This window comes from Leptodactylus fuscus, chromosome 3, assembly GCF_031893055.1.
Source record: "Leptodactylus fuscus isolate aLepFus1 chromosome 3, aLepFus1.hap2, whole genome shotgun sequence".
Lineage (NCBI taxonomy): Eukaryota > Metazoa > Chordata > Amphibia > Anura > Leptodactylidae > Leptodactylus > Leptodactylus fuscus.
The window spans coordinates 224,769,139-224,883,574 of NC_134267.1; the positions used below are offsets into that span (position 1 = coordinate 224,769,139).

At 44.5% G+C, this 114,436-nt stretch overlaps 2 protein-coding genes across 3 annotated transcripts; one reads left to right on the plus strand and one right to left on the minus strand.

Moving 5' to 3' along the window:
- Positions 1-38,062: 38,062 nt before the first annotated feature.
- On the minus strand, positions 38,063-63,751 carry SLC25A27 (solute carrier family 25 member 27). The gene is made up of 10 exons (XM_075266826.1): positions 63,622-63,751; positions 59,986-60,174; positions 59,656-59,740; positions 56,062-56,184; positions 54,754-54,866; positions 53,598-53,682; positions 53,344-53,436; positions 52,316-52,418; positions 51,320-51,404; positions 38,063-38,182 (listed from the first exon to the last, which is right to left on the minus strand). Exons 1-9 carry the CDS (start codon positions 63,710-63,712, stop codon positions 51,333-51,335), a joined length of 954 nt encoding a protein of 317 aa, XP_075122927.1. The 5' UTR covers positions 63,713-63,751; the 3' UTR covers positions 38,063-38,182; positions 51,320-51,332.
- A 257-nt stretch (positions 63,752-64,008) lies between these two features.
- CYP39A1 (cytochrome P450 family 39 subfamily A member 1) lies at positions 64,009-107,619 on the plus strand. Of its 2 annotated transcripts, XM_075266827.1 has the most exons (13): positions 64,009-64,227; positions 68,253-68,388; positions 68,910-69,084; positions 70,481-70,630; positions 73,891-73,984; positions 76,071-76,166; positions 77,995-78,085; positions 84,203-84,336; positions 84,558-84,653; positions 85,896-85,984; positions 93,302-93,389; positions 106,901-106,991; positions 107,526-107,619. In XM_075266827.1, exons 1-12 carry the CDS (start codon positions 64,024-64,026, stop codon positions 106,970-106,972), a joined length of 1,425 nt encoding a protein of 474 aa, XP_075122928.1. In that variant the 5' UTR covers positions 64,009-64,023; the 3' UTR covers positions 106,973-106,991; positions 107,526-107,619. The 2 variants fall into 2 exon arrangements, with proteins under 2 accessions (XP_075122928.1, XP_075122929.1); XM_075266828.1 differs by lacking the exon at positions 70,481-70,630.
- The last annotated feature ends 6,817 nt before the right edge of the window (positions 107,620-114,436 follow it).

Here is a 114,436-nt window from a genome sequence, read left to right on the forward strand (position 1 = left end):
CATTGTCCTGCTGGAAGACCCCTGACCTCTGAGGGAGACCCAGCTTTCTCACACTGGGCCCTACATTATGCTGCACAATGTGTTGGTCGTCTTCAGACTTCATAATGCCATGCACACGGTCAAGCAGTCCAGTGCCAGAGGCAGCAAAGCAACCCCAAAACATCAGGGAACCTCCGCCATGTCTGACTGTAGGGGGCGTCTTCTTCTCTTTGAAAGCCTCTTTTTTTTCCTGTAAACTCTATGTTGAGGCCTTTTCCTACTTTGGCTTTCTCAGGTAAGTTTTGGCAAACTCCAGCCTGGCTTTTTTATGTCTCTGGGTAAGAAGTGGGGTCTTCCTGGGTCTCCTACCATACAGTCCCTTCTCATTCAGACGCTGACGGATAGTACGGGGTGACACTGTTGTACCCTCGGACTGCAGGGCAGCTTGAACTTGTTTGGATGTTAGTCGAGGTTCTTTATCCACCATCCGCACAATCTTGCGTTGAAATCTCTCGTCAATTTTTCTTTTCCATCCACATCTAGGGAGGTTAGCCACAGTGCCATGGGCTTTACACTTCTTGATGACACTGCGCACGGTAGACACCGGAACATTCAGGTCTTTGGAGATGGACTTGTAGCCTTGAGATTGCTCATGCTTCCTCACAATTTTGCTTCTCAAGTCCTCAGACAGTTCTTTGGTCTTCTTTCTTTTCTCCATGCTCAATGTGGTGCACACAAGGACACAGGACAGAGGTTGAGTCAACTTTAATCCATTTCAACTGGCTGCAAGTGTGATTTAGTTATTGCCACCACCTGTTAGGTGTCTCAGGTAAGTAACAGGTGCTGTTAATTACACAAATTAGAGAAGCGTCACATGATTTTTTCAAACAGTGCCAATACTTTTGTCCACCCCCTTTTTCATGTTTGCTGTGGAATTATATCCAATTTGACTTTTTGACAATCATTTTTGTGGTTTTCCATTGAAGACAAATTAAAAGAAGATAATAATACCAAAGAATTTGTGATTGCAATCATTTTCTGGAAGAAACTGAGTATTATCTGACAGAATTGCAGGGGTGCCAATACTTTTGGCCATCACTGTAGGAGGGCTGACATGTTGGGCATGCAAGTATTTTTGTGACTCTGCGCCTTAGACATTGCCTATGGTTCTTGGTGCGATATTACAGGGTACACATAATTTGGGTCACACAGTACATACTCATCACATATAATACATAGATTAAATCCACAACACAGCTTTACTGAAATAACATTAGTTTTATTTTATCCAAAACAAAATGTTCAGAGCCTCAAATTCTGGCTTTCTTTAAGGCACTTTACCCAGTAAAGGTCAGCCGGTCTAATCCCCACTGACCAACAGTCGATTTTCTCCAAAAAACAGCAGGAATTACTGGATATTACAAAAAAAGAACGCAACACACAAACTGAAAGAAAAATACAAGATGCATGAAAACTGAAGAGCGGTCAGATACATGAGATACTGAAAGTCATATCCAGGCCAAAAACTACCAGTCAGAATGTAATAGTAGGAAGGGATTTGGGGACAAGCTGTTGTAGGTAGTCTGTGTTAGTGGCCATCACAGCTCTTTCCCTCCAGGACCACTTTCTTCTGCAGACGCTGCAGCCACAGGGGACAATTCTGCTTCCACCGAGGTTGAGATATCAATCTGGGATTTAGGAGCTGCAACAAAAATAGGGTAAATATGCATAGAAATCACACAGAAATTGGTTTCATGCAAGTGTAATATGTGTCCTTTAACCTGTTACCACTACTCTCCTATGAAATAAATACAGGGCGGTATACAGGTCCTGGGAAGGACTATGACAAAACCACATCACATAGGAGGCTGCACTTACTTGCATTACCTGGATCAGATAGACATATTGGTCCGGAATGAATATCCTTGGTCTGGCACGGTAGGGGGCCGTCACCACTCGCTTCCATATCTGCAAACAGGACAGTCCTGGTAACGTTTCAACACTTTCACTGCAGACTATTGCACTAGTGTAGGTTCAGGCAGTCGAATTTGGAAAGGAATCTGAGTCAGGGTTTAGTCTTTCCACCACACATTTCACAGAAGCGGTTTTTATACAGGATTTTGAGGCAAAAGACGGTCTTAAATTCCTCTCCGAATTCTGCCATGTCGTGATACCCTTGGTGCAGCTCTCATGCTTAGAGGTGCACCATCTGTATACAGTGATATCAGCACCCTGTAACATGAGTCAGGACCCCTCAAAGCCAAATCTGCCTGTCTAGGCCACACTCACCTTGACCCTGGAGGTCACCTATGTCGGTAGCTTTTGTATCACCATCATCGGATTGGCGTATGTTCTCAAGTAAACAGCAGTCACCGCCGCCCTCAGCATCTGCAGACAAGATATGGTCTGTTATATTCCTCCTGTCAGGATCAGACACTGAGGAACTGACACCTAGATTGTGAGATAAGTAGTCCTGGTCCGACACCATGTTCTCCTTGTAGTTTATCAGGTACAGCTCCTTATGTTTTGTAGTGGCTGTGTCAGGTATTACACTTCTTTCAGTTCAGTGCCATTCAATTGCAATACCAAGTGCCGCCACTACCAAAGGTATGGAGTTGTTGCTGGTAAACAATGAAAAAAAGAACACTGTGGCACTAGCGAAGGTCCCGCTCCTGAAATTGATGGCCTAAGAATAGATCTTCATGAAAAACTCCTTTAACCCTTTCCCAACATCTGTCATACTATTATGAAGGATGTCAGGTATTTAAATAAGTTGAGCACTCAGGAGATGAGTAGCTGCCATCGCCATCAGGTCTCCGCTGTATAATACAAAAGACAACGGCGCCAATGCCTGCGATCAGGGCAGTCAGTCATCAAGGTCATTAAACCCCCTGACGCCTCGGTCAAAGCCGATCGACGTGACATTTTACTGGCAGCGCATGGGTGCTGCCATTTTGGGGTCGGAATCATACCAACCCATAGAATACAGGTGACATGATTTTGGCTGCACTGTGAACGCCGTAAATATGAAATCCTTAAGAAGGTTGCACAGATGCAATTTTTCTCCAATTCCACCCCATTATTTTTTTTCCACCTTCACAATACATCATATGGAATAATATGTGGTACCGTTATGGAGTTCAATTTGTCCCACAAACCGGAAGCCCTTATATGGCTTTGTGAATGGAAAACTAATAAAGTTATGGCTTTTGGAATTGAGGGAGTCAAAAACAAAAAATGGCTGCGGCGTGAACAGGTTAATTTCTCAATGACCGCTGTGCAAGCTAAACCGTCACGTATCCCAGTTTTGTGGCAGTCCTCACTGGTTATAATTTAGCAATATGTTTCATTTGATGATGAGGGAGGGGTCCTCACCTTTGGTCTCCTCCATGGCAAATTGGGGCTTCCAAAAGCAAGTCCAGAGCAGATCTTCAGAGCTGCCCGCCAGGCCTGACACTGCGAGAAGAAGACATAACGTTATACATAATGTTGTATAACTGTGTATGACCTGACACTTGCCATACTATTAGAGATGAGCGAACACTGTTCGGATCAGCCGATCCGAACAGCACGCACCCATAGAAATGAATGGAAGCACCTGTGACGCCGGCCGGCCGCTCATCTCTACTTATTATAACTCACTTCCACAATCACTGTCCGACTCCTCCAGGGGTTCGTTAAGTTCGCTCTCGTACACGCTGTCAGTGCTCGCTATTACCGCCGGAGACTCTCTGTATATGGTGAAGCTGTTCGGCTGGTTATCTGCAGAGCAAGATCATGGAGAGGATGAATGTCTTAGGTATCAACAATCTCTAGATTTCACCAAAAAACGTCACATTAGAGATTCATTTCTAGGGTTTACCCATCTTAGCAAGTCGCCCTCTATCTGTAGGATAGGCAATGCCGTACAGATCGGCGGGGGTCTCACTGCAAAGGTGACCCCCCATTGTGAATGGAACGGTGGTCGGGCAACAGGCTCACTATTCCATTCATTTCAATGGGAGTGCCTGAGATAGCTAAAGTCCAAAATTAATGGACTAAAACCAATCTACTCAGAATGGGGACAAAACTTCCATGTTCCCCTGATTTGTAAGTTATCCCCTTTCTTATTGGTTAGGTCACCGTTACATGATCGGTGGGGATCCAATACCCATGACCCTGCACAGATCAGCTGGGTGAAGACCCACAGCATTCAGGTGAGCGCTGCTGGTACTGCTGAGGTCCGTGATTGGGCAATTGTCACAATGCCGCAGGACCCATGTGACCGCTGAGGACTATTCCTACACCTCAGCAGTCCCTGACATCAGTCAGAAGACAGCAGGGAGTCAGGCCAGAGCCCACTGGAGGTAACATTGTTTTTATGTTTGATCTCTTCCCCTGGTCCTCCGCCTGTCATATGCTGGAATCTGATGAGTATAATAACAGTTCCATTGCAGCCATGTTCAGTCCAAACGCAACTGCGAGGTTCGTCCAACACACACTCATACCGTAAAAGCACGAGGTTGAAAATGGGAGGGACCTAAATAACTGTCCTTAATCGTAATCAAAGTAAAATTCCTGATTAATCGTGGTTTTGATTTAGGTCATAATGGCCGAGCCCCATTGCAAGTCATTAGGATTTGGTGGTGAGAGAGTCTTGTATTGGCCAAACCAGTTGGGTTTTTGTGCTTAACTGTGGTTTGCAACATGACCATATTCACTTTCATCAGCTGCAATGCAGGGAATGCAAAACTGCAATCTTAGGCTGTGCGACGTGTTGTCGTGTAGCCCTAGCCTTACATAAATTGCATTAACATACCCACAAGTCTATAATCCTACACTGTAATGCCTAATGCGTACCCCCTAGGGACATGGCAGGCAGAGGCGTAAATGAAGCCTCTATCCCTTACTAGCCACACAAGTCCACTAAGGCTATAGGCCATTTACATTCAGCCATCAAAAACGTATTCGATGAAGTCAATGTTGATAAGAACAGGCGAAAGACCTGGAGCAGGTAGACAGCACCAGACTCACCGTCACTTTCTGCGGACTCATCCTCGGCGGTCAGATCCCACATGTCTATGTCCATGACCTCAGCGACATCTGGCTCTGCAGGACACAAAGCTTACAGTATGACAATATGTTGTACCTATCACTGGCACTAGGGGGTGGTGTGCACCAAAGAGAAAGCTACTTGCTTCTTGAACAATCAGGTTAGGGGATAAGAGTACACATCATTGACGAGTCCTCCAAAGGTCGGCGGAGAGAAAAGTCCTGCACGGAGGACATTTCTTTCCACCAGTTTTGAAGCAGCAGAAACCAATGTCTCCATTATAGTCAATGGGGTCCACTGGTGTCGTGTGTAACCACCAAAACAGTAGTACGGCTCTCTGTCCTTCAGGTCCCCCAGTGGGCCTGAACAATGGAGAAACCGAGGCAAATATGAACCTGGTCTCAGTGAGGTTATCTCCTCCCTCACACATAGGACATGTCAAGTTAGGGGACAACTGACTGAGCATTGGGGACCAACTACTGGGGCCCCTTACAAATCTCAGGAGCTGGGGTCTATCCCTTATGTGAATGGTGCACAGACATGACTACTGCTCCCTTCACTTCCAGGAGTGACAGAGTGCTGTATATGACTATCAGAGTCAGACCGTACGAAATTAATAGAGCAGTGGTTACCAATACACTCGGGAAGTCTGCTCTTATGATCGTTGGGCACTCCATGTCCTCGCTCTATCAAACTAAATCTCTCTAAGACTGAACTACTACTGTTTCCACCATCTAATACATCTGTCCCTGATATATCCATCGCAGTCTCAGGCCTTACTATAACTCCTAGGCAGCAGGCCCGCTGCCTCGGGGTCATGTTTGACACAGAGCTTTCCTTCACCCCTCATGTTGAATCACTCGCACACTCATGTCACCTCCACCTCAAAAACATCTCCAGAATACGCTCTTTCCTTACCAGAGATACACTAAAGACACTTATTGTCTCTCTGATTCATTCTCGCCTTGACTACTGTAACTCCTTACTAATCAGTCTTCCCCTCACTAAACTCTCCCCTCTACAATCTATTCTGAATGCAGCGGCCAGGCTCCTCTATAAGGCTAGACGCTACAGCGATGCCTCTGGCCTGTGCCAGTCGCTACATTGGCTGCCTATTCATTATAGAATAAAATATAAAGTTATCACTCTCATCCACAAGGCTCTCCATAATGCCGCACCTCCCTACATTTCCTCCCTCATCTCTGTCTACCGCCCAAACCGTGTTCTCCGCTCACTCAATGACCTAACACTTACATCCTCTATTATCAGAACCTCCCACGCTCGTATACAAGACTTCTCCCGAGCTGCACCACTTCTCTGGAATGCTCTACCCAGGACAATCAGATTAACTCCCAATTTCTACTGTTTCAAGAGCAAACTGAAGACACATCTTATCAGACAGGCCTATCACAATTCCTAATGTAAACCCTCCTGTACCGTAATTAGAATCCCCAAAATGTAACCCTCCTCTGTCCCCGCTCCCACATTTCCCCACATGATATGAGGCCATCTCAGGCTAACTTTATAGGTCCAAGCTCCATCCACATGTTACAGGACACCACTAGTGATGGCTAGTTTGTGTAATGACAGTAACCTCTATTACAAAGTGTCTGACCTCTGTATAAGCAATGCCGCCCCTGCTACCTCTTGTGTCACCCCCTCTACCTCATAGATTGTAAGCTCTTGCGAGCAGGGCCCTCAGTCCCATTGTGTGAAATGACTTTCTTTGTAATGTATCTTTCTGTCTGTATTTCAACCCTAAAAATTGTACAGCGCTGCGGAATATGTTGGCGCTATATAAATGTATTATTATTATCCCCAGAAATTAGACACTTATCCTCTATTCTGTGTATAGTATAGTGCTCTTACAGGAACAAAACCAAATACCTTGATGTTCTGGCTCTTGCTGTCTCATGTCGGCAATATCTGTCTCTTCGCCCTGGTCACTGACATCAAATTCAGAGATCACAACATCCTGGCTGCTTTCCACGAATCCTTGGACAAGTTGAGGCTCTTCATGGTCATTACTGTCATCCACAGACAATGATTCATAAAAGTTTTCTTCAAAAACTTCTAAGTCTTCTTCTGCTACAGAATCTCCACGGCTCATACCGTCTTTGAGTTCCAGTTCTTCACCAACGTCTGGTCCTTCACCTGCACTAGCTACAAAATAATGACTGAAGTCACCCAATGGACTTTCAACAATGGTGGCCTCAAACTCTTCGAAGCTTATGCAAGCTTCTTCACTTGCTCCCTCGGTGGATACAAGTTCTTGATCCTCTTTGATCACTTCTCCAAAAACTGTACTGCTCACCCATCCACACTCGATGTCACAGCTGGGTAACTCCAGTTCCCTTCGCACATTGTCTTTACCAGTTATAGTCCATAAATCTTTCGTCTTGTACTGGCTACCTTCATCTTCATGATCTTCATGGCCACAAAACTCTTCAGACAGAGATTCACAAGAAAGAAGCTCTTCAAAACTTGTGGCTTCTCCTACAACTTTGTCTTCTTTACGTTTCATACTGTCTTGGAGTTTCTTGTCTTCATCAGTTACAGATTCTTTAAGATTTATGCTGTCTTTGAGTTCATCTTCACCTGCTGTAGTTTCTTCACAGTTCACACTTTCTTTAGGTTTCATGTCAAGCTCCAGGTTTATATCTTCTTCACGGTTCATACTATCTTTAAGTCCCATGTCTACAGATGCTTCACAATTGACACGGTCTTTAAGCTTCTGGTCTACAAGTTCTTCACAATCCATACTGAAGTCTAAAGCTTCTTCAAAGTTCCTACTGCATTTATGTTCCAGGTCTGCAGGTTCTTCAGGGTTCATACTGATGTCTACAGGTTCTTCACGATTTGTATTGTGTTTAAGCACCATGTCTACAGGTTCCACACGGTTCATATTGATATCTGCAGCTTCTTCACAGTTCATACTGTCTGTAGGTTCCAGGTCTATAGCTTCTACATGGGTCATATTGATATCAACAGCTTCCTCATCATTCATACTGTTTTTACTTTCCATGTCTGTTGCTTCTTCACGGTTCATACTGTCTTTAAGCTCCAGGTCTACAAGTCCTTTACAGGTCAAACTGATGTCTACAGCTTCTACAAGGTTCATATTGATATCTACAGCTTCGTCACGTTTCATACAGTCTTTAGGTTTCAGGTCTACAGATAGTTCAATGTTCACACTGTGTTTAAGCTCTAAGTCTACATGTTCTTCGTGGTTTATAATGTCTTTAAGCTCCAGCTCTACAGGTTCTTCAAGGTTTATATTGTCTTTAAGCTCCAGGTCTACATGTTCTTCAATGTTCACACTGTGTATACGCTCTAGGTCTACAGGTTCTTCAATGTTCACATTGTGTATAAGCTCTAGGTCTACAGGTTCTCCAATGTTCACATTGTGTATAAGCTCCAGGTCTACAGGTTCTTCACAATTTATACTGTCTTTAATCTCCAGGTCTACATGTTCTTCAATGTTCACATTGTGTATAAGCTCTAGGTCTACAGGTTCTCCAATGTTCACATTGTGTGTAAGCTCCAGGTCTACAGGTTCTTGAATGTTCACACCGTGTTTAAGCTCCAGGTCTACAGGTTCTTCAATGTTCACACTGTGTTTAAGCTCCAGGTCTACAGGTTCTTCACGGTTTATACTGTCTTTAAGCTCCAGGTCTACATGTTCTTCAATGTTCACATTGTGTATAAGCTCTAGGTCTACAGGTTCTCCAATGTTCACATTGTGTATAAGCTCCAGGTCTACAGGTTCTTCAATGTTCACATTGTGTATAAGCTCCAGGTCTACAGGTTCTTCAATGTTCACATTGTGTATAAGTTCCAGGTCTACAGGTTCTTCAATGTTCACATTGTGTATAAGCTCCAGGTCTACAGGTTCTTCAATGTTCACACCGTGTTTAAGCTCCAGGTCTACAGGTTCTTCAATGTTCACACTGTGTTTAAGCTCTAAGTCTACAGGTTCTTCATGGTTTATACTGTCTTTAAGCTCCAGGTCTACAGGTTCTTCACGGTTTATACTGTCTTTAAGCTCCAGGTCTACATGTTCTTCAATGTCCACACTGTGTATACGCTCTAGGTCTACAGGTTCTTCACGGTTTACACTGTCTTTAAGCTCTAGGTCTACAGGTCCTTCAATGCTCAAACTGTGTTTAAGATCCAGGTCTACAGGTTCTTCATTGTTCACACTGTGTATAAGCTCCCGGTCTACAGGTTCTTCAATGTCCATACTGTCTTTAAGCTCCAGGCCTAAAGGTTCTACAAGATTCATATTGACATTTACAGCTTCGTCATGGTTCATTTGGTTTTTAGGTTTCAGGTCTACAGGTTCTTCACGGGTCATAATGTCTTTGAGTTCCCAGTCTTCACCAGCAACAGGTTCTTCACTTGCACTAGCTACAAAATCTTGACCTAAGTCTATCAAAGGTCCTTCAACAATAGCGGCCTTAAACTCTTCAAAGCTTATGTCAGTTTCTACTATGGTTTTTTCAGTGCATACAACTTCATCATCATGAATGATTACTTCGTTATTTTGCACAAAGTCTTTACCAAAACGTTCTGAAGCTTCTTCACCAGATATGGACTCTTCATTTTCAGTGACGACTTCAGCATTGATTGTCTCAATACCTGTGTAACTTACACTTTCTGGATCACGTTCACCTTCGGTCATAACCACACTTTCGAGGGAGTCTTCTAGTACAAGCAAATCTACATCTCCAAAATCAAATGACATATCACCTTTACTGGTCACATCTTCACATATAACTATCCCACCACGGCTATTTGGACTTTCTTCGATGGCTTTGTCTTGCAAAACCAAACTATCTTCTTTGTGAATAAACTCTGTAGATGCCTTTCTTCCCATATCTTCTGCTGTCACATCCTCACTAGCCATGGCTGCCTCGCTTTCCTCACTGGCTACAATAGCTGCCATGTCACCAGTGACCTCAAGGTCTTCATTTACGACTACGTATTCTATATTGTGAATATCTTCTGTGTATAATAGTACACGTTCACCAGCAAATTGACCAACTTCTATCGTTTCACCTTCTTGGGTCACCGTGCTGGGGGCAACCTCTCCAGCACTGTCCAGGTCATCATGTGCTGCCACATGTCCTATTCCTAAAACGTCACTTTCTGGAGTGACTTCATACAGAACTTCACTAGTCACAATGACGTTACTAAATGCAGCCTCCTCCATTCCATCACTGGTCTTCGGTGTTTCACTTTTTGCAAAATCATTATTGGTGGTTAGAAGGTCTTCATAGTCCACATAGTCTTCACTAGACACTTGAACATCTTCACCTGTGTCATTCTGTTGCGTTGTCCCATCTAGAAGACAAAAAAAAACCCGTTCCATTCAAAGAGCCATATATTTGCGGGGCAAATTGTACATCATAATGGTAAATGGTTAAAAAAAAAAATGAAAAAAATTTTTTTTAAGTCGCCATACACTTCTGTTGTACCATATGACCAATGAATGTGATGTCATGAAGCACCCCAGCTTCTTCAGACAGCTGATCAAAGGGGGTCCTGGATGTCTGACCCCCACCGATCACATACTGATGATCTAGCCAGAAAGTAAAAGTTCTGGAAAACCCCGACTCCTCCCAACCTCCCCAAGAAAGGGGAGAATCAAATACTAACCAGCTCTTCGACTCTAGATCACTAAAGAAGAGCTCTAGAAGATCAAATATCACCCTTCAAATTACATAGGACCACTAGTGAAGTTGTAAAAAGAGCTGATCCGGCCCTAAATGAATTTTTCATCCTAATGACCTATCCATAGGATATATGGAAAGTGAACACAGCCCCCGTAAACAGTGCTTGTATAGTGTGCGATATTCTAGAAATGCTCTCCTTGGGTGCTCAAGGCTTCATACCTCCCGGTCCAGGCCATACAAACAGGAAAACAAAAAATGGAAGTCGGCACTCCCATTAATATCCAAAAATTAAAATATACTTTTAATGTCCATGATTAAAATGAATTGACAAAAACAGAAGACCAGTGCAAAAACTTGAAAAATACGAAAACAACACTTATGGGGGCCCGCTTCTCGCCATCGCTCGCTAATATTTACATGGCGTGGTGGGAGGAGCTCTTTTTGTATGCTGTTACCAATCCATTTGCATCACAGATCTGCTGGTACGGCCGCTATATAGACGACCTCCTTATCGTGTGGTCGGGTGATATAGCGGCCGTACCAGCCTTTGTGCAGTATTTGAATGATAACCGTTTGAATTTGAAATTCACTTACAATGTGCATAGGACTACAGTGGACTTCTTGGATATTTCCCTACAGGGAGATAGTGTCAATGAGAGGGTCACCAGTACCCTTTATAGAAAGCTGAACGCAGGTAACACAGTCCTACATGCTAGTAGCAATCACCCTTTCCATACAAAAAAGGCCATCCCTATGGGAGAAATGGTGAGGGCTAGACGCACCTGTTCGGATGACAACAGTTTTTCTTTGGAATCTGCGAACATTTATCGTAGACTACAGGATAGGGGATACCCTAAGTGGTCTTTGGACAGAGCTACAATCTTGGCCAAAAAAAGAGATAGATCAGCTCTTTTAGTTGATAACCCCGGCAACAAAAACAAAAACAGACATCAAGATTCAAATACCAATATATATTTTTGTACTAATTTTAGTAATAATTATAGTCAGATTACGGCAATTATACGAAAACATCTGCCCATGCTATACCAAGATGCTGTTCTTCGGGAGATAGTTCAAAAGGGGTGCAATTTTATATCTCGGAAAGGTCAAAGTCTAAATAACATGCTTTCTCCCAGTATGATGCCTAAACAACGTAAACCTGTTGCAAGCACGTGGTTGGACAATCAAGGCTTCCACAAATGTGGAATGCCACGGTGCCAAACTTGCAAATATGCTAAAAAAACTAAAGAATTTTATAATGCAACTTCCGACAAAAAATATCAAATACGCAGTTTTTTAAACTGCAGATCAGATCATGTGGTGTACACAATATGGTGCAGTGCTTGTCAGTTGCACTATGTTGGATGCACCACTCGGGCATTAAATATCAGAATAGCGGAGCACATTGCGGATTCCATCAAAATGTCTGCAACTAATGCATCGGGGGCTTCCAAGCACTTCTCTCAGAAGCATCAAGGCAATATGGATACATTACAATTTTGGGCTATAGAACGGGTTAGTAGACCCTTAAGAGGAGGAAATTGGAAACGTAAGTTGCTGAAAAGGGAATTCTATTGGATCTTAGAATTAGATACCAGATTCCCAAAAGGTCTAAATTATAAGACGGATCTTTCATATTTTTATTAGTACATTTTTATATTTTTTCACTTAAGCTTGATCTGATAATTTCATTTATGTAGTTCTCAATATCTGTGATCATTATTGGGAGGGCTATAATGATACTTACCATTAGGTTCAATAGTATTTAATATTACGTATACAAGTCTCACACAAGTCTGTTATGTTTAGGCACCCTAACATTTATCATCTTTAGCCACTATGGCTTAAAGATACAGACATATATGTGATCATTGTGTTTGCTTCATGGATATTTTTATCATCTGTTATCCGCGTATAGGTGAGCCTTTGAGATTTACACCATTAGTAGTGTAGCATTTGCTACATACAACAAATTATATTATTTTATATTATACTATTATCATCTGTTTTAGTTTGCAATAGGGTTCTAGCTTATATAGCGTTGTCAAATTTCAGTTAATATCATATGGTGGCCAAACAGGCCTGCATATAGCAATTTCAATACATATATGAGGCTCACGATCTCTAGTCCATAATTTGGTGCAAATTTTATAAAATTGCTGCTGTTTTTTGTTTCACATGCTTGCGGTTCTTATGGTCGATAAACGCAGTATGGATATCCATCTAATTATCTTTACATAGGACTCAAGCACAAGTTGGCAAAAGGGAAGAAGAAGATTTATGATTAAATAGAAAAGAGCCAAGCAAGGGATATAACAACACCCTCATGTATCTTGTATATATTGTTTTTAATTTACGTATTGCACATAAGTAGGGTTGTAGGGGGCATTCTCTTTGTATATGTTTTTTTTTTTTTTTTTTATGTAACAAGTTTATGTCTCTCAGCATATAGTGTGTTGTGTTTTTTCAATTACGTTGGTTCGTTTGTTTGCATACTCTGTGAGTCACACATGTAGCCCATTGTCTATCAAGTGTTACATAAGAGGGCTTGACGTATATATATATCCACTATGTGTCTCACTAAACTTGCATTCTGCCATGAGTAAGGGGCTAAAGCCCTGAAACGCGTAGGCTACTAACGCTGGTTCATCTATGCTTTGAGCACGTCTATTTTTTCCTCATGCTGTAAGTGTTGTTTTCGTATTTTTCAAGTTTTTGCACTGGTCTTCTGTTTTTGTCAATTCATTTTAATCATGGACATTAAAAGTATATTTTAATTTTTGGATATTAATTGGAGTGCCGACTTCCATTTTTTGTTTTCCTATCCATAGGATAGGCTATCATCAGTATGTGATCTGTGAGGGTCCCTGTGCAGATCAGCTGTCCTGGCAGCATCTAGGCGCTGGAAGCTATAGCAGTGGAATGGGAATGCGTGCAGACTTCTTATTCAAGTAATAGGAACAGTACTGCACTTACTGGGAACCACCGTTACTCAGTGGATGGGGCTGCTGAGCCGCTCCTATTACCTGAATTAACTTCTCACCCACTGCTGTAGCTTCTAGCCCCCAGACAAAGCCATAACAGCTGTGTGGATAGGTCATCAGTAGGAAAAATCGACTTGGAGCTGAACAACCCTTTGAAAGGGAGTTTTCTGGGCTGACAATGACCTGCAATCCCAAGCACAGCCACTATACAATATGTACAGTGTTCAAGTGAACAACAACAACAAAAATCTAATTTCTGAAATGTAGTAGACTGCGACCAACCTTCTGTACTCTCCTCAAGCTCATCTACAGTCTCGTCTCCAGGAATAAGGATGTCTTCAATTATCTCGCTTTGTGTTGTAACCTCTGCAAGAAACGGAGATGTGATTTGTAAGACTATGTTCTGGAATTCCATCAAGACTAAACCAAATAATCTGGAACAGATCAGTCAAATGAGTCAAGGGTTAGATGAAAGAAATACAACTACTATAGGCCACAATGTTATGAATCGTTACCTAGGCTTAAAGAGGACCTGTCATCACCTCCAACAAGTCCAGTTATTTACATGATTTGAATGTTGCCTCTTTACTGATTCCGACACAGTTGGAATTTTCTCTCTAGCCCCTACCATTCCTAAGCAATCAGTGCTGTTAATTTTGGCCCCTGATATACTAGTTAGTCTCTGTACTGTCAGGAGGGCGGTGACTCTGAGCTTTGGCTGCTTCTGATTGGAGCTCTGAACCACGCCCCCCTGCCTGACACTGCCCCCTCTGATATTACAGAGTCTAAATAGTACATCAGGCACCAAAACTACCTGTTCTTGTGGCTCGGGAATGGTGGGGGCTAGAGAGAAAATTCCAACTATACTGGAATCAGTGGAGCGGCGCCTATTAATAGATGCTAAGAACTGGAATGGGTGGAGGTGGTGAAAGGTCCTCTTTAAATCACTTATGGCCCTTTAACATGGCAGTATTTAGACAGAGATGTGGCTCATGAGTAAGGCGAATATCTCAGAAAGACAGTGAACAGAACTTACAGCAACTGGTTTATGACGTTATAATCTTCAGAATTACTGCGGCGATATGGAGCTGTGCATTTCCAGCTCCATACAGAGGGGGAAGACTTCTAAAGTCTGATGTTTTCAATGCCAGTCCTTATATCACTTGTGCCAGTCATGTAACACCTCCCCAAATTCAGGTGCACCCTGCACCGGGGCCATGCACCTTCACTGAAATCTGTGTCAGCTTGTAACTGGCATAAATGACACGCTCTTTCAGGTAAGTGGTGAGGGGAGAAGACTGCCATACAAGGTACATTAAATTTGCACCATGGTGTTTTTGTGGTTGCTGCAGTGGATCAGCGTAGGTGTTGAATGTCAGACTCTCACTGACTGATCGGATACTGATGAGCTATTCCAAAGATAAGTGATCAATATCAAAATCCTAGTAAACCCTTGTAATAACCTCTTGATGTATGTCCATCACGACAACAGATCAATTAAAACTTCATTTTTATTTCATTAATTAATACCCATGGGGTACAGTGCCAAACCAGTTTTGCTTTTAGAGGTATGCTGGCCCCTTAGTCATAGTATTACTACCATGTCAACCAATCACGAAGTTTGATTTCAGGGCTGAAGTTTTTACAAAACTTTGCCATGCTGCATCAAATATCCCCCTCCCATGCACACACAAAATGCCAAGCAAGTGCCCATAAAGAGCACATTATATAATATATATATATATATATATATATATATATATATATATATATATATATATACACTCACCGGCCACTTTATTAGGTACACCTGTCCAACTGCTCGTTAACACTTAATTTCTAATCAGCCAATCACATGGCGGCAACTCAGTGCATTTAGGCATGTAGACATGGGCAAGACAATCTCCTGCAGTTCAAACCGAGCATCAGTATGGGGAAGAAAGGTGATTTGAGTGCCTTTGAACGTGGCATGGTTGTTGGTGCCAGAAGGGCTGGTCTGAGTATTTCAGAAACTGCTGATCTACTGGGATTTTCACGCACAACCATCTCTAGGGTTTACAGAGAATGGTCCGAAAAAGAAAAAACATCCAGTGAGCGGCAGTTCTGTGGGCGGAAATGCGTTGTTGATGCCAGAGGTCAGAGGAGAATGGCCAGACTGGTTCGAGCTGATAGAAAGACAACAGTGACTCAAATAGCCACCCGTTACAACCAAGGTAGCCAGAAGAGCATCTCTGAACGCCGCACAGTACGTCGAACTTTGAGGCAGATGGGCTACAGCAGCAGAAGACCACACCGGGTGCCACTCCTTTCAGCTAAGAACAGGAAACTGAGGCTACAATTTGCACAAGCTCATCGAAATTGGACAATTGAAGATTGGAAAAACGTTGCCTGGTCTGATGAGTCTCGATTTCTGCTGCGACATTCGGATGGTAGGGTCAGAATTTGGCGTCAACAACATGAAAGCATGGATCCATCCTGCCTTGTATCAACGGTTCAGGCTGGTGGTGGTGGTGTCATGGTGTGGGGAATATTTTCTTGGCACTCTTTGGGCCCCTTGGTACCAATTGAGCAAAACGCCAAAGCCTACCTGAGTATTGTTGCTGACCATGTCCATCCCTTTATGACCACAATGTACCCAACATCTGATGGCTACTTTCAGCAGGATAATGCAATGCCATGTCATAAAGCTGGAATCATCTCAGACTGGTTTCTTGAACATGACAATGAGTTCACTGTACTCCAATGGCCTCCACAGTCACCAGATCTCAATCCAATAGAGGAGCATCTTTGGGATGTGGTGGAACGGGAGATTCGCATCATGGATGTGCAGCCGACAAATCTGCGGCAACTGTGTGATGCCATCATGTCAATATGGACCAAAATCTCTGAGGAATGCTTCCAGCACCTTGTTGAATCTATGCCACGAAGAATTGAGGCAGTTCTGAAGGCAAAAGGGGGTCCAACCCGTTACTAGCATGGTGTACCTAATAAAGTGGCCGGTGAGTGTATATATATATATATATATATATATATATATATATATATATATATATATATATATATATATATATATATATAGCAGCAAACTATGAGACTGAAGACAGATAATCCTTAAAGAGGACCTTTCATGGGTTTGGGCACAGGCAGTTTTATATACTGCTGAATTCAGCATACTGTCGGCTTTCCCGATCTGTGCCCCAGGTAAAGAGCTGTTGGTCCCAGTACTGTAGCTCTTTACAGTCAGAAGGGCGTTCCTGACAGTCACTCAGATACGTCCTTCTCCACAGCAGTGCCTATTGTGCTGTACAGTGTGAGTGGAAAGAAACGCCCCCTCCCTCTGCTCACAGTACTGGTCCATAGACGAGTATTATCAGGAGGGGAGGGGGCGTTCCTCCCTGCTCACACTGTACATCGCGATAGGCACTGCTGTGGAGAAGGATGTACCTGAGTGACTGTCAGGAACGCCCTTCTGACTGTAAAGAGCTACAGTACTGGGACTGATAGCTCTTTACCCAGGGCACAGATCGGGAAAGCCGACAGTATGCTGAATTCAGGGCACTGTCGGCTTTCCAGCAGTATATAGAACTGCCTGTGCCCCGGACCATGAAAGGTCCTCTAAGTTAGTAAAGTTTTCCAGAGAATACAAACTTTATAGTTTAAAGAGAACCTTTCACCAGCTCCAACAATTCATGTTCTTAGCATGTATTAATAGGCACCGCTACTCTGATTGCGGCACAGATGGAATTTTCTCTATAGCCCCCACCATTCCTGAGCAACAAATGCAGTTAGTTTTGGTGCCTGGTGTGCTATGTAAGCTCTGTAATGTCAGAAGGGTGGTGTCAGGCAGGGGGATGTGACAGCCATGGTCGGCCAGAAGCAGCAAAGATCCTCAAATTCACAGAAAATCTAGTGATTGATTCCTAGGATAGTAAATATGTAATCCTATCCTATCCTACTATTATATTATTATATTTTATTTTTATATTATAAATAATATAAATTATATTATTATTTATTATTATCCTACTAATATATGTGTTTGGATGTTTGTTGGTTTGTGTGTTTAGATGTTTGTTCCTCGATCACGCTAAAACGGCTGAACGGATTTTCCTCAAATTTTCCACAAAGATTGAAACATAGGCTACTTTTTGGGAGGCTAAAGGACATGGCTTCTTGCCAGGAGGGTCACAAAACCAGGACAGATTACAGCAGCTCCACAATCACACACACTTCTTAGTAGTTCCACCCACAAACTCTGTACTGTCGCCTCTCAGGTAGCCCCAAACCTCACTGAATGACATTTACTGATATTTACAGACCTTTCAGACTGAGTTTCGGGTCACATACTTCAGCAGCCTACCTCCCCCACGCTCCGGGAATGGCATGTTTGACAAAAATTGCAGGGAAAAGCAGGGAAGGGAGAACACAGCCCAAAAAGGTTCACAACAATGGCAAACGGAACACTCACAGACCCTTTGGACGGGGGAAGAAGCTGCCCGGACCTCCAAAGCGATTCCTCCGACATAGGAAAGATTCCGTACAGGAAGTTGCACAAACAGAAGGACGGTCCAGCAATATTCTTCCTTAAAAATTCTTCTTTATTTAAACACACATATTAAAAAGATATATATTGTGTCCAAAGGGATAATTGGATATATTACACAGCGAAGATGAGATGACTGACGCGTTTCGAACACTAAGTTCTTATTCGTAGTCTGATGTTTCAGAAATCCACTGGTTCTTATATACCACAGTAATCATGTGTAAGTAATCCACATAATTACATGAACCCGTGCTGACATATACCAGAAGACACACCTAAAATTTCTAAAAAAAACACACTGTGTAATATTAGATTATATGTATTTTCTTGTGACTGACAGCAAAACCAAAAAATAATGAGTTGGAAATATTAAGTCCTACCATATATTAAACACCACATGTGTATATGTATATACACTGTTATTTTTATAATGCTTTTTGCAAGGCACACTGATGTTCAGGGTCAGCCTTCCACACCCTATGTGTCATATGATAATTTCTATTTTTCAAAAAATGTATTTAGGAAAGGAGAATGGATCCCCTTGATAACAGAGGTTGTGCAATAATGTATATCTAAAAATGTGCATGCACAAATAAGAGATACCCTGGTCAGGGAAATCCCTCGATGGCAATGGCCACACTTTGACTAATATGGCGCGTGCATGGACTACAAATCCTGCAGTTGCAAAAAGTTAAATATGTTCGAGACCACCCATAAACTATGCAACTCTGTATGTCTGAGATGCGCATGGGCAATTACGGGATGCCAAAAACAAGGGAATCCCTTACTAAAAATGGCCACACCACACCCAACATGATACATGGGTATGCGCAGACAACTAGTCCCGCAACTTACGGAAGCCAACATTACCCAAAATAGGTCACAAACAAAAGGAGCTCCTAAGAATCTAGAAAACGCGGACATCCAAGTCCCAAACAGACACCCATGAATGAAAGAAGAGGTGGAGTCCACGACCCAAGGTAAGCACTGAGCGGGGAATCAAACAACTTATTGCTTTTTGTATTATTAATCCCTCTACAGCATTGCACAGGATTGCAAATGTAAATATCCAATATACAAAAACCCCATATCGAAAAAGTGAATAAATGGATAAATGATAATTAATAACTAATAAATATAGGATAAGTCATTCCTCCTATTTAATCCATTGGGTGATCGTGTATTCAATTTTAAGATCCATGACGCTTCTCTTAATTTAAGAGAGCGTTCCCGGTCGCCACCACGTAAAGGTTTCCTGACCTGATCAATGGCTTTAAAGCGGAAGCTCGCAACACTTCCACCGTGTATACGGATGAAGTGCTGCGAGACTCCCGTGCTCTTGGTACAGTTGCTGTTGGAAATGCTATATAGATGTTCCGAAACCCTCGTCTTCAGGGGGCGTGTGGTGCAACCTATATAATCAAGTTGTCATGTTTGACAAAGACCAGCACACTACAGCCCCCCCCCCATCCCGTAACACAAATGCCCAGAAAACGAAAAGAAAATAGTTCCCAACATTCGAAAAAAAAAAACCTATGAAAGTAGCCCGAAATCAGGAAACTTCAGCTCAAGCTGAACTAAAGATTGAGCAAGCTACATTTTCCCCTCAAGTTGGCATTTACAATGACCATTAATAAGTCCCAACCACTAACGCTAACAGTGGCAGGAATACATTTGGCCACGCTGCGCTTCTCATATGGTCAGCTTTATGGCGCTTGCTCCAGAGTATCCAATGCCCAAAACTTACACGTCCTGGCCGAAAATAACAAATCATAGAATGTCGTCTATCGAAGTATATTCACTTGAAAAACACGTCTGTCCGAAATAAACTAAGGACATTTCAAAATTAACATAACAGCTCGAATCATAAAGAACTTCAACAAAACACTTCAACAATTCTCTGTATCATTACATACTCAATATAACCTGGAGAATTTGCTATCCGCTCCACTTTTTAAAGTACGCAAAAATTTAACAAATCTGTATCCACCCAATTCTCAAATCACTGCTGACAAAGTCGCGGGTAACAGCTAGTTATAAATATAAATGTGAAAGTTTGTGTGTTTGGATGTTTGTTCCTCAATCACGCAAAAACAGCCGCACGGATTTGGCTGACATTTGGCACATACATAGCTGGAATGAAACATAGGCTGCATATTATGCCGGTAAATGCCCGGACCTCGCGACCGCTAATGCAGAATTCATGTTCACGCTAGGCTGAAGGACCCGAGATGACGTCATCACAGGTCCTTGAGCCGTTCTCCAATATGTTCGTTGCATTGTGTGGGCACAAGAGAGGGGTTTGGGAGGTTTGCCGGGGGCGTGGGAGAGGTGTTTGGGAGGAGGGCGGGAGTGTGTGGAAAGGGGGCACGCGGGAGAGGGGTTGAGGGGAAGGGCGGGGACGCGCGGGAGAGGGGTGCGGTGTACACCTGGATGTACTGTGCATATACAGAGATGTAACACAGCCGAGACGCGGGCGCAGGCGGATCATAGCCAGCAGCAACTGCATACGCAGGTCATCGCCAACAACAATACACAAACGAAGTCACAGAAAATGCTAGTTATTAAATAATATTAATAGCGCTATAATATTATTACAAATAATTCATCCTCATAATTTGAATCCGGAATTTACAATTTTCTAATATACTTTCTGTACAAATTCCTTCTGGGTGTCGAGATAGAAGGATAAGTGTCCAATCACCAGGTCCCCCAGTGATCGATGTCCTGAGGTCAAATGGCCATGCGGCAACTAAGTCCAATACAAATGAATAGAACTAAGCTGCAATACCAAGCACAGCCACTATATAGCCACTGTATGGCGCTGTGTTTGGTAAGTAGCGAAGAGGCCTCAGGAATCAATACCAGAAAACTGCGCCAATTTGCAAAAAAACATCTGTTACCCTGGTTTTATGCGACATCACATCTCAGCTGTTAGGTGACCTTACCCATAAATACATATATTGCTAGACTTTACTATTAACCTGAGTCCACTGTGGGAATCGCTGCCCAATACGTGCCACCAAATGAGGGGAAGATGAGACCCCACGGACTATCATACCCCCTTTATCACCCATCTAATCACTCACCCACCCTACGCCCGCACCCACCCACATGTCCCAAACAAGAACGACTAGATCCCAAGAACAACCCCTTTAAGATCAGGAATTGGCTAGAAAATGGTTGATGTAAAATGTATAACATTTATTGAAATGTGTTTTTGTAAGTCTCTGGTGCAACCTATTTGACTTTGTGATCCAGATGGCAATAATGCCAAGTCATCACCTGCCTTCATTAGGTACAGGGGGTGATTAAAGGCACAAATAACTCCTTAAAGGCGATAGGTAATTTTCTATTTTTTTTTTTTTTTTTTTTTAGTTTTATGTTGAATATATTTTCAAAGTTGAGGTTTTTAAAAAATTTCCATGTTATCTATATATTTAATAAAAAAAAAAATCCTGCAGCTCTGACCCTGGCTACTAAGCCAAATAATATGCTGACACTTCCGGTTAACTATATGAGATTTCTTTGCATCAGTCACCTCACTTTTCAGCACACTGATGGTCACACGTTTATGTAAGAAAAAGAATCCACCAGTTACAATAAAAGTGAAATCCTTCCCTTGAACGGCTTCCCGCTTTAGAGTAGGCCCAAATTAATAGGCCTAGTCTGGAGGGTGCTACCGCGAGGCGGACAGCGGGGCTGAATCAGCTGCAGAATCCGCCTGAAGAAAGGGCAGCTCGCTTCTTTTTTCCGTGAGCGGGAACAAACCACTCACGGAAAAAAGTAAGCTAGCGGTCTACATAGACCTCTATTGTGAGGGGGCGGATTCTGATGTGGATTCAGCACCAAAATCCGCCTCCTCTTGCCCCGTGTGAATGAACCCTAATGGTATGACCCCTTTAATAAATAAATAAATATAAATATATATACACAGACTTAGGTGTTGGCTTTGAGAGTGATATGGCTGGACAGCCAGGACCAAAATCGGGATAGTGCACAATTACGTCACCTAGAAGACAAGGGGTTTAGAAAAATATGGCCGCTTTCTTCCGGGGCGCCGCAACTTGGTGGTCTGTGGTATTGCAGCCAAGTCCCTATCACTTCTATGCAGCAATATGTACAACACCAGAAAAAAAAATGAAGAGACAGCCTCTTTATTAGAGATGAGCGAGTAGTATTCGATCGAATACCTCGCTCCTATAGGAATGCGTGTAATAACATCAGATCAGTGGGGTCGTGCAGGTTGTTGATCCCCCTCCAATCTGATATTGGGAACCTGCAACAGCTTAAACCAAGGGTTACGGCTGCAGGAACTAGCATGGTGTATACAGCCCGAGAGATAGTGGTTACTACAATTCGGCTTGTGTTTAAAAGGTGTTGGCTAGGAATTATTTATAGCCTTTCCTTAGGATACACCATAAATATCTGGTCAGTGGGGGGCCACAGATTAACTCTTCGGCACCACATACGCAAAATGTGCTAAGCTGGAAGCCAATGGGAGCCTAGTTGCATTGCCGGCACCCTGGCCAGTATACAGGGATCAGAGATAACTGCGTCCAGTTCTGGGCACTGTATAGTACGGGCGTCATCTGTTTGGGGGCCACAAAATAGATATTTATAGCCCATTTTAAGGATAGGTCACAATTAAAGCAAAATCCTGGACAATCCTGTTGACCCGGCAGGGCCACTACAATATGTATAGAGCTCCATCTTCGATCCCTGGCTGTGCATATAAAACCATCAGACCTTGAATCCCCAAAGTTGGGGCTAGCAAGCAATTCTCCGTAGTCCGATCCCCACTATTGGCAATTGACAGAATATCCTACTAGAGTCGGACTACCACCTTAATGTAAATAACGTGTGAATAATGACAAGGTCGTTCATCAGACAATGTAGGAGCACCGTCTAGAGCTTGTATGGTCTCCATTGGTTCCCCCCCATGAATACAAGACGCTAAAAGAGCTGAAAGTGTGAAATGTGTTCTATAGAGTCCACGTGCAAATGTACGTCGCTGTGTGCTTTACCACGAGGATTTCCCCAGTAGCCTCATGCCACAATTTGTTATTAGGGTCTCAGTTTCCATCGAAGGCCAAATGTAGATCAACCTTCTCGAGAAAATACTTAGCAATGTGCAGGTAGCTATCCAGCCTGTGTGCTTGGACAATTCATGACTCTCTGATAACCCAGGGCTTAGGATGGCGATAAAAGAGTAGTAAGGACAGATGACTTTTGGCTTTCGACAGGTTCAGTTTCGGTATTTACAGTCAGTGCCTGTGTCACCAGATAAGAGTGCCATGATGTACCCTGAGCTCTTACATTTCTATTGAATGCCAGTGGCCCCAAATCGATTTTTTCACACCAATGACCTATCCCCTGGATTTGTTATATGTGATCTCTGGAGGTCCAAAACCTGGACCCTGCACAGATCAGTTGTTTTCCGGCGGCATCTGCAGTGCACAGGGCATGTGCAGGTTCTCCTATCAAAGTAATAGGAGACCGACAGCGATGCAGTGGACAGGGCTGCCTGCGCCGCTCCTATTACCTGAACAGGAGAGCACGCACATGCTTATTGCTGTAACTTCTGGCACCCAGATACTGGCAGAATACATGATCTGTAAGGGTTCAGGTGTCAGAATCCCACAGATCAACATACTGATGACCTATCTTGTGGAAAGGGATCAGTATGAAACTTAATTAGTCGCCGGACAACCCCTTTAAGGATATTTATAAACAATAATAAGATCTGAGCTGCAGTAAGTCATGACATCCATTACACAGAGAACGGGGCTGTCCACTTTAAGGCTGAGGCCCCGGGTTGCACATACTGAGCTTTTTTTCTTGCAGATTTTGTTGCCGTTTTTTGAGCCAAGGCCTGGAGTGGACTGAGCAAAAGGCAGAAATGTAAGAACTTCCTAAAGATTTCCCATTCCTTTTGTAGCCATTCTTAACTGTGGCTCAAAAAACTGCAGCAAAATCTGCAACAAAAAAAAGCTGCTTTTCAGGCTAAATTCTCAAGGAGTTTTTTGGTCAGGTATCCGCCTCAAAAAACTCAGCCTCCAAAAAAAGCCTCCTAAGGGTGCATTCACACTGAGTAAACGCTAGCTTATTCTGAACGTAAAACACGTTCAGAATAAGCGGCGTCTAAAGCAGCTCCATTCATTTCTATGGGAGCGGGGATACGAGCGCTCCCCATAGAAATGAATGGGCTGCTTCTTTCACTCCGTGCAGTCCCATTGAAGTGAATGGGGAGTGCCGGCGTGTACGCTCCGGCATGAGCAGAGCTTGCCGTATACGCCGGCACTCCCCATTCACTTCAATGGGACTGCACGGAGTGAAAGAAGCAGCCCATTCATTTCTATGGGGAGCGCTCGTATCCCCGCTCCCATAGAAATGAATGGAGCTGCTTTAGACGCCGCTTATTCTGAACGTGTTTTACGTTCAGAATAAGCTAGCGTTTACTCAGTGTGAATTCACCCTAATAGAGTTCTATTGGGAGGCTTTTTTTGGAGGCTGATTTTGAGGCAGATTCCTGACAAAAAACTCCATGTGAACTCAGCAGGGTAAGTTCGCACAGAGTTTTTTGGTCAGGATTTTGAGGCCATATCCGCCTCAAAATCCTGACCAAAATGACATCAAACTGACGTCAAATTGAAATCAATGGGAGCCGGTCAGCTCCAAAGAAGCTGGAACAAACTAAAGAAGCGATATGCTCATTCTTCAGGCTGTTTCGCCTCGCGATTCGGCCTGAAGACACTCCCTCCTCCGGACTAGGTCCATTCATTGGGCCTAATCTGGAGTGGAGTGCGCGGCTGGCTGGCGGTGAAGTGCACCGGCTTTTAGTCGCGGCTACTCGTTTTTTTGGGTCCAGAACCTGAGGTGGCCTCTGACCAGATTCCATTGACTTCAATGGGAGACACATTTTGCTGATTTTCCCAGCTAGTGTCATCGATTCCACCTTATAACTCCCATTGGATGGGAGGCAGAAGCTGAATTTGATGCAGAATTTTGTCAAGAGGAAAAATTCAGCATCAAATTCCTGAAGCCGAATATTTCTGCATTTCCTCTACATGAAAGAAAATCAACTGCAGGAAAAAAACTGCTTCGGACTCCCATTGAAATGAATGAGAGACATTTTCTGAGGTGGATTCCATGGGAGTGTGTATGTCATACATGTAGGTAACAGAGTACATGTAAAGAAACTGCCCAGTGTGAACCGCGCCAGGGCAGGAATCTACGGTTCCTACATATGCTGTCAGGATGCAAGCCATGCAAACATGTTTGGTTTAGATGGCAAATACCCAGTTTCCCCGAAAATAAGACATTCCCCCCCCTTCACCACCTACAACCGGCAGTCATGCCGGCGCTCCGCTAAGCGCTGGCATGACTGAGAATTGTCCCCCGCTCCGACCGCTGCAAAAGACATCCCCAGAAAATAAGACAGGTCATATATTTCGGAAGATAATTTTATATAAGACACTGTCTTATTTTCGGGGAAACAGGGTAGTAGATCTCAACTGATAGAGATGGCAAAGTGCGATGACATGGGCTCGAAATCTGTACATTATAGGTTTTCTAGAACCGCTCCAGTCATTCATAGCTGTACCAAAATCCATTTATTGAAAAAGACAAAACATGAATTCAATGAATAGAAAAGATGTCTGTGCCGTGTGTAACCAACACAATAAATCTGCATGGCTTTACATCCAAAGAAATGGAAGAAATCATGAATAACCTTGTTGGCGGAAGGACGTCAGGCCGAGGAATTGCTGATAGGCGGCAGTCTCAGTGCAACCCCACGCAAAGGCAGTACCTATAGGAGCAAAGACAATGCTGTAAGTATCTATGTGCAGGGATCTGAGCCTATATGAAGGTCAGGGATGACCGGCAGGCTGGGCCGACCACGGCTTCAGCACTGACAACTACATATGTAGTGATAAAAACCGCAAGCGGCGTACCCACCTGGATACGGAGGTCTCACACGTGTGCCAGTCTGAAACCAGCTCATTATGCATGCATTAAAGGTGAGGGCAGATCACAGGAATATTGCATCACTGTATGATCATTCAGACTCCTGATACCCCTACCAATCTTGAGAATAAAGCGGACAGCACAGTACTTTTTTTTTTTTCCATGTCAAAATCTATATTTTAAAAGAAGCACCAATTTTCACTCTGGCCACTAAGCCTAATAATAGACAGAACATATTATCTTAGCAATATGCCATTACTTTATAAAATGAGAACGACCCTTTACAATACAGTAAGCTTTATTCCTGGACACAACTGCAATGACACTTTTAACCTCTTCCCATACAGTCCTGTTTTCACACCGAACATATAGTTGAAGGGATACTTTGATACTATGATATTGTTATAGCCTCGTCACTACTTACTAACCGCAGCACCACGCACCATATAGTGGTTGCGCTTGGTACTGTAGCTCAGCCCTATTCATTTAAACAGGACTGACCCAATGGACGTGATGTCACTGACCTGAGAAGAGGAATTGGAGCTCAGTATTATAGGCCGAGGGTTGTGCTGGACTTCAAAAACATGGCCGCTTTCTTCCTCTCAGGAAGTGACATCATGTCTGTTGGTCATGGAATGACCAACAAATGAATGGAACTGAGCTGCAGCATGACCATCGGACATGATGTCACTTCCTAACATGAAGTAGAAAGCAGCCATGTTTTTGAAGTCCTGCACAACTCCTTTAAAAGTACTATAGGAGATGAAGTGAGGCAATAATACCCAAAGATACACCTGCAATTTCCAAAACAGTATATCCAGATTTACCTTGCTCCTCTGGATCTTGTGTAGGAGAATATGGAGGCTGGTGGTCCGCCACTTTGCTGGTCACCTCAAAAAAGCCTAGAATAAAAAGTTAGAAATATTTGTTACCATTCATGGCTTTATGTTATGCGATATAGACTAGTGTTATGCAGGTGTGCCCCGTAAAAAGGATATCCATAGAACACAGACAAGACTAGCCTATAGGTGACAGGGGCCAGTGTATGGCATCCATCATTGACCGCTTGGGGAGCCCCCTGAACGGAAACCTAATCCGCATTAAAAAAGAAAAAAAGTGGCTACCTAAGGAAACCCACCGACCCCATAGACCATAATGTGATACGTATGGTTTCCACACAAAAAAAACACGGAGAGAAAAGTGCTGCTTCCCCTCTCCGCATTTTTCATGCAGAAAATTAGACAGACTTAGATATTTTATAAAGACATTACCAAAGTCCTCTTCGTCTTCTTCGGTGTGATCCGCTACAGCCTGGTCAGCATGTGCGCCATGGTCTAAGTTCACGGATTCTGAAAATAAAGCAGAGTAATCTCATAAGAGGTGGAACTGAGCCAATGCAGCATATCACACACAATATAGCTAACGGGGTAGAAAGTTTACGAAACTCAAAGTAAATGTCTGCTAATCCTAAAATCAAAGTGACATAAGATAAGTGACCTCGGGGCAGTCAGATTTTCTGGCTTCTTTATATATCTCTACATTGAGGCTGAAGTAGCCGACATCAGAGAACAAATGCTAAGGCTCACGGCAAAAGTCGTTGGGTGTATACAGCCTGCAAAAGAGATGATGCTTTTTTGCAATGCATTGCAATGCATTAGCATTGTAATGCATTGCATTAGTGATCAGACCCCCTGGGGTTCAACACCCCTAGGGGGTCTAATAAATGCAAAATAAAATAAAATAAAAAAGTAAAAAAAAATATAAAAAAATATAAAAAGTATTAAAAGTTCAAATCACCCCCCTTTCCCTAGAACAGATATAAAAGTAGTTAAAAACTGTGAAACATATACATGTTAGGTATCCCCGCGTCCGAAATCGCCCGCTCTACAAATCTATAAAAATATTTTTCCTGTTTGGTAAACGCCGTAGCAGGAAAAATAGTCAAAAGTGCTAAACCGCCGTTTTTTCACTGTTTTAATTCTGATAAAAATTTGAATAAAAAGTGATCAAAGCAATAACATTTCCCGAAAATGGTAGAACTAAAAAGTACACCCGGCCCCGCAAAAAAAGACGCCCTATGCATCCCCGTACACCTATGTATAAAAAAGTTACGGCCGTCGGAATATGGCGACTTTTAGAAAAAAAAAATTTTAACACCGTTTTGGAATTTTTTTTTAGGGGTCAAAATGTAAATAAAACCATATAAATTTGGTATCCCTGGAACCGTCCCGAAACACAGAATATAGGGGACATGTTATTTTGGCTGCACAGTGAACGCCGTAAAACCAAAGCCCGTAAGAAAGTCGCAGAAATGCATTTTTTCTTCAAATCCACCCCATTCTGAATTTTTTTCCTGCTTCCCAGTACATTATATAGAATAATTAATGGTGGCATTATGAAGAAAAAATTGTCCCGCAAAAATTAAGACCTCATATGGCTCTGGGAGCGGAGAAATAAAAAAGTTATGGGGTTTAGAAGGAGGGGAGTCAAAAACGAAAAACGAAAATCAAAAAATGCCATCGGCGGGAAGGGGTTAAAGTCACCATCTAGCTCTAGCCTAAAAGATATAAGTTAGGTTTAGTTCTCCCTTTAGAGAGGACCGGTCCTTTCTTTCATATGTCTATTTCACCCGGTCCTCGATTTATTTGTACAATTCCAAGAGGAATAACAGAGGAACAACACAAAAACCATAAGAGTCAAGACAAGAGTAGTCTACGAAAACAAGTTAATCTCACCTTCAAATCCATCTGTTTCACTTTCTTGCTCTTCAAGGTCTGGGAGGGGCAGATCTTCTCCAGGAGCACATGTGACTTTTTCACACTGGTCTTGGGGGGCGCTCTCTCCAGAATCATCAGATCTTGTGTCTGTAGTAGGCGAATCTATGTGACTGTGAGGCTGGTCTGCTTCCAATAAATCTTCAGGACTCAGGTTTGAGGACTCATCTGACAGTTCTAGATCCATATTCTGTACGTCTTGCCAGAACTTTCTCATCTCCTCATTGACATTCAGGTTGTCGTTTTTAATGGTTACATAGGCCACAGGTATATGGCACAAGTCACTTTCTTGTATTTCACAAACCGTTAATTCCAGCGCGTCTTCCTTAACCTTCTCATAAAAATAATGTCTGCCTTCTGAGGTCCAATTCCCCGCTTTGATATCAAAATCTGCCAGGCAGCAGGAAAATGCTTGGGGAGGAATTTTTACTAAGTCTTCCGGAAGTTGCCTAACATGGTCTCTGCCAATAACGTCCTCATTACCATAGTCAATAAACCTGACGGTCACCAGATCGGCCTCCATTTTGGTAACCATAGCCCTGTACCAGTTGCTATCCTCACTGAAGATGACATTGCAAGGGCTGCCAATCTGAAGGGTATCGATAAAGTTATCATTCTTGATAGACTCTTCTCCGGCCTTTTGGACTTGCGACGCTAGAGAGTCAGTATCCGCTGTTGACAACTGACACCAAAAACATTCGGGGCCATCTGATGAACTAACATAAACTTTTACGATGGTTGCTGGTTCTGGCAGATTCCAAGTGAAGGTACTAACATAAGACGTTTCCATCTCCTTCATCTTCACGACTGGTTCATCTGTCTCCAATACGGGTTCTTCGGATGTAGTCAGCAGGTCATTAATGCAGCCTTGCTTGTCTTTAAGAAGGACATCCCACTTAAGACCATCTTGTCTCAGAAACTCACAATCGAGCTGAAGGTCACTTGCTCTTTTGGAGAATTCAGCCAACAGTTCTTGCAGGTCGGGAGCAGACGATGCGTTCTTAGGTTTGTTTAGCGAGCAACGAATGCTCATGACAGGGAGGTGGAGACATTTCTCTGGAAGTCTGTAGTTCTTACAGTTGGAGAGGGTGGAAGAGTTTCCATAATCGACGTACTCTACGGAAAACCCTGACCTGGTCTTTTCAGTCACCGCTCCCCGATAGTACAGACCGTCATCGGGAAAGAAAGCGCAAATAACATTCCCCACATTGAGGTCTTCATCACCGAGAACCTCAAACGAACTCTTCTCCTTATTCAGAATTTCTGACACCTCATCCAGTTGGGTCTCATCAGCGAACTGAACAAAAAAGTCAAAAATAGAGTTTATGTGTGAAACGTAGACCGGTTCCTTCAGTCCAGGGCAGATTTTCTTCTTAGGAAGGTCACTTAACATCACCACGGGTGGTTTTGCTGGATTCTGACGTTCAGGCACGAACGTTGGGGACTGTCTTTGTGGCAAGGTTGTGGTCTTGTTTGCACTTAGTTTGATATCGCGCCCACCAAGGCTTCCTTGAGTAGGTGGATCAGTTCGGACGGCTTCTGTCTTTCTTTGGGAATTGGAGTCTTGAAAGCGTGAATTGTAGTCTTTGTTTTCTGATTTGTATTGAAAGGTTGGTTTCCTGTAACGGGGTTCTGGTTCTTGGCTGCGAATATCGGACTCTCGGCTTTTGAAGTTTTTCCCTCCGGAAAACGAAGTCTTTCTTTCTGGGTTGTTGGTCATTTCAGGCACTTTCCTTGAATCATCCCACTTGACCATCTTGGAATCCCCAGCTGGTACATGATCGTATTTGTCTTTTTTCGCTCTCAACCCCAATTTGTTTTTGAGGGCCGCGTTAATCTGCCGCTCACCATCGTACAGTTCTACCGATAACTTTCCCACTGCATCTTTCTTCACAATCACGGCCTTCAATTTTTTATCCAGAACGGCATCTTCAAACCAGGAGGCAATGTCTTCTGGAACCTCAGAGGGGATATCAGACATGAAACATTTTATTGCCTGCATCGGTACAAGTAAAAGTTCGTGTTCGCTCGGCATAATCGGTACAACGTCTTCTTTTGAAAGTTCTTCTGTGTTGCCGTAGTCGACAAAGAATATTTTATTACTTCTGTTTTCGGACTGGACAAGGCCACGGTACCACTGCTGGTCGACGAATTTTGCCAAACACGGGGCTCCAGAGATGGGGGGGAATTTCACCTTTCGTGTTTTTTCCATGACGCCTTTGATAGTGGATGAAATGCTATCAACAGTGTCACTGCTTCTGACCAGCTGCGCATAAAACATCAAAGAAGAATCGACGTGCGTGATATAGATCTCCTCCTCGTTCCCAAGTTTAATGTCATGCATTGAATAGTAGTACGTGTGTAGCTGTACAGATGGCGCCAGGGTTGTGTGATGCAGATGTGTCGCATAGCCGCTCTTTACCAAGGTATCGCACACTCTGGAAAACGGAGTATACAAGTCGACAATATTAAACAGCTCTTTATCCAGTGACGCAGTCGCATAAATCATACAGTGAAATTCAGTCCACTTAGAGGATTTCTGGACAAAGTCCAAAAACACCTCGGTGGCCTTATCGTCCCAAACGAAAGGATTGCCCCCTATTGGGGCTATGATATTGTAGAGACTACACTTGAAGGCTTGTGCTTTTAAGTTGAAGAATTCGTCGTTCAAGGCACGGAGATTTGCCACAGGGACTTTTTCTCGGTTTCCGTAGTCCACATATTCGACTTCGACGGTGGAAGTTTTTGAAAGGTTCGCTGGAATTTCAATGATGAAGGCTCGGTACCAGATTTCATCACGCAAACTTTTCGCCAGACAGGCAAGAGGACCAGCACTATATGGGCCATCTGTGGACATGCAATGGTTCTGTATGGCACCCATCAAAGTGCAAAGGTCCCCTTTAGAGGCAGCATTTTGGCACCAAAATATTCCAGGGTGTTCAACATGGGAAACTACAACCTGAAGGGTGGTGCCGGGTTCAAATAACTGTTGCTCAAATGGAGAGGCCTCTTCAGAGGAATAGGAGACCGTGCTCTCCGGATCCTTAGACACGTAATCTGAAGCGTTTGGATTCAACGCAGTCTTTTCAACGCAAGCTATTTCTCTAACACTGGACTGGTTGCGCACGGCATCGAGTTCCTCAAACCGCGCAAGTCCTGCATTGGTGAGGATTTTTCCGACACATTTCTCTTCAATTCTTGATGGGTCCGTGACCTCAATGGTATACTCATCCACATCTTTCGATACCACATAAATGACAAGCTTCTTATCGATGACTGCTACTTTAAAGGCCAAGATGGCTTCCTGATTCCAGGAATCTTCTAGAGGGTAAACGTCAGCAATGCTGCATTTATTAGCCAGAGCTGGAAGTTTGGTAAATTCTGCAGGCAGTTCTCTAATTTCGGACCAGTCCACCAATCCCAATACTCCGTTATCCAAAAAGTAGACGTTGACCTTGTTATCGTTGACCGATATAACCTCAGCGCGGTAGTACAACTCTTGATACTTAGTACAGCATAGTTGTCCTGGTTTGGCCTTGGCAATGATACCCTTCAGTTTGGAGGCTTTGGAATACAGCGCCGTCAATCCGTCTACCATTTCCTTATGGCTGGCGGCATATTTTTGAAGCCGAACCCAAAAATTGAAAGGATCGATGACAAATTCCACCACTGCGTCTTCAAATTTGCCAGTCTTAAGCTCCACCGGAGGGAACTTGCTTATGTAAGCCATCTGCAGCGATGGTTTTGAAGGAATTTTCCGCACAATATCTTCAGGAAGCGTTGGCAGCGCAGTTACACTGGGCATTTGAAACTGGCACGCTTTCGGGCTCTGTGACCGCATCCCAAAGGCGAAATTGAGGTCCATACCGTCTTCTCCAAACAGGGTGACCACGTACAAATGTTCGTAGGAATTGTAGCAGTCGATCCTAGCGCTGACTTGTCTTCCAAGTAGCATAGCGCGGAGGTCGTTGACGTGTATGGGGTCCCAGCCTAAACCTCCATCGGAAATGCCATGTAAGGTGCAAGGGAACGTAACCACCGGCATGCGGAAGAATTCGGGCGCAAGGACTCGCAATCCGGTCAACGGGACGATGTCTCTTCTTCCTTGGTCTACATGGATGACCATAGCCAGCTGACGGTCCACGAACAGCTCCTGCAGCAGCGAGCGGTACCACCGCCCATCCGTGCCGCGAGACGCACAAGGCTGGCCCAGGACTAAAGAGGAGGACAGGGCTTCCTCTACGTAACCCTTCTGAATTTGGTAATAATGGTGCATGCCCTCTGAGAGCCGCTGAACTTCAGAAGACAGACTACGGAGCTGGCAAAAGAGGCGATGGGGATCCAATACCTGGGTGACCACCACAGGCTCGGTGGTGCCAATCTGAAGTTGTGGGTAGAAGTAGTCCATCTTAACACTGCCATAGGGCTGCACCCGATTAGGCAAACACTGTGAGGGGGCAACTGGGTGTGGAATCTGTAGTCTTACCCCAGCAGCCATATTGCTTGGGGCAGTGGTACCTTCTGCATAGCTGAGTCCCATATTGTTTGCAGCCTTACTGCTCTCGGAGTATCTGTAAGGTTGTATAGCAGACATAGTGTCAAAGAGGAGGGGACACTGCACCAAGACGCCCCCCGCAGTACAAGAAACACAGCACCCGGGGCTTCTGCTTTGCAAGATGGCGCCCGGGGCCTTCACCTTGTCCGGACTCCTTGTCTCTTCCCCTCCGTTCCCCCACAGTCTCACCATACAAAGCAGACGAACCGCACTAGCGCGCCGACGCCACCGAACCAGACGCGCTCCGAAGTCCCGCCCTGACGTAACTTCCCGCTGCTGCAGTAAGCGAGGGCGTCTTAGCGAAATGACGTCACTACGCGGCGACCGCGCCCACAGAAGTGAGGGCAAAAGTGTGGGCAAAATGGCGGCCCGTGCCCTATAACTACCAGGCAAATGCCAGGGCCAGCCCCATTCAGCACAAATAGTAGCAGTAGTGACCCTCACGTGATTTGAGTGGATGAGGCCTGCTAGTATCAGTGCTGTATACCTCCTGTATAGTGTAGGTCCGCTTAAAGGGGCCACATACAGCCAAACCCTTAAAGGGGCTGTTCATAATTAGAAAAATATATTAGTTCTATGTCTGCCTCGGGGTACATGGAATTGCATAGCAGCCTCATTCACTTCAATGGACCTGAGCTGCAAAACTAGACATACTACAGACAGGTGTGGTGGTGTTAGGTCTTAGGCTTGGTTCACACATCAATATGCCATCCGTCCATTTGAATCCAGTTTGAGACTAAAAACGGACTGATGCACATACTGATTGTATACTGACGCTAGGTTCACACCTGCGTTTGGGTCTCTGTTCTGTGCATGCAGAAGACAGAAACCACAGACCGGGTCCAGCCGTGAGCGGCGGTGAGCGTTTTATGCTCTCCGCCGCGAAACTGGATTTTTTAAACCGGACACAGAGCACTGCATGTCTGACTCTGTGTCCGGATTTAAAAAAATGGTTTCGCAGCGGAGAGCATAAAACGCTCACGGCCGGACAGCTTTCAAACCAATTCAAATGAATGGGTGAGAAAGAATCCTGCAGCTTTCCGTCTCCTGCTCAGTTTTGTGCAGGAAAGGGAAACCTGCAGAACGGAGAGGAGGACGCAGATGTGAACGAGCCCTTATTCACACAACAGTGAAATATTACCATGTGATGGATGTTTTTGCAATATCCATCACAGGCCGTTTTGAGCACACCAAGAAGATAAGCAAAAACAAGTGGGAATCCAGCGAAACCTTGTTGATATAAAAAACTTACTTTATTGTAGCAAAAAAATTTCTTTAAAAAATTACAGCTTGGAAAGTAGACATCCAATATTTGAGGCAGCTGATGGTATAACGCCAGATGATACTTAGGCGATGGTTTGATTGACGCGTTTCGAGAGTTTTGACTATGACTAAGAGAGGTTCTTGTGAACATGGCCTAAAGGAGTTGTCCAGGCAAAAAAAAAAAAAAAAAAAGTCTGGTCCTCCCAGTCCATTGTTATCTGCCAGCGGAAGACCACTCTGCATGTGAGCACTGAGGCTAATCAGTGGCCTCAGCAAAGGGCATGTGATGTCACTACCTATGACGTCCCTCGGTCTCTTTCTGAGGCTGCTGATTGGCCTCAGGGGCCATGTCACAGGGATTTGGGATGTCACAGCCAGCGAGCAGTTTCACTTTAAGAAGACACCAGAGCAGCAGGACCGAACCGCGCTGGGAGGACACTGGAGCATCGGGGACAAGGATGATCTTTAAGTATGATTTTTTTATTTTTTTTTTTACCTCCCCAGCCTATTTAAATATATATATATATATATATATATATATATATATTTATTTATTTTTTTTGCTCGGACAACCTTTATCATTTCAATGCTAGTGAAAGAAGTCTATCCGTAACAGACCGTCAAAATATAGATCATGTTCTATTTTTGTTCGTTTTCACGGATTCTTTCATACACTGGAATGAAAACAGGTTCCCTCTTGGGTGCAAGACTGGCGTGAAAAATTTACTTTTTTCATGGCCGTTTTGCACCTCTTTAGGGTAAATCTAGCCTTAGGCTACATTCAGACGACTGAGGTGAAAAACAGCCATCTTACACCTGAGGGGCACCTGTCTTCATGGATCCCCCATGCATTTGAGTTTATGGAGGGATCGGACAAAAATAGGACTGCCGTCAAAAAATCTAACATGCACTATCTTTGTCCATTTTTATAGACCCAATAGAAATCAATAGATCCATTTCTAACTAATGTAAATCATATTGATATCGGTTGAGACACGGTTTGCAGTAATACGATGTTGGCACTATCTGTAAAGCGCTATAGAATATGTGACGCTGTATGAGTAAAAAAATAAAAAATATATATGATGTATAAATCCCAATCCGAATTGTGTTTTCAACAAGTGATATCTCTGGAAATAATATAGACAGCACTGCAAACTTAGTGTAACGTTTGTACGTTTTCTCACGTCCGTACCCCACAACACTGCTATCACTATACAGACCTTCCTAAGTACAAGGCAGTTTATGCAGCCAGACATACCGCGCAAAGTTTTCGGCAATCTGGGATCTCTGGATCAATGAACGGACAACTGCTGCTGATTTGGCGGCTTTCTCCTTAGGTTGTGCACTGAGTGAATGAGAGACATACCGACTGTATTTTTTGTTGTTGCTTTTTTGGTAAAACTTGATTGTTACTGTTCAAATGTGCCGAATAATTTCACTTTGCCCTCTAGGTATCTGTTGTATTTTCTACCAATTTATACTCCGCGACACGTTATGGACTTTCAGTATATTCCTTTGCTGTCGAGATGTCTTATGTTTGTTGCGCTGTTGTATGTTTGATGCTTTACTTATAAAAAAAAAAAAAATCTGTGGGCTGATTTTTTTTTTTTTTTTTTTTTTAAAGCTAGTGGATTCCTATTGATATCAATGGGAGGTGGAAAATACACCTTTTCCATCAGTACAGAATTTGACTCAGAATTGGAATTTATCAAAATCTGCTTAGAATTTGGTCTGCCCAGATAAGGCAAAATACAGTAACGCTCTTCTCCAAATCCTGCGTCAAAACCAGCATGTATTTGTCAAACAGAAAAAAATCTTCTTCAAATTCCTATATCACAAATTTTCTGATTGACGGCTTCAGCGATCAAGTTGCGACTTGTGAGAACCCAGGGCCTCATGTTGCGCATAGGTGTTAAAAAAATGTATTATATTACTTACAAAGTGGACGGGCGGCAGTACTGAACCTACAGACGACCATAGGACAGGACAATTATTCCACTGGTCTGACTAGAATTCTCACATTATTGGATATGAGAAAACCCGTCGTTGAAGGGGGAATCTCAAATTGTCTGAAAGATGCAGGTCTCAGAGGTGGAACCTGCATCTGCCTCAAGAAAGAGGATTCCCTAAGCTCAGTCTTGTTATATAATAATATAGTAGATGATGTTGAATGAGTGAAGACTCAAGTCCATAAAGTCCAGCCTAAAACCCTACACTGGTGATCCAGAGGAAGGCAAAAAAAGTCCATAAGGGGAAAAAAAAAAATTCCTTCCCTGGATCAACTTGTCCAAAATCTAAAACCTATAACCCATAATATTTTTCAGTTCAAGAAAGGCATCCAAGGCCTCTTTCACCTTCCTCAATGAATCCACCATGACCCCATCTTGTGGCACTGAGTTCCATAGCCTCACTGCTCTTACAGTAAAGAATCCCCATCCCCACTTATAAATCGGGGGTTTCAATTCCCAAATTGCCCTGTTTTAAATGCATCTGTGCCCACAATTAAAAAAATTAAACCTTTAAGGGTCTGTTCACATGGCAGAAAATGAAGAGCAGTTTCTCTTTACTTTCCACCACTGGTATTTTTGCTGTGGTCTAGTTGCAACAGGATGCCGATGCAGTGCACAGGTATTGCGTCACCGTATCCCGCTCCTGATTAGGCCCGCATGAATGACCCTAATCAGGAAGCAGTCTCGAGCCGCAGATTCAGCCATGGAACCCGCGGCAAGATCAAGCAGGATGCTTCTGTTTTCTGCGTCCTGCTGTGATCTCTGCTTCTCATTGAAAACAATGGAAGGCGGATTCCGGGAGGAGTCTGCTCCACACTCGGGGGTGAAATCCGCAGCAAATTCCTCCATTTGAACAGACCCTAAACTTACCAATGAGTGTATCTGTCTCCACTCTGGTGTCCCAGCACCTGCTTTGTTCTTCACTGAACCCGAGGATGTACATCCCAGCTTCATGGCACAAGTGCTGGAAGTACAGCGCATGCGCACTAAAGCGGAGGTGTACTCCTCTGGCCTGCGCACATTCCGCTGGCATTTCTAGTCTAGTCCTCTCAGCAGTACATTGGTAAATACCGAACGTGTGTGTGTGTGTGTGTGTGTGTGTGTGTGTGTGTGTGTGTTTTTCTCACATTGAGCGACCGTGGAGACAAAACAGTGATGGGGAGCAAAGAAAAAATAAAAACACCAAATCACACTCCTAAAAGGTTAGACGTTCTATTTATGTGCAGAAAAGATCATTAGAGATTTTATATAAAAATAATTAAAAACTGTGCAGCAAATCAGAAGTAGAAATTTAGGATCTTTCTAACGTCTCTGCCTTTAGGTGGTGCGCGCTGGTCCTTATCATCCGGCACAACACCGATAGAGGTAGCGATTCACTTGGGGATTCATGCCTGCAACATAATGATATAGAAATGAGAATCTCAACTATGTAGTGTTGGTTATCCTAGGACACATCTCGCCATAAACTGGAAAGGAATCCATGGCCGTGATGTAAAATCTGCATGGGTTACTGCCAAGCCTGAACAAAAATAAAAATAAATAATGCTAAAAACATTGAGGGCAGATTTATGAAGACTGGTGTTTAGGGTTGAGCGATCGTGTTTGGAAAAGATTGGATTCCGATCAGCGATCGAGAAAATTTCACGATCGCAATCGGAATTCCGAACACGATCTTTTTAGGTGGGATCGAGATCGGTGATTATTTCCCACAATGCTTCGCTACTGGCCAAGCATTGTGGGAAAAGCTAACAGTGTTAGCCTTCGCACTAAGTATACGCTCCACTCATTCTGAGCGGAGAGTATACTCAGTGTGAAGGCTCCGCTGCGGTTCCATAGGAATGAATGGAAGCAGCCGGCACACAGCCTTAACCCCCTGCGTGCCGGCTGCGTCCATTCATTCTAATGGGAGACTAGCGAACATCTCTAGTAGCTACTTACCTGCAGAGATGGCTGGTCCGGTGCCCGGTGTTCTCGTTCTTCTTCGTCTCGCTGCCCCCGCCTACCAGGTTAGTGTCAAAGAGCTAGGAAGAAGGCGGGGCTTGTGGCTTAGGAGAGTGTGGGCGGGTACAGGGCCGGGAGAGATGATCTCCTAACCCGCCCACACTCTCCTAACCTGGGAGGCGGGGGCAGTGAGGCGAAGAACGAGAACGCCGGGCACCAGACCAGCCATCTCTGCAGGTAAGTGCACACCAGGGGGGACTAAGTAGCCAGAGGATTAAAAAAAAAAAAATCCTCTGGCTACTTAGTGATTCACTACACAGCGTGGATTCTAACAATTAAAGCGTTCAATTGTTAGATTCCATGCTGTATAGTGAATAGGATTGTTTTTAAAATCCGATCTCCGATTAGTAAAAAAAAAATCCCATTGACTTTCTATTGGGATCGGAATTGGGATCGAGATCGGGTTCGAATAAAAAATGATCGTAAATTGGATTTCAAAATCGATCCTGAAAAGTCAAGATCGGCTCAACCCTAGTGGTGTTACTCACACCAGGGTTCATGGACCTGGAGCCTGCAGAGGGTGCCCCAGGCTGCATCTATTTTGCAACAGTCCTGAGAACCTTTATTTAATCCCAGGCCGTCAGCCACAGTGATCATGACATCGGGCCTGGTGATCACAGTTACAAGGGATCCCTCCCTTGGACAGTACCACAATAGGGTTTGTTGCAATATTCCATGCCAATCTACCTCCCAGCACCCCTATACTGTAGCTCAGCTTCAGACCCCTGACTCATGATACATTACTACTAGAGATGAGCGAACAGTGTTCTATCGAACTCATGTTCGATCGGATATTAGGCTGTTCGGCATGTTCGAATCGAATCGAACACCGCGTGGTAAAGTGCGCCATTACTCGATTCCCCTCCCACCTTCCCTGGCGCCTTTTTTGCTCCAATAACAGCGCTGGGTAGGTGGGACAGGAACTACGACACCGGTGACGTTGAAAAAAGTAGGCAAAACCCATTGGCTGCCGAAAACATGTGACCTCTAATTTAAAAGAACAGCGACGCCCAGCTTCGCGTCATTCTGAGCTTGCAATTCACCGAGGACGGAGGTTTCCGTCCAGCTAGCTAGGGCTTAGATTCTGGGTAGGCAGGGACAGGCTAGGATAGGAAGGAGAAGACAACCAACAGCTCTTGTAAGAGCTAAATTCCAGGGAGAAGCTTGTCAGTGTAACGTGGCACTGACGGGCTCAATCGCCGCAACCCAGCTTTCCCAGGATCCTGAATGGAATACACTGTCAGTGTATTCCCGTATACCCGATATATACCCCGATACCCGTTCCAACGGTGTGCCCCCCCACCTTCACCCCAGAAATACCCTGCAAGTCCCCTAGCAATAGAATTGGGGCTATATACACCCACAATTTTTACTACTGGTATACAGTGCCATTGTCTGACTGGGAATTCAAAGAATATATTGGGAATACAAATACCCTCATTTCTTGCTACTGCCATATAGTGCCAGTTTCTGACTGGTAATTCAAAGAATATATTGGGGTTACGTGCACCCACAATTTTTACTACTGGTATACAGTGCCATTGTCTGACTGGGAATTCAAAGAATATATTGGGAATACAAATACCCTCATTTCTTGCTACTGCCATATAGTGCCAGTGTCTGACTGGGAATTCAAAGAATATATTGGGGTTACGTGCACCCACAATTTTTACTACTGGTATACAGTGCCATTGTCTGACTGGGAATTCAAAGAGTATATTGGGAATACAAATACCCTCATTTCTTGCTACTGCCATATAGTGCCAGTTTCTGACTGGGAATTCAAAGAATATATTGGGGTTACGTGCACCCACAATTTTTACTACTGGTATACAGTGCCATTGTCTGACTGGGAATTCAAAGAGTATATTGGGAATACAAATACCCTCATTTCTTGCTACTGCCATATAGTGCCAGTGTCTGACTGGGAATTCAAAGAATATATTGGGGTTACGTGCACCCACAATTTTTACTACTGGTATACAGTGCCATTGTCTGACTGGGAATTCAAAGAGTATATTGGGAATACAAATACCCTCATTTCTTGCTACTGCCATATAGTGCCAGTTTCTGACTGGGAATTCAAAGAATATATTGGGGTTACGTGCACCCACAATTTTTACTACTGGTATACAGTGCCATTGTCTGACTGGGAATTCAAAGAATATATTGGGGTTATAAATACCCTCATTTCTTGCTACTGCCATATAGTGCCAGTTTCTGACTGGGAATTCAAAGAATATATTGGGGTTACGTGCACCCACAATTTTTACTACTGGTATACAGTGCCATTGTCTGACTGGGAATTCAAAGAATATATTGGGGTTATAAATACCCTCATTTCTTGCTACTGCCATATAGTGCCAGTTTCTGACTGGTAATTCAAAGAATATATTGGGGTTACGTGCACCCACAATTTTTACTACTGGTATACAGTGCCATTGTCTGACTGGGAATTCAAAGAGTATATTGGGAATACAAATACCCTCATTTCTTGCTACTGCCATATAGTGCCAGTGTCTGACTGGGAATTCAAAGAATATATTGGGGTTACGTGCACCCACAATTTTTACTACTGGTATACAGTGCCATTGTCTGACTGGGAATTCAAAGAGTATATTGGGAATACAAATACCCTCATTTCTTGCTACTGCCATATAGTGCCAGTTTCTGACTGGGAATTCAAAGAATATATTGGGGTTACGTGCACCCACAATTTTTACTACTGGTATACAGTGCCATTGTCTGACTGGGAATTCAAAGAATATATTGGGGTTATAAATACCCTCATTTCTTGCTACTGCCATATAGTGCCAGTTTCTGACTGGGAATTCAAAGAATATATTGGGGTTACGTGCACCCACAATTTTTACTACTGGTATACAGTGCCATTGTCTGACTGGGAATTCAAAGAATATATTGGGGTTATAAATACCCTCATTTCTTGCTACTGCCATATAGTGCCAGTTTCTGACTGGTAATTCAAAGAATATATTGGGGTTACGTGCACCCACAATTTTTACTACTGGTATACAGTGCCATTGTCTGACTGGGAATTCAAAGAATATATTGGGGTTATAAATACCCTCATTTCTTGCTACTGCCATATAGTGCCAGTTTCTGACTGGTAATTCAAAGAATATATTGGGGTTACGTGCACCCACAATTTTTACTACTGGTATACAGTGCCATTGTCTGACTGGGAATTCAAAGAGTATATTGGGAATACAAATACCCTCATTTCTTGCTACTGCCATATAGTGCCAGTGTCTGACTGGGAATTCAAAGAATATATTGGGGTTACGTGCACCCACAATTTTTACTACTGGTATACAGTGCCATTGTCTGACTGGGAATTCAAAGAGTATATTGGGAATACAAATACCCTCATTTCTTGCTACTGCCATATAGTGCCAGTTTCTGACTGGGAATTCAAAGAATATATTGGGGTTACGTGCACCCACAATTTTTACTACTGGTATACAGTGCCATTGTCTGACTGGGAATTCAAAGAGTATATTGGGAATACAAATACCCTCATTTCTTGCTACTGCCATATAGTGCCAGTGTCTGACTGGGAATTCAAAGAATATATTGGGGTTACGTGCACCCACAATTTTTACTACTGGTATACAGTGCCATTGTCTGACTGGGAATTCAAAGAGTATATTGGGAATACAAATACCCTCATTTCTTGCTACTGCCATATAGTGCCAGTTTCTGACTGGGAATTCAAAGAATATATTGGGGTTACGTGCACCCACAATTTTTACTACTGGTATACAGTGCCATTGTCTGACTGGGAATTCAAAGAGTATATTGGGAATACAAATACCCTCATTTCTTGCTACTGCCATATAGTGCCAGTGTCTGACTGGGAATTCAAAGAATATATTGGGGTTACGTGCACCCACAATTTTTACTACTGGTATACAGTGCCATTGTCTGACTGGGAATTCAAAGAGTATATTGGGAATACAAATACCCTCATTTCTTGCTACTGCCATATAGTGCCAGTTTCTGACTGGGAATTCAAAGAATATATTGGGGTTACGTGCACCCACAATTTTTACTACTGGTATACAGTGCCATTGTCTGACTGGGAATTCAAAGAGTATATTGGGAATACAAATACCCTCATTTCTTGCTACTGCCATATAGTGCCAGTGTCTGACTGGGAATTCAAAGAATATATTGGGGTTACGTGCACCCACAATTTTTACTACTGGTATACAGTGCCATTGTCTGACTGGGAATTCAAAGAGTATATTGGGAATACAAATACCCTCATTTCTTGCTACTGCCATATAGTGCCAGTTTCTGACTGGGAATTCAAAGAATATATTGGGGTTACGTGCACCCACAATTTTTACTACTGGTATACAGTGCCATTGTCTGACTGGGAATTCAAAGAGTATATTGGGAATACAAATACCCTCATTTCTTGCTACTGCCATATAGTGCCAGTGTCTGACTGGGAATTCAAAGAATATATTGGGGTTACGTGCACCCACAATTTTTACTACTGGTATACAGTGCCATTGTCTGACTGGGAATTCAAAGAGTATATTGGGAATACAAATACCCTCATTTCTTGCTACTGCCATATAGTGCCAGTTTCTGACTGGGAATTCAAAGAATATATTGGGGTTACGTGCACCCACAATTTTTACTACTGGTATACAGTGCCATTGTCTGACTGGGAATTCAAAGAGTATATTGGGAATACAAATACCCTCATTTCTTGCTACTGCCATATAGTGCCAGTTTCTGACTGGGAATTCAAAGAATATATTGGGGTTACGTGCACCCACAATTTTTACTACTGGTATACAGTGCCATTGTCTGACTGGGAATTCAAAGAGTATATTGGGAATACAAATACCCTCATTTCTTGCTACTGCCATATAGTGCCAGTGTCTGACTGGGAATTCAAAGAATATATTGGGGTTACGTGCACCCACAATTTTTACTACTGGTATACAGTGCCATTGTCTGACTGGGAATTCAAAGAGTATATTGGGAATACAAATACCCTCATTTCTTGCTACTGCCATATAGTGCCAGTTTCTGACTGGGAATTCAAAGAATATATTGGGGTTACGTGCACCCACAATTTTTACTACTGGTATACAGTGCCATTGTCTGACTGGGAATTCAAAGAGTATATTGGGAATACAAATACCCTCATTTCTTGCTACTGCCATATAGTGCCAGTGTCTGACTGGGAATTCAAAGAATATATTGGGGTTACGTGCACCCACAATTTTTACTACTGGTATACAGTGCCAATTTCTAACTAGGAATTCAAAATGCGCAAGGCTCCCGGAAAGGGACGTGGACGAGGCCGTGGGCGAGGTCGGGGGAATGGTTCTGGGGAGCAAGGTAGCAGTGAAGCCACAGGGCGTCCCGTGCCTACTCCTGTGGGGCAGCAAGCATTGCGCCACTCCACAGTGCCAGGGTTGCTTGCCACATTAACTAAACTGCAGGGTACAAACCTTAGTAGGCCCGAGAACCAGGAACAGGTCTTGCAATGGCTGTCAGAGAACGCTTACAGCACATTGTCCAGCAGCCAGTCAGACTCTGCCTCCTCTCCTCCTATTACCCAACAGTCTTGTCTTCCTTCCTCCCAAAATTCCGAAGCTTTACAGAACAATAACCCAAACTGTCCCTGCTCCCCAGAGCTGTTCTCCGCTCCTTTCATTGTCCCTCAACCTGCCTCTCCACGTCACGATTCCACGAACCTAACAGAGGAGCATCTGTATCCAGATGCTCAAACACTAGAGTCTCCTCCATCTCCGTTCGATTTGGTGGTGGATGACCAGCAACCCACCCTCATCGACGATGATGTGACGCAGTTGCCGTCAGGGCATCCAGTTGACCGGCGCATTGTGCGGGAGGAGGAGATGAGACAGGAGTTGGAAGAGGAAGTGGTGGATGATGAGGACACTGACCCGACCTGGACAGGGGGGATGTCAAGCGGGGAAAGTAGTGTGGATGTTGAGGCAGGTGCAGCACCAAAAAGGGTAGCTAGAGGCAGAGGCAGAGGTCAGCAGCTTAGGCGAAGCCAGGCCACACCCGGAATCTCCCAAGATGTTCCAGTTCGTACCCAGCCCCGAAAAACTCCCACCTCGAGGGCACGTTTCTCGAAGGTGTGGAGTTTTTTCAAGGAATGCGCCGAGGACAGATATAGTGTTGTCTGCACAATTTGCCTCTCGAAATTGATTAGGGGCTCTGAGAAGAGCAACCTGTCCACCACTTCAATGCGCCGTCATTTGGAATCCAAGCACTGGAATCAGTGGCAGGCAGCAACGGCAGGACAAAGGCCGACTGCCGTTCACGCCACTGCCACTGCCTCTGCCTCTGCCTCTGCCACTGCCACTGCTGACTGTGCTGGCGATGCACTCCAGAGGACGAGCCAGGACACCACTTCATCTGCCTCCGCCACTTTGTTGACTTCTACCTCATCCTCCCCTGGTCCTGTCTTATCTCCTTCTCCTGCACCATCAAAGGCACCATCAGGCGTTTCTTTACAACAACCCACCATCTCTCAGACATTGGAGCGGCGGCAGAAATACACTGCTAACCACCCACACGCGCAAGCCTTGAACGCCAACATCGCTAAACTGCTGGCCCAGGAGATGTTGGCGTTCCGGCTTGTTGAAACTCCCGCCTTCCTGGACCTGATGGCAACTGCGGCACCTCGCTATGCCGTCCCTAGCCGTCACTACTTCTCCCGGTGTGCCGTCCCCGCCTTGCACCAGCACGTGTCACTCAACATCAGGCGGGCCCTTAGTTCCGCGCTTTGCACAAAGGTCCACTTGACCACCGACGCGTGGACAAGTGCATGCGGACAGGGACGCTACATTTCACTGACGGCACACTGGGTGAATGTAGTTGAGGCTGGGACTGCTTCCCAAACTGGCCCGGTGTACCTCGTCTCCCCGCCTAACATTCCTGGCAGGGACACGAGAAGAACACCCCCCTCCTCCTCCTCCTCCTCTACCGCCTCCTCCTCCGCCACCGCCTCCTCCTCCGCCACCGCCTCCTCCTCCGCTGTTAGATTGACCCCAGCTACGAGTTGGAAACGTTGCAGCACTGGCGTTGGTAGACGTCAGCAGGCTGTGCTGAAGCTGATCAGCTTGGGGGACAGACAGCACACTGCCTCCGAGGTGAGGGATGCCCTCCTCGATGAGACGGCAATATGGTTTGAGCCGCTGCACCTGGGCCCAGGCATGGTCGTTTGTGATAACGGCCGGAACCTGGTAGCAGCTCTGGAGCTTGCCGGACTCCAACATGTTCCATGCCTGGCCCACGTCTTCAACCTAGTGGTGCAACGTTTCCTAAAGAGCTACCCCAATGTTCCAGAGCTACTGGTGAAAGTGCGGCGCATGTGCGCCCACTTTCGCAAGTCGACAGTAGCCGCTGCTAGCTTAAAATCTCTCCAGCAACGCCTGCATGTGCCACAACACCGGCTTTTGTGCGACGTCCCCACACGCTGGAACTCAACGTTTCAGATGTTGAATAGAGTGGTTGAGCAGCAGAGACCTTTGATGGAATACCAGCTACAAAACCCTAGGGTGCCACAAAGTCAGCTGCCTCAGTTTCACATCCATGAGTGGCCATGGATGAGAGACCTTTGTGACATCCTACGGGTCTTTGAGGAGTCCACAAGGAGGGTGAGCTCTGAGGATGCGATGGTGAGCCTTACAATCCCGCTCTTGTGTGTTCTGAGAGAATCCCTGATTGACATCAGGGATAACTCAGATCACACAGAGGAGTTAGGGATAGCATCCGATCCGTCACAGCTGGAGAGTAGGTCCACACATCTGTCCGCTTCACTGCGTTTAATGGAGGAGGAGGAGGAGGAGGAGGAGGAAGAAGAGTTGTCCGATGATGTGATGGTGATACAGGAGGCTTCCGGGCAACTTCGAATCGTCCCATTGTTGCAGCGCGGATGGGTAGACATGGAGGATGAGGAGGAAATGGAGATTGAACTTTCCGGTGGGGCCAGAGGAGTCATGCCAACTAACACTGTGGCAGACATGGCTGAGTTCATGTTGGGGTGCTTTACAACCGACAAGCGTATTGTCAAAATCATGGAGGACAACCAGTACTGGATCTTTGCTATCCTTGACCCCCGGTATAAAAACAACATCTCGTCTTTTATTCCGGTAGAGGGGAGGGCCAATCGCATCAATGCTTGCCACAGGCAATTGGTGCAGAATATGATGGAGATGTTTCCAGCATGTGACGTTGGCGGCAGGGAGGGCAGTTCCTCCAGTAGGCAACCAAGTTCTCACCGGTCCACACAAACGAGGGGCACACTGTCTAAGGTCTGGGACACCTTGATGGCACCCCCTCGCCAAAGTGCCGCCACGGAGGGTCCTAGTGTCACCAGGCGTGAGAAGTATAGGCGCATGTTGCGGGAATACCTTTCCGACCACAGCCCTGTCCTCTCCGACCCCTCTGCGCCCTACACGTATTGGGTGTCGAAGTTGGACCTGTGGCTTGAACTTGCCCTATATGCCTTGGAGGTGCTGTCCTGTCCTGCCGCCAGCGTCCTATCTGAGAGGGTGTTCAGTGCAGCCGGTGGCATCATCACTGACAAGCGCACCCGTCTGTCAGCTGAGAGTGCCGACCGGCTCACTTTGATAAAAATGAACCACCACTGGGTAGAGCCGTCATTTTTGTGCCCACCTGTGTAAAGCACCCCAACATGAAACTCCATGTCTGTACTCAACCTCTCCAATTCCTCCGCATCCTCATACTCATCCACCATAAGCGTTGCACAATTCTGCTAATACTAGGCTCCCTCCACCCTGATTTCCCCCAACTCTGCTGGTTAGAGGCTCCCTCCACCATGAATTTGCCCAAACTGGGCTGTTTAGAGGCTCCCTCCACCATGAATTGGTCCAAACTGGGTTTTTTAGAGGCTCCCTCCACCATGAATTTGCCCAAACTGGGCTGTTTAGAGGCTCCCTCCACCATGAATTGGTCCAAACTGGGCTGGTTAGAGGCTCCCTCCACCATGAATTTCCCAAAACTTGGCTGTTTAGAGGCTCCCTCCACCATGAATTTGCCCAAACTGGGCTGTTTAGAGGCTCCCTCCACCATTAATTGGTCCAAACTGGGCTGGTTAGAGGCTCCCTCCACCATGAATTTGCCCAAACTGGGGTGGTTAGAGGCTCCCTCCACCATTAATTGGTCCAAACTGGGCTGGTTAGAGGCTCCCTCCACCATGAATTTCCCAAAACTTGGCTGTTTAGAGGCTCCCTCCACCATTAATTGGTCCAAACTGGGCTGGTTAGAGGCTCCCTCCACCATGAATTTGCCCAAACTGGGCTGTTTAGAGGCTCCCTCCACCATTAATTGGTCCAAACTGGGCTGGTTAGAGGCTCCCTCCACCATGAATTTGCCCAAACTGGGCTGTTTAGAGGCTCCCTCCACCATGAATTGGTCCAAACTGGGGTGGTTAGAGGCTCCCTCCACCATGAATTGGTCCAAACTGGGGTGGTTAGAGGCTCCCTCCACCATTAATTGGTCCAAACTGGGCTGGTTAGAGGCTCCCTCCACCATGAATTTGCCCAAACTGGGCTGTTTAGAGGCTCCCTCCACCATTAATTGGTCCAAACTGGGCTGGTTAGAGGCTCCCTCCACCATGAATTTGCCCAAACTGGGCTGTTTAGAGGCTCCCTCCACCATGAATTGGTCCAAACTGGGGTGGTTAGAGGCTCCCTCCACCATGAATTGGTCCAAACTGGGGTGGTTAGAGGCTCCCTCCACCATTAATTGGTCCAAACTGGGCTGGTTAGAGGCTCCCTCCACCATTAATTGGTCCAAACTGGGCTGGTTAGAGGCTCCCTCCACCATGAATTTGCCCAAACTGGGGTGGTTAGAGGCTCCCTCCACCATTAATTGGTCCAAACTGGGCTGGTTAGAGGCTCCCTCCACAATTAATTGGTCCAAACTGGGCTAATTAGAGGCTCCCTCCACCATGAATTGGTCCAAACTGGGTTTTTTAGAGGCTCCCTCCACCATGAATTTGCCCAAACTGGGCTGTTTAGAGGCTCCCTCCACCATGAATTGGTCCAAACTGGGCTGGTTAGAGGCTCCCTCCACCATGAATTGGTCCAAACTGGGGTGGTTAGAGGCTCCCTCCACCATTAATTGGTCCAAACTGGGCTGGTTAGAGGCTCCCTCCACCATTAATTGGTCCAAACTGGGCTGGTTAGAGGCTCCCTCCACCATGAATTTGCCCAAACTGGGGTGGTTAGAGGCTCCCTCCACCATTAATTGGTCCAAACTGGGCTGGTTAGAGGCTCCCTCCACAATTAATTGGTCCAAACTGGGCTAATTAGAGGCTCCCTCCACCATGAATTGGTCCAAACTGGGTTTTTTAGAGGCTCCCTCCACCATGAATTTGCCCAAACTGGGCTGTTTAGAGGCTCCCTCCACCATGAATTGGTCCAAACTGGGCTGGTTAGAGGCTCCCTCCACCATGAATTTCCCAAAACTTGGCTGTTTAGAGGCTCCCTCCACCATGAATTTGCCCAAACTGGGCTGTTTAGAGGCTCCCTCCACCATTAATTGGTCCAAACTGGGCTGGTTAGAGGCTCCCTCCACCATGAATTTGCCCAAACTGGGGTGGTTAGAGGCTCCCTCCACCATTAATTGGTCCAAACTGGGCTGGTTAGAGGCTCCCTCCACCATGAATTTCCCAAAACTTGGCTGTTTAGAGGCTCCCTCCACCATTAATTGGTCCAAACTGGGCTGGTTAGAGGCTCCCTCCACCATGAATTTGCCCAAACTGGGCTGTTTAGAGGCTCCCTCCACCATTAATTGGTCCAAACTGGGCTGGTTAGAGGCTCCCTCCACCATGAATTTGCCCAAACTGGGCTGTTTAGAGGCTCCCTCCACCATGAATTGGTCCAAACTGGGGTGGTTAGAGGCTCCCTCCACCATGAATTGGTCCAAACTGGGGTGGTTAGAGGCTCCCTCCACCATTAATTGGTCCAAACTGGGCTGGTTAGAGGCTCCCTCCACCTTGAATTTCCCAAAACTTGGCTGTTTAGAGGCTCCCTCCACCATTAATTGGTCCAAACTGGGCTGGTTAGAGGCTCCCTCCACCATGAATTTGCCCAAACTGGGCTGTTTAGAGGCTCCCTCCACCATGAATTTGCCCAAACTGGGCTGTTTAGAGGCTCCCTCCACCATGAATTGGTCCAAACTGGGCTGGTTAGAGGCTCCCTCCACCATGAATTTCCCAAAACTTGGCTGTTTAGAGGCTCCCTCCACCATTAATTGGTCCAAACTGGGCTGGTTAGAGGCTCCCTCCACCATGAATTTGCCCAAACTGGGGTGGTTAGAGGCTCCCTCCACCATTAATTGGTCCAAACTGGGCTGGTTAGAGGCTCCCTCCACCATTAATTGGTCCAAACTGGGCTAATTAGAGGCTCCCTCCACCATGAATTGGTCCAAACTGGGTTTTTTAGAGGCTCCCTCCACCATGAATTTGCCCAAACTGGGCTGTTTAGAGGCTCCCTCCACCATGAATTGGTCCAAACTGGGCTGGTTAGAGGCTCCCTCCACCATGAATTGGTCCAAACTGGGCTGGTTAGAGGCTCCCTCCACCATGAATTTCCCAAAACTTGGCTGTTTAGAGGCTCCCTCCACCATTAATTGGTCCAAACTGGGCTAATTAGAGGCTCCCTCCACCATGAATTGGTCCAAACTGGGTTTTTTAGAGGCTCCCTCCACCATGAATTTGCCCAAACTGGGCTGGTTAGAGGCTCCCTCCACCATGAATTGGTCCAAACTGGGGTTTTTAGAGGCTCCCTCCACCATGAATTGGTCCAAACTGGGGTTTTTAGAGTCTCCCTCCACCATGAATTGGTCCAAACTGGGGTTTTTAGAGTCTCCCTCCACCATGAATTGGTCCAAACTGGGGTTTTTAGAGGCTCCCTCCACCATGAATTTGCCCAAACTCTGCTGGTTAGAGGCTCAATCCACCCTGATTTTCAAAACAAATGTTGGTGCCAACCTCAACTTACTACAAGGGCCAAATTCACTGCTGGTGACAAGCTCTCCTCACTGCAAGTGCCAAATACACATGTTTCAAGGTGTTTTCCTACTGTCAGAGAGGTGGTATTGAGTGTGTAAAGTGTGTAGTTGTTAGGCTGTGATGTTGGGGTAATAGAGGGTCTTTGGTGTGTTAGATGCCCCCAGACATGCTTCCCCTGCTGTCCCAGTGTCATTCCAGAGGTGTTGGCATCATTTCCTGGGGTGTCATAGTGGACTTGGTGACCCTCCAGACACGGATTTGGGTTTCCCCCTTAACGAGTATCTGTTCCCCATAGACTATAATGGGGTTCGAAACCCGTTCGAACACACGAACATTGAGCGGCTGTTCGAATCGAATTTCGAACCTCGAACATTTTAGTGTTCGCTCATCTCTAATTACTACCATATACATGTGTTTCATGACATCATACTCAGTTTATGAATCCTTCAGCAGATTGACTTACCCCATGAAGAGGATCAAAATGAGCTCACTCCCATAATCCGCCTGATCTGCTCATAAGTCAGCCAGAATACTAGCGACCAGGGAGCCTGGAAAACACACCAAGTACAATATCAGGATATAACACACAATGAAACCATAGACGCTACCTGACCGGGCATATCAGGAAACTGCTCACACAGCAATTCCATATCATGGGAATAGGTCATCATGGAGTACTGTGTGTATTATTCCTACTCTGCAGCATTAGGGTGCATTCACACTGAGCTGATTCTGAACGTAAAACACGTTCAGAATCATCGCGTACAAAGCAGATCCCATTCATTTCAATGGGAGCCGGCATACGTGCGTATCACATTGAAACCAATAGGGAAAAAAGCAGCCCATTCATTTCAATGGGGAGATTACAGTCTGGGCAACCCAAGTGCACTGGTGTTCCATTCACAAGGAGTCCTTAGGGGGCATTCAGTGCCCCCTCCTCCATATCACTGGGGGACCCGGTTACTGGACCCTTTTTCCTTGTCCTATGTATAGGGGATAAGTGTCCATAATGAGACAACCCCTTTAATGGAAACAAAATAGGAGTTGTATATGGAATTGCACCCGAATACTAATGGTGTGTGGCCCTTTAATGGAAGCCTCATAAGCAGCAGTGATCACATATAACAATATTGGGGTGGAATTTATCAACCATTCTAGACCAGGTTTCCTGGTGTAGAGGGATGATATTGCGGTGCACGTTTGGAACAAGGCGCTTTCTTGCAGCAAATATGTTCCACAACCCCATTTCTGCACCTCGTTTGCCCCATTGTGCAAATGGGAACAGGGTGGGATGCATTGGTATGACATATTCATTATAACTCACACTAAATTCTTGGCATGAGTTATAATGGCTGTGCCCTGCACCTTATAGGGCCTTTACTAAGACTGGCGTACAAAGCAACGATCATAAAAAAATCTGTCCCATTGTATAGCAGACGATTTACTAAAATGCTGTTACCATCCTCATCCAGGTAGGGATAAAACCTTTATACAAGGACAGGAAGCCCTCACCGCGTACGGCCTGAATAAAGCAATCCGTGGAAGACTTGTACAATATCCCCCTGTAAAATAGGAAGATACATTATAGGACAGCCCTGACCGACAAGAACAGACAGAAATAATGTATATGGGTAAGTCCATGTGTAACGGAAAAGACCCACTGCAAATCCACAGCAAAATCCACACACGTCACAGGCAGACTTTGCTGCAGATTCACAGGCACCTGATATCTGGGTGAATTTTGCAGCCCGTTTCTGGATCAGTTGTGACATATCACATCTTTAGTGTGGTTACCGATGCATTCAACTTTCCCTCTTGTGTGGACAGATCCACGTAGGTGCGTCACAAGAGGTTTATCAAGTTATACCAACATCAATTTGTGATATTATATCATGAAGTGATATGCTATGCTACATGTGGTTATGTGCTGCCGTCCAGTGGTTGTGTTGTGCATTGCATGTTGTGATAGTGTAATTGATTTGAATGAGAAACTCTGTTTTTAACAAAACTTCAACTAAGTTAAGAGTGAACGCAATATAAGAAAACACCTCTAGAGATAACCATGGAAGAAAACACCTCTAAAAAATTACAATAGAAGAGAACACATGTATAGAGAACACCACTGACCCATCATTGCATCCATTACCTGCAACAGATGACGTCACAGCTTATCTACTCTCCTCCCTGCAAAGAGCATGTCTAGAAAAGTTTCCCAGAGATCTGAATGTCGGCAACAGACTATGCTGTAAAGCATATCACTAAATGCTGTGAACAGAGCTTAGGAAAAGTCTAGGCAAGATGGCCGCCCCATAATCATGGACAGAAAATAGAATTGACCGGAGGCTATATCCTACATGGCATTTCCTTGTTACATCCAGAAGGGTCTAGGAGGATGATATATAATGGGTTGTTATCGGGGTCCGGATTGATAGAATACAGTCTCACCTTCTCTATACAGTAACACCGTGGCAGGAAGAAGGTACTCACCGGCCATGCTTGTCTCTCGGCTGGTTCATTATCCTGGTCTTGATCACATCAGCCGGTGTCCCTAAGGTAGCAGCAACCAGTCCTGAGCATATGCTGGGAAAACGATGAACAAGGGTGTCAAATATAGCGCCCCTCTATAGCTCAGAACACGGAATTACATCTACACACAACTTTATAATCCCTGTTCTGCTAAATTTTTAATGACTGGACAACTGTTTTTGCTCAGAAAGTTGGGGACACACAATGAATATTACCTGGCAATGCTATGACATAAACTGTTGTCCTTGATGCTTGTGTTCCGCAGCAGAAAGTGTTTCACAGAATCGTAAGTGGTCAGATCTGGGGAGACACCAAAGGGAGAAGCAATAAAGATGGACACCAAGCTATGAAGATGGACACCAAGGGGAGAAGCTATAAAGATGGAGACCAAGGGCAGAAGCTATAAAAGGTGGACACCGAGAGGAGAAGCTATAAAAGATGGACACCAAGGGGAGAAGCTATAAAGATGGACACCAAGGGGAGAAGTTATGAAGAAGGACACCGAGAGGAGAAGCTATAAAGATGGACACCAAGGGGAGACGCTATAAAAGGTGGACACCAAGGGAAGAAGCCCATAAAGATGGACACCAAGGGGAGAAGCTATAACTGGTGGACACCGAGAGGAGAAGCTATAAAAGATGGACACCAAGGGGAGAAGCTATAAAGATGGACACCAAGCTATAAAGAGGGACAGCAAGGGGAGAAGTTATGAAGAAGGACACCGAGAGGAGAAGCTATAAAAGATGGACACCAAGGGGAGAAGCTATAAAAGGTGGACACCAAGGGAAGAAGCCCATAAAGATGGACACCAAGGGGAGAAGCTATAAAAGGTGGACACCGAGAGGAGAAGCTATAAAGATGGACACCAAGGGAAGAAGCTATAAAGATGGACACCAAGGGAAGAAGCTATAAAAGGTGGACACCAAGGGGAGAAGCTATAAAGATGGACACCAAGGGAAGAAGCTATAAAAGGTGGTCACCAAGGGGAGAAGCTATAAAGGAAGACACCAAGAGGAGAAGCTATAAAGGAGGACACCAAGGGGAGAAGCTATAAAAGGTGGACACCAAGTGGACAAGCTAATAAGAAGGACACCAAGGGGAGAAGCTATAATGGACGACATCAAGAGGAGACGCTATAAAAGGAGGACACCAAAGGGAGAAGCTATAAATAAGAAATCCAGATATTATTGTTACTAAGGGCTAAAGGACATTTCCTAACAGTTTCCTCACCTCTTTCCCCTGCAGTTCTCACTAGAATTGTGGAGGTGGGTAGTTATCTTAGCAGTCAGACCCTTACCAGTATAACATTCACCGCCTATCCAGTGATGACAGATAGATATGTAGATACAAATATATATAAAATCCATTTACCTCCCATATTTACCAGTGCAGCTCTCTGAACGTTTGGCACCCAACCTGCCCATAAGCCACGAATCCCTCCTTTGGACACAATTGTGACTAACGCATGATAAACCCCTCGAACCCTGGAAATGGATATGGAAGATTGTCAGAGTAAGAAAAAAACCGAAGCCTAAAAATATGCTGGTACTTTCATGCCAAATAGAGTGACATCCTACAACCCATATTCTACTCTACGAGGACAATATATTACCAATTCTATACTTTTCCATATGGAGTAGATTTATAATAGTTATCATGTACACATGGGGCAGTATTATGATTATAAGAATCTTATACGTAGCATAGAACACTGTATTATAGTAGTTATATTCTTGTACATAGGAGTAGTATTATAGTAGTTATATTCTTGTACATAGGGGCAGTATTAGAGTAGTTATATTCTTGTACATAGGAGTAGTATTATAGTAGTTATATTCTTGTACATAGGAGCAGTATTATAGTAGTTATATTCTTGTACATAGGAGCAGTATTATAGTAGTTATATTCTTGTACATAGGAGTAGTATTATAGTAGTTATATTCTTGTACATAGGAGCAGTATTATAGTAGTTATATTCTTGTACATAGGGGCAGTATTAGAGTAGTTATATTCTTGTACATAGGAGCAGTATTATAGTAGTTATATTCTTGTACATAGGGGCAGTATTATAGTAGTTATATTCTTGTACATAGGAGCAGTATTATAGTAGTTATATTCTTGTACATAGGAGGTAGTATTATAGTAGTTATATTCTTGTGCATAGGAGGTAGTATTATACTAGTTATATTCTTGTACATAGGAGCAGTATTATAGTAGTTATATTCTTATACATAGGAGCAGTATTATAGTAGTTATATTCTTGTATTGTATAGTCTTGTCATAGGAGTATTATATAAGTATGTACTTGTATATGGGGTAGTATTATACAGTAGTAGTTATATTCCTGTCCACTAAGGGCAGTATTATAATTATTATTTTCCAGTCGATAAAAAACAAACATTGTATGTTTTGTCCAGTCAGCAGTTTTAATTTATCCTGGCAACAGCTAAACTGGCTTCAAAGTGCGCTGCTCTTCCCAGGGTCACGAGAACATGAACTCTGACTTATCTGGCTTGGAGTGACATTGAGAACAGAGAACACTGTATAGTATACAGTATCTATGTAGGTTTATGTCCATTATTTTACTACTTGAGACAATGGCTCATATTAGTTTGTTCTCTATATAGGGGATCATAGAGTGACCGGTCCTCTTTTATATAAGTAACTGTCCCCACTCACCTGGGTGGTTTTCCTTCAAGCTTCCTTCTTCCCTCCATCTGCATCTGAACTTTTACCAGATCTGTTGGACTAGCGAAAAACTGTCCAATAGCTCCGGCGGTCATTCCTCCCACCACCGATTTCCTAAAAATGGAAACCACTCACAGTTATACAATCAGTCACTGACAATAACCACTTCACTAGACTAGAGTTCATCAGAGATCCAAAATCCTATGTGCCTGTCGCTGCCACAAGACGGAGCACAGAATATAGATCTGTATTGCTGAAGTCAGTGTATAACAGTACGCAGTTACCTCCCCCTGGTGGTGACTGCAAAAAGCCAAAATTGCAGCATTCAAATCGCAGCATTGTATTTGCATTATAAAGATATGTTAAGAAATGTTACCATAGCGCTTAAACATCCCCACCCTTATCCAGCGGCACATTCAGCGCAGTCCTTACAGTTTCAATATTTTTGGCTGCTGTAAGCTGCATTAGAAACACAAGCGTCCCGCCAAGTACAATAAGAGATTGGCTTGTAGGAGCTGAAATTGAGATATCTAATCAGAAATAAAGCAAATAAAAGTGTAATCGCAGACTTTTACCCCACTCAGCACTAAATAAACCATGATAGCCAAACCTGGTCACTGTCCCTGAAATCCCTGAGCGTTGAGTGGCAAGCCAGCATGGCATGGGGGCAGGTGTGACGGCCATAAGGGGTAAAGGTAAACTGTGCACAGTAGAATCTCTTTTACAAGATAATCCTTTAAGATAATCCTTTAATAGTCCCACAGTCGGGAAATTTCAGTATGTTACAGCAGCATAGTAATACAGATACAGGATAATACACAGTAATATATTACAGACGTAGACACACATATGCTGAGAAGAGAAGATATACTAGGAGTCCATAGCAGCTAAGGAACAGAAGAAAGAAGGAAGACTTCATAATCATTAGTTTTTTATGCGGAGTGATCTTAGCTTGGACTGATGTAGATTATACAGCCTGGTCGCGGTTGGAAGGAAGGACTTGCGATAGTTCCTTCTCACACTTGGGGTGAAGCAGACGGTCACTTACAGTGCTGCCAAGTCACATCAGAGTCCCATACATGGGGTGGGATTTGTTCTCCCGCATGGAGGTCACCACAGACAGTATCCTTCTGTCACCCACCACCTGTACTGGGTCCAGGGGGCTCCCCAGGACAGAGCTGGCCCTTCTGATCAGCCTGTCAAGTCTATTTCTGTCCCTGGTTGATATACTGCTCCCCCAGCAGGCCACACCAAAAAAGATGGCTGAAGCAACCGCAGAGTTGAATAAGACCCTAAGAAGTGGCCCCTGGACTCCAAAGGCCCTCAGCCTCCTGAGCAGGTAGAGTCTGCTGTGGCCCTTTCTGTGCAGCGCCTCCAGGTGGTCAGCCCAGTCTAGTTTATTATTGAGGATCACGCCCAGATACTTATAAGTCCTGACTATCTCAATGCATGTCCCTTGGATCTCCACTGGGGTCAGAGCACTTCTCCGTTTACTATAGTCCACCACCATCTCCTTGGTCTTCCCAGCATTAATCCTGAGCTGGTTCTGCTGGCACCATTCAACAAAGTCCCGGTTTAAGTCTCTGTATTCCCTATTGTCGCCATCAGTGATAAGGCCTACTATAGCAGAGTCATCGGAGTACTTCTGTAAGTAACAGCTGGATGAGTTGTGCCTAAAGTCAGCAGTGTACAGTGTGAAGAGAAATGGGGCAAGAACTGTACCTTGTGGTGCCCCCGTACTACAGATCACAGTGTCAGACACACAGTCCCGGGCTCTCACATACTGAGGGCGGTTTGTCAGGTAGTCTAGGATCCAGTTGGACAGGTGATGGTCCACTCCACCAAGGTTCAGCTTCTCCCTCAGTAGCTCTGGCTGAATGGTGTTGAACGCACTGGAGAAATCAAAGAACATTATTCTCACAGTGTTCCCGGGTTTCTCCAGGTGAGAGAGAGCTCTATGAAGAAGGTGGATGATGGCGTCATCTACCCCAATGCCCGGCCGATAGGCAAACTGGAGGGTGTCCAGAGCGGAGCTCACTAGGGGGCGTAGGTGTGTCAGGACCAGTCACTAGGACCTTCATCAGGTGTGATGTCAGTGCTACAGGTCGGTAGTCATTGTAGCCCATCGGGTTGGGTTTCTTTGGTACTGGTAACACACAAGATGTTTTCCACAGTTGAGGTACCACTCCCAGCTTTAGACTCATATTGTATATGTGCGTAATAATACCACACAGCTGGTCACCGCACATTTTTAGAACTCTTGCGCTTATCCCATCGGGTCCTCCGGCCTTGTCTGCTTTAATCCTCTTGATTTCCCTACACACTTGAGACTCCTTGAGGATCAGATAGCCAGATTGCAATTGACTGCCAGTTGGTGGGGGTTGGGTCTTGCTGTGTGAGTGGGGGGTTGACTGACATGCTGGTGAAGGGAGTATTGGTTTGGAGTCAAAACTATTAAAGAATAGATTAAGCTCATTAAGCCACTTCCTGTCACCTTCTATCTGAAGACCAGCCTTGTTTGTGTCTGGATATTACCTTCAGACTATCCCACAACTTCGAGACCCTACCTTCCCCCATCTGTAGTTCCATCTTCCGCCTGTAGTTGGCTTTCCCTTCTCTGATCAGTTGTCTCAACTGTTTTTGCACTCCCCCCAGGCCATTTTTGTCACCTGATCTAAAGACTCTTTTTTTTCTGCTTGAGAACAGCTTTAGGCTGTATTCACACTGAGTAACGCTGGCGTTTTTTGTGCTTATTTATGCACATAGCGCCGCGTTAACGCCGCGTATACGCCGCGCTATTTTGCGGTGGCGTTGCCTGGCGTTAACGCGGCGTATACGCGGCGCTATGTGCAAAAATAAGCACAAAAAACGCCAGCGTTACTCAGTGTGAATACAGCCTTAATCTCAGAGTTGATCCATGGTTTGTTATAGGAGAAACACCTCACCTTTCGCACCTTACGTGGCATCAGTGACCTGATAGGTGCTGGAGTATAAGAGTATATGATTATGAGACAGACATAGAAATCTGTATAAGTCTAAGCATATGATGTGCAAGTTTTTTTCCACCACAAAGATGGTGCAAATCACTTAATAAATGCATCATCTAAAGTGATAGACATATTGTTTTGATGTACAATGCATAAAAAGTTGCAAGTTTTATCTGCAAGTCATTTTTTTGCACGGAAGATTTGCACCTTTTTTGTGCCGCTATCACCACTTTCCCAAAGAAGGGGGCAGTGCAGGGGCTGGGCCATCGCCCCAATCAGATTTATTAGCATTTACCAGGGAATTCTGATGCTGCAAATCTACACCTAACATAGATTTCCCTCTATGTAAACAGCCTGGCAGAGGGGGCGTCTCATCTATAAGGAGGTGTGCGCCTTGTCATAAATGAGGCGCACCCTCCGCCAACTCGGGGGCCCATGAAGACTGGTGTTGAAAACGCCATTCTTTATAAATCTTCCCCATACTGTATATAAGCAGGACCTATTCCAGTCTCCATACCCTACTTCCCATACACAACATGTCCTATACAAATAACAGGAGTATAAAAATCAATAATTAAGGAAATATTCGCCCACCTACCACAGAGGGAATGCCTCACTGTCCCCTTTTCCAAGTGGCGAGTCGCGAATTTGCTCATAGACCACCATGCGGACACCGGAGTACACTGTGCGACAGGAAAAGTTAGATCAGTGACCAAAAGAAGTGGAATGGAATACGTGAAAAGCACCGTCCACACCAATGTGACACACATGCATAAGTGACAGATGTATGCATTGATGTGGATGGTAATTTGGTGGATTTTCACATTTGCAATGCTTTTTTCAGATCAGCTTTGGAGGGGGGGCAGCATGGAGGTAGTTAGTGTCATGTGACAGTTCCGATACTGCGTCCTGTAATATTATATATTACCAATGTGGCGATAGACCGCTGGCGTGGCCCCCTGCCAGAGCTTCAGCACCCCTTCCTCTTGCACTATACCAACGGCGGTGCGCACCATCCCTCTGTAGGGCAAGGCCGGGCCCCCTCCTCCAAACCGTTTCAGCGCTGCCTCTCCTTGTATCTGTAGACGGGTTTTGGTGAGATCCAGAGGGAACGTCACTGTGAAGAGAGACATTATTACATTCTGTATACTCCAGAGCTATATGTCTATCATGTAGATGCCCATAAAAGAGAACCAGCGCCTCTCTTAGGCCAAGCAGTGGCCCGGTTTCCTTGGTTCTGATCCCATACTATTTCTTTAAAGAGGCAGAGGCCCTTTCACATCCTCTGGCACCTGCGCTAGGAAGCGGATTGTCAGTTTTGTAGGAATTAGAGATGAGCGAGTACTGTTCGGATCAGCCGATCCGAACAGCACGCTCCATAGAAATGAATGGATGCACCTGGTACTTCCGCTTTGACGTCGGCCAGCCGCTTAACTCCCCGCGTGCCGGCTACGTCCATTCATTTCTATGCGAGCGTGCTGTTCGGATCAGCTGATCCGAACAGTACTCGCTCATCTCTAGTAGGAATGCGACTGAGTTCTGGAGATATCGGTGCTGTTAGTTTCAGTACTGATATCTCTCCACTGTCAGAAGGGCGGGCCTTACAGGTAAGCGTCATCAAATCTTCAATAGCCTTGTACTGTAAGGAACCCAGGGTGATGACATGGCTGTGCTCGGGGATTGAATGCCCCCTGTGCTTCATGACCCTCATTTACATATTGGTTAAAATGGCTGGTTGGACTTGTATTTGTAGCCTGTACAGTGCTATAGCAGTGGTTTACAATGGCTGTGGGCAGTGACAGAATCCAGGCCAGCTGTGGTTTGCCCTTTAGTAGTCAGACCATTTCCCCAGTAGTCACAGCGGGGCCCAAATTCCACAGTAATGCTGAGTTCACACTGAGTTTTTTTTGGACCAGATTTTGACACGGAATCCGCCTCCAAAAATTGCCTTCCATTGACTTCAATGAGAATCGTACACTTCTTTTTTTCTGCTAACGTTTTTTTCCCGCTCGCGGAAAAAAAGAAGCGAGCTGCCCTATCTTGACGCGGATTCCACAGCTGAATACGCCACGGCGTAAGACTCCCTCCCGACTAGGCCATTCATTTGGGCCTAATCCGGAGCGGAATGTCGCAACTGGATGATGGTGCACCGTACTGGTATCCAGTCATGGACAGCCACGGGAGGCCTCCACGTCAAAATCAGGTCCAAAAAAATTCTGTGTGAACTCAGCATAAGTTTAGATCTGTGCTGTGGCTCTGTTGTGTTATCAGTTTTTCTGTTCTTTGTAGAGAACAATAAAACTGCTAACAGTGGATTCTGTTTTAGTAGCCATTCATTTTAATGGGAGTATACACCGCCAGGTCCCAAATATTCCGTTGCAATAGCAATGGTTAGACCTCATACGTCTTGTTATGGTGCAATCACTGTTTATTGTGTATAAATGGGAAGTGCTTCCTATTTGCTAATACGGCTGTTCTGTGGCGCACACTGGCATATTTGCTTTCAGGGTATACCCTTTCCTCATCAACAATTGGCAATTTTTGCGGGCACTGGACCTGGTCATCCTACGAGTCTGAGGAAGGTCCTCTATGGACCGAAAACGTTCACTCAAAAGTACACAATAAACGGGGATTGCACCATAACAATACGTGTGGGGTCTATTCATTACTAGTGAGACGGAGTGGGACCCTATCCTGGGCGACGACAGCTGCATCCCTACTTTGACTAAATATTCCGTTACAAATCTGTTTTCTAGAACTTTTTCATCCATCTCATAAAACAAAGATTTTTTTTTTTTTTTTAACATGAAAGTCAACCGCAGACAGATACATATGTAAGGTAATGTGTTTTTCATCTGTCTTTCATCTATTTTTGGTTGGATATATACCGTATATACTCGAGTATAAGCCGAATTTTTCAGCACAGTTTTTGTGCTGAAAAAGCCCCCCTTGACTTATACTCGAGTCAAGCAAAAAAAAAATATATTTTTTTTTTGGGGGGGGAGGGGGGTCTATGACCAGTCGCAATAGTAATGTATAGAATCTCCCATAAAATAGTGTGGGGAAAAAGAAGCTTTTAAAAAATAAATAAATAACTAAATAAAGTAAATAAAAGTTGTAAATCCTCCTTTCCCTAGAATACATATAAAAGTAGAAAATGACTGTGACACACAAACACATTAGGTATCCCTGTGTCTGACAGTGCCCGGTCTACTGAATATAGGGGATCTGCAGTAGAGATGAGCGAGTACTGTTCGGATCAGCCGATCCGAACAGCACGCATGCATTGAAATGAATGGAAGCACCTGGTACTTCCGCTTTGACGCCGGCCGCTTAACCCCCCGCGTGCCGGCTACGTCCATTCATTTCAATGCATGCGTGCTGTTCGGATCGGCTGATCCGAACAGTACTCGCTCATCTCTAATCTGCAGTGCTCCTGTTCTGTAGGGAAGGGGTTAATAGGAGCACTGCAGATCCCCTATAGTCAGCCAGACTGAATTCCAAGTGGGGGAAAAAAAACCCAGTCCTCAAGCTCAGGGAAGGGGCAGAGAGACAACCAAAACACCCCCTCCCCTTCCCCAGCATCTACTGCACCCAAAAACTCCAACCATTTGAATTTTTGATATTTTCCAGTAGCTGCTGCATTTCCCCCCCTCGGCTTATACTCGAGTCAATAAGTTTTCCCAGTTTGTTTGTGGTGAAATTAGGGGCCTCGGCTTATATTTGAGTATATACGGTATATTTTTTTGCTGAACCTATCAAAATCAAAGCACAGCACAGATGTGACCATAGCCTTAGGCTATCTCTTTATCAGCGCTGGGATGTCTGTAGGTCTGGTCTGTTGGAGGACCAGAACAAGAGGAAAAGCGAACACAGAGACCAGTGGACTCCATTGAAAGCGGCGGATGAAAAAGTCGTGGTGCAGGTCTATTTCATCCGGCAATTTAGGCAAACACTCCTCCGAACAAAGACGTAGCCTAAGAGTTGGTTCACATCTGCGTTCAGGACATTCCGTTCCCCTCGCTACATAAAAAACGCAGAGAGAAAAGTCCTACAAGCAGCGCTCTTCCCTCCGCGTTTTTTGTGCGGAAACCATACGGAACTCATTATAGTCTATGGGGTCTGCGGTTTCCGCTCTTTTATACGTATTAGGTTTCCATTCGGGGGTCCCCAAGCGGAAACCGATGCACAGATGTGAACTGGTCCTTAGATTAGCTACACTGGATACAACTGTAGCAAATCCTCAGCTGTGTGAAGAATTAGTAACCCCATTCACTGACAGTAAGCAGCGATCCTGACGTGGATTCGGAAGCTGCAGGAGTTACTATTAGGTCAGTAGTGACCATTGGGGAAAGGGGGCAAAGATTTAGTGGCAATGGCTTCTATAGGGGGGTCTAAGCTCACAAAAACACATCATGTGACACATAACACCGCCCCTCTATACACAAGTATTAAGCTGCAGTAGTACTACAAATACCAGCATGTCCTGGGAGAAAGCATGCTGGGACTTGTAGTCTCCAGGTTACCGGTACCCATCTGACATACAAGGACACACAGGATATACCTAGCTCGGCCACACTGGCAGCACAGGCGGACAGGACAAACTTGCTGAGCCGGGGCCATGTGTCCGGTCGTGGCCTATCCGCAGGGGCCATCCCCGGTCACTACCTGCTGCAAAGTCCCTAAAAACTACATAGAGGAGACCACATGGGCCGTGACGTCACTCCTTCCCCGCAGGCTGACGGGTAATGTAGTTTGGACTTGAGTTCATTGTAAAGATCGGAGAGCCCCGCCCCAGAGGCGAGCCTCCACATCTGATTGGGTCACTGCATTGTAAGCAGCCTCTGATTGGTTGTATTGCACCTCCTCGCTGTCGCCTGTCACCTTGCGCTGGTCACGCCCTCCCGTGACGTCACTCTCTGCCAGGCGCTAGATCAGGTGGCAGCAGGTGGCAGAAGCCTGCAGGATGCTGCAGGGGATGGATGTGCTGTACCCGCTGCTGGGGCTCCTACTGGCCCTCCTGGCAGGATTCTTGACCAGAAGGCATCTCACCAGGAAAAGCCCAAGCCTCCCTGCACCTCCCTGTATCAGTGGCTGGATACCATGGCTGGGGGCTGCGCTAGAGATGGGCAAAGCCCCCCTGGAATTTATAGAACAAGCCAGGCAGAAGGTAACACAAGGCAATTCTGAGTAGTGCCTGCTGAGGAACTACAACTCCCAGCATGCTCCAATAGCCTGATTCTGTCTGGGGATGCTGGGGGTTGTAGTTCCCCTCCAGTTTATGAATGCTCATCTCTTGTCATTGGCCATACATTAGAGCACTAGACCATCAGTTGCAGAACTACAACTCCCAGCATGCCCTCACAGCCTTTGGTTGTAATTTTGCAACATTACAGTATTGATCTCCAACCTGAACTACAATTCCCAGCATGCCCTGGGGGCCTTTGGTTGTAGTTCTGCAACATTACAGTATTGATCTCCTACCTGTTACCCTCCATCTGTTGCAGAACTACAACTCCCAGCATGCCCTGATAGTCATCGGGTACTTTTGGTGATGTATGTGGGACATATCAAAAGGAATGAACAATGTCATTAGTCAGTATAAACAGAAACCCGTATAACGTGTTCATTCCATGTGTAAGAAGCACAGGAACTTTACTACATGCCTGTATATATGGTATATGTGCTCATTCCACTCATATAAAGCCCAGGCAATCACTACATGCCTGTATACAGTATATGGACTATTCATGTCAGTATAAGGCCGGGGCACCACCTGGGAGTGTATTTGCAAGGGGTGATGGTGAAGCCATAAAAGCCAAAGAGAGGGATTATTCACCATCACATATAGTCGTGGTAATACTGGTTAATGAGATGTTTGCTCTCCATACGGTATATATGGTGTTTCTGCTGCATTACCCATGTGAATACACTGACATCACAAGCGGAGGTTATTTTGACCAGGTTTGCAGCGTGCACACTTTATTTCTATTTAATATCCCACATGTTTTTGGATTAGGAATACTGTCCTTAATAAATTAAGTAAATTCATATCATTTGTACTATCTCTGGCACTCCCATCGGATGGGAGCGTGGTTTCGTACATCCACCAAGTCACTTGCCTATATCCAGGCTTGCTGAATCTGGCTGCATTCATAACAGGGAAACAGAATTACCCCCCCCCCCCCCCCTTGGTGGATGGAAAAACCCACGCTCCCATTCACTTTGAAGGGAGTGCCAGCGATAGCCAAAGTACGGTGTTCCTATTAAAGTGAATAGTAGCATGGGTGCGTCCATCCACCAAGCCAAGTGACATGCCTATATTCAGCCCAGGACAGGTCCTGCTCAGCATGATTATAAAGCAGCCTTTCTTGGGCTGGTTTAGGTTAAATAAATAGTCAAAACAGTGGCGTAACTAAAGTCTTGTGGGCCCCACTGCAAACTTTTGTCAAAGGTACAGGGATAATACACACAGTGATGTCACAGTACAGGAATAATACACACAGTGATGTCACAGTACAGGGATAATACACACAGTGATGTCACAGTACAGAGATAATACACACAGTGATGTCACAGTACAGGGATAATACACACAGTGATGTCACAGTACAGAGATAATACACACAGTGATGTCACAGTACAGGATAATACACACAGTGATGTCACAGTACAGAGATAATACACACAGTGATGTCACAGTACAGGGATAATACACACAGTGATGTCACAGTACAGAGATAATACACACAGTGATGTCACAGTACAGAGATAATACACACAGTGATGTCACAGTACAGAGATAATACACAGTGATGTCACAGTACAGGGATAATACACACAGTGATGTCACAGTACAGGGATAATACACACAGTGATGTCACAGTGCAGAGATAATACACACAGTGATGTCACAGTACTGGGATAATACACACAGTGATGTCACAGTACAGGATAATACACACAGTGATGTCACAGTACAGAGATAATACACACAGTGATGTCACAGTACAGGGATAATACACACAGTGATGTCACAGTACAGGGATAATACACACAGTGATGTCACAGTACAGAGATAATACACACAGTGATGTCACAGTACAGAGATAATACACACAGTGATGTCACAGTACAGGGATAATACACACAGTGATGTCACAGTACAGAGATAATACACACAGTGATGTCACAGTACAGAGATAATACACACAGTGATGTCACAGTACAGGGATAATACACACAGTGATGTCACAGTACAGGGATAATACACACAGTGATGTCACAGTACAGAGATAATACACACAGTGATGTCACAGTACAGAGATAATACACAGTGATGTCACAGTACAGGGATAATACACACAGTGATGTCACAGTACAGGGATAATACACACAGTGATGTCACAGTACAGGGATAATACACACAGTGATGTCACAGTACAGGGATAATACACACAGTGATGTCAAAGTACAGGGATAATACACACGGTGATGTCACAGTACAGGATAATACACACAGTGATGTCACAGTACAGGGATAATACACACAGTGATGTCACAGTACAGAGATAATACACACAGTGATGTCACAGTACAGGGATAATACACACAGTGATGTCACAGTACAGGGATAATACACACAGTGATGTCACAGTACAGGAATAATACACACAGTGATGTCACAGTACAGGGATAATACACACAGTGATGTCACAGTACAGGATAATACACACAGTGATGTCACAGTACAGAGATAATACACACAGTGATGTCACAGTACAGGGATAATACACACAGTGATGTCACAGTACAGGGATAATACACACAGTGATGTCACAGTACAGGGATAATACACACAGTGATGTCACAGTACAGGGATAATACACACAGTGATGTCACAGTACAGGGATAATACACACAGTGATGTCACAGTACAGGGATAATACACACAGTGATGTCACAGTACAGGCATAATACACACAGTGATGTCACAGAACAGGGATAATACACACAGTGATGTCACAGTACAGGGATAATACACACAGTGATGTCACAGTACAGGGATAATACACACAGTGATGTCACAGTACAGGGATAATACACACAGTGATGTCACAGTACAGGATAATACACACAGTGATGTCACAGTACAGGGATAATACACACAGTGATGTCACAGTACAGGGATAATACACACAGTGATGTCACAGTACAGGGATAATACACACAGTGATGTCACAGTACAGGGATAATACACACAGTGATGTCACAGTACAGGGATAATACACACAGTGATGTCACAGTACAGGGATAATACACACAGTGATGTCACAGTACAGGGATAATACACACAGTGATGTCACAGTACAGGGATAATACACACAGTGATGTCACAGTACAGGGATAATACACACAGTGATGTCACAGTACAGGATAATACACACAGTGATGTCACAGTACAGGGATAATACACACGGTGATGTCACAGTACAGGGATAATACACACAGTGATGTCACAGTACAGGGATAATACACACAGTGATGTCACAGTACAGGGATAATACACACAGTGATGTCACAGTACAGGGATAATACCAGCTATGACATCATAGTACAGGGATAATGCAAACACGAAAAGATCATTCAGATAACCTAAACTACATGGCGTTTGGTGCTCAGTATCAGAATAAAACATGACAGCCATGTTTTCTTCAATCATATAGAAAATAATCAGCTTAGTCAGGAGGTCTCGGTGATCAGGGCAGCCATTAGTAATATACCATCACCACTGTCTGCTGCAAAGCTACAGGACATATAGGAGAGCTGTGAGATAATTAACTGGCATGATGCCTATAGGGGTCAGCCTCATTGCATTCCCTTGTCTTAATTTTTTTGCTTCCTCCCTTTACCACTGCTTGTGGAGATTCATCTGGTGTAGGGATGCTTCATGGGAAAAATATGCAAATGAGTTCTCTTCCTTCTGGAGAAGACCTATCTCTCTAATGCCACCTACAGGTCAGACACTGACATACAGAATTGCTGCGTATAGGTGGCATTAGATTGACAGTTTCTTCCTTTTGGAGGAAAGCTAATTAGCATATTTCTCCCAGGAAGCATCAGTACACAGGCTGGCTCTCCACAAGGCTACTAGAATACAGAAATAACCTATACTATCTGATTTTCTTGGTCCAGCACGGCCCGGTTTTCACAGTCACGGCGGCCGGGAACAGACTGACCTTTGTGAGCGGAGAAGAAGCAGTGTCTAAGTTCTTCACATCCAAGCAGGTGGATTTCCAGCAAGCAGTGCAGAAGCCCGTCCAGTATACAGGTAACCGCTGGGACTATCATCATTCCTGCTTCAACCCATCAGCCTAAGGGTCTATTCACATGGTGCAACTTATCATCACAATTACCACAAAATATTGTTGCAGTTTCACAATAAAATCATCATGAAACTACGATCTTATAGACTATTCACTAGTCACATCTAAAGCTGCATTTAGAATTTAGCAGTTTTTTGCAGATTTGAACCACAATTGGGTGTGAATCATATAAGAAATGGAGGTGTAAAGGATGGAGGGTACTTCCCCATTTTAATTTTTTTTTTTTTTTATATTGCACTCCTATTTTCACCCCCCGGGGTCCCATAAAATGACGGCCTTTCCTACCAAGATCAGATAGTAATACCTATTTAACACAACCAGAGGCTGATACAAGATGTGAGATCCTGCAGTCTGAGAGCTAATATGAAACCAGCAAAATTCTGCACGCAGCTCTAGATTTGATTGGAGTAGAAGAGTCACTTTAGGTTCCAGGATGGTGCAGACGTTCTTGTGTTCTGTATTACAGCTTCTATTGGTAAGAAAAGCTTCTACAAGTCGCACAGCGCCATCCATGACATGATAAAGCTGCGCTTGTCACAGAACAGGCTGAACCCCTATATCCCCCGACTGTGCCAGGAGTTCAGTGCCCAACTGGAGCAGCTGGAGTCACAAGGCACTGAGGAACTCTATGACCTTGTAAGGTAAGGAATTTTAGGTATCATATTTTGTACAAGCTCCGCCCACGAGGAACATAGTCCTTATTACACGACTTAGCTCTTTTAAGTGGGGAGTTCTATAACTAATGGTGTTCATTGTACCCTGTTATAATGTGACATATGATGAGATTACATAAGAGTCTTACAAATTCTTTAAGACTTGAAAATGAAAATTATTCGATTAAGAAATTCCCTATTGAATTGCCCTTTAACCCCTTCATGCAAATCGTATACATGTACGTGATTAGGCGCGAAGGGCTGTATGGAGAGGGCTGAGGAGGTGAGCCCACTGCATACATGGGGAATGCTCGCTGTATTATACAGCCAGCACCCACCGCTATCAGCTGTTAACACTTTAGATGCCACAGCAAAATCGACTGCGGCATCTAAAGTGCGCAGGTGCCATTGGCCACCAGTTGTTATGACAGCCGGATGTCTATTGAAGCCTCCCGGGCTTGTCATTACTATAGGTCTAGTACACGCTGCCATGTTGCAGCTCAACAGTACATTGCACAGAATATTGAATGCCGCCATTACAAAGTACAATTTGTTTCGCAAACAATAAGCCATCATGTAACTCTGTGAACTGAAAAATGAAAAAATAATGGCTCTTGGAATGTGGGGAGGGAAAAATACTCTTCAAGGATTGCAGTGACATGACCTACGGTATAGCACTGTTCATGCTGAGGCCTGGTTCACATCTGCGTTCAGTATTCCGTTCGGGGTGTCCACTTGGGGACCCCCCGAACGGAATACCGGACGCTTTAAGAAACGGTGAGCAATGAAAACACACGGACCCCATAGACTATAATGGGGTCCATGTATTTTCCATGCGGTGTTCGTACGAATCATACAGAAACAAAAGTACCAAGCAGAATACCGAACGCAGATGTGAACCGGGCCTGACCTGCGGCCTATACTTACAGTCTTCAGTTGTATGCGCATTTACACATACAACCAAAAGCTACACATACAACCAAAAGCTGCGATCGCTCATTATTGAGGAATCCTGGACAGGATTCCCTGTTAGGCATTGGCGCATGTGCCAACAGTGGGCTCTGTGTGCCATAGGTTCGCCATCATGGCCATAGACTATAATGGGATCTGCCGGGTTTCTGCCCATAAAATACAGTCCATCGACTCCATCGTACGCAGATGTGAACCCAGCCTTAGGTGCTTTTACAGTCCTTACTATGATAAAAATCTGGTTATATTAATAAAAGTGAACAGAGCTGCAGTGTAAAGCATGGGGGAGAGAAGCCCGAGTCACTGTTGGGACAGGCGATGGTTTTAGACTGGACAAAGCTCTTCTTAAAGTGCTAGTCCACCAGATAAATGATGTCCATCTTGAGCTCAGTAGCCTTTTTGACTCTCTTGTCAGACGCGTCATGTACCCGGCCGTGGTGGACAACTTGTTTGGCAAAGGGATGTGTCCTACTAGCAGGGACACCATCAAAGAATTTGTGGAGCACTTCCGGAAGTTTGACGATGGTTTTGAGTACGGATCACAAATTCCGGAGTGGTTTCTTAGGTAGGTGAGCCCCCTCCTCACATACAGTGGGGCAAAAAAGTATTTAGTCAGTCACCAATAGTGCAAGTTCCACCACTTAAAAAGATGAGAGGCGTCTGTAATTTACATCATAGGTAAACCTCAAATATGAGAGACAAAATGAGAAAACAAATCCAGAAAATCACATTGTCTGATTTTGTAAGAATTTATTTGCAAATTATGGTGGAAAATAAGTATTTGGTCACCTACAAACAATCAAGATTTCTGGCTCTCACAGACCTGTAACTTCTTCTTTAAGAGTCTCCTCTTTCCTCCACTCATTACCTGTAGTAATGGCACCTGTTTAAACTTATCAGTATAAAAAGACACCTGTGCACACCCTCAAACAGTCAGACTCCAAACGCCACTATGGTGAAGACCAAAGAGCTGTCAAAGGACACCAGAAACAAAATTGTAGCCCTGCACCAGGCTGGGAAGACTGAATCTGCAATAGGCAACCAGCTTGGATTGAAGAAATCAACTGTGGGAGCAATAATTAGAAAATGGAAGACATACAAGACCACTGATAATCTCCCTCGATCTGGGGCTCCACGCAAAATCTCACCCCATGGGGTCAAAATGATCACAAGAACGGTGAGCAAAAATCCCAGAACCACGCGGGGGGACCTAGTGAATGAACTGCAGAGAGCTGGGACCAATGTAACAAAGCCTACCATCAGTAACACACTACACCGCCAGGGACTCAGATCCTGCAGTGCCAGACGTGTCCCACTGCTTAAGCCAGTACATGTCCGGGCCCGTCTGAAGTTTGCTAGAGAGCATTTGGATGATCCAGAAGACTATTGGGAGAATGTCCTATGGTCTGATGAAACCAAACTGGAACTGTTTGGTAGAAACACAACTTTTCGTGTTTGGAGGAAAAAGAATACTGAGTTGCATCCATCAAACACCATACCTACTGTAAAGCATGGGGGTGGAAACATCATGCTTTGGGGCTGTTTCTCTGCAAAGGGGCCAGGACGACTGATCCGGGTACATGAAAGAATGAATGGGGCCATGTATCGTGAGATTTTGAGTGCAAACCTCCTTCCATCAGCAAGGGCATTGAAGATGAAATGTGTCTGGGTCTTTCAACATGACAATGATCCAAAGCACACCGCCAGGGCAACAAAGGAGTGGCTTTGTAAGAAGCATTTCAAGGTCCTGGAGTGGCCTAGCCAGTCTCCAGATCTCAACCCTATAGAAAACCTTTGGAGGGAGTTGAAAGTCCGTGTTGCCAAGTGACAGCCCCAAAACATCACTGCTCTAGAGGAGATCTGCATGGAGGAATGGGCCAACATACCAACAACAGTGTGTGCCAAGCTTGTGAAGACTTACAGAAAACGTTTGACCTCTGTCATTGCCAACAAAGGATATATAACAAAATATTGAGATGAAATTTTGTTACTGACCAAATACTTATTTTCCACCATAATTTGCAAATAAATTCTTACAAAATCAGACAATGTGATTTTCTGGACTTGTTTTCTCATTTTGTCTCTCATAGTTGAGGTCTACCTATGATGTAAATTACAGACGCCTCTCATCTTTTTAAGTGGTGGAACTTGCACTATTGGTGACTGACTAAATACTTTTCTGCCCCACTGTATAGAGGCATTGTGCTGAGAATGTGGTAAGTGTGAGCTCCTGTGGTCATGATCTTCCTGTACTGTCATATAGCCCATGAATCCTACAGACACTTTTGGCTAATTTACATACTTTTTCCCAGGGTGCATTGCTTATAGTAGCTGGATCTCCACAAGGAGAACCAGAACCTCCTGGAAGCAACTTCACGTCTACCACAAATAAATAATTGAAGGGATTTTTAATTTAGACACTGGACAGATTAACCGGTGTCTAATTTTTTAGATCATATGTCTGAAAGGACACCTTTCACCACTTCCACTTCTCTGCACCCTTTAATAGCTGCCACTCCACTGATTCCAACACAGTTGGAATTTTTACTCTAGCCCCCCGCCATTCCTGAGCAATCATTACTTTTAGTTTCAGCACCTGATATGCTGTTAGTCTGAGACCACCCACCTATCTGCTCCAGCCCAGGACCGCCCACATGATAGTAGAGAGTCAATTGGATACTAAAACTAACAGAAATGATTGCCTGGAAATGGTGGGGGCTAGAGAAAAAATTCCAACTGTGCCACAATCAGTGGAGTGGAGTCTATTGAAGGATGCAAAGAGATAACGTTGGTGGAGGAGATGATAATTCTTATTTAAAGGGTTGTCTTGGAGAAGGCCAAAATTAGGCACCGACATACATCTTCTTAGTAAAATGCAATAGCTGGTTTGGCCTCTATGGATATGACCATGCTGCAGCTCATTCCATTCATTATAATGAGATGGAGATTTGGCATTGCCATGTGACCAATGGACAGAAGAAATGGCCGTGTTTTCGTGTCCTGCACAACCCCTTTAAGCCCCATCAGCTCCACCCTTCCAAAACAAACCATTACGCCTTACTAAGAGGATACAGGTAGATATAGGTAGGTATATATGTAGGTATATCTCAGCAATGGAGACACCGATTCATAAGGGGAAAACACCATTGGATTCAAGTGACCCTGACCCATCTACCGGAATGCCGGAACTCCCTTTAGGTTGTGTTGTATGACACGATGGCATAGGTGCACAAAGGTTGGTCTCCTGTAGTAATACTCTGCACTTTGTTCTACAGATAGTGATAGTCTGACTGATAGGAGTCCTACAGTAAAGATAATATAGTCTATAGATAGTATTGGTATTAATCAAAAATGACAGAAACCGAACATCAACCAAGGTAATAACTGGATCTTATTACAATATTTCCAAAGTTCTACCTGCAGTTTCGTTTGGACTGAACACGTCCGAATGAGGAGGTCAAACATAAAAAAAATACTATTACTCACCTCTCCTGTGCTCTGGTGAAACACTCTGCTCATTTGGACTCTAAATGAAACCACCGGGTGAGACTGGTGTTATTGAAGTTACCTCTTAGGTACCACCATACCAGGTACCGCCATACCATCCCTCAAACAAGTCATGTGTATAGTCATATCCTTCGGTCAATGCGTTGCCCCAGGATTCCTTCACTATCTGCAAAAGTATACACACACCTTAATAATTAAATCCGCCACGATCCTTGTTCCTTCTGTATCGATTTCTTCAGCCATGGCCGCACCCAGCGCTCTACAATGTGCAGTAAGCCGAGATATTTTATGATTTTAAGCAGCTTTTCTGCTTCACAGGGATTGGTCCCAGTCCAAGCAATGGCTGCTGAACCTATTTAAGAACATTGTGGCTGAAGCCGAGCATAATAAACCATCTGAAGACAGCCGTAAGGTATGGAACAGGTGCACGGTTGTACCAGTGCCTGGGGTATAGGGGGCGCCACTGTGATTGGATTTATATTCTAGATAGCAATGTCAACTATGTTCTATGGATTCCTTTGAGCCAGAATTTTACTATACAGTTTTGGCTTGTGTCTACTTGTAACCAGAATACTAAATGTAGGTCATTGTGATTGATGAGACATTGTGGCTGGTAATGGAGGACATTGTGGCTGACAATAATTGCACTTGGAATTAGAGGGACATTATGGCCAGGTGATGTACTTTGGCAGACCATGAATGATGATGAGGGGGCAGTAGATGATGTGTAGACATGCCAGTGTCTAGCCATTACCACAACAGTAAATCTGGGCTAGTATGATGAAGAATTTGTATGATTGAGGACATTGTGGCTGGTAACGGAGGACATTGTGGCTGGTAATGGAGGTCATTGTGGCTGGTAACGGAGGAAAGTGTGGCTGGTAACGGAGGACATTGTGGCTGGTAACGGAGGACATTGTGGCTGGTAACGGAGGTCATTGTGGCTGGTAATGGAGGTCATTGTGGCTGGTAATGGAGGTCATTGTGGCTGGTAATGGAGGTCATTGTGGCTGGTAAGGGATGACATTGAGGCTGGTAACGGAGGACATTGTGGCTGGTAATGGAGGACATTGTGGCTGGTAATGGAGGTCATTGTGGCTGGTAACGGAGGTCATTGTGGCTGGTAATGGAGGTCATTGTGGCTGGTAATGGAGGTCATTGTGGCTGGTAATGGAGGTCATTGTGGCTGGTAATGGAGGTCATTGTGGCTGGTAATGGAGGTCATTGTGGCTGGTAATGGAGGTCATTGTGGCTGGTAATGGAGGTCATTGTGGCTGGTAATGGAGGTCATTGTGGCTGGTAATGGAGGTCATTGTGGCTGGTAATGGAGGTCATTGTGGCTGGTAACGGAGGACATTGTGGCTGGTAGCGGAGGACATTGTGGCTGGTAGCGGAGGACATTGTGGCTGGTAGCGGAGGACATTGTGGCTGGTAATGGAGGTCATTGTGGCTGGTAATGGAGGTCATTGTGGCTGGTAATGGAGGTCATTGAGGCTGGTAACGGAGGACATTGAGGCTGGTAACGGAGGACATTGTGGCTGGTAATGGAGGACATTGTGGCTGGTAACGGAGGACATTGTGGCTGGTAACGGAGGACATTGTGGCTGGTAATGGAGGGCATTGAGGCTGACAGTAATGACTTCTGGGATTATAGGAACATTATGGCCAGATGAACTACTTTTGCAGACCATGTATGATGAAGGGGCAGTAGATGATGAGTAGACATGCCAGTGTCTAGTCATTACCACAGCAGTAAATCGGGGCTAGTATGATGAGGAATTGGTATCATTGTGGCTGGTAATGGAGGTCATTATAGCTGGTAATGGAGGGCATTGTGGCTGGTAATGGAGGGCATTGTGGCTGACAGTAATGACTTTTGGGATTACAGGAACATTATGGCCAGTTTTAGGTGACATACTTTGGCAGGGCATGTATGATAACTGAGCTTTAGGTGACGAGTAGACATGCCAATGTCTAGACATAACCACAGCAGTAACTCTGGGCCATTGTGATGGGGAATGAGGGGCACTGTGGCTGGTAACGGAGGGCATTTTGTTGGTAATGAAGGACATTATGACTGGTAATGGAGAGCATTGTGGTTGACGGTAATAACTTCTGGGATTGGAGGGACATTATGGACATTATAACATACTTTGGCAGGTCGTATATGGTGAGGGGGCAGTAGCTAGACATACCAGTAACCATATAGTAAATGTAGGTCATTGTGATGGGAACATTGTGGCAGGTAATGTAGAACATTGTGGCAGGTAATGTAGGACATTGTGGCAGGTAATGATGAACATTATGGGTGGTAATGTAGAGCATGGTGGCTGACAGTATACACTTCTGGTATTAAATGGGCATTATGGCCCATAGCTTTAGGTGGCACATTTTGGCAGGCCATGTATGATGATGGGGCAGTCCCTTCCTATGCTATAGCTATCAGATATTTAGTAAAATCAATATGATTGATTTATATTTTTTTCCAATTTTTGCAGACCTTATTGCATCATCTGTTGGATACGCTCAAGGGTAACGCCACATACAACAACAGCTTGTTATTGCTATGGGCATCACAGGCAAATGCCAACCCGGTACGTCCTGAGATTAGTCTACGCCTTTATTTCTTCAGATTGGCACTGACCACTCATTCCCTCAATTCAATGTGATATAGATACGGAAGATGGCTGCAGCTCTTGTTTAACTTGATTACTTCCATGTGAACTTGCTCTAACACCAAGAACGCACATATGGGGTACAGACACATATAGGGATCACAATGTCCATTTTTTTTTCTCCTATCAGTATGTCTTTGTAGAATGGGAGGAAATCCACGCAAACACGGCAAGAACATACAAACTCCTTGCAGATGTTGTTCCTGGCGGGATTCGAACCCAGGACTCCAGCGCTGCAAGGCTGCAGTGCTAACCACTGAGCCACCTAGCATCTCTACAAATTGATCACCACAGACAGTAGGCACACAGATTGTATAGGACACATCCCTAGGAGTTTTGCACCTAAAAATGCAGCCCAGGCATACTTGTTTTTGGCAAGCATTGTTGCCGGTCCTTGTTGACGTCCCCTTTTGTTCAGGTCACTGCAGTATCCACCCACTGGCCTCAGCAGTGACCTGAGCATTTGCTAGAAGAGTCCTGAATTTTCATAAGCAAACCTAATAAATTTGGAGATGTCCTGGCCCAAAAAGAGGGCAAAGATGTCATCAAGGACTAACGACTGCGCTGACCAGGCTGTTGGTGCTGGAACAGTGGAATCAAGTATATACTTGAGTATAGGACGACCCCCCCCCCCTAATTTTACCACAAAAAACTGGGAAAACTTATTGACTTGAATATAAGCCGAGGGGGAAAAATGCTAGCAGCACCATACAGGCCTAAAGCCTGTGCTAACAGTAACAGGCTATTACTACTAGCACAGGCTCCGGGCCTATACGGTACTGCTAGCACAGGCTTCGGGCCTATACAGTACTGCTAGCACAGGCTTCGGGCCTATATGATAATATCCCAGACATCATACAGGCCCAAAGCCTGTGGTAGCAGTAACAGCATATTGACATACAGGCCCAAAGCCTGTGCTAACAGTAACAGGCTATTACTACTAGCACAGGCTTCGGGCCTATATGGTACTGCTAGCACAGGCTTCTGGCCTATATGGTAATATCCCAGACTACATGACGTCTGGGATATTACTATATTGGCCCGAAGCCGGCTAGGAGTAACATCGGATCCCGGAGAGGTGAGTAAAACTGTTTATTATGTTCCCTCCCCTCCCCTGGGGCTCCGATTATACTCGGGAGTCTGAAAAACCCCCCGAGTATAATAATAGCGGCAGTGGGATCGTGGCCTGGGCTCGGGCTTACTCACTGCCGGACTCCGCGGCCTATAGTATAAGGTGAAGCAGTGTGTGTGTGTGTGTGGGGGGGGGTTTAGGGGGGGCGGCAGTGAGTAGGCCCAGGGAAGTTGGTAAATAGACTGCTACCTGCGGGGGGATACTGGAGCAGAGGCCCGCTGCTGACTGTAGGCGGCCCTGGAGATAGCGCTGCTTCACCACCCACCTATCGGCAGCAGCGCTATCTCCAGGGCCGCCCCAAGATGTTTCCAAGGTAGAGAAGACACTTTGGAAACACCTTGGGGCGGCACTGGAGACGGCACTGCCTCATAACTCACCTATCGGTAACAGTGCTGCTCCAGCGGCCTCCCACAGGTGTCTTGCCACAGGGGTCTTGCCGCTTGACTCGAGTATAAGCTGAGGCGGGCTTTGTAGCACAAAAACTGTGCTGAAAAACTCGGCTTATACTCGAGTATATACGGTATATTTTTCTTTTTTAATTTATACTATTTGCTGCTATAGGTAAATTCATTTTAGTTCTTATTCCCCTTTTATTTTCACCTCTTTGTTGGGCAGATCACATTTTGGAGTCTTGCATTCATGGTATCAGATCCTGAAGTTTACAGAAAAGTCATGAATGAAGTTACATCAGTGTTTGGTGAAGCAGGTGATTAATTTTACTTATTTTATTTATTTTTTGTTAATTCTTTCTCTCCTTAAGTGTATGTTCATACAGAGTTTTTTGCAAGCTGAAAAATCTGCTTCAGGAATTATCCTACTAATATTATAAGTGTAAAAGTTTGTGTGTTTGGATGTTTGTGAGTTTGGATGTTTGTTCCTCAATCACGCTAAAACGACTGGACGGATTTGCGTGCAATTTTCCACAAACATAGTTTTCCCTTAGGATTGAGTCACAGGCTACTTTTGGTGCCACTAAACAACATGGCTTCCTAGCAGGAGACTCTCAAAAGCAGGACTCCTAGCCCCAGCTATAGACTCACACACACTGCCTGGCATTTCCTGCCTCAACCTGCCTGCACACTCCTTACTGTCACCTCAGGAGTAGCCCTCACTCTACTCACTCACATTTACATATAGCTTTCCACTATATAACCCATCACAAACACATCACATTGTCTGTATCACTATATACACAATACAACACATCACATTGTCTGTATCACGACATACACAATACAACACATCACATTGTCTGTATCACTACATACACAATACAACACATCACATTGTCTGTATCACTATATACACAATACAACACATCACATTGTCTGTATCACTATATACACAATACAACACATCACATTGTCTGTATCACTACATACACAATACAACACATCACATTGTCTGTACCACGACATACACAATACAACACATCACATTGTCTGTACCACGACTTACACAATACAACACATCACATTGTCTGTACCACGACATACACAATACAACACATCACATTGTCTGTATCACTACATACACAATATATCACATCACATTTGCTAGCCCACCAAACTTATTAAAGCACTTTTACAGTTTCACACGTCTGTGTCCACCCAATTCTCAAATCACCGCAGACGAAGTCGCGGGTAAAAGGTAGTGGAGTATAATACAGGATGTAACTCAGGATCAGTACAGTATAAGTAATGTAATGTATGTATACAGTGACTGCACCAGCAGAATAGTGAGCGCAGCTCTGGAATATAATACAGGATGTAACTCAGGATAAGTAATGTAATGTATGTACACAGTGACTGTACCAGCAGAATAGTGAGTGCAGCTCTGGAGTATAATACAGGATGTAACTCAGGATCAGTACAGGATAAGTCATGTAATGTATGTACACAGTGACTGCACCAGCAGAATAGTGAGCGCAGCTCTGGAGTATAATACAGGATGTAACTCAGGATCAGTACAGGATAAGTAATGTAATGTATGTACACAGTGACTGTACCAGCAGAATAGTGAGTGCAGCTCTGGAGTATAATACAGGATGTAACTCAGGATCAGTACAGGATAAGTAATGTAATGTATGTACCCAGTGACTGCACCAGCAGAATAGTGAGCGCAGCTCTGGAGTATAATACAAGATGTAACTCAGGATCAGTACAGGATAAGTAATGTAATGTATGTACACAGTGACTGTACCAGCAGAATAGTGAGCGCAGCTCTGGAGTATAATACAGGATGTAACTCAGGATCAGTACAGGATAAGTAATGTAATGTATGTACCCAGTGACTGCACCAGCAGAATAGTGAGCGCAGCTCTGGAGTATAATACAAGATGTAACTCAGGATCAGTACAGGATAAGTAATGTAATGTATGTACACAGTGACTGTACCAGCAGAATAGTGAGCGCAGCTCTGGGGTATAATACAGGATGTAACTCAGGATCAGTACAGTATAAGTAATGTAATGTATGTATATAGTGAGTGCAGCTCTGGAGTATAATACAGGATGTAACTCAGGATCAGTACAGGATAAGTAATGTAATGTATGTACACAGTGACTGTACCAGCAGAATAGTGAGTGCAGCTCTGGAGTATAATACAGGATATAACTCAGGATCAGTACAGGATAAGTAATGTAATGTATGCACACAGTGACTGCACCAGCAGAATAGTGAGCGCAGCTCTGTAATATAATACAGAATGTAACTCCGGATAAGTAATGTAATGTATGTACACAGTGACTGTACCAGCAGAATAGTGAGTGCAGCTCTGGAGTATAATACAGGATGTAACTCAGGATCAGTACAGGATAAGTAATGTAATGTATGTACACAGTGACTGTACCAGCAGAATAGTGAGCGCAGCTCTGGGGTATAATACAGGATGTAACTCAGGATTAGTACAGGATAAGTAATGTAATGTATGTACACAGTGACTGTACCAGCAGAATAGTGAGTGCAGCTCTGGAGTATAGTACAGGATGTAACTCAGGATCAGTACAGGATAAGTAATGTAATGTATGTACACAGTGACTGTACCAGCAGAATAGTGAGTGCAGCTCTGGAGTATAATACAGGATGTAACTCAGGATCAGTACAGGATAAGTCATGTAATGTATGTACACAGTGACTGCACCAGCAGAATAGTGAGCGCAGCTGTGGAGTATAATACAGGATGTAACTCAGGATCAGTACAGGATAAGTAATGTAATGTATGTACACAGTGACTGTACCAGCAGAATAGTGAGCGCAGCTCTGCAGTATAATACAAGATGTAACTCAGGATCAGTACAGGATAAGTAATGTATGTACACAGTGACTGTACCAGCAGAATAGTGAGTGCAGCTCTGGAGTATAATACAGGATGTAACTCAGGATCAGTACAGGATAAGTAATGTAATGTATGAACACAGTGACTGTACCAGCAGAATAGTGAGCGCAGCTCTGGAGTATAATACAGGATGTAACTCAGGATCAATACAGGATAAGTAATGTAATGTATGTACACAGTGACTGTACCAGCAGAATAGTGAGTGCAGCTCTGGAGTATAATACAGGATGTAACTCAGGATCAGTACAGGATAAGCAATATAATGTATGTACACAGTGACTGTACCAGCAGAATAGTAAGCGCAGCTCTGGGGTATAATACAGGGTGTAACTCAGGATCAGTACAGGATAAGTCATGTAATGTATGTACACAGTGACTGCACCAGCAGAATAGTGAGCGCAGCTGTGGAGTATAATACAGGATGTAACTCATGATCAGTACAGGATAAGTAATGTAATGTATATACACAGTGACTGCACCAGCAGAATAGTGAGCGCAGCTCTGGAGTATAATACAGGATGTAACTCAGGATCAGTACAGGATAAGTAATGTAATGTATGTACACAGTGACTGCACCAGCAGAATAGTAAGCATGGCTTTGGAGTATAATACAAGATACAGTAAGTAATTTATGAAGTCTTTTGGTTAGTTGATATTTCAAAGGTCCTACAAAGATAAGATTGCTGATGACCAGGCATGATGGTGCTCTGACAATCCTATTAATATTATAAATGTGAAAGTTTGTGGGTTTGTGAGTTTGGATGTTCGGATGTTTGTTCCTCAATCACGGAAAAACCGCTCCACCGATTTGGCTGAAATTTTCCACAAACATAGTTAATACACCCGATTGCGCAATAGGCTACCTTTTGTCACAATAGCACACATATGTTTGTGTCAGGACCCCCACAAAACCCAAACTCACACCACCATCTCTGCAATCTCACACACTTTGGACCATAGAAAGCCACAAAATTCATATTGCCCTCTTCAGCTTAGCCCCTAACCCCACACAATCTCATATACATATACTTTACCACTTTGCCCCTCACCTTAATGATACTCCAGGAGGCGCTCTTTAACGCTCCGGAGCAGCCATGTTTGCCGACCCCCACCTCTCTGACAATCCGCGACACCGCCCACACATGTCAATACCCCTAGGCGGTCTAATAAATGCAAAAAAAAAGTTTACAAAAAGTAAAAAAAATATTAAAAAAATAAATAAAAAGGATTAAAAATTCAAATCACCCCCCTTTCCCTAGAACACATATAAAAGTAGTTAAATACTGTGAAACACATACATGTTAGGTATCCCCGCGTCCAAAATCGCCCGCTCTTTAAAGACATACAAATATTTTTCCTCTTCGGTAAACGCCGTAGCGGGAAAAATGGTCAAAAGTGCCAAACCGCCATTTTTTCACTGTTTTGATTCTGATAAAAAATTGAATAAAAAGTGATCAAAGCAATAACATTTCCCGAAAATGGTAGAACTACAAAGTACACAAGGTCCCGCAAAAAAAGACGCCCTATACATCCCCGTACGGCTGTCAGAATATGGCGCCTTTTCAAAAAATAATTTTTTAACACAGTTTGGGATTTTTTTAAGGGGTCAAAATGTAAATAAAACCATATAAATTTGGTATCCCCAGCATCGTAACGAAACACAGAATACAGGGGACATGTCATTTTGGTTGCACAGTGAACGCCGTAAAAACAAAGCCCATAAGAAAGCCGCAGAACTGCATTTTTTCTTCAAATCCACCCCATTCAGAATTTTTTCCTGCTTCCCAGTACATGATATAGAATAAATAATGGTGCCATCATGAAGAAAAATTTGTCCCTGGAAAAATTAAGACCTCATATGGCTCTGGGAGCGGAGAAATAAAAAAGTTATGGGGTTTAGAAGGAGGGGAGTCAAAAACGAAAATCAAAAAATGCCATCGGCGGGAAAGGGTTAACTTCAATTACTTCTATTCCAAAGTCACTATGTAAAGTTTCTCACAACACTGTATATATAGCAGCTCTAATACAAAGTAACTTCAACACAAAAGTCTCACGTATTCTCTGAATTACAGCAAAAACAAGATACAAAGTTACATTTCATATCCCATCCCTTATACACAGTACGAAAACCTTACCCACGCCTGTATATACCCACTACTACAATCACCGCAGACGAAGTCGTGGGTACCAGCTAGTAAAGAATATATGTGATGAGTGTAACGCACATGGAGTGTGGGAGTCCATTCTATATTGACCAGGCTAATAATATCCAGTGTTAGAGCAGCAAACTCGGTCTAGGCCGAAATGTTGCTCTAAACCACTTGTGTGAATAAAACACTATAATTGCATATACTTCATTGTCATGTGAGAAGTCCTTTCTATAATTGATATACTAGACTCTCCTCATAGTCGAGTGCAGTCTACACCTTCCATCACAATACAGTATACTCACCATAGGGATATTGTATCTTTCTTTGTGCACTCCCTCTGTTTTCCAGTAGGTGGCAGTGCTGATTTTCAGACTCTATACTATTATCTTGTTTGCGGCTATAAGTATAATTTGTCTTTGAGAAATGTTAACCATGGTGTCGAAATTCCTTTTTATCACCACGGATTTGAGCCGGTGTCTAGGAGAACAATTGTGCTATTTAATAAGAGGAGAGGACCCGCTCTGCCAAAATACTACTTGATGCAGTTAGGAAAATATTTCTGCATGTGTTACATGGAATTCAGACATTATACTGTATGTAACACGTGTTATTTATAACCTTCCAGAGACACGTCACCCGTGATAGGTGGACAAGTAGTAGTGGCAGAGGCCTAGCTATAAGGGGCAGCTGCACCTGAGGACAAGTGCCTGAGGGTACAAAGCCCCCTACCACATAAGACACTAGTATTATAAATAGCACATGGTAGGGGGTCCATTGGGGTCCGGGAACATCAAGTTACTCCTCTCATTACTATATAGTAATGGAAAAATACTATAAATGTACGATAAGTCTATGTATGGCTGCTGCCACCAATTAAAGGGGTCTTCCAGGATCGTAATATAAATGACTGACCTTAAGATCAGTTTGCTAGACACCATCCCTTTGAGGATTGACATGTTTTCACCAAGACTGTCCGCTCATAAACTGAAGCTAGCACAGTGATCAGTTGATTGCCCAGCGATCAACTGTTATAATCAAGAAAAGACAACCAACCATACAATTTCCCTACAGTGGCCACTACAGGGGAAATGTGGTATTACATGCCAGCTATTTAAATAAATGGCCGTCCATTTAATACATGCCGAAATGCCAACAGTTCTGATTTTTTTCAGGACTTGCCGAGAGGAGAAAACTTTGTGCTAAATAATAAGAGGGCGTTGCAGATGGAATGGGGGTGAAACGTTATATTTTGCATTTTAGAGGTTTACTATTGCGGCACGAGCCTGGTCATGAATGTATAGGCCGCAGTCTCATGAATATTTGGATTTCTGTCCTAGGTCAACAACCACTGAATATAACAGAAGGCGAACTAGCGAAACTTCCCTTCCTTAAATCCTGCATCCTTGAGGCCATACGGCTGAGGTCGCCAGGAGCCATTACCAGGAAAGTCCTCCAACCCTTGCAAGTTTATGTATGTCATTATCTTAGCTTTATTGTACTTGATTCATGTTGGACATTAGGACCATATTGGTTGTCATCCATATAAACGTGTGGATGTATCACTGAATACGTATAGACAGTTTTGTCCCTGGCATCTCAGAGCTGTAATAGCGTCCATATTGTCTGTCTTACCAGGGTATGTGTAACGTACCATGTGTGTCTATATAATTTTGCTCTCTTCTACCCATTCAGAATTATGAGATTCCTGCTGGCGACCTTTTGATGTTATCTCCATACTGGCTTCACAGAGACCCAAAACACTTTCCGGAACCGCATATGTTTAGACCAGTAAGTCCCAGCATGGCTGCAAGTGACATCTATGTATCGCCAATAAGGTTGTATTCACAAACTGCAGATTTGTTGCAGATATACTATATGGGCAAAAGTATTGCGGCACATACACATTACACCTATGGAAGATTTTATGTCCTCCATTGTAGAACTGTATGCATTAGTATGGAGTTGCCTTGCACTCCTCTTGAAGGATTTTTACAAGATTTTGGAAGGTGAGAGGAGACAAGGAGTCTTCATCTAGCTTCCAGAGGGTGAAGAAGTCTTCATCTAGCTTCCAGAGGGCGAAGGAGTCTTCACCTAGCTTCCAGAGGGTGAAGGAGTCTTCACCTAGCTTCCAGAGGGTGAAGGAGTCTTCACCTAGCTTCCAGAGGGTGAAGTAGTCTTCACCTAGCTTCCAGAGGGTGAAGGAGTCTTCACCTAGCTTCCAGAGGGTGAAGGAGTCTTCACCTAGCTTCCAGAGAGTGAAGGAGTCTTCACCTAGCTTCCAGAGAGTGAAGGAGTCTTCACCTAGCTTCCAGAAGGTGAAGGAGTCTTCTCCTAGCTTCCAGAGGGTGAAGGAGTCCTCCCTTAGCTTCTGTTGTGGGACATTGAGACAATTAAAGTGTAGTACTACTGCAATGGCACTACCGCCCTGAGACAGGGAATATAGAGCAGTCTAAGACATAGAGAGAAGTTTTTATGCTGAAATCCGACAAAGTTATTGGTGTAACAACTGGGCCATGACGACAACATTTTTTTAAAAAAATTTTAAAGCATAAAAAAACTATATAAATTTGGTATAACCATAATTGTACCCACAAAATAAAAAATTAACGTCATTTTTTCCCACAGAAAGAATGCATAATAGCAAATTTTTTTAGTTACTCAGTGCATTGTATAGACCAGTCTGTGGTGTCACTTGAAAATACGACATGTCCTGCAAAACATAAGACCTCATATCTCTTGGAGAATGTGGAAAAGGACATGGATGGGTTAATGCCGTAGATATCTGCTACATCTGTACAGTTTAATGGGCAGAAATAGCATCAACCATATCAAGCCTTCAGGGACACAGACAGAGACCCTTTAATAATGACCACAGCGCCCTCCCCTGTATACATCTAGTGTAACGCTTTGATTTTTTTCCCCTTTAAATCTTGTGTAATAAAGCAATAAACTATTTTTATTCTCGGGAAGTTCAGCTCTGATTATTTACTCAAGGCCTCATTGGAAAAATATTATATTTTCTTCCCACAGGAACGTTGGAAAAAGGCAAATTTAGAGAAGAATGTTTTCCTAGATGGTTTTGTAGCATTTGGCGGAGGAAAGTTCCAGTGCCCGGGAAGGTCAGTGATACAGCCGGACTGTGGTTATCCTCCGACACATTCAATGGACGATCAGTCCAGACTCCTCTTTAACACAACACTGTGAGGTCACACACATAGATAATTGGAACTAGCTGTATATGTGTCATGTTAACCCATGTTTATTAGGGGTAAGAGTAAAAGGGCAACTCAAGTCTCAGTGGATATTTACAACAGTTGTATACTAAAGTGATACGACAACTGAATCCATGCTCTCATGTGTGGTGTAGTATATAGAGGATCTGTCCTGTGTGGTGTAGCATATAGAGGATGTCTCCTTTGTGGTGTAGTATATAGAGGATCTCTCCTGTGTGGTGTAGTATATAGAGGACCTGTCCTCTCTCCTGTGTGATGTAGTATATAGAGGACCTGTCCTCTTTCCTGTGTGATGTAGTATATAGAGGATCTGTCCTCTCTCCTGTGTGGTGTAGTATATAGAGGATCTCTCCTGTGTAGTGTAGTATATAGAGGACCTGTCCTCTCTCCTGTGTGGTGTAGTATATAGAGGATCTGTCCTCTCTCCTGTGTGGTGTAGTATATAGAGGACCTGTCCTCTCTCCTGTGTGGTGTAGTATATAGAGGATCTGTCCTGTGTGGTGTAGTATATAGAGGACCTGTCCTGTGTGGTGTAGTATATAGAGGACCTGTCCTCTCTCCTGTGTGGTGTAGTATATAGAGGATCTGTCCTGTGTGGTGTAGTATATAGAGGACCTGTCCTGTGTGGTGTAGTATATAGAGGATCTGTCCTCTCTCCTGTGTGGTGTAGTATATAGAGGACCTGTCCTCTTTCCTGTGTGGTGTAGTATATAGAGGATCTGTCCTGTGTGGTGTAGTATATAGAGGATCTGTCCTGTGTGGTGTAGTATATAGAGGACCTGTCCTGTGTGGTGTAGTATATAGAGGACCTGTCCTCTCTCCTGTGCAGTGTAGTATATAGAGGATCTGTCCTCTCTCCTGTGTGGTGTAGTATATAGAGGATCTGTCCTGTGTGGTGTAGTATATAGAGGACCTGTCCTGTGTGGTGTAGTATATAGAGGATCTGTCCTCTCTCCTGTGTGGTGTAGTATATAGAGGATCTGTCCTCTCTCCTGTGTGGTGTAGTATATAGAGGATCTGTCCTGTGTGGTGTAGTATATAGAGGACCTGTCCTGTGTGGTGTAGTATATAGAGGATCTGTCCTCTCTCCTGTGTGGTGTAGTATATAGAGGACCTGTCCTCTCTCCTGTGTGGTGTAGTATATAGAGGATCTGTCCTGTGTGGTGTAGTATATAGAGGACCTGTCCTGTGTGGTGTAGTATATAGAGGATCTGTCCTCTCTCCTGTGTGGTGTAGTATATAGAGGATCTGTCCTCTCTCCTGTGTGGTGTAGTATATAGAGGACCTGTCCTCGCTCCTGTGTGGTGTAGTATATAGAGGACCTGTCCTCTCTCCTGTGTGGTGTAGTATATAGAGGATCTGTCCTGTGTGGTGTAGTATATAGAGGACCTGTCCTCTCTCCTGTGTGGTGTAGTATATAGAGGATCTGTCCTGTGTGGTGTAGTATATAGAGGATCTGTCCTCTCTCCTGTGTGGTGTAGTATATAGAGGATCTGTCCTCTCTCCTGTGTGGTGTAGTATATAGAGGATCTGTCCTCTCTCCTGTGTGGTGTAGTATATAGAGGACCTGTCCTCTCTCCTGTGTGGTGTAGTATATAGAGGATCTGTCCTGTGTGGTGTAGTATATAGAGGATCTGTCCTGCGTGGTGTAGTATATAGAGGATCTGTCCTCTCTCCTGTGTGGTGTAGTATATAGAGGATCTGTCCTGTGTGGTGTAGTATATAGAGGACCTGTCCTCTCTCCTGTGTGGTGTAGTATATAGAGGATCTGTCCTGTGTGGTGTAGTATATAGAGGATCTGTCCTCTCTCCTGTGTGATGTAGTATATAGAGGATCTGTCCTCTCTCCTGTGTGGTGTAGTATATAGAGGACCTGTCCTCTCTCCTGTGTGGTGTAGTATATAGAGGATCTGTCCTCTCTCCTGTGTGGTGTAGTATATAGAGGATCTGTCCTCTCTCCTGTGTGGTGTAGTATATAGAGGATCTGTCCTGTGTGGTGTAGTATATAGAGGATCTGTCCTGTGTGGTGTAGTATATAGAGGACCTGTCCTCTCTCCTGTGTGGTGTAGTATATAGAGGATCTGTCCTGTGTGGTGTAGTATATAGAGGATCTGTCCTGTGTGGTGTAGTATATAGAGGACCTGTCCTCTCTCCTGTGTGGTGTAGTATATAGAGGATCTGTCCTGTGTGGTGTAGTATATAGAGGATCTGTCCTGTGTGGTGTAGTATATAGAGGATCTCTCCTGTGTGGTGTAGTATATAGAGGATCTGTCCTCTCTCCTGTGTGGTGTAGTATATAGAGGATCTGTCCTCTCTCCTGTGTGGTGTAGTATATAGAGGATCTGTCCTCTCTCCTGTGTGGTGTAGTATATAGAGGATCTGTCCTCTCTCCTGTGTGGTGTAGTATATAGAGGACCTGTCCTCTCTCCTGTGTGGTGTAGTATATAGAGGATCTGTCCTGTGTGGTGTAGTATATAGAGGATCTGTCCTGCGTGGTGTAGTATATAGAGGATCTGTCCTCTCTCCTGTGTGGTGTAGTATATAGAGGATCTGTCCTGTGTGGTGTAGTATATAGAGGATCTGTCCTCTCTCCTGTGTGGTGTAGTATATAGAGGATCTGTCCTCTCTCCTGTGTGGTGTAGTATATAGAGGACCTGTCCTCTCTCCTGTGTGGTGTAGTATATAGAGGATCTGTCCTGTGTGGTGTAGTATATAGAGGATCTGTCCTCTCTCCTGTGTGATGTAGTATATAGAGGATCTGTCCTCTCTCCTGTGTGGTGTAGTATATAGAGGACCTGTCCTCTCTCCTGTGTGGTGTAGTATATAGAGGATCTGTCCTCTCTCCTGTGTGGTGTAGTATATAGAGGATCTGTCCTCTCTCCTGTGTGGTGTAGTATATAGAGGATCTGTCCTGTGTGGTGTAGTATATAGAGGATCTGTCCTGTGTGGTGTAGTATATAGAGGACCTGTCCTCTCTCCTGTGTGGTGTAGTATATAGAGGATCTGTCCTGTGTGGTGTAGTATATAGAGGATCTGTCCTGTGTGGTGTAGTATATAGAGGACCTGTCCTCTCTCCTGTGTGGTGTAGTATATAGAGGATCTGTCCTGTGTGGTGTAGTATATAGAGGATCTATCCTGTGTGGTGTAGTATATAGAGGATCTCTCCTGTGTGGTGTAGTATATAGAGGATCTGTCCTCTCTCCTGTGTGGTGTAGTATATAGAGGATCTGTCCTCTCTCCTGTGTGGTGTAGTATATAGAGGATCTGTCATGTGTGGTGTAGTATATAGAGGATCTGTCCTCTCTCCTGTGTGGTGTAGTATATAGAGGACCTGTCCTGTGTGGTGTAGTATATAGAGGATCTGTCCTCTCTCCTGTGTGGTGTAGTATATAGAGGATCTGTCCTCTCTCCTGTGTGGTGTAGTATATAGAGGATCTGTCCTCTCTCCTGTGTGGTGTAGCATATAGAGGATCTGTCCTGTGTGGTGTAGTATATAGAGGATCTGTCCTCTCTCCTGTGTGGTGTAGTATATAGAGTATCTAATGGCTCTCTGACTATGTATACGACTATTTAACACTCTGGATAATGGAATGAATGCATCACATGGGTTCATGTCATTCTATACAAATCACTGAACTAAGACAGCCATAAAGATAAAGAACCTGGAAACTGTGAATTATATATTATATACTAATAAGCCTCTTCCCCCCCTCCCTCCTGAAATCCTGTCCCTGTGTCCAGTTGTACATAAATATGCAGCCTTTAGAAAGTGTTTGTAGATATATCTGAAGAAGAAGCCGAGAGCTTCGAAACGTTATATTCTGTCATCATTATGAGTTAGCCATTAAAAAAGGTATCATCTACTGAAGACTCGCAAGTTTTTTGTTTTTTATATTTATAAGATTCTAGTCAAAGAAAATAAACCCCTGACTGGTGAATATACTATACTATACTATACTATACTACACTAATACTACACTACACTACACTACACTACACTGTGTTTTATTGTTCCTTCACCTATTGTGTCCTATACTTTTTCCTGTTTTCCCGGTATTTGTTTTGTGGGGTGTTTTTGTTGTGCCGCTTGCTCACGTCTTGTGTTGGTGAGACCTCCTGTCATCGGTTTATTTATACCTCATAGTCCGGCCCTGATGTGGCTTTTGAAAAATAAGAAGAGCACTTAACATGTAAAAGTCACGGCGACCCTTATCTATATTGCTGGTGATGGAAAGACACAATACAACTTTTCCGATGTCTGACTGGCGCCAGGCCAGATTGCACGTCTCTTCTTAATCCCTCTTGTTTTATTCAGTGGGACATTTTCCTTTTTTGATAGCTCTGTACACTGTGTACTGCCTGTGCCTTCCATTTAGCTGGATGGGATCTGAGTTGCAATAGCATGGCACAGGCAGTATACAGTGTACTGAGCTATCTGCTTCACTGCTGAAGATGGCTGGTCGGTGGTGGGGACCAGTGGTCAGATCCCTACCGATCTGTTATTGAGGACATCCTAAAGATAGGCCATCAATTTCAAGACTTCAGGAACCCCTTTGAAGAAGACGGTGGGCCATTACAAAATAAAAATAGTAATAATTTTAACATTATGACCACTGGTTGACATTGGCAAATGTCGGAGAATACTCGCCATAGTTTGTTGTGTTCAGAGCCCTACAACAACACTAGATTGGCAGGGGTTATTGGTCACCAACCCAGCATATCATCCCAGCCTCGCAGATAGATAGGTTAACATTACCTGAGTCAAACAGTGTTTTCCTCTTGTAAATTGTTGTCTCTCTGGCCAAGATATCTCTATTTTTATCTCTTTGGAGCAATGAGACCGTTACCATTGCTCCCAAGACCTAAGTGGCCACACCCTTGTGACTCCGAAGAGCTTATTAGCAGTGATATGTGGGACATGGAGGCAGCAATTCACCAGAGGAAAAGAGGTAACCTATCTATCTGGGTTAACATACACGGTTCTGGGAATCCCAATGCCGCCTTAGATGCCAATCTAGTTTTGGTACAATGGATCCATTATCTGCCTCCATAACAGTACTTTGGTAAGGGTTGTATCACAGAGGAGTATGGCGGTAGAAGTATTTGGGCCCATTACTATAGCATTTTTAGGAGTCTTGGTGTAGCGGGTAACCGTTATGGCAGCTCATCCACATTCTTGTAGCTATAATGGATCCATAGGTGGATGTCACGCCTCGGTCCTCGCGCCTGATGGAGCCAGAAGGTAGTTGCTAGTATTATACATGGCACATGGTGATGGAAACCCTATACCTTGGCATTGGACAAGGAGGGAAAAGTGGTGCAAGAGGTTGCGGGGAAAGTACAATATTTGGCGTCATATGAGATTTTAGATAATTCTGTACCGGTCATTATAAGATTTAGAGTATCCATAAACTTCCCCGCTGAACAATGAATGGGTTAATCAGAAACGGAGATATCTTCCATTTTTCACACAGTCTATTTTTGGCTATGGCTTGGATCTCCTGGGAATGGGGCAGACAGTATCACAGACATGTTTATCATCTCATGCCGTGGACACTGCGATGGGCAGATCAGAGAACTTAATTCTTGAAAAGACCACGCTGTGACCACATGACTTCCGGAAGCCCCTCCCCCAGCGTCAGCTATAAATGTTCTCCTGTGTTGTGTTAGGGTAACATTTGTATTGATTTTGGACACGTGTAACCTATGGCAGGTATTGGAGTTACAATAATCATCCTTCTGCTCTATGATGTCACTAGAGCCTGTATTATTCTAATGATGTCAGAAGGTTAATCTTCTCTCTATGATGTCATCATCTTGTGATGTCACTAGTTTAGATGCTACTTGGTGATATCACAAGTGTTCTTTTCTCTCTGTGATGTTACTGATTCTGTCTTCTATAATTGAAGTCTCTTGATTCATCTTCCCTCAGTGATACCATACATGTATATGTGATGTCACAGTAACTACTTCTGCATCATCTTTTCTCTCAGTGATGTCACTGCTTCTGTCTTCTTTCAGTGATGTCACCGGTTCTGTCTTCTCTCAGTGATGTCACCGGTTCTGTCTTCTCTCAGTGATGTCACCGCTTCTGTCTTCTCTCAGTGATGTCACTGGTTATGTCTTCTCTCAGTGATGTCACTGCTTCTGTCTTCTCTCAGTGATGTCACTGCTTCTGTCTTCTCTCAGTGATGTCACCGGTTCTGTCTTCTCTCAGTGATGTCACTGCTTCCGTCTTCTCTCAGTGATGTCACTGCTTCTGTCTTCTCAGTGATATCACTGGTTCTGTCTTGTCTCTGTTATATCACTAGTTATTTCTTTACACTGTGATGTCACTAGTTCTGCCCATTCTCTGTTCTATCACTAGATATTTATTTTCAATGTGATGTCACTGATTTTGCCTTCTCTCTGTGATGTCACTAGTTCTGTCCTTTCTTTTCTATATCACTAGTTCTTTCTTCTCTCAGTGATGTCACTAGTGCTGCCTTCTTCATTGACATTTCACAGTAAGCTGGCAATACACGTTAGATTTTGGCTCTTATGCGGGTATTGGGTAGATGGTGGGACCATTTGCACAAATGATCAAATTTAACAGCTGATCTGACCAATCTGGGGGCAATTTAATAAAAAAAAACTGCAATGACTACACAAACTGGATGATTGGATAAAAGCAACCAAACTTGTCAAACCCTCTTATTTTTGGCCGACCAACAAGGCCAGTTTTTCTTTGACCGACAGAAGTCTGCCATCGACCTTTCCAAATAGTCATTGTCTGTATTTTTATTTTAACTGGTTGTCGGCCAAAATCATCCATTTTGGTCTGACTAAAGTCTAACGTGTATGGTCAATGCCATGAGATCCCTTCTTCATACACATTTTATTAAGTACTTTCCCATTCGTACGTCCATTCAGTTCATCTTCCTTTTCGGGAAGGCAGTGTTTTCCCATATCTTAGTACCCTATATAAGAATCAGGGTGTTGTTAGGCCTTTTGCTGTAGGATTCCTTATTCTTATACTGGTTCCGCTGCAGATAAAGTAACCCCAATGTTTCCAGCTAATATGAATGTGGACCTATAGGTATGGGGTCTGTCCTCCACCCCACGAGGTATTGTTAGAATTTTTGGAATTGTTCTGTATTCTGGTTGATTTTAGCCTTACATTCCACACCTTCTCCCAATAGCTGATATATATACTTTTATTCAGGTGGTTCGCCCTCACGGAAATACAAATACTGCTTGTTCTGATGCTCTACAAGTATGAATTCCAGCTCTTGGATCCCGTTCCTAAACAGGTGAGTTGTCCGTGTATTTATAGCTATATCTGGTCCCAATGTGCTCAGGAACCTTGCCAAAAAGTCTTCTGAACCCTTGAACCTTCTTGATACAAGTTAATTGCCCTTCTCTATCATCTGAGAAAGGTATAGCTGGTCGGGAAGGCCAGCTTAACTCTTAAAGGGAGTTTGTCACCAGGGGTCAACTGCACATGTGCGCGGCCTTTTTTTTGTGGCCACGTACACGAGCATGAGAGGGGATTCCACGTCTCGACGCAAGTAAGCCCCATCTTCGTGTCAACTGGAAAGGCCCACCGAATTTTCAGAATTGACTCTTTTTAATGTACATTAGCATAAAATTTTCATGGAGCCATTCCAGGGACAGTCTTGCAAGAAAACGTAGACATGGTGCCCCACTAAATAATAATGCAGTACAAAGCGCACCCATAAAGTGAGGGTTTACCTACCTGCCCATGTGGGCAGTACAGGCCTGTGATCTTGGTGGTCAGAGCCCATGGTACCATCATACCACACCAGCTGGCATTTTACCAGGCAGGCAGAGAGGGTACCTCGCAGACCACAGTCCAAATGACCTTTGTATTATATTGTAGGACTTCAAGATAAGCCGCTTATACAAAAGCTGAGAAAGTATTGTAATTTTTTTGTTTAAAAATTCTTTGTGTGCCTTCACCCAGCTTTCTCAGACTCCAGAAAGGCAAATTCCCCAACATTACCCTTTGCTGCATAACTAGACCTATATGCCATTTAGGATCCCGGGAAAGGAGTATGGCAATCCCCAGTGGTTGTTATCCAGCATTCCTGAACTGCTATAAATTGGCCATGCTATACAGTGATATATCATCTTTAAAGGGAATCTGTCACCAAAACCCAGCATATTATCACAGCCGTGCAGATAGATAGGTTAGGGTCACCTGACTCAAACAGCGTTTTCCCCTTGTGAATCGGAGCCTCCATTGCGGAGATAGGGCCGTTTTTGCAGTATGTATTGGAGAGACAAGGGCGCCGCCATTACCCAAATAGCTCATTTGCATATTGACAAAACAGCGATATCTCGGCAACAGAGACACCGATTCACATGGGAAAAACACTGTTTGATTCAGGTGACCCGAACCTATCTGTCTGCAGAGTTTTAATAGGCTGGGTTCTGGTGACATATTCCCTTTAAGGCATGACTAGGAATATACTGTATGTGGTTCCAGGAGCTTGGGAATGGCGGCCATATTGTTTGTCACTCACCTTTCCCAGAAACTACATTACTAACAATTTTTAGTAAAATTTAGAAGATGATTTTTTTTTTTTTTTTTTAAGTGAAAGTGCTCTTTAATATTTTATGGGGTTGCTTGCCGTACTCCTCCTAGAGGGCCACTTCCTCTTTGTTTTCACTAGTTAATTGAGCCCCTTGGCACGGAGTATAATGTGGCATGTCGTTAACTTAATCAGTCCAGTGTCACAGTGGAAAGTCCAGGTCACCCCTGAACACGGCAGTGTGATGTGATGCCATCCATTGCCTCACATATTTCTCATTGTTGTCATATGAATCAGAGATTGAAAGGGGAAAATGAGTGCTGATAGCTGTGTATGCGCTGGCCCCGCTCCACCCCGCTGAAAGAATGATGACCTTGACTGGTATTACTAACGTTTTTGTATCATATAACATTGTGTGTGGGACAAGATGCCGACTGGCTGCAAACCGCAGAATTAAGGGTCACTTATGCAGCACAATTGTAATTCATGGGGCGCTGTTATTTTTTTTCCTAGAAAGAACCTGTTACGGTACATTCTCAATTTCTAAGAAAATGGCTACTGAACCGAACACAACTGACGTATAATCATGTAACATATAGAGCATTCAGTTACTGCTGCAGCACCTGTACAGAACATATAAATCTCTATGGTATACATACATTACTTATATGGTAGTGAACCAAAGTATTATACTCCAGAGCTGCACTCACTAGTCTGCTGGTGCAGTCACTGTGTACATACATTACATTACTTATCCTGTATTATACTCCAGAGCTGCACTCACTATTCTGCTGGTACAGTCACTGTGTACATACATTACATTACTTATCCTGTACTGATCCTGAGTTACATACTGTATTATACTCCAGAGCTGCACTCACTATTCTGCTGGTGCAGTCACTGTGTACATACATTACATTACTTATCCTGTATTATACTCCAGAGCTGCCCTCACTATTCTGCTGGTACAGTCACTGTGTACATACATTACATTACTTATCCTGTACTGATCCTGAGTTACATACTGTATTATACTCCAGAGCTGCACTCACTATTCTGCTGGTGCAGTCACTGTGTACATATATTACATTACTTATCCTGTATTGATCCTGAGTTACATTCTGTATTATACTCCAGAGCTGCACTCACTATTTTGCTGGTACAGTCACTGTGTACATACATTACATTACTTATCCTGTACTGATCCTGAGTTACATCCTGTATTATACTCCAGAGCTGCACTCATTATTCTGCTGGTGCAGTCACTGTGTACATACATTACATTACTTATCCTGTACTGATCCTGAGTTACATCCTGTATTATACTCCAGAGCTGCACTCACTATTCTGCTGGTACAGTCACTGTGTACATACATTACATTACTTATCCTGTACCAATCTTGAGTTACATCCTGTATTATACTCCAGAGCTGCACTCACTATTCTGCTGGTACAGTCATTGTGTACATACATTACATTACTTATCCTGTACTGATCCTGAGTTACATCCTGTATTATACTCCAGAGCTGTACTCACTATTCTGCCGGTGCAGTCACTGTGCACATACATTACATTACTTATCCTGTACTGATCCTGAGTTACATCCTGTATTATACTCCAGAGCTGCACTCACTATTCTGCTGGTGCAGTCACTGTGTACATACATTACATTACTTATCCTGTACCAATCTTGAGTTACACCCTGTATTATACTCCAGAGCTGCACTCACTATTCTGCTGGTACAGTCACTGTGTACATACATTACATTACTTATCCTGTACTGATCCTGAGTTACATCCTGTATTATACTCCAGAGCTGCACTCACTATTCTGCTGGTGCAGTCACTGTGTACATACATTACATTACTTATCCTGTACTGATCCTGAGTTACATCCTGTATTATACTCCAGAGCTGCACTCACTATTCTGCTGGTGCAGTCACTGTGTACATACATTACATTACTTATCCTGTACTGATCCTGAGTTACATCCTGTATTATACTCCAGAGCTGCACTCACTATTCTGCTGGTGCAGTCACTGTGTACATACATTACTTATCCTGTACTGATCCTGAGTTACATCCTGTATTATACTCCAGAGCTGCACTCACTATTCTGCTGGTACAGTCACTGTGTACATACATTACATTACTTATCCTGTACTGATCCTGAGTTACATCCTGTATTATATTCCAGAGCTGCACTCACTATTCTGCTGGTGCAGTCACTGTGTACATACATTACATTACTTATCCTGTACTGATCCTGAGTTACATCCTGTATTATACTCCAGAGCTGCACTCACTATTCTGCTGGTGCAGTCACTGTGTACATACATTACATTACTTATCCTGTACCAATCTTGAGTTACATCCTGTATTATACTCCAGAGCTGCACTCACTATTCTGCTGGTACAGTCACTGTGTACATACATTACATTACTTATCCTGTACTGATCCTGAGTTACATCCTGTATTATACTCCAGAGCTGCACTCACTATTCTGCTGGTGCAGTCACTGTGTACATACATTACATTACTTATCCTGTACTGATCCTGAGTTACATCCTGTATTATACTCCAGAGCTGCACTCACTATTCTGCTGGTGCAGTCACTGTGTACATACATTACATTACTTATCCTGTACTGATCCTGAGTTACATCCTGTATTATACTCCAGAGCTGTACTCACTATTCTGCTGGTGCAGTCACTGTGTACATACATTACATTACTTATCCTGTACTGATCCTGAGTTACATCCTGTATTATACTCCAGAGCTGCACTCACTATTCTGCTGGTACAGTCACTGTATACATACATTACATTACTTATCCTGTACTGATCCTGAGTTACATCCTGTATTATACTCCAGAGCTGCACTCACTATTCTGCTGGTACAGTCACTGTGTACATACATTACATTACTTATCCTGTACTGATCCTGAGTTACATCCTGTATTATACTCCAGAGCTGCACTCACTATTCTGCTGGTACAGTCACTGTGTACATACATTACATTACTTATCCTGTACTGATCCTGAGTTACATCCTGTATTATATTCCAGAGCTGCACTCACTATTCTGCTGGTGCAGTCACTGTGTACATACATTACATTACTTATCCTGTACTGATCCTGAGTTACATCCTGTATTATACTCCAGAGCTGTACTCACTATTCTGCCGGTGCAGTCACTGTGCACATACATTACATTACTTATCCTGTACTGATCCTGAGTTACATCCTGTATTATACTCCAGAGCTGCACTCACTATTCTGCTGGTGCAGTCACTGTGTACATACATTACATTACTTATCCTGTACCAATCTTGAGTTACATCCTGTATTATACTCTAGAGCTGCACTCACTATTCTGCTGGTACAGTCACTGTGTACATACATTACATTACTTATCCTGTACTGATCCTGAGTTACATCCTGTATTATACTCCAGAGCTGCACTCACTATTCTGCTGGTGCAGTCACTGTGTACATACATTACATTACTTATCCTGTACTGATCCTGAGTTACATCCTGTATTATACTCCAGAGCTGCACTCACTATTCTGCTGGTGCAGTCACTGTGTACATACATTACATTACTTATCCTGTACTGATCCTGAGTTACATCCTGTATTATACTCCAGAGCTGTACTCACTATTCTGCTGGTGCAGTCACTGTGTACATACATTACATTACTTATCCTGTACTGATCCTGAGTTACATCCTGTATTATACTCCAGAGCTGCACTCACTATTCTGCTGGTACAGTCACTGTATACATACATTACATTACTTATCCTGTACTGATCCTGAGTTACATCCTGTATTATACTCCAGAGCTGCACTCACTATTCTGCTGGTGCAGTCACTGTGTACATACATTACTTATCCTGTACCAATCTTGAGTTAGGGTGCATTCACACTGAGTAAACGCTAGCTTATTCTGAACGTAAAACACGTTCAGAATAAGCGGCGTCTAAAGCAGCTCCATTCATTTCTATGGGAGCGGGGATACGAGCGCTCCCCATAGAAATGAATGGGCTGCTTCTTTCACTCCGTGCAGTCCCATTGAAGTGAATGGGAAGTGCCGGCGTATACGGCAAGCTCTGCTCATGCCGGAGCGTACACGCCGGCACTCCCCATTCACTTCAATGGGACTGCACGGAGTGAAAGAAGCAGCCCATTCATTTCTATGGGGAGTGCTCGTAACCCCGCTCCCATAGAAATGAATGGAGCTGCTTTAGACGCCGCTTATTCTGAACGTGTTTTACGTTCAGAATAAGCTAGCGTTTACTCAGTGTGAATTCACCCTTACACTGCTTCCTCTCCTGTGACCCCCCCACGCAGTATAGTATTCCGCAGTGGCCCCCACAAGTTCATATAATTCTCCTCAGTGGCCCTCACACCCAGTATAATGTCCTTTAGTGCACCCCACATAACATAATAATCACCAATGCGCCCTTCCCCTCTCCCACACTATAATGCTCCAAGCAGCTCCGCACAGTGTATTGCTCCTAAAGACTTAAGTCTCAAGTGGCTTTATTAGTATTCACGGATGTCTAACTGCGCTGGAGTCATTGGAGCGACACACCTACTAAGAACTAAAATTGGTGGAGGTGGTGACAAGTCCTCTAAGTTTAAGGAAGAGAGTGCAGTACCTTATTTCACCAGTGGAGATGCTGTAGAAAGATTTAACACAACTTTTGTAGTTTAAGCAGCAGCATCTGGGGATTTTTTAATAAAAATCAGTTCCATTCTTCAGTTCTTTGGTTCCATATACACCATATATGTATGTGGATAGATAGAATTTTTTTTGTATTTATCTATAGTTCTAGGCCTAGGTAAAGGTCGGCCATCTTTTCTTATTTACATGTCGAGTAATGTCGTTGTTCGGTCCCAGGCCACTATTGAGTATAATAGCAACGTTGCTTCACAATGGGAACTCCAGCCATGAAAGTTTCAGGGCCGTGAAACCGCAGCCGCCTTCTCGAGTTCCTTAGACTATTTCTTTAATAGGGAAACAGAATTGACAGCGAGGAGGAAAACAAATACTGTACTTTCGGAAATGAGCTCTGAGCTGTGGCTGTCTGCTAGGATTTCACACTGGTACTTCACCGGGTATGTGTCTCTCTCGGTCACCCTGAATAGCCCGTTGTCTCTGCTCGGCCGTCTTGAGGGCCGTCTATATCGGACCTAACCCCTCATTGTGCTCGAGACATTGAGGAGGTGAAACGAAGAGTCATTGGATGAAGTAATGTTACAGCAGGAGAAGAGTGTGCCGATCCTGCAGGGGGCAGTGACCTGTTTTGTGTCAGGGCTGAGAATGAGAATACCAACATGGTACAATACCCAAACATAGCTAGAATTTAGGTGTCCGGTTCATGATTCCCATGTTACACTCTCAGGAACCGGATATATTAGGCTTTGTTGATCAGGCTTCCCACCCAGGAGCAAGTGGTCATCTTAGGTTATCAGAGGTTTAGGTTACAGGCCTTCATGTGACCCTAAGTCAACATTTAATACCATAGATCCTAGCTGTCATTGCAATACGTGGCTCCTTAGACTCTGTTCACGTAATGGTGAAGGCCTTGTTTACAACAATGAGAGTCTATGAGGCTATTCACATGTCCATCCATGTGAAGGATAATGGACACATTATGTGTCCATTCGAAGTGTGTGATCCAAGTGTGTAGATTAGAATTAGGCCAGAATTGGACCAGAAGTCCACACACTTGAGAAAGGGTAGTAAACCCGAAACGCGTTGTGATTTTATTTTTCGTCATCAATAAAGAACATTCATCAATATAAGGTGAAGCGTGGTGATCATTATTGTTCCTCAATGACGCCAAAACGGCTAAACGGATTTGCCTGAAATTTCATACATACCTGGATGGTAACCGGGAAGGAAACATAGGCTGCTTGTTATGGCGCTAAATGCACGGAATTCCCGACCGCTTCCGTCGAACGTATGCACCGGCTATGCTTGAGGACCCAAGTTGACGTCATCCAAAGTCCTTAAACCACTGTTCGATAGGTTCACGTCATTGTGTGGGCGGCCCGAGGGACAATGTGCGAGCCGGAGAACATGGTGGCTACTCGCAGCACCGCCGAGACCGCGGACATGCGGCCACGCTGTGCAGGCCACAACACGTCTATTGGGTGTGCTGGGTTGGTGAGTACCCTGTAGAACTGTACGGTTCAGGTCTGGGTGGCACGGGAGAGGGGGTGCCTGGGTCCGCGCAGGAGGGGGCAGGCAGTAGAAGAGTTCGGGCCCCAGGCGGGCACGGGAGAGGCGTTTGGGGTGGCCGGGGGGGCCCTTGAGACTGCGTAGGAGTGGTGCTGTGGGAGAGAAGTTTGGGGTTGAGGGCAATCAGGAATGGGGGGACATGGGAGAGAGATTTGGGGGGGAAAGGGGGCGCCCAGGCGGTGGGTACGTGCGCATATACAGAAATGTAGCACAGCCGAGATGCGGGCACCGGCGGATCTTCGCCAACAACTACACGCGTTCGAAGTCGCAGGCAAATGCTAGTATGTATATATTGTGGCGGAGGTAGCTCGATAGCAGCAATGGTACGGACCCAACCAGTCAAAGACAGGGACACCAACTATGCAGAAAACAGGTTTATTTTGAAAAAAAAACAAAAAAAAAAAAACCAGAAGAATAAATAAGCTTCACTTCATATACAAAATGAGCAAAATAAAATACAGCCTTAGCTTCAGGCAAATAAATGACGTGAAACTAAATCCTGCTCGTCCGAGCTCTTAACTAAATAGTAGCAATAAACTAACTATACGTGTGGCTTACTACCAGCCACACGAACAAACAAATTAGCACGATACAGTCTCACCAGACTTGGAGTATCAGGAAAGACCCAGACGCCTCCTCTCACTCCCTGGATCTGTCCTGAAGAATTTTGGGTTCACCCGAAGCCAAAATTTTGGCGTTCACGCCCCACAAATGATTATTATATTTTGGGGTCACTGCAGACTACAGAATATAATAAGCAGAGGCCCAGGAGAGGTGTGGAAACACAACAGATGCCAAAGTGTCAGTATATGGCCACACCCTACTTGAGCCAGTAGTCGCTGACAACATACAGAAGGCCAGAAGAGGACAGGAAACAGCGCCGGATGCCATGGCAGAGCCCAAGAAGGTGGGTAACACTGTTTGTTGTATGTACACACCTCCCCTGGGCCTTTGCTTATTATATTTTGGGGTCTGAAGGGACCCCAGAGTATAATAGTAGAATTTCTGGTTTGGACCAAGCAAGGTCGGCCTAAACTGAAATTGCTGGATGAACCTCACAAAAAATTCGCAAAATGAATATTACAAGGTTCACCCAAAAATAAGGCTGATAAAAAGGTCTCACATGTCCATTGGCTGCCTGGTCGTGCTGCTCAGCTCCAATGACTTGAATAGCATAACTGCAGTACCAGACATAACCAGTTAGACAAGGGTGGCGCTGTTCAACCTGTATATAAAATTATAAAACGAGAAGACAATAATTATGTTAGATTTTGTTATATATGTTTAAATAAAGCTTATAAAATCTTCTCTACACAACAGTGAAATACAACAGTGCGAACTTGGCCTTGTGTCAGATACAACAGTGTGAACTTGGCCTTGTATCAGATAAGTATAAAAGGCAGGAAAATATCTGAAGGAATCCTCCACATGAAAGCAGATGCAAAATAGCTTTTCCAGATAGGAACTCGGCAACAAACTCCAAGAACACTATAGATAGTAACATAACCCGCTCATAAATCATAGTGTGCTGTGCTTCACCGTGATAACACATGGCAGTAAACCGCCATAAGGTGTTTATGGCAGGGATGAGGTGATGAAAGAGAACACAGAGATGAATGGGGGAGCAACCTGTTATGTATGTACATATATATATATATATATATATATATATATAGTGTGTGTGTAGGGGGGGGGCTTATTGTTATCTAAATCACAAATATAGGAGAATCACGATCGGTTATGCTGTTCATGTATTTTGAGCCTGAAGAGTAAACATCCACAGTGCAGGAAGAAAAAGTAAGGGAGCGTTCACACTACCGTCGGTGTCCGACAGGTAGTGTCCGCTCCTAGTGTCCGCTCAAAATCTGTCACGGACACTAGGAGCGGACACTAGATGTGTCCGTGACACCTGTCATTCACTTGAATGGGCATCGGGTGCGTTCTTTTGCACTCCGTGCCCGTCCTTTCCTGTCCGCAAGAGAAGATGTCCAACTTCTCAAGCGGACAGAAGAACCCTGCATGCATTTTTGTTTACCTAAGTGGACTGGCTTAGCGTCACCGTCTCGGCAGCCCGGCACGGGAAGCGAGCGCTGGATTGGGGAGGCCCTGTGGACGCAGCGCTGCTCCAGCAGCCTCCCCTCACGCTCAGGTATTTTCCCTGCCTGCTAACGCCACTCCGCCCTGCCCCCCTTTGCTCCGCCCCCTCCTCCAAAAAAGGTAGGTTCACCCCTTTGTTCAAACCACTAGGTTCAGACCACTAGGATGCAGAGAAGTCCTAAACCATTACACCCCCACCTCCATGCTTCACAATTATGATGACTGGTGTGCAGTTTTATTTTTTCCTATAAATAGAATGTGCATTTGTCCCAAAAACTTAATTTTTGTATCATCTGCCGATAGAACAATTTCTCAGAAGCACTGCAGGACATCCAGGTAAACATGAGATGGGGCAAAGTATGTTTTTTGGACACTAGCAATTACTTTTTTTGTGTAGATTGTGAGCCCCATATAGGGATCACAATGTACATTTTTTTCCTATCAGTATGTCTTTGTAGAATGGGAGGAAATCCACGCAAAGACAGTGAGAACATACAAACTCCTTGCAGATGTTGTTCCTCTTGGGATTTGAACCCAGGACTCCAGCGCTGTAAGCCTGCAGTACTAACCACTGAGCCACCGTGTTGCCCCACTAGCAGTTACTTGTGTGGTGTCCTTCCAAGAGCCCCATTCTTGTTCAGTTCTTATCTAATAGTGGACACATGAACAGAACTTTTCTTTTCTAGTTTGTATTCTTCTGTTATTACTCCTTGGTTCTTTTCAAGCTTTTTGATGATGTTCTTGGAGTGATCTTTAGCGATTTTTGTGATTTTAGTAATTTTTAGTCTTTTTCAGTTTCATGCTCCTGTTCTGAGGTCTTTCGACATTGTATGCCACACAGCATGACTCTTCTTGAGAAGAACAGATTTGTCAGTAACCAGGTTTTGTGTGCCTTTATTTAAAGGGAAAAAACACCTGTAAAATCCACACTCCCAGTCTCATTTTCGTATCTGAAGCACATTTTGCCAATGAACTCTTAGAAAAGTCATTAAACACAGAGGATACTCCTTCTTGCTCTGTGGATGTTTACCCAATGTTCTCAGTAAAAGACATGAACAGTACAACTGTTTGTTGTTAGTTTAGCTAGATTGTGTTAGCATCTGTCTATAAAGGTGTCCATTGTTCTGTTCCACCAATGGACCAGAACAATATAGACAAATGGACCACTAAAAGAGCAGACAAAAACAGAGCCCAACGAACCCTACCGACTACATTGGGGTCCATCAGGTGTCTCTTCTTTTTTGCTAAAAATGTCAGATGAAAAAGTGCACCATAATACTTGTTGCTATCGTTGAAGACATAGGATATATTATTAATAATATCTACACAGTCCAGTCATATTAATGTGACCACCTGTCAAAATCCAGAATAACCGCCTTTGGCAGAGCGGACCACGGTGAGATGTGCAGGAAGAGAGGGGATGTTGTGATGATCCCTGGGATGTTGAGCCATGCCGACTCCAGTGCCGTGGCCAGCTGCGCTAGTTTACACGGTTGAGCATCCATGGCGCGAACAACCCGATCGAGGTGGTCCAACAGATTCTCAATTGGGTTGAGGTGGTAAACTCACCCTGGTGCTCCTAGAACCACGCACGTACACTGCAAACTTTATGATACGTCGCATTGTCCTGCTGGTAGATGCCATCATCCTGAAGAAAAACAATTCGCATGTAGGGGTGAACATGGTCCGCAAGGATAGATGCATACTTGTGTTGCTCCATCGTGCCTTCCACAATGATGAGTGCACCCAGATAGCTGATGACACCTGCCTTCTGCCATTGGTTATTTAATGTTGACGTCAAAAGTAGGCGGTGGTCACATTAATATGACTGGACTGTGTAATACGTTATTTGACCATCCCATGCAAAGTAGACTGTAGTGGTAATTGATTGGCTCCAAAGTCATCTCCAAAGGCCTTCTGCTAGACCTTTTGAAGCCATATTGTATTGGGGGCCCATTATTGGGTGCTAGCATGAGTCATCCAGACAATGGTGATTTAGTGGACCATTCTGGCCATGCACCTTGGACTTACTGATATCAGCATCAAAGACCGTTTAGATAGGGCCTGAAAATGTGTAACTCTTCTTAAATTGTTACCACCTCTCCAGAGTTGCCGCTACCCAAGGCAAAAATTCCGTTTACAGCACTATATCTAAATACGAAGTCTTTAGATGAGCCATGGCCAAAGCAGACTGGTTAGTTGTCACCCCCTTGAGACCCAACACTTGGGCACTTGCCCCCCAGCTATGTGCCTGCTCCGATCAGCCCCCACCGAGCATCCTGACTGTATCTGCCAAAATTTCAATGTCTATAAATTGGGATTTTCATTTTCATTGAGCTCATTATGTTTTGCTTAATAAATCCAAAAAAGATAATTAATGAAGAAATCCCGGCTCGATTGCCAATAACACGAAGATCAGAGTGTGAACAAGCATGGACAGATTGTCCGCCGCTCAACAAATAACAACACGCGCTTCCTGCATCGTACATCGTATTCCCTCGCCTCGACTTCTGGGTACTCTTCGGAGAACAGATGTAAAGAGAAAATGTCCGTGCATCTGGTGGCTTTTCGTGGAAGCCAAGATCTCTTGGCAATTTAGCACCAGCAGATTAGCAATCTCGGTATGGAAGGAGATAAAGGGATGAACAATGGATCCATCTGATTGTTACGTTCTGTTCAGTTCATATAACTTCTTCATTACTCTCGTAGACCTCAAATATTACACTGTCTGATGCCAGCAGGGTGAGCGTTGGGGGATTATATGGAGGAATGGCGTACAAATGAGATGTCTGTCCGGGATACAACAAATGAAGGGAAAATCTCCATAGTTCACAGCGAAAGAAGTTTCTTCAACATTGAGGTTCCATCAATCTGTTGCAAACATAGAGGTGTGGTTGGAGGACCATTATATCTCATACACATACTGTATAGTTCTAACCAATCAAGTCACGGCAACTTGCCATTTACCTTTCAAGTCAGGACGGGACTAAAGAGGCTACGGAAAAAATTCCAACTGTGCCAAAATCAGTGGATTCAAAGATTTGTCATTTGTGGGGGTGGTGGAAAAAGGGGTTGTCCCACAAAGTGAAGACAGCAAGACCTTTCTCCTGCTCCTGCCCCTTTAAAGGGGTTGTCCCACAAAGTGAAGACAGCAAGACCTTTCTCCTGCTCCTGCCCCTTTAAAGGGTTTGTCCCACAAATTGAAGACCGCAAGACCTTTCTCCTGCTCCTCATCCAACCTGAGCGTAGCCACGCTGAATATAGGCAGGACTGGTGGTGTTCGGTAATCCCAGTGTTGGAGATAGCCGAAAGTATAGCACTCAGCTATCCCATTAAATTGAATAGACGGGTAGCCCAACAGGCAGACTCTCAATAAAGATCTGATTTGAAGGAACCGCGCTCCCACAGTGGATATTAAAAGAACGGCTTTATTGACAAGACAAAACTCGAACACAACGCGTTCTGGGCTTTAAATGCCCTTCCTCAGGTGTTATGGTTTCAGCTCAGCACATACTTCAGCCCGGATGTATGTGTATGTCTCAGGCTAAGTTAGGACAGGAGCTGTTGAGTAGATGAGCTGAAACCATTACACCTGAGGAAGGGAATTTAAAGCACAAAACGCGTTGTGTTTGATTTTTGTCTTGCCAATAAAGCCATTCTTCTAATACCCACAGTGGGAGCACAGTTCCTTCAAATCAGATCCTTATTGGGAGTCTGCCTGTTGGTCTATCCGTCCATTCTATTTACACCTGGGGGTGTGAGAAACCTTTTTGGCTCCTTCCATTTTGATGTGGTTTGGTGGTTCTCTTCCCTTTTTTTCCCTTTGTCTTCCCCAATCTTAAATGCTCTTTCCTTTGAGTTGAATCCATCTTCGTGTATAGCTAATATATGGGCTTTGTAATGTTTTTCAGAGTAATCTACACTTAGTAGGAACTCAGCAACCAGATGGACCTTGTCGTGTACGGTTCAGACAAAGAAAATGAGGATAGAGCCCCCTAAGATGTAAGTATCAGAGGAACGTGACTTGCATGCAAAAGCATTATGGCCAAAATTTAGGTTTTCTACTTTAGAAAAAACATATAAAGGGGCATTCCAGTAAATGGTTGAGAACTCTCATCTATTATCCAGAGTGGAGAGCAGCTACAGTATAAAGACCATCTGTTACTCTGGAGGACCTAGCATGTCCATGTATTACCTAAACAACACATTGGTTTTAATAGGACGTGTAATGCTTTATTTCGCCTGCGGTGGTGCTGTAGGGAGAACAGAACAACTGCAGATGGAATCACCTGATCGATCGCTAGGGGTTTTAGCAGAACATCTTCAATGGGGTTTTACTGCACAGCAGGTAGTGGGAAGGTGGGAAGGGGATGCAGGTGGGGGGTGCTTGTTAAAGGGGTTAGGGTTACCTAATGGTTGATCTATGGGAAAAAAACTCATCCTGAATGACTATCCAGATCTACATTCATCCATGAAATATTGGGGCTGTTGTAATTCTCTAATAGCCAATGTAACTCATGTCTATCTTTTTTTTAGGTTTTCCTGGAAGAATCATTGAAAAAAAAATCTACCAGAGACTTTTTAATTTTTTTTTTTTCCTGAAATAGAAAACTCATAATTAATTTTTTTATCGACCTATATTTTGATGATGTAATAAAGTATTTGACTGAACCTTTCACGTAGCGGCTGCCATTTGGGGTGTATTGTGTGCTGATCTCCGGCTTTGTTGGAGGTGCGGTCCTTTTCTTTGTAATATCCTATCTCTTTTGGTTAGAGGTCTGGGGTCTGTATTTGTTTATAGGGGTTCTGGCCAGGGGTCTATATTTATTTAGCGGGTCTATATATGTTAATGGATTTGTACTTGTTTACAGGTCTTATCTAGAGTCTGTAGTTTATATAGGCAGCCTGGTCTGGTCTGGGGGCTGGCTATATTTAGGAGTCTGGTCTGGAATCTGGATTTTATTTAGGAAGTCCGGACTGGAGTATGTTGTAGTTTAGGAGTGTTGGGTCTGTTTAGGGGATCTAGCTTGGGGTCTGTATCAGTTTAGAGGATTCTGCCTGGGATCTATGTTTGTTTCGACATGTGATCTGGGGTCTGTATTGATTTCGGGGCCTGATCTGGTGTCTGTACTTGTTGAGCGCTCTGGTCTGGGGTCTATTTTTGTTCAGGGGTCTCTTCTGGGGCTTGCATTAATTCAGAATATGGATTCTATTTAGGAAGTTTGGACTGGTGTCTGATGTAGTGCAGGGGTGTTGTGTCTGCGTTTGTTTAGGGGATCTAGCTTGAGGTCTGTATTAGTTTAGAGGATTCTGTATTTATTTAGAGGTTTGATCTCGGGTCTGTAGGCATATAGGTGCCTTGACTGTAATCTATATGCATATAAGGGTCTCGGATCTGTATTTGGGGGTCTCGTCTGGGTCTATATTTAGGGGGTGTTCTGTAGTGTCTTCACTTTTTAAGGGGTTTATTTTCACTTCTTAGGGGTTATATCCTGTATAGGTAAGTATGACAAACATGTGCTTATTACATCACTTCTTGAAATTCCCCTAATGCCATTTTTTGGCAAGGTTAACAGATGAAGACCTTTGGGCAAACATTTTTTCAATAACCATGGACCTGGGGATGGTCTTTAGAGATGAGCGAACACTAAAATGTTCGAGGTTCGAAATTCGAATCGAACAGCCGCTCACTGTTCGTGTGTTCGAACGGGTTTCGAACCCCATTATAGTCTATGGGGAACATATACTCGTTAAGGGGGAAACCCAAATCCGTGTCTGGAGGGTCACCAAGTCCACTATGACACCCCAGGAAATGATGCCAACACCTCTGGAATGACACTGGGACAGCAGGGGAAGCATGTCTGGGGGCATCTAACACACCAAAGACCCTCTATTACCCCAACATCACAGCCTAACAACTACACACTTTACACACTCAATACCACCTCTCTGACAGTAGGAAAACACCTTGAAACATGTGTATTTGGCACTTGCAGTGAGGAGAGCTTGTCACCAGCAGTGAATTTGGCCCTTGTAGTAAGTTGAGGTTGGCACCAACATTTGTTTTGAAAATCAGGGTGGATTGAGCCTCTAACCAGCAGAGTTTGGGCAAATTCATGGTGGAGGGAGCCTCTAAAAACCCCAGTTTGGACCAATTCATGGTGGAGGGAGCCTCTAAAAAACCCAGTTTGGACCAATTCATGGTGGAGGGAGCCTCTAAACAGCCCAGTTTGGACCAATTCATGGTGGAGGGAGCCTCTAAACAGCCCAGTTTGGGCAAATTCATGGTGGAGGGAGCCTCTAACCAGCCCAGTTTGGGCAAATTCATGGTGGAGGGAGCCTCTAAAAACCCCCGTTTGGACCAATTCATGGTGGAGGGAGCCTCTAAACAGCCCAGTTTGGGCAAATTCATGGTGGAGGGAGCCTCTAACCAGCCCAGTTTGGACCAATTCATGGTGGAGGGAGCCTCTAAAAACCCCAGTTTGGACCAATTCATGGTGGAGGGAGCCTCTAAAAACCCCAGTTTGGACCAATTCATGGTGGAGGGAGCCTCTAAAAACCCCAGTTTGGACCAATTCATGGTGGAGGAAGCCTCTAAAAACCCCAATTTGGACCAATTCATGGTGGAGGGAGCCTCTAAACAGCCCAGTTTGGGCAAATTCATGGTGGAGGGAGCCTCTAAAAACCCCAGTTTGGACCAATTCATGGTGGAGGAAGCCTCTAAAAACCCCAATTTGGACCAATTCATGGTGGAGGGAGCCTCTAAACAGCCCAGTTTGGGCAAATTCATGGTGGAGGGAGCCTCTAAAAACCCCAGTTTGGACCAATTCATGGTGGAGGGAGCCTCTAAAAACCCCAGTTTGGACCAATTCATGGTGGAGGGAGCCTCTAAAAACCCCAGTTTGGACCAATTCATGGTGGAGGGAGCCTCTAAACAGCCCAGTTTGGGCAAATTCATGGTGGAGGGAGCCTCTAAACACCCCAGTTTGGGCAGATTCATGGTGGAGGGAGCCTCTAAAAACCCCAGTTTGGACCAATTCATGGTGGAGGGAGCCTCTAAAAACCCCAGTTTGGACCAATTCATGGTGGAGGGAGCCTCTAAAAACCCCAGTTTGGACCAATTCATGGTGGAGGGAGCCTCTAAACAGCCCAGTTTGGACCAATTCATGGTGGAGGGAGCCTCTAAACAGCCCAGTTTGGGCAAATTCATGGTGGAGGGAGCCTCTAACCAGCCCAGTTTGGGCAAATTCATGGTGGAGGGAGCCTCTAAAAACCCCCGTTTGGACCAATTCATGGTGGAGGGAGCCTCTAAACAGCCCAGTTTGGGCAAATTCATGGTGGAGGGAGCCTCTAACCAGCCCAGTTTGGACCAATTCATGGTGGAGGGAGCCTCTAAAAACCCCAGTTTGGACCAATTCATGGTGGAGGGAGCCTCTAAAAACCCCAGTTTGGACCAATTCATGGTGGAGGGAGCCTCTAAACAGCCCAGTTTGGGCAAATTCATGGTGGAGGGAGCCTCTAAAAACCCCAGTTTGGACCAATTCATGGTGGAGGGAGCCTCTAAAAACCCCAATTTGGACCAATTCATGGTGGAGGGAGCCTCTAAACAGCCCAGTTTGGGCAAATTCATGGTGGAGGGAGCCTCTAAAAACCCCAGTTTGGACCAATTCATGGTGGAGGGAGCCTCTAAAAACCCCAGTTTGGACCAATTCATGGTGGAGGGAGCCTCTAAAAAACCCAGTTTGGACCAATTCATGCTGGAGGGAGCCTCTAAACAGCCCAGTTTGGGCAAATTCATGGTGGAGGGAGCCTCTAAAAACCCCAGTTTGGACCAATTCATGGTGGAGGGAGCCTCTAAAAACCCCAATTTGGACCAATTCATGGTGGAGGGAGCCTCTAAACAGCCCAGTTTGGGCAAATTCATGGTGGAGGGAGCCTCTAAAAACCCCAGTTTGGACCAATTCATGGTGGAGGGAGCCTCTAAAAACCCCAGTTTGGATCAATTCATGGTGGAGGGAGCCTCTAAAAAACCCAGTTTGGACCAATTCATGGTGGAGGGAGCCTCTAAACAGCCCAGTTTGGGCAAATTCATGGTGGAGGGAGCCTCTAAAAACCCCAGTTTGGACCAATTCATGGTGGAGGGAGCCTCTAAAAACCCCAGTTTGGACCAATTCATGGTGGAGGGAGCCTCTAAAAACCCCAGTTTGGACCAATTCATGGTGGAGGGAGCCTCTAAAAAACCCAGTTTGGACCAATTCATGGTGGAGGGAGCCTCTAACCAGCCCAGTTTGGACCAATTCATGGTGGAGGGAGCCTCTAAAAACCGCAGTTTGGACCAATTCATGGTGGAGGGAGCCTCTAAACAGCCCAGTTTGGACCAATTCATGGTGGAGGGAGCCTCTAAAAACCCCAATTTGGACCAATTCATGGTGGAGGGAGCCTCTAACCAGCCCAGTTTGGACCAATTCATGGTGGAGGGAGCCTCTAACCAGCCCAGTTTGGACCAATTCATGGTGGAGGGAGCCTCTAAAAACCCCAGTTTGGACCAATTCATGGTGGAGGGAGCCTCTAAACAGCCCAGTTTGGACCAATTCATGGTGGAGGGAGCCTCTAAAAACCCCAATTTGGACCAATTCATGGTGGAGGGAGCCTCAAAACAGCCCAGTTTGGGCAAATTCATGGTGGAGGGAGCCTCTAAAAACCCCAGTTTGGACCAATTCATGGTGGAGGGAGCCTCTAAAAAACCCAGTTTGGACCAATTCATGGTGGAGGGAGCCTCTAACCAGCCCAGTTTGGACCAATTCATGGTGGAGGGAGCCTCTAAAAACCCCAGTTTGGACCAATTCATGGTGGAGGGAGCCTCTAAACAGCCCAGTTTGGACCAATTCATGGTGGAGGGAGCCTCTAAAAACCCCAATTTGGACCAATTCATGGTGGAGGGAGCCTCTAACCAGCCCAGTTTGGACCAATTCATGGTGGAGGGAGCCTCTAACCAGCCCAGTTTGGGCAAATTCATGGTGGAGGGAGCCTCTAAAAACCCCAATTTGGACCAATTCATGGTGGAGGGAGCCTCTAAACAGCCCAGTTTGGGCAAATTCATGGTGGAGGGAGCCTCTAAAAACCCCAGTTTGGACCAATTCATGGTGGAGGGAGCCTCTAAAAACCCCAGTTTGGACCAATTCATGGTGGAGGGAGCCTCTAAAAAACCCAGTTTGGACCAATTCATGGTGGAGGGAGCCTCTAAACAGCCCAGTTTGGGCAAATTCATGGTGGAGGGAGCCTCTAAAAACCCCAGTTTGGACCAATTCATGGTGGAGGGAGCCTCTAAAAACCCCAGTTTGGACCAATTCATGGTGGAGGGAGCCTCTAAAAACCCCAGTTTGGACCAATTCATGGTGGAGGGAGCCTCTAAAAAACCCAGTTTGGACCAATTCATGGTGGAGGGAGCCTCTAACCAGCCCAGTTTGGACCAATTCATGGTGGAGGGAGCCTCTAAACAGCCCAGTTTGGGCAAATTCATGGTGGAGGGAGCCTCTAACCAGCCCAGTTTGGACCAATTCATGGTGGAGGGAGCCTCTAAAAACCCCAGTTTGGACCAATTCATGGTGGAGGGAGCCTCTAAAAACCCCAGTTTGGACCAATTCATGGTGGAGGGAGCCTCTAAAAACCCCAGTTTGGACCAATTCATGGTGGAGGGAGCCTCTAAACAGCCCAGTTTGGGCAAATTCATGGTGGAGGGAGCCTCTAAAAACCCCAGTTTGGACCAATTCATGGTGGAGGGAGCCTCTAAAAACCCCAATTTGGACCAATTCATGGTGGAGGGAGCCTCTAAAAACCCCAGTTTGGACCAATTCATGGTGGAGGGAGCCTCTAAAAACCCCAGTTTGGACCAATTCATGCTGGAGGGAGCCTCTAAACAGCCCAGTTTGGGCAAATTCATGGTGGAGGGAGCCTCTAAAAACCCCAGTTTGGACCAATTCATGGTGGAGGGAGCCTCTAAAAACCCCAATTTGGACCAATTCATGGTGGAGGGAGCCTCTAAACAGCCCAGTTTGGGCAAATTCATGGTGGAGGGAGCCTCTAAAAACCCCAGTTTGGACCAATTCATGGTGGAGGGAGCCTCTAAAAACCCCAGTTTGGACCAATTCATGGTGGAGGGAGCCTCTAAAAAACCCAGTTTGGACCAATTCATGGTGGAGGGAGCCTCTAAACAGCCCAGTTTGGACCAATTCATGGTGGAGGGAGCCTCTAAAAACCCCAGTTTGGACCAATTCATGGTGGAGGGAGCCTCTAAAAAACCCAGTTTGGACCAATTCATGGTGGAGGGAGCCTCTAACCAGCCCAGTTTGGACCAATTCATGGTGGAGGGAGCCTCTAAAAACCCCAGTTTGGACCAATTCATGGTGGAGGGAGCCTCTAAACAGCCCAGTTTGGACCAATTCATGGTGGAGGGAGCCTCTAAAAACCCCAATTTGGACCAATTCATGGTGGAGGGAGCCTCTAACCAGCCCAGTTTGGACCAATTCATGGTGGAGGGAGCCTCTAACCAGCCCAGTTTGGGCAAATTCATGGTGGAGGGAGCCTCTAAAAACCCCAGTTTGGACCAATTCATGGTGGAGGGAGCCTCTAACCAGCCCAGTTTGGGCAAATTCATGGTGGAGGGAGCCTCTAACCAGCAGAGTTGTGGGAAAGCAGGGTGGAGGGAGCCTCTAACCAGCAGAGTTGGTGGAAATCAGGGTGGAGGGAGCCTCTAACCAGCAGAGTTGGGGGAAATCAGGGTGGAGGGAGCCTCTAACCAGCAGAGTTGGGGGAAATCATGTTGGAGGGAACCTAGTATTAGCAGAATTGTGCAACGCTTATGGTGGATGAGTATGAGGATGCGGAGGAATTGGAGAGGTTGAGTACAGACATGGAGTTTCATGTTGGGGTGCTTTACACAGGTGGGCACAAAAATGAAGGCTCTATCCAGTGGTGGTTCATTTTTATCAAAGTGAGCCGGTCGGCACTCTCAGCTGACAGACGGGTGCGCTTGTCAGTGATGATGCCACTGGCTGCACTGAACACCCTCTCAGATAGGACGCTGGCGGCAGGACAGGACAGCACCTCCAAGGCATATAGGGCAAGTTCAAGCCACAGGTCCAACTTCGACACCCAATACGTGTAGGGCGCAGAGGGGTCGGAGAGGACAGGGCTGTGGTCGGAAAGGTATTCCCGCAACATGCGCCTATACTTCTCACGCCTGGTGACACTAGGACCCTCTGTGGCGGCACTTTGGCGAGGGGGTGCCATCAAGGTGTCCCAGACCTTAGACAGTGTGCCCCTCGTTTGTGTGGACCGGTGAGAACTTGGTCGCCTACTGGAGGAACTGTCCTCCCTGCCGCCAACGTCACATGCTGGAAACATCTCCATCATATTCTGCACCAATTGCCTGTGGCAAGCATTGATGC

Excerpts from the sequence above, each read along its gene's own strand:
- SLC25A27 (XM_075266826.1), bottom strand. The coding sequence starts at position 63,712 with ATGGCCCCTGCGGATAGGCCACGACCGGACACATGGCCCCGGCTCAGC. Across the intron at positions 60,175-63,621 it reads TGCCAGTGTGGCCGAGCTAG|TGACGTTCCCTCTGGATCTC; the intron begins GTATATCCTGTG and ends CTCTCTTCACAG. Across the intron at positions 53,437-53,597 it reads TTATGTCATAGCATTGCCAG|CATATGCTCAGGACTGGTTG; the intron begins GTAATATTCATT and ends TCGTTTTCCCAG.
- CYP39A1 (XM_075266827.1), top strand. The coding sequence starts at position 64,024 with ATGCTGCAGGGGATGGATGTGCTGTACCCGCTGCTGGGGCTCCTACTG. Across the intron at positions 68,389-68,909 it reads GAAGCCCGTCCAGTATACAG|CTTCTATTGGTAAGAAAAGC; the intron begins GTAACCGCTGGG and ends TCTGTATTACAG. Across the intron at positions 73,985-76,070 it reads CATCTGAAGACAGCCGTAAG|ACCTTATTGCATCATCTGTT; the intron begins GTATGGAACAGG and ends CAATTTTTGCAG.